The sequence below is a fragment of the Streptopelia decaocto genome, assembly GCF_964273445.1.
Source record: "Streptopelia decaocto genome assembly, chromosome: 3".
Lineage (NCBI taxonomy): Eukaryota > Metazoa > Chordata > Aves > Columbiformes > Columbidae > Streptopelia > Streptopelia decaocto.
In genome coordinates, this window is record NC_138656.1 from 79,775,917 (window position 1) to 79,920,095 (window position 144,179).

At 37.4% G+C, this 144,179-nt stretch overlaps 1 protein-coding gene across 1 annotated transcript; it reads right to left on the reverse strand.

Annotated features, from left to right (window-relative positions):
* Positions 1-10,278: 10,278 nt before the first annotated feature.
* Positions 10,279-111,611, reverse strand: FUT9 (fucosyltransferase 9; the record flags this gene model as incomplete). The annotated part of the gene is made up of 2 exons (XM_082047193.1): positions 111,474-111,611; positions 10,279-11,366 (listed from the first exon to the last, which is right to left on the reverse strand). Exon 2 carries the CDS (start codon positions 11,356-11,358, stop codon positions 10,279-10,281), a length of 1,080 nt encoding a protein of 359 aa, XP_081903319.1. The 5' UTR covers positions 11,359-11,366; positions 111,474-111,611.
* Between the last annotated feature and the right edge of the window lie 32,568 nt (positions 111,612-144,179).

The following is a 144,179-nucleotide window of genomic DNA, read 5'->3' on the forward strand; positions in this document are numbered from 1 at the left end:
GGCTGAGAGGGGATCTCATCAATGCTTATAAATATCTGAAGGGTGGATGTCAAGAGAATGGGATCAGCCTCCTTTCAGTGGTGCCTGATGATAGGATGAGGGGCAACGGGCAGAGACTGAAGCATAGGAGGTTCCATCTGAACATGAGGAAAAACTTCTTTACTTTGAGGGTGCCAGAGCACTGGAACAGGCTGCTCAGAGAGGTTGTGTAGTCTCCTTCTCTGGAGACATTCAAGACCCACCTGGACACGTTCCTGTGTGATCTGCTCTGGGTCAACCTGCTCTAGCAGGTGGGTTGGACTAGATGATCTCCAGAGGTCCCTTCCAACCCCAACTTTTCTGTGATTCTGTGATTTTTGAAGACCCCAACCCATTCTTCAAGCTGCACAGTAGCAATATATAATATTCTGTCTTGGGTAAACTTTGTGATCACTGGGACCAAATGTTCTGTACTACTGGGAGTACTGCATTATTTATTACATTTATTTCAGTGGCAGCTATTTAATTTTATTGAATTTATATTTAAAAATAAAATTGGCACCATTGTGTTAAACATTTGCTATTTTTGATACAGTTAAGCTCTGCAAATGTAGGTTATTTGTACAGTAGATAAAGCAATGAAATATGAACATATAAATTACTATTCTACTTCTCTGAGAACTTTTAAAGATTTTTTTTTGTAAGATTACCTACATCTAATAAAGCCCATTTTCCAATATAAAATATCTTGTAATTAAAAAAAAATCAGATCATTGCTCAAAGAGTGCTTCATAATTGCATTTTTGAAAGCACAGCAAAGTAACCTCAGTTGTGGAATCATACTGATTCAGCTGTGTTGCTTGCTGTATGCAGCAAAAGCATGCAACAGTCTGTATTAATTGAGTTTGACCCTGAACACTTACAAGAATTTAATGTGTAACAGCTTGAAAATAAGTACAAATCTGTTTGTGAGATCTCAGCCAGAAATCATGGGAGTGACTAGCAACAATCTGTAGATCAGACTCTTGATGAGAACTACTGCAAGAAGAAAAAGAATGACATTTGACCTATGAAATGATGATAAAAGACTACAGTACACTTAGAATGTTCTCTTTTTATTTTAAATATACCTATTACAATAATTTGTTAGGCTTATATAGAGCACTATTATTTACATAATTCAGTGTTTATCCTTTGGGGAGAATTCCAGTGCTCGATAAATAAGTCAGTGAGCTGCTTGTTAACCATCTTATAATCAGAGTTCTGAAATATTAATTTTCCCATAAATGATGAAAGTCCTTGAAATAGTTACAGTTACCTGTAGTTTCACACAGTAGGTATCTTCTGACTGCAGTCAAATTGTGTTGAAAACTCTGAATATAGCTATAGGTAATCAGAAAAAAGTTTAACAACATCAAATTAAAAAAATACTGAAAAACATAAGTGATCGAACCTCTACATTTTTCAGATGCATCTCTGAGTGATGATATTGTTCAAAGGGAACAAAGAAACAGCTTAGTAGAATCCCTGTTATAAAATGTCTAGTTCATGGGGAAAAATATACAATCACTAATAAATAAAAAACAGTTTTTTACAAGATCTCCTTTTAACATGGCATCTTAAAATGTGCCTGCAGGTAAGAATGATTTTCATTATTTTTATGAAAATTCACTTTTGCATGATTACGATTTCTTACACGTGAATTATGCATTATATATATACTATATAAAACATAAAAGCTTAATTTGTCAATACAAGGACTATCATTAGCTCTCTGAGAGCATGAAGCAAGGGTTCGTATCAGATCCCACTCAATGCTATGTCTGTAAGCTCAAGTACACAGGAAAGGGACTTTGGTCCTGATCTTGCTCTAAGAGTCTTTTCACATGACCCACCAAAGAAAGTGAGTTTGAATTAGGACAGGCAGCTTAGGGTTTTTTTTCCTAGTTTTCATCACTATATTTCAGAGGTCAAGTCCATGGCATATTATGTGAGTGGCTGAATATTGATGTCGCTCAGCTATGCCACCCAGTTTCCTTTCCGCAATATACAGAAAGACAGAAGGGAAATGCAGCTCATAACTACAGGCATTTATCCTTGCAAATGTAACATTAACATAATTATCATGGAATAAAAACTATCATTTATTGACAGTTTGTCTGCTTATCCAACAAAATGTCTTTGATTTCAGTAGTATTACAGTTTGGCAAAGAATAATTTCTGAATTATCTTTGTTACAGTTTTGAATCTCTGGCACATTTAAGATACCTACCCACCTACTCAAATAATATTTTAAATCAAAATTAATGTTTGATATAAAATAACAGTTGTGTTGTAAATGTGGAAAAATAGTCTACAAAAAATAAGTATAAAAGTGATCTCAGATTATGAATATGTTTCATATAAACAAGTCCAGGTGACTAATCTGTGTGTTAGAAATGGCCCTTGGAAGGCTGTGTCACAAGAGTACATCACATTTTTTCACAGTTTACAATAACACAGATTCACAATGTGATGACACCTTATGTAAGAAAAATAGTATTTTACAAAATATACATTTGGCATCTATTTTTAGATTTCTTTTTCTGTTTCTTTTTCAGTTCCTTTTTTCTTTTTCCTTTTTTCTTTTCTTACAAAATAGTGCAAAATTACAGTGCGTTAATAGAAGATTTCGCAAATCCTAATAAAAAGTCAGCATATTTAACTGTTTTTTTCATTCACTGGAAACAGTTTGGCACATTAGGATTTTGTGCAGATGGAAAAGCTTTTCACTGCCTTCTCTTCAGTATATCCACTGAATCTTTAGAACACTACATTGCACCAAGGGAGTTTACTTTCCAGACTTTTTAATCTCATCTCTTAGAACATGTGTGCTACAAAATAAAGTGCAGATTTTATGGTTAATTTGTTTGCCAAACAGTGTTGGTTTACTTTATCCCTTTCAAATTTTGCTGTCATGCATATCCCTGTATCTGGATCCAAACAGGCTGTACCAAGTCAGGGGGATAAGGCTTCATCAAGGCCTGTTTTCCACTGGACTAACTCATATAAGAATAACAAACAATTGCTTTTGCTGCCAACTTGCAATTATTAAATAATTTTCTTACTAATTATTTACTTAGGAATATTAATGAAGAGTTCCCCCATGCATGAATACTTCATTTGTACAGACTGGCATCATACTTCAAAAAAATGCCAATACCCTTATTATGTGGAACAGCAACGTCTTCTGCATAATCATAAACAGGCATGGTACAGACTGCCAAAATATGCACAGAAGGTGTCAGGTGAGTCTCAGGTCAGTTCTTTGCCTCCTTGGCTGAAAGCAGGAATGAGAACCCTGACTGTGGTCACCAAGTCATCTACCAGAGGTTGCCAGACAGCGATCTGGACCAACCTACTCATAATTCAGGCTATTAACCTGGAGGTGAAAGGCTTTCTGCCACATGAGTAAATCTCTTAACTGTTCACTGCACAGAGACTGTTGGTTTCAGTTAATTGCGTAGAGAATATGGTGACATAAAAGATTCTCAAGTAATTACCTTTCCAGTAGAGTAATGAAGTGACTTTTTCCTATATGAAAACTGCAGGGTGATGTCTCTAGGCCTAATTATTTCTCATGAGTTTATGATTTTATCATCTGTATCACTCTGTGGCATTTGTGCCATGAATTAAAATTACTACTGAATGGTTTATTTAATAAATTTCTTGGCATTTCTTTACCTTTTATGAATATACCTAACCAGTACAAATTTTACACTGATCCTCTGAAGGTAGAATTGCCTATGGTACTAGAACTAGTTCTTCAAATATTAGAAGGTAAACATCCATGAATAAGAAGGTTGGTTTTTACCCCAGCCATTCCACTCTAGGTTCATTCCTGTACTACTTGTATGGGAATTTCCCAAATCACCGGCTCACTCCGATGGAAGATTTGGCTGAGTAAGGAGTGAAAGATGAAGCTGAAATAACTATTTTGTATGAATCATATTGATTGATTTCTAACATTTAAAAATCACTTATATTGAAAACAAACAAAACAGAACTCTCTGCCAATATTAATGAAAAAACCCACCAACTGGTAGATAAACAAATATTTCCTCTGGACTCTCTTTGGAATAATGTACTAGTTTTGACCAAGGAAACATTTAAAGTATTTGATTAACTTTCACCATTAGGTTTAACTAGATCAGAAGCCTCCTTGTCAGCCTGCACAGACACATCTCTTGTTCCCACTTTGCACACACAGTTGTTTGCTCACAGAGTCTCATCTAGATTAAACCAAATATTTTCATTCAAGAGGAAAATCAGGGATAGCTGAGACTGACCCTCCCTAGGACACACTCAGTCCAGATTAAAAGGATGCACACACGGACCAGGTTTTATGCTTTATTCCTAAAACAGCCCTCAAAATCTCAGCAAGCCTCAGCTCCTCTCCCCTCCTTACACCACATACAAGTTCACTCCCCTCGCACAGCACAGGCAGGCTGTGTGGTGGGTGCCAAGCTGAGTGGGGGCATGAGGCAATGGTGGCACGTACAGTACGCTGGAGCAGAAGAGTAGAGCCAAGGTGTAATGGATGAACACTATGCCAGAATTAGTGCAAACAGTTTTCAGTGTGGAGCAGCCAGTCCACTCACAGGATGGACACGTGGTGCAAAAGAGGCCACACAAAATGACCTCTGTTTGATTATAGACTGTCCTCAGTAGTATGATTCCCAAAGGCAGTAAAAGCATACTGTTTGAAGCTCCAATGCATTAAAACATTTAAGATGCTCTTAAATGTAAGCACGTGCTCGAATCTCATGGTCATATGCATGTGCTTAAGGTCTTTCTTGAATCAAGTCCAGGAAGTATTGTTGCCAGAGGAAGTGAAGATTTGTTTCAAAATCAATAAAGAAAAAATAAGAATAGATTTTTGAAGTTAGATAAGAAATATGATTATCTTACTGACAGACTTCACTCCTCCCCCTGAATGTTATTTTTTATCTAATAAAAGAGATTATAGAAGGTTAATGGGAGTCCCATACTTGAAAGATCAGCAACAGTTTTTGTTTATTTAACTGAAGCTTTCTTGATTACAGATGTGAGAAAATTACTTATGTTTATTTTTTTTAAAGCCCAGTTTGAGAAACAAACTAGAAACAGTAAGTATGTGTTTACTGTGTTCAGTAGTGCCAATTTCCTGTATCTTGCTCAGCCTGCATGAACTCTACAAATCCCCACATTCATGCTGTCTCAGTCCAACTTTCATTTTATTTGATCTTTTTCTTGAAAGACAAATATGTTGCTGGTTGTGTCTCGCACATTCTGCGGGTCTTGCTCAAGCTGCTTGTTCATTGAGAATACAGACACCTCGGATGGCAAGAGGTATTCAAAGAAACGGGCAACCAGGATTTGCTAAGGAATGGAGATCTTACACTGAGCAAGAGCTGCTGTGGTCATTGAGTGTCTGTGAAATAAAATTACAACTCTACTTTAAAAGGATCTGCTGCCAGTTTTGTCTGATGTCTGTTCACATTCAGTGGGGTAGCAATACACCTGCAGTTAGTATTTTATCTGGTTTGGGTCTTATTTTCCACACTGAGAAAGGCAGCAATGCTGGTAGCTCAGTGCATAACAGAGAGGCTAAAAACATAAAAAAGAAGCCATTGTAAAATTAAGAATAATGATTACTCTTTGTCTTCAGTGACTGACAATTTAGCTTGTGGCAAGTGCACGTGCCAGATTATTGTGGACTGGCAAATACAATAAACTGAATGCCTGAAATACAATTGTTGAGAAAATAGTAAGATGTGGTGTGAAAGATGTGAAGATTTGGAAGTGTGGACTGGATGATTGGGTAGTGAGGTGGACTGTGAACTGGCTGAAGGAAAGAAGCCAGACAGTTGTAGTCAATGGGGCAGAGTCTAGCTGGAGGCCTGTATCTAGTGGAGTGCTTCAAGGGTCAGTACTGGGACCAGTACTATTCAATATATTCATCAATGACTTGGATGAGGGAATAGAGTGCACTATCAGCAAGTTTGCTGATGACACCAAGCTGGGAGGAGTGGCTGACACACCAGAAGGCTGCGCTGCCATCCAGCGAGACCTGGAGAGGCTGGAGAGTTGGGCAGGGAAAATTTAATGAAATACAGCAAGAGAAAGTGTAGAGTCTTGTATCTGGGCAGGAACAACCCCAGATTCCAGTATAAGTTGGGGAACGACCTGTTAGAGAGCAGCGTAGGGGAAAGGGATGTGGGGGTCCTGGTGGACAGCAGGATGACCATGAGCCAGCACTGTGCCCTTGTGGCCAGGAAGGCCAATGGCATCCTGGGGTATATTAGAAGGGGGGTGGTTAGTAGGTGGAGAGAGGTTCTCCTTCCCTCTACTCTGCCCTGGTGAGACCACATCTGGAATATTGTGTCCAGTTCTGGGCCCCTCAGTTCCAGAACGACAGGGAACTGCTGGAGAGAGTCCAGCGCAGGGCAACAAAGATGATTAAGGGAGTGGAGCATCTCACTTATGAGGAAAGGCTGAGGGAGCCGGGGCTCTTTAACTTGGAGGAGACCTTATTAATGTTTATGAATATGTAAAGGGTGAGTGTCATGAGAATGGAGCCAGGCTCTTCTTGGTGACAACCAGTGATAGGACAAGGGACAATGGGTACAAACTGGAACACAGGAGGTTCCACTTAAATATGAGAAGAAACTTCTTCACAGTGAGGGTGCCTGAACACTGGAACAGGCTGCCCAGGGAGGTTGTAGAGTCTCCTACTCTGGAGACATTCAAAACCCACCTGGACACATTCCTCATCTAAGTGTTCCTACTCCGGCAGGGGGATTGGACTAGATGATCTTTCGAGGTCCCTTCCAATCCCTAAGATTCTGTGATTTCTCATCTTTCTAGTACAAGTATATTCTTTTGCCAGAGGTACCAAGGCACTAATCACAGAATCACAGAATCACAGAATCGACTGGGTTGGAAAAGACCTCAGAGATCATCAAGTCCAACCCTTGGTCCAACTCTAGTCCGTTTATTAGATCATGGCACTAAGTGCCATGTCCAATCTCAGTTTAAAAACCTCCAGGGACGGCGAGTCCACCACCTCCCTGGGCAGGCCATTCCAATGCCTGACCACTCTCTCTGTAAAGAATTCACACCTTGTTCTCTATTTTAACTAATTCCATGTAATTTATACTTTCATAATTAATTGGTTTTATCCATTCTCCTTCACAGTGATTTGCTATTTGAGTCCCTTTATGCATGCTGTTCATGTAGGGTAACTCACTGACATCACAATGCTTTATGTTATACATAGACTGGAATCAATCTTGTGTGAGTTAGATGTGTAGGTCTGGGTACACTGCCTTTATGCATGCATGGAGTCCAGATGTTTTACATCCATTGCTTTACATCGTTTACCACATTGGCTGAACATGCCTGAAGATGCTTCATCTTCTGTCTGCAAAGCTCTTTACATCCAGAACTGCTTAAGGCTTAATACCTACAGACAACCTTGAAATCTTCATGAAATGGTTGGCTCACTTATGTTCCAAGCCCACACTCTTCAAGAAGTGACGCATTAGGGTCATGTCTTTTGTATAGGATTTGGTCATGATTCTTTGATTCTTGGTCATTTCAATCTGGATTAGATTTATCTTCTCCTTTTTTTTTCTTTTTTTTTTTTTTTTCAAATATTTGAAACAATTTTAGCAACATATCCAGAATGCAAAGTGTATAGGCCTTTTGTGGAGTTTCTGTGAAGAGAACAATTCTCTTTCCAGTTCCATCAAAAGACCTTCACATTTCTTAAAATTCAGCACAAGATTAGCCATGCTGGCTGGATTCAGTGTTCACAGAGGTATTACATTACTTACAGCTTTAAAATTTAGCATATATCTCAAAACATTCCTGTGTATACACAGACTGATATTTGTAGTTACAGGTCATATATCTTATTATTGTGCTTACTTGTTATTAATATAGCAATTTATAGGCTGTCTTTATGCCAAGAAACCAGTCTGATTTGACATAAGACCTCGTAAAACACAGCACAATTCTCACTATCTGAAATGAGGAATGAAAACTGTGCACATTCACCAAGGGGTGAATGTACTTCCACTGAGATCAATGCAAAGAACTTCCAAATTCCAGCATCAATGGAATCAGATTATCCAGCCAAAGTAGTGACATATTCAGTGACTGAGAATTTCGCAGCCTTCCTGAAAACAAAAGGCATGATGTCCTATAGGACAAACTGTAGGCAATAGCCACTTGCCTTCAAAATGATAGAAATACTGCTCACATTATATCCATGTCAGTGCTTTGCTTTTAGAAGACTGCATTTCATTATATTGCATGAATTTGCAAGGTAAGCTCATCTTGTTTCATACTGTAATGCTGGTGAATTTAGGAGGTTCACAGTATATTGCAAAGTAGCCTTTAAATACAGCAATAAATAATATAAATAAATATCTGGATAAGAAAACAGCTTTTGAAGTCATAAGGAGAGCATGAACTTTCTGTGGAGTTTCCTGTTTTAGAAATATAACTTCATTACTTTTACAGCCTTCTGTATTTCTGTTCCAGCCTGGGGTAAAAAAAAAAAATAAATCTGACAAGTCACCTTATCTTTTACTAAATGTTTATCATTGTTTAACTCTCTTATTCTCTTACTTCAGCAACGTTGTTGTCTGAAATTTTGATCTTAAGTACTTGATCAACAATTTTGCTTGATCAGGGTCTCATATATCACATAAGCCGAAGTATTTCCAGTTTTTTTTTTTCAGTAGAGGGTATGATTTGTAAGGTTTTGACCTGAAAAAGCGAGCTAATTGACTTTCATTTGATACCAAAATATCCATACATTTATGTCATATAAGCCAACTTTGTACATATGAATATACATAGCAATCAGGTATTTAAGTTTTAGCTGAAAGAAAAAAATAATAAAATCAAATGACAAATGTTAAAAGCAGACATTTTAAACAATCATGACAATCATCACATTTATGTATTTGTTATCAGAGCAAATTTAATACTTAGGAACTTATTTATATATTCAAATATTGATAGCAACTGGTGCTCTTCAGACTGCATTTGTTTATGCCTGTCACATAAAATATTTTTTAAAAAAACCAACTCATCATCTAATTGAGTTGAATTGTTGAATATGTCAGCCTGACAACTTGTTTACTGAATTTCAGCATATTTCTTTCACAGAATAAACTTTTCTTTCCCCCCCCAAATTCATGAGCCATAACAGCAAGTTGTTCTGCTACAATTAAAGTTCAACAGATCTTTACAGAATTGGCAATAAATTCACAATTATTGAAGAAATTATATGAGAGAAATTGCTAAAATTTTGCAACAAGCTATTTCTAAATCCCAGCTGAATTCAGTGCATGAGGCTGATGTAATTAAATGCCTATGTTAGAATCTGTTTATCTCTGTATAACACCACTTACAGCCCTGGTTCAGGTAAACCATACTTGAGACACAACGAGTCTTAAGGATATGCTGCCTTTAAATACTCTCAAAGATTGGATGAACCTGGGCTTTGTCACTAAGGCTGTTCATCTTCTCTCTGTCTGATTTCTTTACTCTTCAGAGGGTAAGAACAGAAATATTCCTAAAGTAACTTGATGGAGCTATTTGTTAGAAACATCTTTTTAGAAACAAAAACTGTCTACTATTGTAATACCTTTTAAAAATTATATTTCTAGATTCATCACCCTTAAAAAGGGGTGCAATTGGTCACACTGAAATAATGATAAGTATTGAACTTTACTGTGTTCTTAAAATGTAAGATGAACCATAGAAAAACTTTAATGCTTTTTGAAATATTCCACACATTTCAGCCTGGAACAGCAAATTATGTTCTTAAAATTCTCTCTGGCATTTAAAATTTGTGTCCTCATTTTCCAAATAGGTTAAAATTAAATGTAATGTTAAAAATAAAAAAAGAGAAGTGTTAAAATGGCTACCTTAAGTGTAAGACTGGGACATATTTCACAGAAAAAGTGGAAAATCTTGTTTAAAAATTATAGTAAACAATCAAATATTCTTCAGTGCACATAATTAGTATGTACAGTATAATTTAAAACTGAGTATTGATGACTTCTGATGATCTCTTAAAATCTCTTATAAAATATAAATAGGATAGCCAAGAGAGGAGAACCGATAAAACCGTGACACAAGGTTCTCTTTTCCTTTTTCTTTTTCTTTTTTTTTTTTTCTCTTTTCCTTTCCTCTCCACTTGGACTGAAGTTTCTTCTGGCTTCTTCAAAAAAGTGCACACACGTACACACACATAAATTAATTCCAAAACCATTTTTCTAAATTTCCAATAGACTTGTATTCCTGGTGTCTTTTCACATGATCACAAGCAAGACATGCATGTGATTCCCAGAACCTAGGAAGATGCACTGAGAAATCCTTCTTCCAGTTGAAATAACTAAGGTACATCTTGTTGTTTTTGTCAAGCATCAGAAGATATTCTGCCAGCTCTCTTGGGGAGAGAAAATCTTCCACATGTATGAAAGAGTCTGCTGGAATGTAATTCTCATAGTTTTCTCTGGAAGGGCCCAATACAACTGGTACTGATCCGGCCAGAAGAGCATTATAAAGTTTCTCAGTAATGTAATCTTTGTGGATTGAATTTTCAAAGGAAAGGTAGAATTTGCAAGTGGAGATAGTTGGAATCAAATTTTTATCATTGACGTAGTCTCCAAAGGCTTGTCCATAGGTATGGATTTCAATATATTTGCTAAGCTCATTGTAATACTTGACTCGAGCGTGCTCAGGGTTCCAGTTACTTACAACCCAACAGACCAAGTTTTCCTTACTTGGCACTTCAAATGTAAAGGAACCTGTGCCGACCATCATGAAGCCATAAGGCACCTGAATGTCTGAATCACGCCGATAAGTCAGGGTCAGGTTAAAGAGGTGTTCAATGCCACTCTTTTGTGGAGTATGGGTTGGAGACTCCAAATTCATCCAAATCCACTTCTGGAATGGTGGCCTGGCTTGCTGAGGTAAATTAGTCAGATCCCAGCTAATGTCCCTGTGATGGATGAGAACAGCATGGGATCTGTTATATAGTGAGCGGTCAATAGTCAGATGGCACCCATGGATATTGAACATCGTTTGGCAGGATGTTAGATCGAATGTCTGACCAAATGGCCAAACCCAGATCAAAATAGTAGTCTCATTAAGATTATCAGTTTTAGAAGAAAAGAAGCTCTTCATTTTCAAAACTGAGCTGGCTGATTCTATAGGACCAGAGATCCAGCTGTTTGTTGGTTTGATATAAATTAATATAAATGCCATGAAACAACCAAGAACAATGAAGATAATAAAAAATGGCCGGAAAATTCCTTTAGATGTCGATGTCATAATTTGTTCTGAGAAAAAAGAGAGGAAGAGAAAGAGAGAAAATAACACCAGGTATTAAATTACGTACTTATGTCCTATTAAAGCAATCAGACATCAGGCATCAAAATTGATAGAACTTCAATTTCACTGAGCTGTAACCTCAGAAATTTCCTTTGAGTGAAGAGGATGTGGGTTCTTGCATGCTATTCATTACAAAGTGACAATATTTCTCCTCTACACATTAAAAGCTAATTGACATAAATTAAAAGGAGGATTTTAATGCATCTCATACTAGATATAAGTCAGTATATATCTTGAGAAGTCTTTTTGCTTAGAACCTATGCCAAGAGTTTAAGAGAGACACAAGACATACAAAATTACCCTTTGATTCTGTCTTTGTGTCTGTGTGAGGGATAACATGCTGCAGATTGGGTCCATTCATATTTGTGTGTACAGAGGTATGGAGGATATAGGATTAGAAGAACAAAAATGAAGGGACCGGAACTTTAATTACGTAATCAATAGGACTGTTAGAAAACTAATTCATGCCTGATGGCTACATGGGCATGGACATTCATACCTTCTCCAGAGGACTCCTAAAATAGGGAAGGAAAACAGTAATTGAGGTTCTCAGCTCCTTTGTTCCCATATGCAGCCTCACATAGTTCCCACATGAAGAAAAATGAGTAAAAAGATGTCTTTAAATATTTCGTTATGTTTTTATGCCACAGTGTTGTGTTAGAAATTAGGAAAAGTAGCGATATGTTTCATCTTTGTGAGATGCCATTTTTTTCCATGGGGAAAAAAGGTTGAGGAGCTCATATAGCTTCCTTTGTCCTCTGGTTATCTCTTCCTGAGAGAAGTGATAACTCTCTTTCCAGAGCTTCTCTTCCACATGGTTCTTGTGAAGCCTAGCAAAGTGAGGGGTTGCTTATCGCCAACCTTTGCTCCTGAACGTAGCCCTAGAACTCAGAGGTGTTCTAAACATGAAAACAGTTAATCATGTAAAGAGCACTATGACATACAAGGGGAACAGGAGTGGAAGTTAGTCACCAAAACCAAATGTTATTAATATACTAGCCTACTGTAGAAAGGCAATTCTGTAGTGCATTTCAATGACTACAAAATTTGTCTGGCTTTCTTTTTCTGCATATTTTTCAATTATTTGAGTTTCTGTTACCTTTACTAGTTAGCTCCACAAACATGTTTTATAAAAATCACGCCCCTAAATACATACTTCAAAATATAATAAATAGAATCAGAATCACAGAAAGCATTTTGGGCCTTTTAAGCCAGTTTCATATCTCATCTCCTCTAACCTGTGAAATAAGTAGTCAAATTCAGAATCCTAGAATCTGATTTAGGGGTCCATTAACGCAACATAACATTGCTGCTTTGTGAGTGTAAAAACTGATGTGTGAGTGTAGCACTACAGTTACAACAAAAATGTTTTCACATTCATTTCTGAATGAAGGTAAAAGGGGGAACATCATGCTTAGATTTACTCCAACATTATATATCTTGAGGAAAAATGTATTTGCCATAATGTCTCCCCTGTTTTGGGAAGGCAGATGGTCTTAATTCTGGTTTTAGTTATTGCTGTGGGTTAACCTTGTCTGGCTGGCAGACACCCACCCAGCTGCTCTCTCACTCCTCCTCCTCAGCAGGTCAGGGAGAGAAAATAAGATGAAAATCTCATGGGTTGAGGTAAGGACAGGGAGATCACTCACCAATTACTATCACAGGCAAGCCAGATTCACCTTGGGGAAAATTAATGCTATTTAATGCCAGTTAAAGTAGATGAGGGTAGTGAGGAACAAATACAAAAGTTAAAATAATACCTCCTTCCCCTAACTTCTTCCCAGGCTCAACTTTTTCCTTCATTCCCAACTCCCTCACCTCCTCCCTGCTTCTGAGTGGTGCAGAGGAATAGGGAATGCAGGCATGCAGTCAGTCCACAACAATTCCTCTCAGATCCTCCTTCCTTCCTTCTTACACTTTTCCCCTGCTTCAGCATGAGTCCTTTCCATGGGATACACATCCTTCAGGAAAAAACCTCTGCTCTCCATGGGCTGCAGTTCCTTCAGGTCATAGCCTTCTGCTCTGGCATGGGGTCCTCCCTGGGCTGCAGTGTGGGTATCTGCCCCACTGTGGTCCTCCATGAGCTGCAGGGTTCTCTGTTCCAGTGCCTAGAGCACCTCTTCCCATCCTCCATTTCTGATCTTGATGCTCACAGGGTTGTTTTTCACACACTTTTCTTTTCTTTTGTTTTTTTCCTCATTCTTCACTGCCTGTGCGTTTCTTAAATACACTTTCCCAGAGGAGCCACCATCTTGGCTGCTGGCCTCAGCCAATGCCTTTGGTGGGTCATTTGGGGCCAGCTGGAACCAAATGTGTCTGGCACTTGCAGCCCTGGCCTTTCCTCACAGAGACCAGCTTGCAGAGCCCCCCTGCCAACACCTGGGCAAGGAGACTCAATATAGTTAGGTAAAATATAGTAGTATGTTGAGTCTGACTCTTTTGTTTCAGCCCCTTTCTTTTGAACATAGTTTAGCAGGTTATCTCTGCTTTCAGCAAAATGAACCTGAACAGAGAAAAGGGGAGGAACTGCAGTGTCCATGGCTTTTCTGCTCATCCTCATCAGTTTAAATTCCTCTGAAAAAAATAGGTGGTTTTACAGCAACATCACATTGGATTTTTTTAGCCTATGTTGATTTTTGCTAGAAAATATATCTAGAGGGGAGGTTATAACCCATAAGAGCAGAAGGCTGCTTCCCTGCCTTACCACAGTAAAAGTCTGAGGAAGATGGGAGTTAGGATGAGCAGCTCTAGGAGATGAAACTCGAGGAAAATCAAGAGGCTGAGCTGATCTTCATGTAACCCTGTTCTTCGCTTCTGTGCTATTGAAACCAACACACAGAACAGGTATAGCTTTTCACTGAATGGATAGAGTGAGCTGAGTTTGAACAATAGGTTGGAAAAGGTATCTATTCTGTTCATTTTCTAGGAGTTGAAATGGATGAGAAATCAGAAAAGGACCTTAACATCGTGCCCTGTAACTTAGTCACCCTCCATTTAAAGGCCAAGTGACGCAAGCTTCTCTGATAAGGATTATTTTACACTAAGCTCTTCTGCTAACTAATAAAAAAACTGTATCATCACATGGCAATTCTTGCTACATAGGAAATGACCAGATATTATGTATTCTGTTCTCTGCTTGAAATTCTAGTGTGTCTATGGTGTTGCATTTGTGTAGGAAGCTTTTGAATTGTAGTGGCAATGCAAGGATAAACCCTTGTGGTTTGTGCTGCTCAGAGTACCAATATTAACATCTCACATCACTAAACAGGTGAATTTACTTATTTGATCCCTTCATGAACTGTTTCTTTGCATTGTTTTGCTGCGCTGTGAACTCATGTGCTCTCTTCTGATCTGAGATCATGTTTCTTAGATTTTGCCTTCACCAAAACACTAGCCTGCAGTCAAGACAGTGTTTTTTAGTTTTCCATCCTTTGGATTCAGAGAACTATCTATTTGCGATGCAGACTCATACATCCATTAGATATATAGGCATCACTGACATGCATCACTTTGAAGCTACTGCTAATGGGATGGTGGAAAAGGGTTGTGAAAGTAAGACCCATTAAAACCTGAAATGAGAGGCATGCAAGGAAACCGGAGACTTGAGCAGACTCCTAAAAATACCACTTACTTATACCCTAAGGAGTGGGACAGGATTTTGTCAGGGAATTCTATTTCTCTGTTCCATTTTGTGTTAACTCCAGTAATAATTATTAAGACATGCAATGGGAATAGCAGTACTTTTTCAGGATGTAGTGCTAGCCTCAGATGCAATAGCTTCTGTGCTTCATAAAGCAAATTGAGGAACCTGGGGAATGGACCAGGAAACTCTGCTTTCATGGCTTTTGGGACCAAGCACTGTTAGTCAGACAACAGAAGAGTGAAGATGTGGTAAACACCTGTTGACAAATACTATTTTCTTGAAAAGTAGCTTGTCCATAATGCTAGGAAATATAGGCTGCAGTTTTTTGTTTGTCCACTAGAATTCATAGAATATTTTTTTCTAACATTCTCCAAAATGTCTTTTCCATATTTATTTATTTCCTTCTTCCCTTTTGTGCCTGAGATAATCATTAATCTCCTGCTGTGATTCTCACTATAAAGGTGAGCTAAGGAGACATTTGCTACAAGACATCCTGCCAAGTAACCTTAGTTCACTCTTCCTCTTTCATGGTTTTCCTTTTACCACAGAATAACAAATTTCCTTTTTGCAGATCCCCTCCCCCATCAGTCTCTGGCATGCCAGACTCTAAAAAGAAAACTTTGTCAAAGAAATGAGTTTACTGAGACTTTAGCCAACTGGAAGAATTCGGTACTTTTGATAGTTTTATTATAAAGTACATTTCAGAGTGTTGTAGCATAGTAAGTGTTTTCTAGGTGCTTTTTTTTTTTTTCCAAGTTGAAAGTATAGTATTTCATCAGTACTAGACTATTTTTCTCAGTACAAAATTTAGCAAGGCTCCTTTTAAAGTGCAAACTTTGGCATTCCATCAGCAAGCAACTCCATTTAGTAGCAACGCAAACACGGAGGTAGTAACAGGGTACCAGCAATGTTAACCCCAAGAACACTAGGCAAGGCTTGCAAAATTATATCTATTTTGTGAATGCAATGTGTTCATTAAGAAATAAAATGGAATTTTATGAAAACTGTTTTGTCATGGCTTCATTACAGCAGTCACTTCTCAATCATTTCAGAAGGGATAGACTTTTTATTTTTTTCTTTTCTGGTTATGTAACACTGCAGGAGGGAGAAAATGTAACCTTTTTGATCAATAATATCAATGCTTGTTTCCCTGGTATATTTTTATACTAGTTTCTCAGGTATACCCTCAAGGCTTTGCCAGTAGCCCAAAATATATCACTGCTTGCAGAGGTATAACTTGCATTACTTTTTCTAAAGGAAAAAGACAGTATTTTAAAATTAAGATGGAGCAAAGATTTTTTTAAAACATAGAAACTGAATAATGAATAAAAAAAAATCACCTTTACTTTTCTGATCTTGTAATTCTTAAGTGTTTGAGGCTAACTCTCATCTTCATCATCAGTTGGTCTCAGGATGACTCAAGAAGAAATACTTAGGACCTCAAGATAGTCTCTGAAGATCACTTCTGGGGTCAGAGTGGGAATTTCTGGCACAGAGGACTTACCAAGATTGAGGAGCAGAAGGATGGGGAGGCAATCAGAGGTTTGCCCATTTAAAAGCAAACAGCTAGCTAGGTGGATACTCTGGGACTGTTAGAAGGACAGTGGAATGCAGTGGGAACTGATAGGGATCACAGGCAAACAACTGTTATTGTTAGAAAGAAGGCTCATTTGAAATTGCTTTCTCTGTCCTCTGGCATGTTTCACCAGCCTCAGCCGTGAAATATCTGCATTTATGCTAAGAGCTGTGTTTTTTCAGACCACACTTGTAATTAGTTGGAGCTTTTTCACCTGAAGTATTAAAAGAAAACTGACTGCCTCAGGATAGTGTGAGTGTGACTTCTTATCTCCAAGTCACTGCTGTGTGGACGTGTCTCAAACTGCTTTTGCTTTAGCTCCCTGAGATTGAAGAATGCTTCTTTTTATTGGAATTAACTCTCACCTCTCCCAATTATTCCTCCTCTGGCTGCAATCGGAATGGTGGATTTTTTCCCCACGCTATCTAAACGTGGGCTTGCTTCCATGCCTTTTCTCGCCTGTCCCACAGATTTCTGAAAGCAGCCCAGTATGAAAAGGCTCAACAGAGCTGCACACAGTTAAAGACTGAAAGTTGAATGAGCTGCTAATCTCAGACTGCATATTTTTACTCTATTGTTTGCAACATTCTTTTTCTTCCCCTCTCCACCTTCTTTGTTTTCGGGTTATTTGCTCAGTTCCTCAGGTTTCAGTTTTGTTTTGCACTTTGAGAACAGTGTAGAATAATTTTATTCGACAGTGGTGATTTTTATGTTGAACAGTTTTAGAAAAATGATCAAAGAGCACTCCGAGGATGGGTAGCCATTAAGATACATTGTTTAGGGATGATGCTGAACCTACCACCAGAGACTGTTAAGAACAGGTTAGACAACCATCAGTCAGCAGTGAGGGATTAGATTCTGCTGCCAGGTCCTGGGGCTGGGCTAGATGGCCTCACTTGATTCTTTCCAGTGTTGTGCTCAGTGATAATATTTAACACAAGTTCTTGTAAAATGTACCTAATAAAAGCACAAGCTGCAGTATAAAACTGCAAAGAATTGCTGAAAAAAAATGAGTAAAAAAGTCTATCTGGAAACTTATCTTGCAAACTATGAAATAGCCATACTATACACAGTGAAAATATGAAGGAAACTGAAAAATCACGTGGACAACAACAAAAGTCCCTATTTTCCAAGGCAAAACATAAATCTTCCTGTCAATTGCTAGCTGGGATAATGCTGCTTTTTTGAGAATCTCTGAATCTTGTTCCCTCAGGCCTTGCTGAGGAAAACCCTATTCTCAGCTCCCTTCTCCCAATTGCTGTGCAACACACAGTATGCTGCTATGGCTCAGCAACCCCCAGCCTTCCCCTGTGATTGTCATCTATCCTCTCCTTCTCCCCAGGGCAGTCACATACTGTCACTCTCCAGCTGCTTAGGCAACAGCTCAGTGGTTCCTTTCTGCAATCCAAAGGCATTAGCCAGGGATGTGGAGACTCTCAGAATAACAGAGGGAAATGGCTACAGCATCATTTCATACTGGAGAGACCCTATCTCCGCTCCCACTGACACACATGCAAAAAAAATAAGTGAAATTACCCCAAAATCCTGTCCACATGGAGCTTTTCCAGACAATCTGGCATTAGTGTCAGGACACCCCACTTCTCACTGCAGCTGTATCACTTTCTAATTATGAGTTTTTAGGTTTGTTTCAGAAGGAGCATGAATACACACTATTCCTTCCCTGGCACAACTGGAAAATGCATGCATGCAAAGCTATCAGAAACCTCAGCGGCATTGCCAGCGTTGGTAACATGCAGAGACAGGACCTTTTTTACCTTAACTTCCACGAAGACTTGTCCACATCACAGCTAGTTTATGACTGATAGCATTCTGTGAAAGGGCTGGTGGCTTTCCACACTGCTGGCTACAAAAAAGGGAGTTCTTCAGTACCGTAGCTTAGTGGCAAACTTTATCTACCTTGTCAGGAAAGTGCTTTTTATCTTCCTGAAGATAAAGCTCATTCTAGCCATGCAGCACAAGCCAATCAACACTTCTTTCAAAAGCCCTGAATAGCTCTGCAGCAAATGAAGCTGATCAAAGAAAAGCTGCTCCAGAAGCAATTAGTTTATTTCTCCCTTCTTTCCATGTGGGTTTGGGACAGAAAACTGCTGTTCTCTCCGATTCTGCCAGGACTGCAGAAAAGGCTTTTCAGTAGCTTTGCGGCTGGCTTGTAAAACTGCAGCCAACCAGCTGAAATATGAAGAATATACCTGCGCAAGCTCTGTGTTTGTGATGGCCACCAGCCCACCTGAAAGCCCTAGTTAACTCACAGTAGCTGTGAAAAAGGTGTGAGCTAAGCCAAGCAGAGATGGAGCATGAAGTGGCAGAAGAAGAATCATGGGCTTACTGTCCATGTGTGCTCGACTCCACATTCCAGAATCACAGTTACTTCTGGCTTTTTCCCCATGATATATTTCCCTAATACAGTGATAAAAGACCTCTCCTTGGAAAGCAGACAAATCAGAATCAGGAAAGAGCAGACGACACCTACCTATAATAGTGAATAGTTGCTATATGGGACATTACTTCTGTGGCAAAGCAAGACTTTTGGAGCTCTAAGCACCAGCTGTTTGTGTAGATATGGTTAGAGATTGTGTGCAGCAGTTACTCTGCTGAATCTTGCTGCATAGGCAAGCTCAAAAATTTTAATTGGGATTTGATGCTGCTTTTTTTGCAGATACAACTGCATAGATCTAGGGGATTCTGCCAGTGGCAGCATAACTCCTGAGACAGCTCTGTAGCCAAGAAAGCAAGCCTGAGAGGCCTCTAAAAATACCATAAAATCCTCATAATCTGATCTCTACTTAACATTTCACTTCTCTGCCTGCCTAGCACCTTTTGCTTAAGAAACATAATGCCTCTGGGTTTGAGATCTCTACTGATGTAGCTGTTTTTTTTAGGATGCAGGTCTATGTTCTTTCTTCAATTTGCAAAGTCGTAACTGCTATGGATAGTAGTTGCCAGAGAGACAAAAACTGCCCTAGAGAGAAAAGGGAGCAACTGAAGTGCTTAAATCTGTTGCAATCTGCTCTGTTGCTGAAAGGGAGAATGCTATTTAGGAATGCAGTCAGAAAGTGGAGAAGAGAGGTGATGATTTATAGGACTATTTTTTGGAAATACGTACATATTCTTTGCAAATAAGACCCCTGGTTTTTTTTTTCCCCTAACAGGGTAGAAGGATGGACTTTGGTTTAAAAATCCAGCCAACTAAATTAGATTTCTTGACTATTCTGAATAAAGAAGTGACTAAGTATTGGCCAACGGGACTCATGATGGCCAGGAGTCCTCATCAAGGTTCTGCTGGTTGTTGTTTAGATGACTGAGCAGACCTCCTCACTGCTCTAGCTTTCATAAAAGAGCACCAGTGACTCAAAGCTTCAGGTTAGAGTCTGTATATAGAGAATAAAAATCCTTCATATGATAAGATACTGAGTTCCAAAAACGTTGTTTGCTTATTTTCCATCTGGGAAAAGTACAATTGAAGTAAATGATGTAATGTAGAACACTTGTGAATGTAAGGATATGAGCACAAAATTAATGGACAATTGGAAAAATGGAAGCATAGCACCAATAATTTTCCCATTGCACACCAAGACTAATATTTTTCAAGGTGACTTGTCTTGGTAGTGCTAAGCATTTTAAAGAAAGAGGCTGGTAGGTGTAAGGTAGAAGGTGATTATGAAACAGGACTCTTACATTAAACGCTTTGTATTGCTGGAGCAAACAAATTAGCTGAGTTTGGACACTGAAAAAAGGAATAGAAGACTTTTAAGAGTCAAATCCAAGTGGCTTCTTATTCATGTACAGAGAAAAGAGCAAAATCCGTACAAAGTAAATTCAGAATAATTTGTAACAATACTATAAGAAGTTTAAACATATGCACACACACAAATAGAAACAAAATTCTAATCCCTTAAAACCTGAAATACTAAACAACAAAAATTGAAAGCATATTTTAAATAGAATATATATTTTAGATGTATATATTGTAAAACCAGCAAAAATAACAATCCCTAAACCTCTCAAATTTCACACTCCTCTGAGAAAACAAAATCACAGTTGAGAGAAACCAGTGCTTAATTTCTTGGAGTGTCTCTTTGTGTGCATAACAAAAGGAAGAGCAGAGAGCTGGAACTACTAGGATAACAAGCCTAGAAATACAAAGCTTAATAAAAAGTCACTGAAAAGACTTCTGTAGAAAAGAAAAAAGAAATCCTTCAGTCAAGAAATAGCAGATACGTAAGAGGAATGGGTTGAAGGAACAATAGTCTGAAAAAAATCCTCCAGTAGTTACAAACTCCTACATGTTCTAAGATGATGTTTTCTTGTTACTACTTACTGTCTGAGTTAACATATGCACCAATGCCTCTGAGAGCAACTCTCAAGGTTAGAATACAGGAGTGAAGAATATTCTGCACAAACTGTTGACAATATATTGTACAAAGCAGATCAGTAGTTAGTGCAGAGATCATACCTCATTTGAAAAGACTCAAGCTACTCGCTATTTCTTAGCTTATTGTTTTCCTTTTATGCTTGTTAAAAGAGAAGTTAAATATTTGGAGTGTAAGTTAAAGCAGTTGATTCTATTGTTCAATTACTGGATTTTACTGTCATACATTATTCTACTCTTAATAGAGCAAAAATTTCATAACGAATTAATAAAATTTTTACCACTAGAGTAACAAGTTAATGTAAAATTATTTACTATATCTTCGAAACACAATTTGCCAAACAGTCTTTTTCCCATCTTAAGGTTTGCAGCCGAAAGTCTTTCTCTGCTACAACCCTACTGTGTTAAAAATAAGTATTTAAACAGGGGAAAGAGTTTTAATTTGTTCCCACTACACAAAGAAGACTTTTTATAACCATCTTACTCAGAAAGTAGCTTTCTAAAGAAAGTCAGCAGAGATAACTAGGAGGAAATACAAGGAGAAAGAGGGAGAGCAAGGGAAATAAATTGGAAAAGAGTAAAAAAAGGAGCTAGATATGAGGTCAGCAACACTCTGTTCAATTCTGTATTTCTGTTTTAAGGACATTGGTGTGAAGAAAAAGGTGGCAGGCAACTGCCTTTGCAAACAGTCTATGAATTCCTGCAGTTAACACAGCTTAGCAAAGGTGGGTAGGACTAATTTGACCACTAGGATCATAAGAAGGACCAAAACCCCTGGCTGAGTAGGCTACCCCAAGTCCTAAAGAGCCCCAAACCAGAAACAGGTGCTACTAGTAGGGCTCAGAGGAAATGCTAGTGTCTGATTCCAAAACTGCAGCCCCGAAAAACCTCTGCTCTTTTGTCTCTTAATGCTGGTCATGCTGAAACTCTCTCTGTCCCTCTGCCTTTCAGGCTCCTGTACACTTAGCAGCCTGGTGCCAGTGCGTCCCCACTGCCAGCGCACCCCCAGAAGGAGCTGTTCTTCACAGGGAAGGGCCATTCAAGGCCGATAAACTAGCTATTGTCACGACTCTGTGAATGCAGATGTGCCTACAAGAGCAAACTTCATCTTAAATGCAGTGGTAACAGCTGCTTTTTTTTGGTCTGCTTTTAAAGAAACAGGCATAGGATGAATTCCTTTATGAAACTATGGAAGCTGTGACCTCAGATACAAATCCTGCTTCAACTTGAAGTAATTCAGACCTAGATATTTCACTTTCCTTAAAGATTTCCTAGCTCCTAGGTGACAATGGCTGTCGATTTTAAAATGTGTGAAGAGCTTTAGGATCAGAGGCGAACAATCCTTTCCTCCTTATTGATGCCCTAGTTGCTAATTAAGACACTACTGTTTTTCCTTGACCTCTTTCTGTCTCTTGCCAATTGACTCCCTAATGATTTTTGCCCGGAGGCACGTATGCAGCAGTTAAGGGTGGAGTCAACTTCCTTCCCTGTGCAGTTTACAGCCTTGTAAAGGGGAGGTGGCAGAGGTGGTTTGAATCTCCTTTGTTGGAAAGATCACAAAAAATGATCTCTGTTCTGGGTGAATCTTCCTCTGTTTGTGTTTCAAAAGGTATAATTCCCTAATTTCTTTATAAAGAAGGGTGCTGCTTCCCTCATCTCAAAGGAGTATTCCCAGATCTGAATCCCATGAATGACCCACTCCTTCAGAGTGCTGGGTGTATCTTAGTGAGGGATGCAGGAAGACACATCCCAGTTCTTTTCTGGGCAGCCTCTTCCAAAGCTTGTGCTCTGTATCTTCATCCTTAGGTGCCTAACTAGTTTCCTGCACCCTAACGAGGCTTTTGGGCTAACAGCCAGCCATGCTGATGCTTGAAGCACAAACAGTTTTTTGAGTGCAGCCTTTGGTCTGCATGATCAGGTGCAGCGAGATATCACAGAAATCAGAGATGAAAATACCACAAAGTCTCCCTCCCAGCCAAATTAAATGGGATTTCTGGTAGAATATATATATCATAAGTTCTCTTAAAGGGAGTGAAATCAAAAGCAATAATAATAATAATAATAATATTAGGAAATATCAGTCCTACTGACCAGCATCTTGGTCTGATGGAGGAGAACACATTTTTGCAAGGGCAATTAGAGACTGCTGGTAGCTGACGGGTCTCATAGATGTGGCAGAGAACAAAGTGGCAGGAGGACTTCCCAGCTGCTCTATAAGTTTAACTTTAGTTGAGTTGAGTTGAGTTGAACTTAATTTGTCTTAATTTAAGTGTTAATCATTTTCTATCTCATTTTTGACACCTATAGCATGAGACTAATGACATTTTCTTTCCTTTAATAAAATACTTTAAGATCTACAGATTAAAAGTACCATACCAGCAAAATAAAATGCTGCTTTAGTAATAACAATACTTCCACTCCTGAAATACCTTGCTTTAAAGAATTTTTTTGACTTTTACAAACATTAATTCAGTTTTAACCAGAGTAGTCAGAAAATTATTACTGAAACTGCTTTATAGAGAGTGAAGAAGGGGTGGAAATGGAGTTTCAGAATGATAAAGTCATTTCCACAAAATCATAAAGATTTTACCAGGTATTTGATGATGATGATTTCAATTTACGTCAAAACAGTTGAGTCTGTGGCATATTTTTCTTCAAACAAATGGCACCAGAAACTAGTCATATCACATTTATTCAGATCAGATATCTCTGGCATGTATCTTTGTTTCAAATCTCTGAAAACACATCCTAATCCTCTTCATTATAGTAAGTCAGTAAAAGGAAATGGAAGATTTAATCAGATTTAAGTCAATGACCCCTTGATCTGTACAATAAGAAAAACCACAACCCTTTTTCTGAACTATAGTCAAACTCTGTCAGCAAAGCTGGATTTGCTGAAAGACAAGAAGTATTGGAGATGAAATCTTGCTCACAGAAACACTGGAAAACCTTCTATTAATTTTAGTATTGTTAGGGTTTTGTTCTTCCAGTTGATTGCAGCAACATGTAAGAAGTGAGAAAAACAGCTCAAAAGCTATTCCTTTGTGATTAAAGTTAACTTAGAAATGAAAAACCTAAGGCAAGTCTGGAGACAGAAAGATGTGTAAATCAGAGTTCAGGGAATCCAAATGATGGAACAAGTTACAAGTAATAGACACTCTCCCATATAAACACATATATACAGACACACACAATCTGTAACCTTAGGAAAGATGTAATCAGCTATTGAAAGTGTGCCTCAGTTTTCACACCTGAAAGATTTTATAAATGCAAATATATATTTACATATACACACACACATATAAATACACAGCATTTATATGGTATTTATTACATGATTCATTTCTTAGATTCTTTGAATCTTTGAATCTTTGTCTTGTCAGTTCTGCTTCATGTTTCTTTGTCTTCATACCCTTACACGCATCTCTATGTAAGTATATGCACATACGTACGTATGCTTATGAATATATAGGAAACTAGTGTCCAATCTGCTGGAAGTGGACAGAGGCAATGGTCCTAATGAGATGTGCTGCTGCTTCTCAATCTGACAGCCAGCAGGTGCAGAAGGCAGTGCAGCGACTGCCACTGCCATGCTGGCGAACAGGAGGGAGAGAAACAGAGCACTGAATTCGCTGAGGCACTGAACCAGGGAGGGCTGGATGTGAAGACAAGGCAGAAAGTGGAGATGGGGATTATTATTATTATTATTATTACAAGAGAAATAAAAGCTTTTTCTGTCTTAGATACCTTAACCCTTTTATCAGAGGCAACATGAAAGAAAGCATTGCTCTCAAACAGCTCCTTCAGCTAGACGCACAGCAGCAAGCTGAATCCTGCAATCTTGAAGATTATTTCCAGCATGAGAGGCATGAGACCTCTGTGTGCATATCTGGAGATGGGAAATCTGCCTTTAGACTTTTGGAAAAACTCTGGCAAGGAAGAGAAGGCAATCACTCAGACTAGGATGCTGTCATGGGACAGTGAGATGGATTTACTTAAGAATCTTTCCTAATAAGCAAATGAGCATGTTTATTGACATAGTTGATATGAATAGAAAGCTTTAAAGATAAAGGATTCTTAAAATCCAATTTAGTTTTCATGCATGTTCTGTCTCTTCTTGCATTTTCAGTGTCAGCAATGATTATCAGCTTCATTTTTATGACCAGTTTCTTTCAGTTTTTCTGTGCTTTTAGGTTTTGAGTCATGAATGCGACATATCTATGATAATTGTTTTCAACCAGCTATTTCTAGTGGATTAATTTTAACTGCTAATACAAGAGCTTAAGATTTTGTGTGTGTGTGTGTGTGTGTGTGTGTGTGTGTGTGTGTGTGTGTGTGTGTGTTAAAAAAAATTCTAAGGACATTTTAGAGTGTCTTTCAAAGTTATTTTTTTTTCATATATCTTCTGTTTATTTTCTGAATTATTCTGATCAGGTTCCTATGTCATGCCCAAGACCTTAACATCTGGTTTGGTTATTTATTGTTCTGAAATTATGCTCTGTAGTGCCAAAAGGGAAGATTAAAATATAAGTAGAATATGTGGAAAGTTTTTCTATTTAAACTATACTGTACACATAAGGTGGTTGTTTTGCTGTGTTCTGCAAAACAGAGAGAATGAGAGGAAAATGACCTGAGTGCACACATTCAATTGCTTCCTTACCACTGCTTAGAGTAGCTGCCTGGCTGGGAAAATGTGTCTGCAGCAGAACTCAGCTTCTGTGTAGGATCAGTGTAGGATTCTGTGTAGGATCTTACTGATTGGCTCCTATTGCAGGACCTCCAGCCATAGAGAGGGTTTATTTTGCAGAGCTTTATTCATTCTGTAGACTGATTTACTGTTAGAGAAAGTTTGGCCAAGTCAGAACAAGGAAGGCATTGTACAGATATATATGAAGATGGGAGGAGATTTTGTAACTCAGTCTTTAGTGTTTATTATGGGATAATTGGCAGGTGGTGGCTAATGTGTGCTTACATAATAGATAAAGACAACATATGTATTATAATATACATCTTAACTGAATGTGTTTTACTTCCTTTAAACAAATGGTACAAAAATAATCTTGTTTCAAATTGTTAGAAGCTAGAAATATCTATTAGAAACCAGAGGTTGAAAACCTAGCTGTGAGTATTTTCTACCTTATGTCAATCTATTCAAGCATGTATTTGAAGTGAATTCATTGTTTTATTTCTTGGATGGTGCAGGAATGGCAAAAAAAAACCCCTGTAGTTGCTGGTGGCAGCTGGCAGTGGGGAAGAGAACATACATAGCCTGTTGTAAAGTAGGTGGCCCTTTATAAAGTGTGAGAACCATTTCAGGCTGCTGTATGAGCTCTGGCTGTTTTGGAAACCCTGTTGCTGGATGCAGATAGGATTCATGCTGTAGGACCTCAGGGTGGTCCAGCCCTCACCTCAGTTTGGAGCTGAATATCCTCATAAAGCCCTAGAGCAGTTTTGAAACAAAGCCCCTGATTACTTCTTGGAAAGGAAAATAGTTTGTACACACCTAAAACTCTTGAAGGACTGAACCAACAGACAGTGGTGGTTCCCCTTCAGGGAATCCACTTCAGAATGGCAATATGGATCCAAATCAGATCACTAATGCAGGCAATAGCCTCAGCAATAAAGTCACAAGAATAATTAACCATGCTTGAGGCTCTTTTCAATCTCAACAGTAAAATATGCCAAGACCTGGTATGCTTGACAAAGGAACAGAAATAACCCAACATATTAGTTGTATGCCGAATGAAATATTAGCATAGTTATTGTACCTGCAAGTTTTTTCTGTGTTTGTTTCTAGTTCCTAGTAAGCTCCCAATTACACCTGTTATTAGCAATTGATACAACAGATGATGAGAAAGACTATATTTAAAGATCAGAGGAGGAGTATCCTTGGATTTTTACTTTGGGTTTTTAGAGAAGTAACTACATGCAGAATACTTTTTCTGTATTCCAAATAAAGTAATATTAACTGGAAAAAAATAGTTTTTCAGGTACTTACAAAATACTTAGAAAAATTCTTAAAGTTTAAAGAAAGTCTTCCTGCTTTAAGCTGCTTGTTTGAATGCCAAGCAAGCATTTATTCAATGTCCATGGTGTAAGCATTTAAACAGAAAACAGATTGCTTAAAAGAACTTCTGTGCAATTGACAGATATTGGAATTTGACTGCACTTCTGTGTTATTTAAGATGATAACAAATGAAATGTGTGCATCCAGAAAAGCAGTTTTTGGATGGATGATCTTTACTTGCTGATGAAAGTAAAATGAAGTAAATTACATTTCAGCCTCTTTGAAACTGCTGTATAATGCTGAACTGAACTGTAAGTATTTCACTGGGAGATTTCTAATAGGTTCTCAAAGAAAGTTACCTTTTTTTTTTTCCTATTTTTTCCCTAAATAGAGAATAAAATATGATAATCTCCCAGGAGGCTTCTGGAAAGATACTTTAAATTGTCATTTTGTGCAAGGAAGCAAGACAGAGTTTTGCAGAGTTGATGTGTTGATAGTATGATTACTATAGCTAGATTTATTTTTCCATTGGGATTTTACATCATTGTTGGATTTAACTGCCACATATGAGGTAAATTGCATAAAAGGGATAGTGTTCAGGCAAATGTGGCACAGAATTTAGCTTTGGAATGCCTTGATTTACAAACCTAAGAACAATAGAAATGTTTCCACTGCTATTATTGTTTGAAATGTAGAGGAAAGATTTTTTCTTTCTTTTACAAATTTCTGAAGTGTATAAGCTGCTGTTCCTTGCTAGTGGAGGACAAACTCAGGTTTACAGGACAGTAACTATAAACTATGGTGAAAATTACTTTATTGTTTCTGGTGGACAAAGTAAATTAAATGCCCTTTGTTTCCTATTCGCTCTCCATACATTGGTTCTCTAATGATTTTGGATTCTGATGCACTGGGTATAAAACTATATTTTGATCTATGGAAGTTCAAGGAGGATAGATCACAAATTTGGTTTTGGTGTGTGTGTGTGTGCTTTTTGTTTGATTGTTTTGTGGTTTTTTTTGTTTGTTTGTTTGTTTGTTTTGTTTTTTCCCATTATAAGTTTGTTAAAACAAAAACTTATTTAAATAATGTTGCGTTTGTTAACATTTTTTTGTCAGATTTTGAACAAATTTTCAAGCAAGTCCGTAGCCGCTTTAAAACAAGCAAACCTCATTAGGGAGGGAATGGTTTGAAATATTTCAGTTTTGTCCTGATAAAAAACAGAACATTTTCAACATCACAAAAATTTGCAGAGGACAAAAAAAGTAATTCCAGCTATCAATTTATGGTACCCTTAATGGCTGTAAGATTTCTCATCCTGTGTGAAGCCTGGAGGACAGGTACACACTGTCACATGCTGTCAGGATGGGATATGGCAACAGCATCACAACTTTCTCCTGAGTTGAACAACTGGATTGCTTTCTAAAGAAAAGCAAAGGTTGAAGAAATACATCTCACCTTGATACAAACATAGCCTGAGCAATAAGTGGTTTCCATCAGGAGACAACCCAGCAACAGTTGCTCTAGCAGCAAGCACCCAGAGGAGTACCATGCTACCCAGTGTCCCCTAAGCTCTTGGGTAAGGATACCTTGAAGAATCTGCCTCAAAGAGATTGTGCCTATAATATGCACATGTCAGATACCTTATGAAAGTCAGTCTCCTCACTGATTCTATACTAATCATCTCTACTAACAGCGTGACCGTGGTGAGAGCTTCATAGTCTCAGCCTCAGATTCTTACTGAGAACCACCTCAACTCACTCTTTTAACTGCCCCCTCTTCTTTGTTTTATTTTTTTTTGTTTTTCCCTTCTGCTTCTACTTCACCCTCTGACCCTGTTTCAATCTTTACTTTGTTCCCTTTTTGGGGCAATGTCACACCTTTTTCATTTCTCAGAATTAGCAACAATTAGGGGAGTCTGGCAGATCTAGAAACATCCTAACAGCTTATTGAACTGACCAACTACTTATTGAACTGACCAAATAATACTGTCATTGTTGCTTTTCCTGTTCTTTGTCCTCATTTAGAGTGCTATTTTCTATGTATTAGCCTATTTTAAGGCAGATCAATAGAAATTTGAATGTTCTCTATAGGGCCCAGCATGTTAATGTAACAATTATTAAATAAATGGAAATTGCCGAATAAAAGCCCATGAGAAGACTGGGAGAAAAGCACCTGGAAGCAGTGTATTTTTTCTTCTGGTACTCCACTCCTCTGAGAGAGGGGAAAGATTATCATTGCTCAGACAACTAAAGCTAGATAAGGAACTGGAAGCCTTAGGACTTCAAATGTGTTCAGGAAAGACAGGACCTCCATAAAGGTTCCAGAATAGAGGCAGTTTCTTGATAGTGTTATTTGTTTGTTAAGACATTTTATACTACATACATGTTCTACTGTGTTATATAAAATGGGTTTGGACTTGAAGAACCATGGCTTTACCATGGCTTTACCATTTCACTATGCAGAATTAATTTCCATGTCTATAAGTGTATACTTGACTAAGGGTCCTACAGTTACCTTTATGGAGACATGATGCAGCATGTATTGCATACCTGACATTTCCCAAGGACTTCTTTCTTAATCTTACATGCATTTGATAGTTGACTCACTCTGCTCATGATTCACTACTAGAGTTATTCCTCTTTCCCCCAGCAGCAGACACTCCAAATTAAAAATACCTGCAGGATCCAGATCACTGATGCTTTCAGGTGAAATCTTCATCCCATTAATGACCATGAATTAAAATCCCATGAATTTGGTTATAACACTGGTGTTTTGCACATATTTTCTAGACGCAGGATTGCAGTCTTCATGTAGATTACTATGTAAATGCCTCATTTGAGATAAGAGGCATTATGTTCTTCCAACTGTATTCAGTTCTGTCTGCTTCCAGTTCCAGTCCCCTACCTGTCCTGCTTCTCAGCTCTCTAGAAGACTTGATGCAGGTGACAGCACTGCCACCAAATGATGCTGCTCTGAACCACCAAGTCACTTTTTTCCATGCTCCTCGGTATGCCCATTCTAGAACTCTGCTCTGGCCTGACATCCATCTATCACACATAGTGCTCTGATGTTCAGTGGGGCTCCATGTTTGACCTCACTTTTAACATGTTTTTGCCTTACCTATTGAGAATCACTGTTCTTGAAGTTTCCTTAATGTTTGCCATAGTATAAATATGACTACTAAGCTATCAACATGTCTATACTCCAAACTGGTCATGCTATTATGCCATAAAAGCAGCATAATAAACAAAGCCACAGAATGGTATAAGGAATAACTAATACAAAACTGTATACAGCACACTAACATCATTCCTCTTGCAGCTGCTGAGGAGAAAAATCACTTAGATGAAACAAAGCAAGGGAGGTTTCGTAAAGAAATGATACAGTGAAGGCCATTCTTCTCAGTTTTTTTTTTTTTGGTGTGTTGGTTTTTTTATTTTGGTTGTGGTTTTTTTTTTGTTTGTTTGTTTTTTGTTTTTTGTTTTAGTGGAAAAGCCTTCTAAGCAGAATAATTCAAAATGGAGTGTTGAGGATGGGTAACAGAAGGACTTTCTTCTAAGGGCAAAGGGATATGGGAACATATCTCACAAATGTGGGCTTTCTGGTCCTCAGTCACTAGTACTTTGCCTTTTGCTTTGCAGCTTTGAAAGCTGGTGTTACTCCCTTGATAATAAGACCCCCTTCCAATGTGATAACACTGGCAGGTGTTTGCTGCTGAGCATCATAACTCTGAAGGTATATTTCCATTGTAAATGCAGAGTATGAAACCCAGTATTTGAATGTCATTCTCACATCTTGACTAACATTCTGTCACTGTCATTTTAGCATCCTAATTACATCAACATTGTCCTTTGTGACTCATACTGCAGATTTCCAATAAAAGTGTCTCTGATGAGGGAAGTAGCATTACGGCAATCAAGCAGCAGAACAACATCTCTAAATAATCTTAGCTTGTTCAACATCCCAACTGCACTGTACAACATAGATCTGAACAGCTAAACATGGCAAGAAAGTGCACATCATTGTGAACTGCTCTGCCTTAGACAGCTGCTAAGGAGCAATTAAATATGGATGAGAATTGCCAGACTTCAGTGCACCTCACACCTGAAAGCCTGTAACATTGAATGGTGGTGAAACAGCAAAACAATATAATGCATGCCTGTTAGTGTCTTCCCTGTATGCTTGCATATGTGCGTATGAACTCACACACAAAAGAATTCCCACACAATAGACTCATTAGAAATGTTTTCACCAGTTGTTTTTTATTCAAGTGTTCTGGAAGCCTGAACCCAGGAAACCTTAGGTTCCTGGGGACTACAGCATTGTGAATGCACGGAGCTTCCATTCTCCAAGGGAGCCACAGCTGTAGAGCAAAGCTTGAAAGAGTAACCTGATGTACCCCAAAAACGAAGATGAAAAAATATAGTACTTATTACAAGAAATCCTATTGTGGGACTGTGGGAAAGTAACTCCCAAGTTTTACTGTTTGGTACTTCCAATACAGTTTACAGAACTCACTTCTCTCTATTTTTTTTTTTTTCTTCCTTTTGATACCACATGGATCTGAACCATGACTGGAGACTACATTGTGCCTGAGAAAAATTATGCTGAATACACTTGGCTGCAAAGCTTCATTAGGAAATGGTTTAGCAGTTGAGTAGGCCCAGAGTAGAAAAACGTTTGGGTGATATTCTCTGTGTTTTGGAACTCATCAGAGATGTGGAATGCGTACAGCCTGAACTGCTCTAGCTCTATTGCCGTCACAGGATGACTGGTATAATTTAAAGAAACATGCCATTGATTAGATGCTCCCATGCTGTTTTACTGCATGTTAGAGCTATACTAGTTAGTAGATGTTACAAGGAATTTTCTGCACTTTGTTTTTTTTTATTATTATTATTATTTTTTTAATTTATTTTTTATTACTTGTTTGTTTTTCTCCTAAACTTATATTTGTGCATCAGTAGTAGAGAGCTCCATTGTCTTTTGTGTACTCCAGGACTGTGACACTGGTAAAACAAAGACTCCTGCTTAGTCTTGTCTCTTCTCTGAGGATGGTATGCCACTGCTGTCTGTACAGGATTGCCAATTGGTGGCTTCCCTCAATTCTAAAATCACTGTTGCCACTGCTAAAACGTGAAGAAAGATGCAGACCAGGTTTATTTTGTGTTAGTGCAAAAATACATAGAATTCTGCTGGGGGAAGATATGCTGAAATGAAAAAAGTGTTTCAGAGGTAGTTATGCTATAAATAGTTAAAAGTATAACTTTTCTTATTTTGTTCAAAAAAAGTAGTAAGGATGCTTACAAAGCTTTCAGATCTGGGATCTGTTCTTGGACAAGAACCTCATGTTCAATCATCAGAACTCTTGACACAGGACTTTGATCTGCAGCACGTCTTCCCAAACACACATATACTTCCCATTCCCATTCTAGTCTCTTCCACAGATTTTTCTCTGATCCTCAATCTTAATACTTAATCAAAGTATCAGTTTTTAAAGTTGCTTCCAAAGGATTGCTGACTGTTACACCATAGGTTTGGAAATGCTTGTATCTCTAAGGCATAGTCAGGCAGAGCTATTGCCTGTAAGCAAGCCACTTTTTTGGAATAACTGAGGAAAGCATATTGACTGGGCTGGTATTAAATGTTACTATGAATGAAATATTTATCTTGTATAAATAAAATCTCCCTCTAGACCAACAAGGAGCAGTTTATGTCACTGTAAACTCATTGACACATTTAAAATATCATTTAATCCCTTTACATACACAAACACACTTTAGACTACCATAAAATAGAAGCTATGATGGTAATTTTGACAGAGACTGGAAATCAGAGCAACCTATTAGGAGGATACTCAAGAGTTTCAGTGTAGATGACATTGTGCCTGGTTTGCTTGAGTGGTAATAGTAACACTGGCAAGTCACGTCTTATGCCTGATTCAGCTTCCTCAATCATAAAATGGAATTAAAGAGACTTATCTTCTTTGTACAGTATTCTGAAACTACGTACTGAAATTATCATGCAATGAAGACCGGTTTGCTTGTACTGACTGAAATCTCTGTTAAGTGAGTAACTGGAATCTGCAATGGCTTTGGCCTTGCAAATCAGCACAGGTGAGATCCAGCAGACTGGAAAAATAAAAAGATTAAATGTGATACATCAAATTATTTCCTCATATCAGTGTCATGTCAACTGCATGAAGTAGGTTTTACTGACTGCAGAAGAAACTCTGATTTGCACCACTGATAGGTCCATATAATCACATTACAGCCTCAGCATGTTTGCCCTTCAAATAAGCCCAAAGTAAGCCATTTTAGTTCAGATAACGTGTGATCACAAGCCATAATCTATTTGAGCTAACATACTCAACCTTTCAGCGTGTGTTTGGAAGGGCTGGCTGTGCTGATGCTCTTGAATGCAGCCCAGAGCAGAGCTGGTTCTCACTTCTTGAGTATGACCAGAGTGGTTATACAGCATAGATCTTACAAATTGTGGCAGTCCTTATAAACTGTAGTTTGTTGGCACTTCTACTAACTTGTACGAAAGTTAAGAACTTCGCTCACAGAAGGCACATACAGGTAAAATAACACTACATAGTTCTTGTGCATAGAGGTTTTGCCATGTGTAAGATTGCCATGTACTTTCTTTGATGGAGACCAAGCTTTTTAGGTTGATAAAAACCAGCCTCTATTCTGGTATGATCTGAATAACTGGAAGAAGCGATTCTTAATCTTGAGATGATAGAAAGGATGATGATTGAAAGGATAGAAAGGATGGATGGACCTGATGGATACAGAGAAAGATGAAAGTAGGTAAATACACTCCAAGCTGGTATGAAGTACAGCTATTATTTTTACGTTTTGTCTCCCTTTGTATATCGTATGTTTAGAGACTTTTTGAAAAGACAATCCATATGCTATAAAAAAGCGAGGGTTAAGTAAGGATACATTCATCACAGGAAAATGACCCCATTTTTCATCCAATTTTCTGAAATAGAGGAGCAGGTAGAATCAGCAGTCTCTGTTCATCTGTCCCTTACTTTCAGATATGTTTCAAGTGCTTTTTAGCTGGCATGGATCTAAAAAGAAAGAAACTAACAAAAAAAAAAAAAAAAAAGGACACTGTGGCAGTTGTGCATTAGTATAAAAAATATGTATTTATGGAACTCTGTCCCATGTTAACTCCTTACTGCACATTACTGGTGTATTATGCCATTGTGGCATGTTGTTATCACGATACAATAAAAAATAAATATTTTGGAAAGTATTATAAAGTTTCAGCTTGTGAGGGACTCTACTATCCCCCAGGTAAAACTTACTCTCCCTTCCTTCCTTAGTTCTTATCTCAGATACTTTGGATTATTTCCCCAGATCAAGATTTCCAATTCAGAGCTATTTTATTATGACATACAAATTACAGCTGTATTGTATCTTTGAAAATGTCCATTGCAAATCTGTAAGAACATCCTCTTTGTAAACTAATACTATTGTTTCCTGAACTTAGTCATAATGACAATAAGGATGAGTGAAACCTCCTATTTCCATTTTCTTCCAGAATCCCTTCTATGTTGGAGCTGAAAAAGAAGAGCTAAGAAAAAAAATGATGTTGTGACAACCAGAAGATTAAATATTAAGGGTCAGCAAGTGTTTGCATTCCTCTCTGCAGAGACTTATACATAAAATTAGCTTTTTAAAGCTTCTTACATAGTATTTTATAACTGTATTTTGCACAGTACTTCATAACTGGTTTACACAGAGTATAAGCAAATCACTGAATTTTAGAATAGATTACACAAATATAATGAATTTTAATGGAACTCCTCTACACAGAAACAAATTGTTAACTCTTACAATTTGCATCTCATAATGATGGCCACATTAAAATGCCTCATTTAGTGGTTTTGAAAACTAGTATTATCTAAGATATGGTCATACATCTTAGAATTCTCATAGAATCCTTCCTTGAAAATGGAAATACTGACTTTAGCTTGCAGAATATGTTGCACAATTCTGCCAAGTCCCAAGTTAAAACAGTATGCTCAGTGAAATACATTCATGTCCTGTTTGCGAAAGTGCTAAGGGCACACTTTCCAAAAGCACCTGTCATCTATATGCTTCAGAAATCCATCACCATTTTCAACACTAATCTAGGCATTTTAATTGGGACTTTGGTCTCCTAAAAGTTACGTGTTTCTTCCCATATTAAAGGAGATAGATGTGTCAGTAAATAATACAGCTCATCACAAGAGAAAGGTCTGGGAGGGACAGTAGATACTTATTTCTTATTTCCCCTTGGGATGCAGAGGCATTAATCCTCTTTAGGAGTCAAGTGGATAAAGAAAGGTCCTTTCTGGGTTGCAGATGGGGGGTGTAAGGAGCAGCTGTCTATAACACTGTTTTGGAAAACAGGAGAATCAAATCCAAATCCCTTCTGTATTTGATCTGGTTTCCTGTCTTCTAGGAAAGGGGCCTAACATCTAGGCTGTAAGGAGGCATTCAGAAATGAAGGTCTTTGTGCATCCCAGGGTGAAATTTAAATGCTTAACTACCGTAGCAGAACATGAACCTGATCAAAACTATGGTTGTAGAGACCAACATTCCCTGTCTGTGATGCATCCCAACATGACAGCTTCATGAGAGACCCCACAGAAGGTAGAAATCCCTGCTTTGACACTTCCAACAAAATATATTTTAACCACATCTTGCAACATCAGCTGTGAGTACTTTCAGCTATGTGTCAAATAGATATCCTTCCCCTCTCTCCATACTGATGCATGTGAAGCTCAGGTGTGCTCCAAATGTGACAATGGGGTCTGAGTATGCAGGTACCCCAGGGAGAACCCATTTTGATTTGAGGGTCCTATCAAGGTAATGGGATACTGCTGGGCTCTCAACAGCTCAGTCATGCTAGAAAGCTGTGTGGTTTCCTCAGAGATCAGGTGACAGTGGGCTTTTATACAGAAGACTTCACTGACAAAAACTTGGGTGTGGAGGTCTCCAGACATGGGAAGTGTATGTGGCAGCTGAGAAGGTGTAGCATCTCACAGGTGTGTAAATGTTTGCATTTATGAACAGGAAGTTGATACCTAAGTCCCTGTGTTGTTTTAGGTTTAGAATCATTCATCTTCAATGAGACTTTGACTCTTTAGGTTCTATAGGAAAAAATTCCAGAAATGCTTATAAGTCAAATGTTTTCCTTTTATGTCAGAGCCTAAAAATTCAACTAATGTGCCAAGGGAATTTTTTGAAGTTTCTGGGTGTTGTTCAGCGATTAACATTCATACCTTCAAATTCTAGTCACTTCATACCTTGTACTTGCTTTCAAAAATGAAATTTTAGAAATTGTTGTATAAGATGCTTTTAAAAACTACCATCTCATTTCTCTAGAAAAATGCAGAGTTCTTGTTGGTTCAAACAGTGCCTTAATTTTCATAACAACAGGTTTGCTCAAAATGTCATAGAACAGAAATAAAGAAGGAGAATATAAATGCTAGTCTTTTAGGGCTTTCATATGTTTGAAAACAGAATCCAATTAAACCCCCACATTTGCTAATCTTTGTCTTGATAAAGTTGCTGTGGGTGTTATCAGCTGTTTATGCCCTGAAAATATGGAGAAACAGTATGATTATTTTCAGATTCATGTTTAGATTTTTGCCATCATAATCACATGAGAACTGCTTGAATGTATTCAATATTAAAACCATCAAATGGTTTTTAAAAGAGGGAAAGTAATTAACTTTGTTTCTTAATGATGCTTCTCATTTAGACTATGCATGGGAAGTATCATGAGTGAGAGAGATGTTGCAGAAAAAGACTGTTCTGTGGCTAAAGAGCCAAACTGGGAATCAGCAGTTTGATTCCATTTTCACATCTTCAGCAGACTTACTGTGTGACCTTAACCAAAGTATTTAATTATTCTGCTGTGTGGTTTATCTATAAAACAGAAATAATGACAGTCAGCTTGCTGAGAGATTGTGGGGATTAATTATTTAATATTTATATCTTCAGATGGAATTGCAGAATATGATGAATGATTAAAATTATTTTGCTATTACCAAGCTCTGAGATTATAGCCTGGCTATTTTATTGTACAAAAATCTTCCCTTTTTATGGTGCTGTATCTGGCAACTACTCTGTCTGAAATGTATTGAAGAACAAAAGTTAAAAGTCCTTCTCTTTGCTCTTAAATCTAATTAATGCCCAAATTATTCTCAGAAGCAGCAGAGAACAATAATGTGCTAGTGTGCCTTCCCTGCTCATACTTACCAGTTGCATAGAAGGACAAGTAAAGGGTATGTTTCAGATAATCTGTATTTAACACAATCTAATGTTTATTTAAAAACAAAACAAAAAACAAAGCAACAAAAAGGACATCGACTCCAGAGTTAGCATGCAGGTTCTGGAGACTGCAAAAAAATAGAATACTTTCTGCTTCTGGTAAGAGCTGGAACATATGCTCATGGGCAACAAACAAGATTTGTCCTGAAGGTGATGGACTTCTGAAGCACAGATCTGTACCACACAGCTGCTGAATCTGGCTACCTCAGATAGCATATTGGGAAAACCTCTCAAGCAGTAGTTAAAAGAAAAAGGCTGCACATATGCCCCAGACTAGTGCCAAATGCACTCTAATTAATGCTGATGAATTGTTCAGAGAAATTACAGAGTCATATTCATGATGTACAAGTACTGCCATTTTGAATCAACAAGCAGTTACCAACAAAAGTCTTTAAAAATTTCTTACATAGTTCTCCTCAATATACAGAGATAAATGGTCTTTTTAATTCAAACACTTTCTTGCCTCTATTGGCTGTACTTTGTGAATTATTGCTTTGAATTGGGGTGTGCTGACAAAGGTCTTCAACTCTTAAAAATACCTGATGCAGCTGATCAAGCTGAACTTCCTACCTGATTTATTTATCAACATAAACCCAAAGAAGGTGGCATGTACCCTTTCTGGTATCAAAAGGAATGACGTGTTGAGATGATTGCTATCCCCGTGACCATATCTTAAGACAAGTCCTGCATACCAATGTCTGCTCCTGATCACAGCAGGGCAAACAGAAAAGCCCGTGTTAGCTCACAGCTCAGCGTGGTCTCTCCCTACGTATGTGCAAGGAAAAGTGATTTTTAACTGTAAAGCTGAGGCACAGTTTGGAGAACAAAGAGCTCAAGCAACTACTTTGGACAAAAAAAAGAGAAAGCAAGACTTCATTCTTTCCTAGCAAGACACTCAACAGATTTAGAATAGACAAGTGAGAAATGCAATGGTTTTATCTATGCTACTTTGATGTCTGAGGATGATGCCACTGAAAGAGTAGTATAGCAACCTCATAGCTTAATGTGAATTTTTTACAAAAGCATTTGATTCATGTCTTCATGAACAAAGAACTCCCATGTGAAAGGAAGATTAATTACATGTGCCTTGGGAGACACTCCACTGTGGTGCTTAACCCAGGGGTAACAGTCATGAATTAGCCTATGGTATTGCAATGACGCTATAAGCAAAGATTACACTATGTGAAAGAAGCAGTCTGTAACAGTTCTTGAGTCTTGAATAAACCATCTAAATGATTTTTCTTATTTCATCACTTTCTGTGGACTCCGTTTCTGAGTTTGGCAGTGTAAGCACAGATAATTTTAAATAACCTATATAAATGCTATATGGGAACCACCTTCCACCTGTAGCTTGAATCTCTCCTGATACTTTATATATCTGTATCACCTTTGCATTTGGAAACTGTTTCCAAGTAACCCCAGAGCCTACCCTGCTGTAAACAAGCACTATCAGCCCCACCTGCCTGGGGAAGCTTGTTTGCTTGGTCTTGGTGAGCAAATGAAAGTCCTACTAGTTCAACAACACAAAAAAGAGTAAAAACAGGAATTGCTCTGAAGCAGCTCTGTTATCATATATGACTGTTACTCAAAGACAGAACTGTAGGCAGACAGAAAAATTGCACATGATTTCACTACATTTTCCTTACATAGAACAGAAATAAATGTTTTGAGGGCAGTTAAACCCCCCACAGAGCATTATTCCAACTCATAACAGCAAGAAAAGCCTTATCTGCCAGCCTAAAATAAAAACAAACTCCCCCCAGATATTATCTTAAATGACAGAAGTTTTCTGATCAGGCTGTTGGTCCCAGTCAATAACCTTACAAAATCTTACTATGGTTTGACAGGACTTATGAAAGGCAGAGAAACCTGAGGATCAAAAATTCTTAGGTAAATCTGCCTGCCTACTCTTCACTTCTTGAGAACAAGATCCCAGATATGATGATCTCCAGTGTGAAAAAGTCATCCTAGGGATAAGGTCTTTTTGTTGAGTAAAGAGAAAAAGGAATCTGCACATTCATGCAGTAAAGTCCAATATCATTATAAAAAGCATTTTCTTTAGCATGGAGAAAAGTCTAATGTTATCACAGAAAATACATAACAAAAAAATAAAACCAGTGGATTAGGACAATTTGATATCTATAGTTATTCTCTGCTCTGTGGAATTTGCATGTATGTGTTGTCAAGAGCAGTAAGCATGAAATGCAATGACATTAGACACATTCTATACATCATCTATAGACTAAGTTGAACTGTATAACCTGAACTGGTGCAGGGCAGTGTATATACACCTCTTGTCTGTATATGTCTTCTCTACCTTCCTTCATTAATTAAACATTTGTCAGTGTGAACATCCTTAAGTTCACAAAAAATAACATAGGGAAGAAAGAAGTACAATTTCACATTATTGAATGACAGCTATGGACATCACAGCCACTGGCCATGACAAGTGAATATGACAGATCTGAACCAGATCATAAAGTAAGTCCAAATGTGCTGAGTAAACTAAGAATGCAAAGAAAAAAAACCCCACTATTTCTGACTTACAGGTCAAAAAATTGGGAATGCCCTTAGGAGGACAAGATGCAGATACTTCAGACCAGTATGATTATATTTTAACACATGTCAATTACATTTACAGCCCTGGATACACATTTGCAATCTATCAGTTTAATCTAAGTAAGTGTCAGATGTGATTTGAAGCAACAGAAGGAAGCAATGCAATTAGAATACCAAAAAGGCACAATGTTTAGCCCTTTTTTCATGCCATTCTGTTGAACTTTCCCATGTGTTCATCACACCTCTCTGGTCCAAACTCCAGGGAAAACAATCAAAGGAGGTCTTATTTTGTAGACTCCTAGCCTTTTTTCCCCTTTCCTAGCCATTTTGAACCCATTAAATATTTCAGTTGTAGTTTAGGTCCTATCAAACTTAAGAGTTTATAAGTTTGTAAATGTGAAAAAAGTTGATTTTTATATACTTCATACACACAAAAATTTTTCATTTAGTTCAATGTCATTGACTGTCTCGGTTAATGCCTCAGTGTTGCTCTTGATTAGCCTCCAGTTTTCTCTGGATTATGCCAAAATTATCCTTCAACACTGAGGTCAAAGCTTTTTGAATATTCCAAGCTTGCTGCTGTGTAGGGCAAGGATTTAAACTGAGTATTGTAGTTCATGTTAAAACTGTCTATTTGGTCTGTTAAAGATACAGCTAAGTCTGTGCCCAATACACAGCAGGTTTTGGAGCACAGCTCCAGGAGATACTGATCATGCTGCATACCTTACCTTCAAGCAGTTGAAGAACACTTGGATTAGAGTATTTATTCGATATGCACTTATAAGGGCAAAATTGTACTGCAGGAAAACGTACTAACTTAAAATGGAATTTACAGCTACTTGGTACAGTGAGATTTCACAGTGTGGAACTCTCCTGGAGACTCTGAGCAGTTTGTTACATAAAATATTGAAAATAGATCACAGTGCAAAACCTTTCAACTCCCTATGCTTACAGATGGCATTTTTTTTCCCACCCTCTCTCCTCCAACAGGCTTTTCTCTCAGTGTCTCTGTTTACCCCCTCAGGGAAATCAAAAGTGAGTGTGTGTCTTTGTTCTCTTTTGCTCCATCTCATATCACATCAGCTCTCAGTCACCTGCATTCTCACAAACTCTCAGTCTGATCTTGCCTAGAAATCCTACTCATTAACTCAGTTGAAGCAACAGTTTAAAGACATCACTAGCACAATGTACATAGTACAGCGTCAAGGTCAGGTTGCCCAACATGCATTTGTTCAGGTGTTTTTGACTTTCTTCTTGCAAATGTGAGCTTGGGGACTAGGTTAGCAAGCTCAGTGCTGTCAGAGATCATAAATGGAATAATTAAAAGTAAGTTTCTTCAGCTGCATCTGTCAAACTGAGTTTTCAGACAGAGCTTTAAAAGACTTTTGGTTGCTGTTTTAAAGACTTTAAAACTATGTTAGAAATGTAGAGAAGAGACAAAAAAGTTAGAGGGTTACCTGATAAATGACAAAATACATATAAATAGTGGCTATACTATAAAACATGTGGAAAAGAGTAGGGTTGAGACTGTAAATGGAAGTTGTCACTTCCTGGTGGCTGCACCATTATTCTAATCTATGCTATTATACATCATCAGAAAAACTAACTGTCTACTTTCTTCTTTTTTTTTTTTTTTTTTTTTTTTTTCCCCCAGATAAAACACACAGAGGATTTAGTACATCTAGAAATCTTAAATTCCTATTTTTCTTTATGATATACAGTGTATTTTATTATCAATATTATTAGTTCAGTGGAATTTGCCTTACACTTTTAAAAGTGATGGCTTTCTTCTTAATAGATGATGAATAGAGCCTCCTCCGTAACTGAGTTGATTTGTGTCATGAGGGTGGCTCAAACGTCTTTAATATTTTGGAATAAACACATGAGCACAGAACCCTCTCCTTTACAAAGGTGTATGGGTTTGCCTAATTAAGGTACCACTAAGTTATATTTTATATAGAAATAAAGTATACCTTGGTAGGTTTCCAGAGGACCTCATCAGAACAGAAACTTGATTTTATTATGAATATTTGCATACAGGTGGAGAATTTGCCACAAGGAGTATTTTGCCTGAACCAAGATACAGTAAATAATTTCAGCAAAAGATAAGAAAGATGAGACAAAGAAAGCAGAAGTACAATTATGAGTTTAAGTATGCATGTCCAAATTGCTTTGGAAAGCTTCAAATAGATTTATATCAGCCATCCTGTTTGCTGGTGAATTCATGTCAGAGTATTCTCTTTTATTCGTTATACTTTTTTATTTTTTTTACTTTTGTTGAGTAGTTTTTTTGGGGTTTTGTTTTGTTTTTTTTTTTTTTTTTTTGTTTTTTTTTTTTAATTTTTCTTTACAGTGAGTCCTTAGGTGCTAGCAGGAAGAGAATAGGTTCAATTTATTAATCAAATTTAGCAATCTACTGTAGCTAACAAGTGGCTATAGATGGCATTATCACGGCACAAAGGAAATGGAAAAGGAGGAACTGAAAAATTTATTTAGTAAGATAAGAGGCCACTGCTTTTTATAAGGTTTGGATCATTCAAACACTCTGCAAGAACTGCCTCGTTTCACCCAGAGGGTGGTGGAACACCGGAACAGGCTCCCCAGGGAGGTGTCACAGCCGCAAGCCTGACAGTGTTCAAGAAGAGACTGGACAACGTCCTCAGACACATGGTGTGAACTGTAGGGTTGTCATATGCAGGGACAGGAGCTGGACTCGATAATCCCTGTGGGTCCCTTCCAACTCAGGACATTCTATGGTTCTATGAATCCAGTTTAATGGTTAGAAGGAATGGGCCATCTGGGTGAGAGTATCCCTAAGCCCACACACTCTGTCAATGTTTTCATTACTGCTCCTGAGTTTATTCCCTTTCTTTCCAGTGTACTTTACAATTGTTCTCTTTAGCAAATATTTCCTAGCATGTTCCTAAACCTCCACAGACTGATTTCTATTTGCTCAGTGCTTGCTGAATCTTCTGACTCATCCAAATTCTTTAAATCTAATTGCATTATTTATTATCTTAGTACTTTTTGAGTAGACAACTAACTTTACACGTAGTGAAGTGTGGATACTGTCGCAGAAGCCAGCATCATCTTCTCTTTTCCCTTTTGCAGTGTGACCACCACAGTGAAGGTGCTCTCACCTTGACCCTTTTAATGAAGGAAATTTCTCTACAGGATAAGTCCTCTTTGAGCACAGGTGAGGAGGGACCTTCATAGAATGTATTTATATTGAACAAATAGAAGTTAAAAGGCACATATTGCCAATCTCAGGGATGCTGTTTGTATGAATTATGTCTCAATAATTGCGTTGCTCCAGAGTGAAATCATTTCCTTTCCCATTTTTCCATCAGTTTTGTCCATCAAATCACAGGTACATTATCTAAATGCAAAATAACCCTAAAATTACTCTAGCATACTACAATCCTTTCCCAAACTGAAAGTTTCCATTCCAGATTGCATTTCACAAATCAGCTTTCCATCCTGCAACTGCTCACTTCACTTTAAACACTAATCTCTGAGGTGAAATCATTTAAAACACATTTTGAAATAAATCCTGCACAGGAGTTAAGTAGGATTTTCTCTGCTCAGAACTCATAACGTCTTCTATGCATTTCTGTGGGCAGCAGAGTGTCCACTTTTTTTTTTTTCCCTGGCTTTTCTCAGAAGAATTATGTTTATTTTTTCAGTAGTTGGTTGATTGTAATCCAACTCTCAGGACAATTTTTGTCATTTTTTTTTTTCTTCTGGTGAAAAGGAAGACTGGAGAATGGGAAAATCTAATGCAATGCCTAAAACTTACACGCTTAGAGCCAGGTGTAATGTTTGCACTGACAAGTCCACTGTGCTGCTCAGCAGTGGAGCACCTGGAGTGCGGTTTGCGATATAAAGTCAGGTGCCCGTGACACCTTGAATAGATTGGACATCTGGAAGCCTACAGCAGGGATTTGTACCTGTCAGCAGGTGAAACACTTTGATGTTAAAATAAGTGCAGAGGGGGGTGAAGCTACAGCAGCCATTGCTGTTACAAGTAAGCATCTTAAAGTTGTATGTAGTCATGTCTCTTAAACTAGAATGTAGACCTTGAAGCTCAGCTCTTGAAGTTGGTTACCAAGTTGGGTGTTGCTTCCTATCACAGGAAGTGCACATGACTGTTTGAGTACAACACTCAGTGGCAGTGAGTAGGCTCAGAAGAGTGTCCAAACCAATAAGCAGTGTCATTGTGGAAAGATGTTGGTGAAATAACTTTTTTCTTTCCCTGTTGGAATTTGTCAGCCAAGAATGTGAAAGACCAAAGCCTTAAAGGCTTGTGTCTTGCATACTTTGGGAGCACAAAGCTTTGTTGATAACATTCACCTGAGAGTGTGCTGGAAGTCTCCAGCCTATGTGCTTAATTGTAGTTACTCAGCAAATATATTGTTTGACTTGGAGATAATTGAAAAGATAAGAAGTAAATTCTTCTTGTTTTGAGGATGCATAAAGCCAGCATAGTTATGTTGCCTTAAAACATTCATTTTCAAAACAGAGGAAACCTTCTGTGAAGCTTGAATACTACCCTGGATTTAGACTTGGATTTTTTTTCTTTCCCCATTTGAAACTTCTGAATGTTCACACTTCAACTCAGCAGAACTACACATGAACTTAGCAAATGAGCACATGCAAAGTATTTGGATGGCCAAAGATACAAAGTTAGATATATGATGGTGCCTAGGTGCTCAGTAATGGAGACAGTATTTTCAAAAACACCTATCCAGATAGTATAGCATTGTCTCCCTTACCTTCTAGCTCATATATACCGCTGACATGGCTACTTTGGGTCCAAATGACAAGGTCCTTAGCTGCTGGGAAAGCTGTTCTCTTCAGAAATGATCTTTGCAAGTCTTGTATACTTTTTCTCCAACTTCATGCAAGAAAACCTGTTTGGTTTTGATCTTGACACTGTGTAAGTCCTTGTGATGGGAATCAAGCTGCATGATACTTTCTAGAATGGGACTAGTCTCTTAAGACCTGAAAACCCTTCTACAATAAAGTGCTTATTGTTGATAATTTCTTTGTTGGCTCACATAGGCACAAAAGTGCCAATGAGCATCTCTGTAAATTGAAAAACTGAACAAGACGTACAAGTGTTTTATTACAAAAAAGTTACACTATACTACATAGTTGTCTTTATGAAGAACTAAAATGCTTCACAACTATATAACATTTTATCTCCTTTTGCTTCCTATAAGTTCAGCTGGCATATACAATTAAATTGTTAAAAAAAAAAATATTTACTAAAGTGGATGACTAGTCCTTTTATGAAACAAATCTGGTGCTTCAACCACAGGTAGTTTCTTTTTCAGCATCCTTAAGCTGACTGGCAGCCAATCCACATTGTTTATCAGAAAAGCTGAGAGTGCCATTTCCACCACAAATTCTTATCTGTTACTTTTAAAAGATCAAATAACTTCCTTAAGCTTTCTATCTATCTGAAATGACATTCACCGTATCTAAGATTTTTTTTTTTTTTGTATTTGCTATCCACAGGTTATCTTAATTTGACTCTTTTTTCCTGCCAGTTTTTTGGTATTTTTTCCATTGTCCCAATTTATTCTGATCCTAGTGGTGTGTTTTTTGTTTTTTGTTTTTGTTGTGTTTTTTTTTTTAATTTTCCTTGTTGTTGTTGTTTTATTGTTGTTGTTTATTTGTGTGTGTTTTTTTTTTTTTCTTCTCCTAGGACTGATCTTTTTGTTATTTCACTTAGTATTTATTGAATTTTTTCTTATGTTCTTTCACAGGCTTTTATTTAACTAGTTATGATATAAATCTACTCAGGTCACAAAAAAAGCTGGTTTTACAATACGTTCTTAATTGACTTGTTCAAAACAAAAAGTACATTTTATTACAGCTTGCAATCTAAGCAAAAAACTTTGTATAAATGAATAACTAGAATCAATATACTTTTCTCCACAATTTAAAACACTACAAAGATGTTGGTATTCCTTAATGTACTAAGTTTCTACAAGAACTATAACAATTGTTTACATTAATGCTTGTTGGTAATTCTGCTGAACTGCTACTCACATGTGTAAACACATACAAAAGCCTTTCACAGGAATAATTTTATGACAATAATTATATTTCTGTAGATATTTAGAGAATATTGTTCTAGAACGACCTGTATTCAAGTTTCATATTTTTGTTGGCAAAAGGCAAAACTAAGATATATACACATCTTTCTTCACACCTGCATATGAGTACTAAAATTTTTGGCACCTTCATCTAAACAAAATATAGATATGATATAGATAAAATATAGATAGCTGTAATGTGGACATTCTCATTTTAGCTTGTCTATATGATATATTAAAAAAAATGATATGTGGTTTCCATCTGGAAGTTTTGATTGAATGAAGAATTCATGATCAATTCCCAAATCAAGGCTTATAAGAATGTTGGCCCCAGCATACGTGTTTGCATCCTGTATCCTTTGAAGACACTGCAAATATGATAGACAGCAGAACAGGCTTAATAAAAATCAACAAAATATTTGTTTAAATAAGAATTGCAGGATCAGGTTATTTACTCGCAAGCTGGCAACTACCCAAGGCTACAGGACCTTAGAGGGACAGAATGCTCTACACAAACAGTGAAGACAGGTTGAGATTTATGGAAAATACCATTTTAGAATTGAGAACTGTTGTCTCGGGGATATATAGCAATATTCTATTTCTGCTGTATTTCTGCAGTGCTACACACTACCAGCCTGACCTGTGTTGGCCTTAGAATTTTCATCTGTATGCATTAGGGCAAGCTATATACCTCACAGCTATTCCCTGCTCACTGTTTCCTGTTATTATTCCTTAAAAAAGGAACACGTGACACCCATGAGTTGGCAGTATTAGAACTAGCACAAGATAAGTGACTCTTTGCTGCGTTTCTCTCTCATCCACCTAAGAAGATTAAGTGATGTAGCATAGATTTTATATGCAGAAGGCATTTCTTGCAGACAATTGTAAAATGCTTAAATCCACTTGTATGAAACTTTTATTTGAAGTGAAATGGTCTTGATGTTGCAAATGGGCGGTTTCAACCAGCTCATGTCTGTCCTTTTGTTAGTGTGTTCTTCACATAGAAGGGACTTATGCCACCAGAAGAATGATATCACTAGTGCAGTCTTTAACATTTATCCAAACAAAATAGTTGTGTTGCAAAAAGGATATTTTTCTGTGTATATGGACAGGAATTAGTGTATTCCACCATTATGAAAACTGTCAAAGAACCTTATCCCTACCTGCCACCATTACACTACCAAAGATGACATTATTGACCTAAAGAAGAATTCAAATACATGAATGGAGTGGGTAAGGGCGATTATCCCTTATGAAAAAACTGAAAAACAAAACCCGAAGACCAACAATTTCCTTAATCTTTTGGGGAAGTAAATACATTGGTATTTCATTATAATCTGGCAGTGGAAGATGGGAAAGGGAGTATTGAGGAAGAATAAGTAAATATATAAACCACTTTCAGTGTGTGTTTTTGTTTTTGCTTAATTTTCAATTAACTTCAAGTTACAAAATTACAAAGGCATCACTTACAAGAAATAAGAGTAAAGAGTTCTATGATTCAGCTTTGCTATTCCACCAACAAGCAACACTTCTCTCTATCTGCCAGTGCTTTCAGAAAGGGAATGCTTAGTTTTCAATAAAAGAATGAAATAATTTTAAAGAAATCTTGTTAGTTCATAGTCCATGTCTTGACAGATTTAAACTCATCAGTATTCATTATACACTGCCAAGCTGCAAATTAATAACCTAAAGTGTTCAGCAGTTGCATGAAATGCTGATTTGGACCTCTTTGTAGTCAGACCACTGAAGTCTCATTATCTTCATCAACCAAGACTATCACTAAACACTTCTGCCAGAAGTTAAGAAAACAAAGTCAAAAAAAAAAACCATCCCCAAAGTCAAATTTCACTAGCACCAACGTGTATTTTCCCACAGACTTGAGTGAGAAAATTACTTGGCTTGGCTACTAAACCCTTCCTATCTGCTACCTTTAAGCTACTGAGAACTGATCAGATGGAAGCAAACAACTACGGAGACTAAATATGGTCAGAGTCAATACTGTGGCAACCATTGCCGCATTTTTGCCCAAGTTCTTTACAAAAAAATCACTTAAGCCTGCAGAAGTAAATGGTTTGCCTGACTTAAATTAGTTTTACATGAATTTCAGTGGAATGACAGTTAATGGTTCAAAAGAAAATATTGTGGTGAACAATTCTTGTGTGGAAGTACATCATGAAGAGTGATGGTCTCTTAAAAACCATATTTTTTTTTTCCTTCAAACTTGGTATTTTTTTGTCTTTAACAAATAGCATAAACTGAGAACTACATGGAGTTCAGATCAGCATCTGGTTTCCATTGCATTCTACAAAAACTGTTAAATAGTGACACTGTGGCTTTTCCTGTGAAATTTTGATTATAGGCACATTTAGGCTGCAGTACTAGAAAGATGTATGCACCTGCTTGGTATTTTGCATTGCAAAGAGCCCCATTGATTTTAGTGAGTTACGCTAAGCCTTTGGGCATGCCTTTGCAGGATCAAAGCTGCGCTGCTTCAGATTTCAAACAATAATACCATGACATCCCTAGGTCAAACTTCTGTTCTATTTCAACAATCAGTTTTTGTAGTTGTTTTTGTTAAGTACTGTGTTCTTTATCCTGCCCTGCATAATTAAAGTTACAGTTCAAACTCAGACTTATTTAGCAATTTATTAAAATAAAACTGAAGCTAGCTATGCTGAGTTACTCGTTTTGACAGAATGAGTAAAACAGGTCAAAATTTTTGCAGGCAAAATAAACCCAAGCCAACACATCAGGTAGCAATAAAGAAAATCTGAGACTTATTTAAAGATACGTGTATAAGAAATCTTAGAATGTAACTGGAAAGACAGAAACAAAATTGTTTTCCCCCAGATCAAGTGCCTACAAATTGCACAATGCAAAGATTACTCAGCTATTTTGACTTAGAGCACAACATAGTTATTTTTCAAAGCCTGAAATAGCTTCATAACTGGATATGAAATAAAGAATAGTGTAATGCACAGTGATAAAGTTTCCTTGTTTCTCGTTAACAGAGTCTGAAAGAGCAGGCAACCCAATGAGATTTATATGTCTTATTTCTTAAATCATTTGCAGAAACCTTACCACATGAGACTCTCACCTCAGAAGATTTTTCTTCCTTTTATTTATACCTACTTTATGCATTCATACCATACTGGTTTGTTGGGTGGAAAAGTCAATTACTTTAAAACTGACTTTCTGATTTGGGAGCTTTGGTTTGTAGATACAAGGTTGAGTAGTCAGGCTTTATGTCAGGCACTCACGAATCAATTTGACCAGGCCTGTCTATGATGGAGGTTAAACCATAGCGTTCAGAAATGTTTAAGAAATCTCTACTTTACAAAGCGGCTATACTAATCTAAAGTGAATTAGTCTTGCCTCTTTTGTATTCCAATCAGCCTTCAACTTGGTTTTTAGCTTGGACAATATCATGCACACGAGAAACAGTCTATGTGCTCTTGGTCCCTGGTGTCAGAAGAGTGACCTGTAGAACCTGGGAGAAAAAACTGTAGGAAAAATCCCTTTCAGTCTGCACAGGTTTGGGTATGTCACACTCTCAGGTTAAACAGGTTTTTCAGAGAAGTTAGTAGCTACACTATTGAGTATGTATGAATTGAAAGACCTAGCACAGAAAAATCCTGTTCAAATGAATGAAATTTTACGAAGTGGCGGGGAACTGAAAAAAGAATCTTTTATCTGGGTATATCAAGAATTAGCTCTGCCTATCCTGAATAACGTGGCCTTGAGATTTTGGAAGCTATCTTCTAGGCCACTGTTTCACCTCTTTTTCGCCTTCAGAAACATTGTCAAAAATCCTGGGTGGTGGCACTGGTTGCTTTTGTTTTATCTAAGATTTCTTCTGAATTAAGAGAGTGAGGTACTTGGCATTCTTCCTCAGATTCTGGCTCCTGTCTCTTCGTTTTGGTAATCTATGGAGTCTTACAGATGGTGAATAATCTTCATAAGGTAAGAAAATAAATCACAATCAGAAAAAAATACTACTGTCTGATACTGAATGAGAGTAGAGTGGTTTCCTGTGTCTGATGATCTGCCAGCTACACTCCATATACTGGAACTACCTGCTCATCCACAATATACTCATCCTACTGTTGCCATGCTCTGCCTTCCTAGCACTGAAATTCACAGCACTTTTGTTTCCCTAGCTGCTCCACTGACTAGCAATTAAATACAACTAAAGATAATTACTTACTTTATAATTTGTCTGTGTAACTAGGCTGTCTTATCATTTGTTTCAAACTGTGCATCATAATGTTTATTACCAAATACAATATGGAGGAAAATTTGTAGTGGTGCAGAGAAATTTAGTCGTGCAACTACCACTGACATTAATAGAAGTCACACAGCTTGACCCTTTTGAAGCTTGCTGGAGTTTTAGTACTTAATTATTCTAAAAAATGTTTAGGTAACCAGGATACTTCCAATCAACTTCCATTTTGAATATTTATCAGTATTTAGACAGCTTGATGCCACTCCTAAGTATTCATCCACTTCACATCTGTCAAGTGAAAATCAATTTCTCTTGTATCAGTTTTGTACTATTGGCCAGAAAGTCTTTAGCTTTCTTTCAGGATTTTTTAGCTTTCGAGCAGCTGATGCTTTATTTTCCTCATTCACTGAGCACTTTCCAGCTTTTGTGCTGAGTCAGAGGTCCTTTGGGAAAAAATAGTATGTGGTCATATAATTAAGGATTTAATACACACATTCACACAAGGGTAGACTGAAGACTAACAAACAGCCTTGATTCTGTCATTTCTTAGCTCACAGTGTTTTGGCTTTCCAACCTAAGTAATATTCTTCAATGCATTTTTTGTGGGTGAAAACCTGACTTATGTGAGTGTATATTTGTAATATATGTGATTCAAATAAAGAAATGAATAGTCTGAACTAAATTTAAGTGTTGCACGACTTCCCATAGAAGGTGATTCCATTGTGTGTTGTGTAGACTAAGCAACTTTTTCGACTTTACTCTCAAAATGCATTGACTTAACATCATCATGTTACTTTATCTCTTTTTATGCTTCTGAGTAAACTTCTCTGCTCTTCATAGCATGTAATTATTTATGTTCCTTCCAGATATGTTTATCTATGGCTATCTATATATCCAGCTAGCAGGTTAAAGAAGTGACTTGATTGATTTTCCAAGTTGGTCCACAGTAGATCAATATCTGGACTTTGGTAGTTTAAAGACAGAGCAAAAGCAACTTTGGAGGGATGCTTATATGCTATTATTCACTTGTGTTAGTTTTTGGTAGATGAGAGCCTGATTGGTACAATTTGCTGCAATTTGAAGTAAGAAATATACTCCTAAAAATGTCTATGGAGTTAAAGCCCAACAATCAGACAATTTCCATTTCTTTTTCATTTCCATTATTGGGTCTATCCTGCCTTGAGGAAACTGAGATCTTTTCTGATAAGGAACCCTTGATCAGTTCTTATCACTCATCCCAGCAGCTTGATGGATTTTATTAACTGAATGTGAGTTCATTAGCTGTGAGCATACACCAACAAGATGCGATTTTTTGACTGCTACCATTCTAAAATTACATTTGACTCTGCAATATTCTTATTAAAATAAAGTGGGAAAATAAAAGCACACAGGCAATTGCACATATAAACTGAAGCTACTGGGTCATAAAAAGACTTATTTGCCATAATTTTAACACAGTGTGAAACAAGCAGCAGATATTGGTCTCAGTGAACAAAGCTCCATCCTTTTCTTAGCATCTGGACTTGTAGATTTCTGAAGCAACAATGCCATAATAAAGACAAAGGTGCCTACCATCTGTTCTGTTTAATGAAGATTATTTGTTGCCCTTGTAATCCTGGAAAATTTCCAGCAAATGTTCCAGCAAATTTGGGCATAGAAATAATCAGGTATGAGGCATATGACCATTATTGTGTCTGATGTTTTATAAAACCTGAAGCAGCAGGGAAGCACAAAAGAGAATATAAAAATGGAGCACCAAGCAGAAGAAAACAAATGTTAATAGAGATAAACGTTATTTGACTTTTTTTTTCCGTTTTCACTGAAAATTAATAACTCTATACATAGAAAAAAAATCAATGTTAAGGTTGTGATTTCAGACCCTTAGAAGGCAGAAAATATGCTGTTGGTGGAATCCGGATCAACTCACAGAGGTCCCTGATGGCTTTAGGAGAAACTGCCTGAGAGAAGCTTAGGGGATGGTGAGATTTGGAGCTTGTGACAAAGATTACAAGGTACCAACATCATGTGTAAAAGGGATGTCAGCAAACAGCTCTAAAAAGAAGGATATGGAGTGAATACACAGATGACACTTAAGAAATAAATTATTACAAAATCAATAGGTTTGGAAGAAGAATTGACAACAGGTTGACACATAACATTTCTGTCTTTTCTTGTGAGACACTGTGTAAGTTTTAGCTTTACTGTATTCACTTGAGTGTCCAAGGTTGTCCAGTCCTTACTATGAACTAATGAGTTGCTCTTACTGTCATCTCTTCAAAGACTCAGCAGGAATAATTTTAGACTTCCCAATGAAATGTCTTCTAGAAATGAAAAAAAAAAAAAATCATGTGAAAGTAGATTTAGAGAAACATTGTTCTGGCCAGTAGATTCAGATTAGAAGGAATGGTGTTTTGAATGAAATAGAGAACTAGCCTTTCTGATTTCTATTCAGAGCTTTGACAGTCTTCCTTTTTGATCATGCAGAAGGCGAGCCTAGATAGTCTTCCAGAAGTTGAACATTTAATGATGAGTCCCTTGGAATCTTTTTCATTTGCCTCGCTCTGCACTCCCCCCCGCCTCTTTTGTTTTTTTTTGTTCGTTTGCTTATGTTTAGTTTGTTTTCCTCAAAATTTTAATTGGAACTTTGTGAAAATACAAGAAATAAATTTGAAAATACAGCCACCCCTCAAAACCTGAATACAAATAAGTCTCGGGTTTCTTTTTCAGTTTGTTTGAGGTTTGTGAGCTTCCATTAGATGTTTGATTAACGGTTCTAGAATATGGAATACAGCTAATGCAAGATCCAGGTTATAAAGGTCACGTAAAGTCAACACTGCTACCTCAGTTGTTCATCAGTATAACTTCGCTTACCCTTGCAACATTTTCCTGAATCCCTATTAACATATTTAACCAGCCAACAAACAAAGGAAATGTTTATTTTGAAAAGAAAGGAAAAGAACAAGGCTGTCGTTCCTGGCGAAGACAATAAAAGCTGCCAGAATTTTCAGGCTTACCAGAGAACTAAGAAAATGTGCTCCAGTTCAGGTTTTCTTTATCTGTTTTTGGTTTTGTAGTTAAAGACTCTTTTCATGTTAAGATATTAATAAATAAACTAAAATAAAATAATATATAACAAAGGGCTGCTTTTGAAGGTGCATCATAAGAAAGAAGGAAAAAAAGAGACAATACCTCTCTGTATCACTCAGGGGAGGACACAGTCCTGGACATGAAGGTTTAGAAGATATTGATGAAAGCAGAACAAGACCATGAAATGGAAGCAAAGTGATAAAAAGTCCTGGAAGAACTGATTTATTAGAGAGATGAAAAAGGTAAAACAAACAAACAGCGGTGATGAAGGATAAAATAGAGCAATAGAAGTCGGCATGCTTTATAGCTATGCAGGGAAATGTTACTGGAATAATATGGGGGTTTTGGGGTCTGGTAGCCCTGTGAATTCATTCCAAGATGAGCTGGTAGGAGAGCTCAGTAGGTTGACTAACATTAGAAAAACAATGGGAGAAAAAAAAAATGGATATAGGTGACAGAGACAACAGGACTAGATTTTTAATTTCAAATTTGGTAGCCTGTTAATGTTTAACTGGAGCTGGGAGAAAGAACTTGTGGTGCTGGCTGCTCTAATGGCTGGTCTCAGCCTCCATCACTTGCCTTTTCTCAGTGATCACCACTTTCACTCTGGGCAAGGAAATCGTAAGGACCATGTATGCCTATGGTGCTAAATCGCATGTGAGGCAGGAAAGATACAAAACCTTCATTCAGTCTAAATTCAGTGCATGGGGCTGTGGAAAGAATTGAACCTTGCTCGCTGTAAGTGGTGCCTGACTGAATTAATCTACTGTAATCAGACACTGAATGAGGACAAATGAATGACCTCTCACTCTAGTGACCACAGACATACTGTCATCCACCTAGAAAAGAAACCTTTAGTTGGCCTGAAATGAAATTCTGGAGAGCTTTTCTGCTCTGTGAGTTGATGGAAAGATCTTGATAGTGGGTTGCAGAAGGGCACTCCTGAATTTATCATATGAATTACAGAGTTTGGTGGGTACACCTGAAGGGGAAAGAAGCTAGGAGGAAGGTGTTCACTTTTTTCCCTTTCGGATGAGATGAAACTCCCTGGATATGAGTGAGGGAGAAACACAGCATGCATATGAATGGACCTGCCTGCCAATGACAACCTGGCTCCAGGATTTCTGGCACTGACAAATCCATGAGTGGGATTTAGCGTATCAGGAAAGAGAGAAAAAGTATTATTTGAAGACTCAAACAAACTCGACACTGCCTTCAACAAAGATGGTTCATATCCCGTGTTTTTCTGAAGCAGTCCTATTCAAAAGGAAAACAAACCTTAAAGCTGCAATAAATCAGCAGTAAAGGTTATATGAAGGCACCAAAAGTTGCCATTGCAATAGGAATTCCTGTTAGTGTGGACTAAGAATGACTTAACCTTCATGAGCTCTCTGGTTCTGACTTAGGTTGACTTGTGAATGACCATTACTCACTGGCACCAGTTACACCAGCCATAAGGCTGCTACACAGCAGCTCCTTCTCCAGGAGTCTCTTGTCCCTGTAAAGCCATAAAGGCATATCTGTGCCCCAGACCATAACCTAAACAAAGTCCTTTCAGTGCTGAACATTTTCACATTTAGCACACAGAATCTATGTGGCCTGGGTATCAGAAAAGCCAGACACTTGACCACATTTTATATGAGAAGATACTCCCTGTCGTCTCTTCAACTGGCAAAACATTCAAAGATGTCTGTCACTAAATGACTAAGTTGTTTCTTGGTGAGAGGTGTTTTGGTAAGATTATTTTTTTCCTTGGGGAAAAATTAAGTTGCCTTGAGGAGGGCTGCAATATAGAGGGACCTAAACAGGCTGAAGGAGTGAGCCACTGGGAAGGTGTCTAAATTCAACAACAAATGTCAGGTCTTGCACCTGGGAAGAAGACTTCTGGCAATGATATAGACTGAGGACTGTTTGGTTGGGTAATAGCTCTGCAGAAAAGAACCTGAGGGTCTTGGCACACAGCAAGCTGAATGTGGGCCATCCATGGGCTGCATGAGAGAATAACCAGTAGATCAAGGGAAATTATTATCTCCCTCTATTCAGCACTCAAGTGACACCTAGATTCTGTGGCAAGGTTTGGTTTCTCTGGTACAAGACACACTGATAAAGTAGAGACTGTTCAGTGAGGGACCACCAAGATGCTCAGGGGTCTGGAGAATTTGCTTAGAACAGCTGAGGGACTGGTGTTTTTTGAACCTGGAGAAGAGGTGGCCATTTAGTGGACACCCAGACCTACGAGGAGTTCAATGAGACAACTAACCATGATCCTTTTTAGTGGTACGTGGTGAGAGAACAAGAGACAATGGACATAAAATGAAAAGAGAGGTCCAAACTAGACATAAAGAGAAACTTTTTCATCCTGATGACAGCCCAGCAATGGAGCAGGCTGCTCAGAGATGTTGTACAGTTTCTATTCTTGGAGGTTTTCAGGACTCAGCTAGACACAACCCTCAGCCAACTGGCCTGGCCTCGGATTTGAGACTGTTTTGGGCAGGAGATTGGACTAGAAATGTCATGAGGTCCATTCCTACCTGAATTACCCTAGAGTTCTTACTCACTAAATATTAAGGAAGTATACAAAAAACAGGAAACATTAGGTGAGAACATTTATAGTAAAACCAGAAAACAGTCTGTAGGCTGACTCCTGTAGTCTTCAGTCAGGTGAAATTTCCAGTTCAGTTGGGCCACCCTGCACAATATAGGCTATTGGAATCTACTGAAGGATTTAAATTAGAGTACTACATTGAACTGAAATCAGAGAGGACTGTAGTGATTTTACTAGAGCACTAGACTTAATACCCAAACCTGTTGAAATGTGTCACAGATTTCTTAAATAATTTCATCAGGACTTCAGTTCCACCTTATTTAAAAAAAGGGAAAAAAAAGGGTAAACTAATTTCTTCTCACAGTTGCGTGAACTTAAGTGCTTTCTTTTCCACATTTTTATGATATCCCATAAGAGTTGCAGCTAAAATATAATGGTTAAATGTACTATCAAGTGAAAATGAGCTGTTCATGGAACTGATATCACTCTTCTCTGGTTTACCTGCATGATTTATAAAATCTCTAAAGAACAAAACAAAAAAAGTCTTAGCAGAAACTAAGAAACAAAAAGTATACTTTTTAATGGCTTGCACCCCAGAACAAGATTCATACCATTAATTCTATGTATTATTTAATCAAGTAATACAGAACTCTTGTTATGCTACCAAGCTATTTTAAAAAGCAAGTTAATCATGCTCAGGTGACTGACAATACAGCAACACTTTCCCCAGGCTTCATTTTGAACGTAATTTATTTAATCTGATAAGCATAGCAATGCTTAGGCAAGGTAGTCTTTTCTAGTTTTAGATAAAGATGTGGTGAAGAAGAAACTGTACATATTTCAGAAGCTATAAAATTTACCTTTTTTGCATGATTTGCCATCCACAACATTATTGTAAGTAGAAGGACATAAATTTTATCCTGTAAATACATTTGTCGATGTTGACAATTTTATACCTAGGCTTCACCAAGAAAAAAATGATTTTTTTTTTCCTGGTTATCTTCCCCACTGCCAAAGATATTATATTTGAAATGAAAAGCACTCATTACACACCTGGAAAATCTACAATGATAGTCTGTACACACTATTTATATTAACATGTATCATTATTATAACAAAGGTACGATAAAAACAAATTTGTTATGAACTGGATTGACGCAGTGCAAGAGTGCATGCAGATTTTCAATAATAAATATGGTTTAAAATTTTTCTGTATTCACTTTCCTTTTACCTTTCAAAGCTTCCTTTATTATGTATGTTTTTTCCTTTTCTCATTTTGCCTTCTGGAAGATATCCAAGTTATCTCTATACTTGAACCATACACTTCTTTTGCACTTACTCTCTAACTCCCTCCATCCTTTCCCTTTTTTTGGTACAGATTCATCTCCCTTATTTTCCAATCCATGACTGGACTTTGTTACTCTTACGAGTGAGTTTCAAAGAACCTGTAATATCTCATGAGTGATAATAGCATGGAGCAGGAGAAGCATCCAACCTGCTGAAAAGAGGAATGGAGAAGAATTCACTATGAGACGGTGGCTGAGCTGAGAACACAGAGACAGTCCTCACTGTCCCTTAGGTATCAGCAGTGTAAGAATGATAGATGAAACAGCTGTGATGAAATATCAGCAGAGAGTGGCTATTGTGTGGCCTTGTTCAAGACAAACAGGAGGAAGGCAATGCCATATAACAACAAAAAAGTTACAGCATATACATATATACATATATGCAATATCATTGCTATTATATTTCCTTTTTTGTGTTTCTAGTTTCAGAGCTAGAATATTCCTTTCTGTGTATTTTGATATCAGAATTGATCTCTTTTTAAACACTGTGTTTCGGTTATCAGCTACATGCTTTCACCACATGCTACATAATTACGAGACTATTGTGACTACTCTAAAATAATGAGTAATGTGCAAATTAAATTGTCTGTGGAAGATGTTAAATATGCCTAATTATGGAATTCATCCCCATGGAATATGAAAACATAGTGGTAAACAAGTCAGAGCACTGCTTAGCTTTCATTCTAAGAACAAGACTGTAATCACATAGAAGTTATAAAGAAAAACCATCTCAAATTACTTATTACAGCTGTGTTCTGTAGTCATATTAGAAACATGTTTCTGAAATTACATTCAAATACAAGTGTATATGCTTTTTATCAGAGAAGATATGACATTTCAGTCTTCTGAAACAGTTATACTATGAAATCACCTGCATTGTAAAATGGTAATAGTATCACTTTTCTTAAACTGAAATTAATTCCCTATCACATTAAAAATGGTGATGTCTATTTTTTAAAAAATTGGGTTGTTTCCAAACTATATACCTCAGGATTTTTAAAAAATCTATCAAGAAATTAAGGATAACATTAGTCATCATCACAAGTAATTAGGATAACTTGACTGCAAAATATAAACATCTACTAAAATTTATTCAGGACAGGAAGAACAGATTTTTACTGCGAGTGAAAAGAAAAAGATACTTTTTATGAGTACTTGAGGTACTTATACGTCATACACAAGTTATTATAGAAATACTGCGTGCTTTCTGATGCAAATACTAAAATAAAACACTTTAAAGGAAAACAGGTTATTTTGGTCTGCATAAGTCACCGTGAGTGACGTCTGTCTCAAACTGATGGTTTGTAATACAGTAACATGTTGTGATTTTAAAACATGGAGTGTCTTCTTCCAAGTTTGATGTTAAGGCACAATTGCCAATTTAACAGAATAGGTGGTCATACCCTACTGCCATTAACTTAACATAAACCCCTAGATCTGAAGAGTTACATTAGCCACACTTCCCAAGAGATTTTGGGACCTTGCTTCAACAAAATTAGAATAAGGTGGCAAGTGCATACCCGAAAGAAAGAAATATTGCTCATCACAGGTACACTATGTAGGCCATATGGTACTGAAATTCCACAACAGGAATGTAATTTCATTTAAAAATGAATTAAATGAGTGTGTGGGATAAAATACCATGAACAGAAAGCTTTTTAAGCACTAAATGCTCAGAATAATGAGGAAGTTACAGCTCAGAATGGAGAAAAATGTCTCCACGGAGACATTTGCAAACAACTGCCCTGCACAGTAGACCTTGATCAAATATGCTGTTTGGGTCTTGTTTTTAAGATTCCTGATAGACAACTTTTCTCATTCATTAATAATCTATGAACATCTTTATAGAGGACGATGAGACATGAATGTGTGCCATGATACTCAAATTATTTCAGACTCTCAGCAGCTTCTTATCTTTTAGTGCTTGTGCATGGGGTTTCGATATTCTGCCAAGAGCTACTGCTTATGTCATGGTCCAAAATACCTCAATTTCCCTTTTTTTCCATGTGTTTCTTCCCTCATAGTCACTGGGGATAACAGACTTTTGACAATGCAGAAGATGAAGGGACAGGTCCTTTCCTGCTAAGAGATATTCTTCAAGAGTCATCCCACTGCTAGCACACGCTAACAAAAAGCAGGCAAAGAAGAAAAGGCATGTTTGTTGTGTGACTCAACACACACTTTACTAAAAGTAAAACTGCCTCATAAAATTGTATTCCTGACAAATTTTTGGAATATGTGTAGGTACAGACATTTTAATCAGAATTTTGAGATTCCACAAGGGAAGCATCTCCATGAGATGAAGCCGTGCTTCAAAAGTGCTTTACACTTTGAGTTGGGTCCTTGGAGTCAGATGCTAACATTCTCTCTGTGTTCCCTGAAGTGCCATGATAGGTGTCTTCATTTGTAAGATCACATACCATTTCCCAGGTAAAATGCTATTATATCTCCAACCCTGTAGATATGATCTTGTAATTACGTAATTTATTTTTCTTAATTACCTTTTTTTTCAGTTTTAGGCTAATGCTGCATTTCATAATTCTAAATATATCTGATATTGGACCACAATTTTGCCCTTTATATTGATCATGCTTTTACGTGATCTTCCCTTTGTTCTGATGCATGTGTTTTAGCAATTGTCATTGTGTACGTTTATTACACCATTAGTAGAATGTGTTTCTCTTTTGCAAATAAATCCCTGTCTGACCTGTAATCTATTCATATACAATTTCATAACTTTTTTTTTGTGCGTAGCTCAAAGCCTGGGTATAATAATTTCATGTTTCTTTCCTGTCTTATCTCTAAACTGAAACCAGTAGATACTACTTTTTCCAAATATTGAATATGTCTTCAGAATATTATTATACTATTTAACAAATGGAAAGCATTTAAAAATATATACTTAGTATTATATTTGTAATTAGATTAATACAAATATAGGGAAAGTGCACTTTTTTCTCTTTGCAAGTTTGTGTTTCCAGTTGCAAAAACGCAAATTAATATTCTGGTTTAATGATGCTCCATAAGCACTAAATATTTATGCTTAAATACAAGAATCCTTACCCAAACAAAACAGGCCAAATTAGTCTGCATGTAACATAATGAATTTGAGAATGAGAACTGAGGGTAGAAAGACAGAACAGTAGAAGTTGAGGAGTTCCCCTCATACCAGGATCAGACCCTTGTCACAGCTTGGTTAATGTTTGACAGGATAGATCCAAGCCAGCACTATTTATTATGCTATCTAGGTAAGTAGCTAAAACATAAATAAGTAGATCAATGACTAATGAGATTCTCCTAGACATCACAGAAGAACAGACTATTCAGAAGTAAGTTAAAAGAAAAGTGTAGAGAATGGGTCACACTTTCTAGAATGATGTATATGCAGGAGGAAGGAAATGGTCATGGGAGAAACGGGGACAAGAAGCTGAGGATGAGTTACCTATGTTGAAGAAGTTGAGGTATCTGCAGAGTGTGCAGACAGAATTACTGCTAAATTCTGCACCTGAAGGACTGGCTAGTAAGATGGAGGGAGTGTACACTTATGTAAAATCCTAATGGTGGTAAAACTTGGGAATGACAAAGAATTACAATTGAAGGAGTAAAAAAAAATAATACAGACAGTAACAAATGCTTGTAGATTATTAATCTGTATGACAAAACCAGAAACAAATAAACAGTGCAGAGACACAACATGATTTCATTTTCAGGTTTTAGGAAGAAAGTGATACCAAGGATAATAGCTTCTGGAGAAAATACAATTGTGATTTATTTCTAAATGCATTGCTCTCATAATTAAAATGTGCTCCCATATAGATACTGTGTTAACAGGTCTATATGGTGTCTTGGAGCTGTGTTTCACTTACAGACTGATTATAGATTTTTTCCCAGAAGTTGTTTATTTGGCATAGAATAAAATACAGTCCTCTAAAAACATGCACAACTGGCTGCCTATAGGATAAAGAGGAAATAGTGCCTGAGATAATGTTTATGTTACTCAAATGCAAAGTGTTACAAGAATACAAAAATTCTTCCATGCATGGGTATTTTCAGCACATTTTTCGTGCAAAACTGTGCAGTCTTTACAATGGTAATATTTAATTTCAAATAATTTAATTTAATTTTCTATGTTAATTTACCAGAGAAAAGAAACCTAAAAAGCATCCAATGAAGGGACTTTGTCCAGGGCTGGGCTACTTCCTGAAATTAAATTAAAAAAAAAAAAATAATTAATAAATAAAAAAAAAAAGGATAGGAACATAGTCCTGTGTTACTTCAGGCCAACAGCCTCAACCTGTGAACGCAAACAGGCATCTCCATACCCATCTGGATTCTGCAAATGCCTTTGCTTTGCTGCTAATGGGGATGAAGTTAATTGGCTGTTCAGTGAATCCCAGGTGCAGAGCGAAATCCTGCCCCAGCCCTTCTGAGCTGTGAATATGGAGGTGTGAAGGCTAAGTCTAAATTGTGCACCTGCCTAAAAACTTTGGTTCCAGCAAGTAAGATTTATTAGTTTAAACAACATTGTTAAAGAATTTAAGAACACATTCACATTTGTTCAAAAGCTTCTATTTTCTCTAACTCTGGTTCTGGGCCATAACATGTCACTGGGACTGAGCAATTTACTGAGTGCTTAATTATTGAGTGCAAATTTTCTCAAGTGCCGTAGCTAATGAGTTTAGCAAAAACAAGCAAAAGAATAACCAGAAAGATGTTCAACACACGCTTAGTTTTATGAAATTAATGTCAGTGCTTCAGCCCATTTGCATGTGGGTAACACCTGCCTATACTGTTTTTGCAATTCCAACTGGAAAAGGTATGCTTCCTTTTCCACCTTTGAACTTTTAATTTTTGTTGATACATGCTTTTGATCTGATGCTGCATTTTAACTCCAAGTTGTTGTGTTGTGTTGTGTTTTGTTTTTTTTCCGATGGCTTCAATTAACTCAGTTTACATTGAACAAAGGGCTGATCTTTCATCTTCAGTTCTTGTCTATACTCTTTATTTGATCCACATCTATATTCTTGACTTTTCTGAGCTATACAGTCATAACAGTAAGTTTGCAAAAATAACCTTTACAACTCTAAAGCACGTTCAGATAAAAGAGAAATTACTGTTCTAGACCAGATTCCTAGGCTCTGTACCGCAACCTGTTTCCCCTTTTTGTAACTAATACTATAGTTCTTGCAGAAAGATTTTAGAAACTTTTCTTTTAACTTGGTTTTCTAAATATGTGTTTTCCTCAGGTCTTTTCTCCATATCTTACAGCTACAGACTGTTTAAGTCTCAAAACATGAAGCCTCAGGACTTTTCATAATGTTTGCAAGTGGTAATGGTAATAATTGTGGCAGGTCTTGATTTTTATTCCCTTTTTAATTGAATGACACAAGATATAATGCAAACAAACATGGAATCATAGAATCATTTGGGTTGGAAAAGACTCTTAAGATTACTGAATCCAAACACGGTCATTGGTCTCACTATATAACATCGCGTGTAATCACTCACAACTCTGCTAAGTTGGTGGGAAAATGTACAAATCAGAACCATGTTTGTCTATATCTGTTCTGGAATTAATTTTCACTGGTAAACCTGTGCATTGATAAAGGTGAGGGGGGAAAGAAGGCAGAAAATCAGACCTTCCCAGTTTAGACAGGGTTTAAGTTTAGATCATAACTGAATTCCTTTATCATGTATTCCAAATATGTTAACTGCGTAAGGACCGGTAAGCTAAATGCCTACTAAATTCTGTTTCTGGGATAAAATTTCAGAAACTGATTCAATTTTGCTTAAAATACAAAACATATGTTTCTAACTTGATAGAAATAAGACTCCTTTATAATGTGGATTATTGGAAATTATTTTAGACTCATTGCCAAATAGACTTACTTAACTATTCAAAAAGCCTTGCCATTTTCATTCTACATTGGGAGAAATGGTCTTGAACAGTGAAAGGGGTGGGTAGAGCGGGAAGCACATTAGTTGGACATACTGAAGGGTAACCAACAGAGAAAAAACTCACTCACCCTTTAAAATTAAACCTCACCGTGTGTACTTTATTCAGGGCTGTTCTTTTTGCTGTTCTTGAAGTTCTCTTCTAGTTTAGAGACAACGGTTTTTAGGATAACTGATCTGAATTAATTTACACCATATTTCATAACATTTATTTTGACAAATAAGGTTTTTATTTAAGTAATCCATATATATAGATAATTACCAATCACAACTTTTTCCTGGAATATTACTAATAAATTTCAAATAAACTAGCTGCCTGAGAAATAAACATAATTTAAACTCTAAATAAACATAATATAATATAAGCTCTATTTCCGTAAAACTTTGAGATCAATACTTCAGAGGCTGTGGAACACTTTATTTGCATAAATATGATGTGAATTAAGTTACTGCCATGACTGATCTGTTAAAATGCATTATTTATTATTGCATCTCAGTCTCACTGAAATCTTTGTCCTGTTCTGATATATAACTTGAATTCTCCTCATTTTCCCCCAATTACTAACTAACACAGCCTACAGAATTGCTCTCAGGAGAGTCTAACGCAAAACTTCATTTGCTTCAGTAATACAGCGTAAATTCTAGCAGCAGTCTTAACGTGATAAATTTGTTTAAGAACACGAATTTCTAACTGATCTCTTTTATGCTTAAGATAGATTATCTGCAGATGTGTGTACTGATAAAAGACATGCATGTGAAACCAAGGTGTGTGTACTAGTTAGTGTATTATTTGAACATGAATAAGGGATTGGAGTTTAAATGTGAGATATTAGGATGCGTCCATAGTTCTCTGTTTCTGGATATTTTCTGAAGGCTTGAGCCCTGTGTAAATATAAATTCCATGATCTCTGGATTGGGAAGTATCACAGCTAAAGCTGATGAAGATCTGAAAGTTGATGAAGTTCCATTTCTATGCTAGCTATGCTGTGCTATGCTATGTTATGCAACACTACTCCTGGCAAACCACATCTGTTTACCAGGACTCCTAAATACACTACTTTTACCTATAAAAAGACTTTAAAGGCACAAAGAATTCAGCTTGGCCAGAAGGAGGAATAATCTGGAGAAAGAAGGAAGAACTGCTCCCAGGTGATAGTACTATTTACTTGGCGAAGATGATTCATAGATAAAAACATGTACAAGTAGAACCAACCACAAGGGTTTTTTTTAAGTGTCATGAAAATTTAGGGAAGGAATGAAAAGAATCTCCTGAAGTGGAAGACAGTCTTAAGAACCAACATTATGATCAATGTTGACTAACCTAATGAATTTAAGTTCAGCTCTGAGGCATCTAGACTGGAACTAGATGTAGACTGTAGATCTTGCAGATCCATTGTAGATCTGTTCTAGATCCAGATCTGAACTGTAAAGTGACTTTACTACAAAGGGTAACTTGATTTAGTTTATCATAGTTCTTGTGATGTCCAAACAATTTTTAACAAGATTTGCCATGAGTAGTAGAGTCTAGTAAGCCCTGTAAGGCAAGAGGAAAGAACTAGTAGATAAAAGAGATGGAAGGATTAGAACAAGAACTGCTGGAGGAGATATGAAATACTGTGTATTCTGAACAAAAGAGACATTAGAAGAGACTGCATATGTTACTTAATTTTGGGTGCTGTGTATTGCTAATGCTGGTAGATAAGCATCCTTAGATTTTAATTCAGCAATGGGCATATGTAGAAGAATGAGTTCTTAATTTAATATAGCAGATTAACAGAAGTAGCTGATGGACTGGAATAGCATTTTCCATATTTCTTACATTACAATCATATTTGGCAGGGCACATGTAAGTATATACCTATGGCTTCACCAAACCAAGTCTTGAATTAGGATACGGCAGTGTTGCAACAAATTTGAAAGCCAGCTTGTTACTGTTGGGTGAGTATAAATGCCCAATCATAAAATAGCATTGGTGAAGTGTTTGGTTTTTATTTCTTTTTTTCAAAATGATAAGCTGTGGCTGATCAATAATACTTAGAAATAAGTATGTAGTGCATGATGAAAAAATAGATACATACTGTAAAATACATTTTTGCTTACTGTGCACAATAAAACTGGAGTAAATATGGACAGGGAGAAGGAAGAACCTATAATTCAAATGTTTTGCTATTTGAACAAAACAAGAAGGTCTTTGGAGCAGACTGGGATTCTGTATTTTTCTGTAAGAAAATAATGAGTTGTCAAAACCACAACTGTTTGGGGAAACAACACATTCAATGAAATGCAGTTGCTTTTTTTTGCATGGCCAGATCCCTCCTGTCTAAATGATCAATAATCCAGGATGGCAGGATTAAGGTTAGATATTGAAGACCCAATTCAAGTATCTCATTCAAGAAAGATAGCTGGTGACAATCTGAGGTCACCTGTATAGAACAAAAATCAATCGAGAGTCTAAAGATGGCTTATGCCCACATGGCTATGCAAAAACCTGTTTCTCCTGCAATGGCACAGATTTATCGATACAGTCAGCTGAACTGATTCTGTGTGTTTTGCCAGACCCTGAACTGTGTTTTGGCATTTCTTAGCAAGAGAGAAAATCAAGACCAGGAACATTCTAAAAACTGAATAGTGCAAGACGATGCTAGTGCCTTGCTTATTTAATCAGTGTGATGTAGACTTAATGTCCTGCATTCTAATCTTCCCTTCATTTCCAGATTATTATAAATTCAGCAAAATGTAAATATTCCCTCTTAACAGAAAAGGGCATGAGAAGATCAGCTTAAGACACTTTAGTACCGTTATTCCTGAATCTCTGAGTACATGGGCACTGACAACAAAGCCTATGAAGCAGGAGAGAAGAATGGTGTCCCTAATTTTGACCAAGGTAAGGGCAGCTTTGTGAAAGGTAGCCTAGTTTTCAACAGCTGTTACAGAGAAATCTGTGGCAAGTCAACAAACATCTGTGACTCATGCCTCTCCTTTATTTAGTGATCTTAGTATGATGCTTTCAATAGCAGAGAATATCCCCAGGTGTTTTTACTCTTCTGATTCACAGCACTAGTTACTCAGGAACTGATTCGTCTACTCTCATGCCTCCTGTTCTGGAGCTTGCTTGTTGGAGGTGGGAACCTCTACATGATGCAGAAGTGAGCTGCAGACATAGTCTCCCTTGTGTTGGTTGAAATAGCAGTATGACACAAATGGCTACCCTACAGCTACATGGTGTATAGGCATGCATAGGTTGTTTTCTCCTTTGAGTATCAGTGTCTTCATAACTGAACACTCATGACTGAAAGTACTATAGTATGGTTTAAGCTGACACTACTGCTTGTGCTTATAGTGAGACAATGTGTCTAATTAGTCTTTTATGTACTACTTTTAGCTGCATGACCACATCTGAGGCTGATTTTTAAAAATGGATGTCATAACATATTCAAATTATTGACTACACCTATTTTGATTGCACAATTTTTAATTATTTATTTTCTACTAAGTAATCTCATCTAGGATTACGTCTTCTTAGATAATTTTTCCTTCCAAGATAAATTTATTATGATCTTTTCACAGATTTACCAGATTTCACAAGGTACAGGCTTTAAATTCCTTTCTTGATAGCAACAGCTATGAATATATCTTTTTCCAAATAATTATTAAAGATGGTAAGTAAAGTTAAAATTAACAACAAAACTTAAAGGAAATATTTGATAATTCATCCATCAATACACTTTTGCTTATTCTTTGAATTTAGTCCTTCAGATTTTGAACTATCTGGATTTATAATCTACCAGGACAAGCGCAACATTTTTACACAGCTTTTTCATGCATGTTGTCTTTTTTTTTTTTTTTTTTTTTTTTTTCTTTTTTGGCAATACACATTGTGGAAAGGAAAAGGTTTTACAATTAAAGGAAGGCAAAACAATTCTGCCCAATGTTTCATGGAGTTCTATGGATTCTTTTGTTGTGAGACCAGGCAGGATGAGCTACAACTTATTTTGGCAGTTTAATGGCATGCCGCTCTATGTAGAGAGCAACAGCATAAATACATACAATTCACTCATCTTGTACTATAGCAAAGCATACTATTAAGAATCATTTAATCTACACATCACTGATACAGTGCCACAGAATAAGACTGTAGCATTTTACCTGCACTTCTATAAATCATGTCTGTATTGTCAATTCTTTTAAGACTGACGGGATTTTGGCGTGATTGCTATAGCTGTTCATCATGATAAGAATGTAATTTAAAGTAAGAATGCAATTTAAAGTAATTCCCATGCATGTAAAAGATCCTTTTATACAACTGCTTGAGAATTATTTTTGTGAAGAACAAAATATGAAACGATATCAACTCAGGGGGTTAGCCCATGTACTTAATTTTTGAAACAGAGTTTTTGAAAGAGGTTGGGCCAGGAACAGTCTTCTCCATCCAGCAATATTTTGTCACAGAGAGATACGAGATATTCCTTCCATCCTCCTGCCTCCTTTCCCCTCAGATCCTGGAATTATATATATATATATATCTATATAATATATATATCTATATAAATTATCCATCTTCCACCAGCATCTTGTCACAGTGCTCTGCACTCAACAGGAGTGAAACAAAATGAAGCTTCCTCACAAGTAGCACCCAGAACGTACTCATATTTTTAAAACATGTATTTTTCTTAAACCCCATGTAATGCATACTTCTGATGAGAAAAATAGGTTTGGAGTAAATGTCTCAAAGGGCGTTCAATCACTTCTCACTACACAGTCTACTGTACATAGAACAGCTAAAGAAGACAAGAGAATTTATTAATATTCAAGTGACCTTTCAGACGGACTGCAGGGAAATCCTGAAGGCTAATTTACAGCTAAATTAATTAAGGTAGCACATAACATACAAGGTCAGACTGTGGTCTTTACAAAGTTTTTCTATCTGAACAAGACACTAATTCTTAATTTTATTCTTAAAAAAAGAAATACTTCTTTGTGTCCCAAGACATGAAAAAGATTTAGGAAAACGAAGAATAATGAATCTTAAAAGCGCTTTAAGTCCAACCTAAAGAAAAAAAATCATTTATTTGTTGGAGAAGCTACTGGTATCATGTAGAGTACAAAGCAGATCATACTGAATTCGTAACTGTGAGAGGTTCTAAGTGCTGTCATTCAATCATAATTTTTTTCTATTTTTTCAGGCATCTTTTCCTTAAATCATAAATAAATGCAAATATATTAATGATGCATTAGACTAAAGGCTGGAGGGGGGTGAGAAAAAATGAGAAAGTTTCAAAGGGAAAGGCACAGATCAGAAAACTGGTTAAAAAAGACCAATAATCACAAACTACAGGAAGGAAAATCACCCGTTGTTTACATATATTAAAATGTCACTCCTATTTGTGTCTATTTTCGTGAAACGAAATGGCACCTTAAGTGAACCAATTACATTCTATGCAGGAGAGCGAAAATGACAAAATACTGAATTTGAATCTGAAAGAAGAAAGCACAAGGGTGAGTAGGTATGATCACTTTTGCCATGAGTATTGGAAGTCTCCATAGGCTGATATTGACAGAATAGGCCTAACAGATCATAGGTTGTCTCCTTCTCTTTTCAACCAAAAGTGATCATTACTTTTTTCCACTACTGTGTTCCTTTAACTGTCACTTCATAGATTTTGAGGCCAGAGGAGAACAGTGCAGTCATTTAGTCTGATCTGTGATGTGACACAGGCAGTAAGATTTCACCCACTAACACATACATGAAGCCCAATAATTTATGGCTGAATACAGTACACGTTTTAGAAAGAAACCAATATTGATTTTAAAATGTTGTATGATGGACAGAAAATCTACTATTTTCCTTCACAAATTGATACAGTGGTTACTTTCTCTCACTGATAGAAATGTGTCTCATATTTCCAGTTTGAAAACTATAAACTGTAGGCAGTGGTTTTTGTTGTCATTATAAACAACATGACATCCATTACCCTTCTCTTAATGCATACTCCTATTTTATTATTACATTATAGGTCAATCTCTTCTCTCTCCCCCAACAGACAGATTCCTTCCTCAAAAATTTCCTTGTGATGAAGGTTTTAAGCCCCATGATTCGTTCTGTGGGTTTTCAGCCTACTCCTTGGATCTGTGAACTAGAGATCTTTGATGTATAGAGACAATATAATCTTTTGAGTCCTGTTTGGTACTTAGCTGTATGTACAGAACTGACTTAACCCAGTATCTGTTCTAACAATCTTATGAAGATGTTTGTCTTAATAGGGAAACAGCACCTGCAGACTGACAAATGGGATAAAATTCACAGATAGCTGAGTATGAAGAAAACAAATTATATTAAAGTTATATAGTCGAAAGAGGTTTTCTTACCAGTCTGAACTACCCAAGAGGCTGCAGAAACAGAGTTTCCCAGGAAGGAAGAAGTTAGATACTACCAAAAAAAGTAATATTTTCTTGACCATAATGCCTACATTGATTAGCATTGGCAATATCATTCTGATTGCAGTTTGTCTATATGTAATATTGTTATAAATCCAAATATACCTTTTTCTATTTACTACACACTTTAAAATATATTTTTTTTAAATCCTAAAAATTAAATCTAAGATTGAAAAGTTCTTAGCAGCTCCTCAGATAAATGCATAAGCTAATTTTCTATATACTTTATATATACTTTTCTTATACTCTCCTGAAATATATCGTAGAGGTCCTATTTCACAAGGGCAAACAAATTCTCTATTCTAGATATGGAAATCAGTTTCTGGATTTTGAACAGTCTTTTTCTGAGTAAAACTTTCTCCTTTCAGAACAACTCAATTTCGACTTTAAACCGCTGTTATGAAGTACCTCAAAACCAAATGAGACATACTGGATTTTCCGAAGTGCTCTAATGGCATAACCTAGTTTCCATAAAAAACAATGGGAGTTTCATGAGTTGTTCTAACAGAAGATAAAATGGCAAACTTGAAAAATATTCTAACCGTAACTAACTGACTTTTGTGTCTATGATAACTCTGCCAAGTTGAGTGTATTGAGGAGCCAACCTAGAACTGGCAGGATATCTGGTGCTGCAGTTGCCATCCAGTCTGTCAGAGCCCCTTCTCTTTTGAAAGCAATGCCACACTTTTTTATAACTTGAAACCTCCTTATTTCATTTGCTATAAGAGCTAATAAGTCAGTGTTCGAACACTCGGCGAAGAAAACAGTCATGTGTCTGCAAAAGACAATGTGAATAAAAATTCCTAGAACTATGAAATACCAATTTTAGGATTTGTTTAATCTTATTTTAGCAATATAAAAGCCTTTAATCTAAGCAGTAATCCATGTAAACTTTTAGAGTTGTTGCGGGGAAATGGTAAATCATACGTGACTAAATTTCTGTAGTAAAGTGAATAGATCTTTGGACAAGGGGAGAGCAGTGGATGTCATTAGCATGAGTTTCAGCAAGGCTTTTGGCTGTCTCTCACAGTGTTATTGTACCTAAGTTAAGACATTATGGTCTGTTTGGGTAGAAAACTGTATGAATAAAAGATGGCTGGAGGATTAGACTCAGAGACTGGCATTTAATATGTCATACTCTCTTTGAAGGCCAGTAACCAGTGAGCATCACAGGGGTCTAAATGTGGACATGTCCTCTTTAACATTTTTATCTGTGACCTGGGGGAGGTGATAGGGTACACTCTCACTGAGTTTGCAGGTGACACTGAACTGAGAGCACAAGTCAGTTCACTTGAAAGCAAGGCTACCAGGCTGCCATCCAGAGGGACTTAGGCCAAAAAAATGGGCTAGCAGGAACCTTTAAAATTCAATGAAAATGTTAAGTCCTGCAGCTCAGAAAGAAGAACACCTTATGATGAAACAGACTGGACACTGGGGAGTAGCTCTATGGAAAAGGACCTGGGCATCCTGGAAGACAACAAGTTGAGTGTGAGACAGTAGTGTGCCCTGGCAGGAAAGGCCAACAGCATTGGAGGATCTATTAACAGGTGCTCAGCCAGGAGATCAAGGAAAATGATTACCCTCCTTTAATATTAATAAATATTTCATAGACAAAATCTAGATAGAGCCTCCATTTTTCTTTCTTTCTTTTCCTTCTTCCTTTTCCTTCCCTCATCGCCCACCCCGACCTCCCAGTCCAGGAAAGGCACCTGGAGACAGCCCAGCAGAGGCCACCAAGATGCTCAGGAAGCTGGAGCACTTGCCTTGTGAGCAGTTGTTAAGGGAGTTAGGCTGGAGAAGAGGCAGCTTTGGGGTGACCAAACAACAGCCCACTAGTACCTATAGGGAGGTTGCTGAGAAGGTGGAACTAGTCTCTTCACAGTGATGAACAGCAGAAGGACAAGAGACAACAGACATACATTGAAACAAGTTATGTTCATACTAGATATAAAGAGAAGTGTTTTCTGCTGAGGACAACCAGACAGTGGAAGGGGTGGCTTGGAGAGGTTGTGCTGTCTCCATCCTTGGAGGTTTCCCAGACCGAGCTAGATAACAACCTGAGAAACAGTAGGCTGGACTGGAGATGTTCTGAGGCCCTTCCATCCTGAATTATCCTATGATTTTAACTCTTTGTAAGAGCTAATGACCTTCACAAGGTGCCTAAACTGCTATGGAAAGAGTCTTGCTTGGGTTAAGATGCCTGATTTTTAAGGCGCAGACGTTAAATGGGAATGTCATCCTATGAGGGAACGTAAATGCACCTAACAAACAGATTGACTGATAATACTAATCATAGAAAAGGACTCTTAAATGACAAGATGCTTCTCCAATCTCACCCTTACAATAGTGTCAAAAAGTATTTTCCCTTGGAGAAGACATTTCTGTAAATTCCTATCATAGGCATTTATTTATCTTCCTTGTTTACCCACATATTCACATGTACACTAAAAATACAGCAGCAGTATCAGCATTTCCCCCTAGTTTCTGAACTGTATTTATGCCTGGTTTACTTACCTCAGGGAGCAGAAGGTTACCATAACTCCCTGTATATGGATGGGGACATGAGACACAAAAGGACTTTGCTTTCCTGGTTTCTAGGCTACTGCTATAGACACTAGACCATCCTTCATCTTTATCAGATGGTCTTCCTTGAAAATTATCATCCTACATAACAGTCTAATCAGATGAAAAAGTCAAGGACTGAGGTGCTGCTGGTCATATTCCATAACTTATATGCCAGCTTCCAAAACAGTACTCAGCTTCAGGTCCAATGCTCTTACAGACATTTCTGACTAGTATTTAGCTTTTAGTCTCTTACAACTCTAAGCTATTAATTTATTAATAGAAGAGTAGTCAAATTACAAATGCTGTGTCCTTTGTTGTCAAAAAGACAAATATCTTAAGTGACAGCAAAGTCAAGAATAGTTTCAATGAATACAGATAAATGTATTGTCTGGAGTACAGATGTGAGACGATAAAATGAACACAAGAAGGGGAACTGATAGTCTGAAGGGGAACCTGATAGACAAGGATAAATTATGCATTTTTAGTTCTTAGATAAGTATTTTGCTATCTCTATTAAAATGTAGGATAAATAGATAGAAGATGGAAATAACCTTGAAGTTCTCTGTGAAGGCGCTAGCAGAAAGTGGCAGGAGTAGACACACAGCCTGTCTGCTCTTCTTTACCCCCCAAAATGTGTAGGGGAACCCCGGAGAGCTGGAGATGTCTATGAACAATATGAATATTTTGAAGAAAAAAAATGGACTTTTTATTCATAGGAACAGAAAAAAGTTATGTGTGTCTTAAGCCTCTTATCTCCATTTCCCTTCAGCAATTAGGAAATTAGTAAATTTAATTTGTAAATAATCAGTGAACCTTTCATTTACATGATTCTAGTATACATACATTAACAAATTAACACAACTTTGAAGAGTTCTGTCCTCTCTTGTTTTTAACCTCCCAGTCATGCCATCTGGTCCTGTGTGATGGCTGTTTAAATCGTTCATTTCCTTTTTAAGCTGACCTTGGGATGACTTCTTCACATTCCACATAACTGATTAAATTTAATGTACTTGCCAGAAATCTAATTTTGAAATAAATTTGCACATGTAACATTTTTGCTATTTGCTTTGCGTGTATAATTATACTTGCACCACTGTGCAGGCACCTTCAGTATATTCAAAATGGGTTTAAAGATCTGCCTGTAAATGTATTCACAAAGGTAATTTTGGTGTCGTCTTTCAAATGTACAGGTAATGATGAAACAAGAGCAAACACACATTCTTTAAAATGAAGCCTGTAGTAATACATATATTCCAACAGATTAATGTCTCAAGTAGTGTAATGTGTGAAACTCCATATTGGTCATCTATTCTATGTCGGAAATTTATTGTATCTTTACCATATGTTGAGGCAATCCCAATTCAGTAGGCCTGTCAAATTACTGAATAAAACTCAAATGGCATGTGGGCATTTTGTCTCAATAATTTGATTTGGTATTGTCATTTATGCTCAGAAGTTATTACAAATTAATTAAAAGACCATCTGAAACCCCTCAGGTAATTTTCAAACACAAGGAGAACCTCCCTTGTAGTGATACTGCTGTCCCTGTCAGTCTGTGAAGATATTTTAATCAGCCACATTAATTTTACACTACTAAAATGAAAGGGGGAAATATATGACTATGGTCTGTACCTACTGTCAGTAATGCATAAATGTACTGGCATAAGTAGGATGCACATGGTGTAAGTCAATGGCTCAAGCCCAGTATATTATTTCACCTGGAGTACAGCAGCCTATAACAAAGTAAAAACACATTCTGTGTAGGCCATCATGTGTAAGAAAGCCAAGATGCAGAAGGATTTATTTGACACTTTTGGCAATTAATAAACATATGCGCTATGATAGCTTATGGAACTGGTTGGCAACAGTACCCTCTAAAATAGCATTTTAGCTGAGATGCTCAAGGATTTCAGGAAACCCACTGATGACAAAAGATGTCTGTCTGAGAGATGCTTCTTTCTCCACATCTCTCTCCCAGTCTTAATCCATGAGGTTCTTGACACGAAACATAGTTCATGAGCTGTCTTATGGCTGGTTAGACTGGAAAATTATTCTCCTTCTTCTCAAGTTTTCTCTTGTTTTGGTTTTGTACATGTGAGACAACTGTCACTTCTTCAGGCAATTTTCCACCCAGATTCTAAAGAATATCTTCTGCTTAGTGAAGATACTGTTATGGAACTGGTCTTTACTACCATTCTGCTCATGCTGACTTCTCTGTATTAATAATTAGTCATTGGAACAGGTGCTTGGACCTTATTTTCATTTTATTATATCAGTACAGAGCCAAGGCTCTAACCTATTAGCAGTGGCATTTTAAGAGGATATTGTCTTCCTATGCGTATTGACCTATTGCTGGCTGTTACTGCCAGCAAAAGTGAAATTGCATTGTATTCTCAATTGCCACAGTTCATAACCTATGACATTAACATAAAAGCCATTCAGTTCAGTTTATGATGATATGCTCAGCCAAAGCATGTCACGACCAAGAGGATAATATACATTTACTTCTGCTACTGAGACAGAAAATATCTGGAGCAAATAAATAAGGGAAGTAATTTCTTAAAATATGTCACCAGGCGCCATGAGACGTCACTAATCATGGTCATCTGAATTTTGCCTTCTGAAACTATTCAATTTTCTGCAGGTTTGGCCAGAATAATTATTTTTTTTAGGAGTGGTTCTTATAAAATGGAGAATGACAAGGAATGGCTGGCAGCTTGGAAACTAAGATGGAAGGAAATATAAGATACGTTTTCATTAGAGCTGTTCTATAGTTTGGTGGAAGCTTTTCATATCTTTACAAGAAGTTACATTTCTCTAGTTTTCCTAATAAATTTTAATTCTTAGCATTGAATCCTGATTCAATGCTGTGGGTGTTTGAATCTATAATCTCAGTAAGTGAGAAAAAGATAAAGTAAAAAAATGACAAAAATTCTCAGTTCACTCACGTGCATTTTAGTTTTGGATTCTTATCTTCATATATTTTTTTAGGGCAAAAATCCCAATGTTTCCTGTTACCCACATGAAAATGAATATGACAGTGTTAGTGAACTGCTCTATAGAAGAGTCATTACTGACTTGGGCTTTTTTTTTTTCCTGTTACTGTACTAAAACTGTGCAGAAGCTGTGCAGAGAATGAAGAATAGCAAAAGAGAAAGGGGCTCACTTTTTGAAAGCTGATCAAATCCATGTTCAGTCAAAACTGAAAATACTGTACTGTATACTGGACATGCAAAGTCAGGTCAAGTCACTTTGGCTTTCATTGGCCTTTATCCACCTGTTTTTAAAAGTAGTAGTGTCATTACAGAACATAGGACTACAGCCATTTTCTTGTAATCTAAGTGCTTAAAATTCAAGTTAAGAGGAAACGTGAAGTGAAATAAAATAAAGTAAATATCACATATCTAATAAATCAAGTATAACATATCTAGGCATCTACAAATTAAAACAACTACAGATACATTTATGTAAAAAAATAACATTAAATTTCACATAAACAAAAACACAAACCAGATCAGCCAAAAGCAATATCCAGCTATGAAGAATGCTGTTGACATTGCCTCTCTCAACATTCACTAACAATCTTTTCAGGCAAGTTCTATAACCAGATTTAAGACCACAGGAGTGTTCGCACTTAAAGGTTTTGGCAGGCTGAACAAAGCTGTAACCTGCGGAATATAAGGTGGTCTCATCCTTTACTGAGGACAAGGAGAGGCCCTACAACCTGCAACCAATCCACCATAAATGGAAGACAATATAGAAATAAATCTCTGCTGACAACAGCATATCACATACAAGAGTGCTTTAAATTTGGTTCTGGACTGTAAGAATCTCAAGCTTCCATTTAACTCTAATTGTGCTTGCATCAAACAAAGAGGAGATTGATACTTCTAAAACAACAGCTAGAACCACAACAACAAAGTGTGAACATTTCTGTGATCATGAAAAAGACCATTTCTATATATCTCTGGCAACCTTACAGCAAAATTAGCTGAGCAGGTCCAAATTGCACTGATAGTAAATTTTCACACCAGATACCCTGGAGAGAGACAAAGGAAAGGAGAGAAAGGAGGGAGATGAAAGGAGAATGAATGTGTTAGAGACAGGGAAGCTTTTAATAGCACTGTTCCCTGAGCTCAAATTTGTTCTTTCTTTTTGCTCATAAGGGATTTAAAAGTATGGCCTCACTTGGAGAAGAATCATCCTAGTTTTTCAAGGAAATTTTACAACTTTGGTATCATTTGCACATTTCAATAGATATATAGGGCACCGTGTAAAACAAATTGATGTCAGATTCTATCTTGACTATATATAGAACTGCAGATGAAAATACAGAGAAGAATTAGGCATAGCACAGCTTATCTAAGCCCACACTAAATGTCTTCCACATAGTGGAAGCTTCAGTGGGGCTGAAGACGTTCATATGAGCCTATCATTAATTTACCAGTGCAAAGTGATATAGTCCCAGCCAGTCAGTAGTCTGCATATTATATTAACACTCTTATTAGCAGACTATTGGTTTAAGGAAAACACAGGTTTCTGTCCGGCTAAATGACCATGCACAACATGTAAAGCCTAACTAATCATAGATGGTACCACTTTGTGTGCATTCTAGTAGCATTGGAAGCAGCATCAAGGCAAGCAACATTCTAGGGCCCACAAGCTATTTAGAGGAATAGCAGCCTACTGACATTTTTTAATTTGAAGAAATGAAACTGTTCAAACTGCCCAGTTGGGAATTCAGTTAATTGTAGCTTGTGGAAGCCAAACAGGTGAGAACACTTTTCATTATAAAAAATCAAATATTTTTTCACTGTTTGCTCACAAAACATGGCATTGGAAGAAGCTAATACTTTTGCACGGAGTCATTTCAAGTAGAGTTTATTCTTTCAGGCACCAGTGATGCTCCCATTATCAGCAAGAGAAATTAATTTTTAAGAGATAGCTTAACAGCCTCAATTACTCAAAGGAACTGATAGCATAATAAGATGCTAGCAGAGTACTGTTCCTGTTAAAGAAAAGTTACTTTTAAAGGTTAATGGCATATCATTTACAATAAATTTCTTTCCTTGGCTGTAGCAAAATGTGTTGAACTCTCCCAGTTCTCAGACTAAAAAGCATACTGATTCATGTTTTTTTCCCAGGTCTTGAAATTCCTTCATCATTCTACTGTCCTAGAACTTCTGCTCTAATGTGACATCCTGGGAAATCCACATTAGTGAATCATATTAGAAATAGCACTATTCACAATACAGTCTGGGTTTATAGTCTTAAGTAAGCAAGTATTGGGTCATTTTAAAAATACATTCTGCTGCTCTGCCACTTTTATCCAATTTAAAATGAGACATAAAAAAAGAAAAAAAGGAAAAATTTATGCCTTTTCATTCTTAAAATGTACTTTCTGGCAGTGAAAGAATCTAACTGAAAAATAATTTCTTTTAATCTTGGGGCCAATTTAAGTGTCTGCACTTAAATTTACTGAGTAGGTTAATGTCCCTCCAGTTGGATCTCAATTACATACACTCCAGTTCTTGCATTTAGATCATTGTTCTCCGTAAGAAATCAATAAATAATTCATCTCCCTAGGGAATAAACTATTAAACCAAAATCCAGTGGAATTCAGGGAGACACAGTTGAACTTTTTGAATAATATTGGAAGTCTTTCAACAACTATTGTGCAAAGCTACTGCAAAATCATTCAATTAATGAGAACACCTTACAGTTACACTAACATCTCTTACTCATTTTGCCAGTGCAAGCCATCCTCTTATAATCTATTTTTTCCCTCAACTCTTCATTTTGGTTAACAAAAATGAAATGGTATTGCTCAATTTTCCTCAGCTTGAGTGAATGCTCTCTTACTTTGCACCAGCTAATTATCATTATTTATTCATGACACATCCACATCCCGAAGTGGGCTAGGTGCCAAATATAGTCCTTGTCTGGCTGTGAGAGCATTGGTGGACCTGACTGTCCCTGTCCAGCCCGTTCAGGGCTACTCTCACCCTGTCCACAATCCAGGATGCCATTTTAGCATTCCCCAGAGATGCTGCAGAGTCTCCAGACCTGTTCCTGCACAGTTGTTTGGATTTCCTGGCTTGTCCTTGGCCCTGAATTGTCACCGTGTTTTTGACTGATGTTCACCAGCCTGTCAGCAGGGCCTGTTGTCACCACCACCCTGCGTGGCTTGGCTGGTTTGGGTGCTGTGGGGTTATACCCTATTAGTGTGGGCACTGTCCCCCACACCATGGCTGCCCTTGTCCCCCAGGATCCTGGCCCTGAGGAAGCTGCTGGCCTGCACAGTGCCCTGACAGTGAGCTCAGACCTTCTTGAGTCCTAAGCTGGACACCAAGGAGATTTGTCCCTATGGTGGTCCTATAGCTCCTGTTGTCCTCAAAACTCCAATTCTGTACCCAGAACTGCCATTGTACCACACTGTCCCCAACCCTTCCATGTTGATTGAGCAAGGGTATGGAAATTTCCTAGTCAGACATGTCTAATACTTCCACTTTACCCATGAGACAACAGGTATCATCCTCCAGCATTTTTCACTCCTGGCTCTCAGGAAAGTTCCTAAACTGGGTCATCTCCTGTATGGACCATATGACTGCCTGTGACTGAGCCACAAATCCTTACAATGGAAGAAGGCTCGGAAGAGATGGGCATGGATGATGTGCTCAAAATGCTCAGAGAAGAAGGTAGAGCGTGACAACAGTTATGGTAAAGGAAGATGAAGTTGATTAAATCCTGAAACCACTGAAGGCTATGGAAGGTTTGCTACTGACTGCCAGAGTTTCACCTAATTTACTCTCTAGTAAGAGTCATTACACACATATGTTGAATTCTTATAGTGCACCTGTAAATATTTAAATTAATTGATTCCTCTCATTCCCCTCCATTTTTAAGTTGCCTTACTAGCATGTGCATCTTCCCTTGTGGAGAGTACACTTGCTGATCTACTCTGTCTTTTCCATAACTTCAGGAAAGCTCTGGCCTAGTCTGTACAAGCTCCTCTGTCACCACTATAGCACCACCATACTGAGCCATTTACTGAATATAACACAACCTATAGAACTCAGCACCAACATGAAGCACTATTCAGCTGCATGATACATCTGGATTCTTCCTTGTACCACGGCAACAACTCTGACAAGATTCCTCAACCACTCAACAAAGTCAAATAAGCAGAATAAAATGGAGATTGGAGACCCTGCATAAAATTCTGCAATTGTGATTTATGAAACACAGATGGGACCCTAAACTGTGCAGTCAAAAACTTAGGTCTGTATCCCCAGCACACTGCAGATCATGCAGGAATGCTTAGAGGAGCATGGTTGGCTGCATTCTACGGACTTGTATGCACAGCCTTTGTGTCCAGTTCTGGGAACAGCTCGTGGTATCTACATGTCCCTACGCTATATGATAATGAACAACTTCCAGTGACTGTAGTGGAACCCACATCAGAAGTTAAATTCTATTAAAGGTGACACCACATGAGCAAATGTTAGGAAAAGTAGAAAATTGTGACAGATTGGATTCACTCTTGGCAAGAAGTGACGTGCTTCACATTTCACCACTGACTGGTCTAAAGAAGGTATTGTGACAGACCTGATTTCGCTGTAACAGAGTTTGAAAATCCCACGCCAAATAGTAAGGAGTGATGAGAAACAGAGAAATATTCCATGTAAGCAAAATAAATAAGCAAAAAAAAAATGAATTAAAATACCCCATACAAAATCAAAACATTTAGAAAAATCACCTTATTACAGATCATTGTTACTGCAAAACTGCTGTTTTCAGAAAATGTAATCCTGACAGAAGAGCACAGTTATAGACCACAGTGTCTATTTGTAACCACTGGTGAATTTTTGGTATGGTAGTTTTAACTACTATGTTGCCAAGACAATCTGTCTTGGTGTGACAGAAGAACTCAGGATAGCAACAGGTTTATTTACTTTCTCTAATTCATATGGCTGAAGAAATATGCTACAATTTTCGGTACTAATCTGAAAGAGTCATGCCCACTATACCTATTGTACTGTCTCATTAACATGAGGTACAAAATACTTGTGAAATGAGCTGGCGCTCATTATGTATGAGGTCAAAAAGGTAGTCCCCAAGCCAACTGAATAGAGTGGAGGTCTTATCTAAAGTTTGTATCGAGAGATTAGAGGTCTTATCTAAAGGTTGTATCAAAAGAATATTTAAATAACATGAGAAAGCAGTGCTAATAAGCTATGGACTCCAAGTGATTGACTGTAGATATGAACTTTCAGACAGGTGGAAGCTTCACCTGTGTAGCAGTAATATTTCCAAGAACTTGCTGCTGAGCATAGAAGTAAATTCTGACTCACTTCAGTTCATCTTTCAGTGAGCGCTCTCCATTCCTAGGTGGATTGTATCTGTGTGCTGTAGTTGTTAACTGCCTCAGTCCCTACAGAAATGGAAATAAAACTGAGATGGTACTAAAAGGTTGCTAGGAAACAGCCAGATGATGATGATGATGACAGTATCCTAGCCTCTTCAGGATATTTCTCTACTGTTTGTTAATAAAGATAGTCTTTGATGATTTACCAATTACAAGTGCTGCAAAGGAATTCCATTAAAAAAAAAAAAGGAGGAATGCTTTTTTACCTGCGCTTAGTAAGACAAATGCAAAATTGTATTTCTGATAAGATTTTGCTGTTTTCATCAACTGTAGATGGAACTACTTTTAAAATTCCTTCTAACTCAGGCTGATTGAGAATGCAGTAGATCGTTTGACAAGTTATATAGTACATTTATTATACTTTATATTTCTTTTTATAGCATACTCACAATGAATATTTGAGTGTCTTCCAGTAGTGCATTAAGCAATGTGACTAATGCTTGTTACGTGTTTATTCCTTCATTTCTCTCCCCAGGGGAAGATGTGTCTACTGTGCAATGTTTTGTTTTACAGCATATAATACTTGTCTGACTGTTTGTCTAAATGTTTATGTTACAGAAAGAAAGGTTAAGAAAATCCAATTTGCACTTGGAAAGGAAGGTAGAACTCAAACTTATGCTGGTCCTTGCCTCCTGGAGAAGTCGATTTCTCAGCCTCGGACTAGTCCCAGCAAAAGCACTGTTTTCTCTTTAATAAAATCTACTGTCCTTGCAAAGGTTTCCCTTTGCCAGTAGAACAAAATCGTCAATCACTGTTTTCATTCTGGGACTTCAGTTTAGACACCCTGGGCCCTGGCCACAAAAAGGCTCAGAAAAACAGTGCAACTTGGCATTCTGTTCAGTAGCTGATGAGACCGGAAATAACACTCCGTAAACTACGGCAGCTGTTTGTCAGCTGGAAGAGTTCAAAACTCGTCACAGCTCACCATTTTCCTACCAGGAAGACTGTTCTTTTTGCCGCACAGCATTGCTTGGACATGCAAAGGCACTGTAACCAGGAATGTTTTTTAACAAAAGAGGGGTTCTGATGGCATATGCTTTGTCAGTAATGTTCATTTGTGCAGGAAGCTTCTGAATATGAAAGATATAAGTATTGGTAGCATGTAGACTCCCACAGAAAAATCGGATTCCTGGAGAAAATACTACCTGGGAAGGAAAATAATGGATTTGTGATCCTGTTCTTTTTGATGCATTGTTAAAGTGGCAAATCTTTGAAAGAGAGTTCTACCTTCCCTAAATGATATTTTTTGCTAATTTTTCAAGAAAATGTAGAATTATTTAATAATTGAGTGCTGAATATAATATACCATAAACCACCAGCTTCTGATTTTAAATTTTGCTCTACTAACTTTGTAGTGAGTTGCAGGCAATTTTGTAAAAAAAAAAAAAAAGTGTACAATATCTAATGATTTCAGTTTTATCTTTATTTTACATGTACTCTATAAATAGTATAATTTTGTCATAAAGTTATTACTTCATGCTTTATGGTATTTCTATACTTCAGTTGTATTACTGTCATTACTGTATATTTTTTATTTCAGAGAACACATTTCTGAGAGCAATTGCAATGTCTTTCCCAGTAACAGGCAGTATCATAAAGGCTCCTGAAGGTATGATATAACTTCTGGAGATCAGCTATGCAGCAATCAAGACCATGTGCCCAGCCTAGAACATCTGGAATGGCCATGAGACTCAGGATTTACATATTGGTGAAACAGAATATAAAGGGTTTAAGAAGATGTTAGAAAATTAAGGAAAAAAAAAGCTACCTTCTTGTAGCAATGAGTGGATCAGTGTTTCTTTGTTAATGCATGTCACTCCTATTTATCTTCCTTTTCATATGGCAAAAAGCTTCTCACGTTTTTTTTCTTCGCAATTTGCAATAGTCTCTAAAATGTAAAAGAGAGTAATGGATCAAACCTATTTTTACAAGTATTTTCCAGGGGAAAAAAGTGATGACTGCTCTAAGCAACTAACAGTTTTTTCTTCTCTGTATTCCATTTATATTTTAATGGATATCAATTACAGTTTGTCAAAACCGTATCTGAAATACCTGCTCTTTTGAAAGAATACAAAAATAAAACTTTTGACTACTATATTACAGAAAAAATGCATTCTCTTTTTGTGTCTTGTATTTAAAAACACAATATCAATGGGATATATGTAGACAGATTAAGATTCTTTTTTGCATTCTCTTACGCCATAAAATAGAATTTGATGTTAGAAAATGTATCTCTCTAAGAATGCAGTTTTTCTGATCTCACCAGTTAAAGTAAATCAATCAAGTATGAGTAATCTAAGCCTTATTCCATTGGTGACAGTGAGTGGCCTATCATTTACTACAGTGGGGCACATGGGTCCCGTAGTTTAAATAATGTTGCTGTGGGCTGTAGGATTGAACAGAAGTGTTGAAAACGGTTTACTGCACTACAGTCTTTGCTGCAGGAAAACAAATTGCAAAGATGGGTATTTAGGAAAAGAAAAATAGGAGAAACAGTCAAAATTACTCTGTACATTTGAAAAAGAAATCTACTCAAAACCTGGGAATCTACTGCTGGTCTTTTCCTTATCTGACTATCTTCTCCACTGACATTAAACAGAATCACAGAATGTTAGAGATTGGAAGGGACCTCGAAGGATCATCTAGTCCAATCCCCCTGCTGGAGCAGGAACACCTAGATGAGGTTACACAGGAAGGCATCCAGGTGGGTTTTGAATGTCTCCAGAGAAGGAGACTTCACAACCTCTCTGGGCAGCCTGTTCCAATGCTCTGGCACCCTCACTGTGAAGAAGTTTCTTCTCATTTTTAAGTGGAACCTCCTGTGTTCCAGTTTGTACCCATTGCCCCTTGTCCTATCATTGGTTGTCACTGGGAAGAACCTGGCTCCATCCCCATGACACTCACCCTTTACATATTTATAAACATTAATTATAACCATTAATGAGGTCACCCCTCAGTCTCCTCCAAGCTGAAGAGACCCAGCTCCCTCAGCCTTTCCTCATAAAGGAGATTAACTGAATTCTTAGCTGAGTGAATGAAAATAATTTTCTTTCAGTTTTCTTCTACTTCTTCACTGATTCATATCAATCATAGCAACATGAGTCTCAGAGGAAAAAAAAAACCCTATCTGTACCAGCGTCTATTTTACAACATGCACCTTCAAAAGCTACCTTGTAATAGCAGCTTTAGTAACATCTATATAACATCTGACACCACTTCATTTTCCCTTTCTAGTAACTAGAAGAACTGCAACTGAAGACCACCCGAACCTCCTGTATTTATTTGTCTACCATCTTTGGGTTTGATCCTTTGCAGGGGAAACGTGACATCATATTTGTCTCAGTTTGGAAAAAAAATAATGATTTTTATTTCCTTTTTACATCAGGTAATATTTTTAACTCAGGAAAAAAACCAAACCTCTCCCTGGTAAAAAGTTACATATACATACATTTTGAAATCTAGTAAAGGTTTTGATTTCTCCCATTTCAGTAAAACTTATTCAGTCAGAAAGAGGATGTCAAAAGCCTTACTATGATGATCTGAAGAGGGTAGATTGTTCTTTAGAAAAAGTTAAGAGACTTAGCAAAATTTGAGTGAGAGAGCTTGTGGTTAATTCCTGTAAATATATCAGAGTAAAAATGGGAAACACAATAAATACTTGAACTGAAGGATGACAGACATATTGATAATTTAGTTAATGAATTCCACTACATACATATTGTATCCTTAATTTGAACAGGAAAAATTTTACTTTTCTGTTAACTGAGGTTCCAAGCTTCTTCTCACTTCAACTGGAGATTAGGCTATAACTTCAGATCTGAGTCATAATGTCGTGCTGTAGAAAAGGTCTTACAAGGACTCACCCAAATACTATTAATTATAACATATTTTGTGTTTTGTTTTAAAGTTTATTAATAAAAAAATAGCATTGTTATTCCTGCATATGTGTCTTGTTATTTTCTCCTACACATTCCTCAAGATTAAAATGAGATTCTATGGATATATGTTATTCACCTTCAAATTAAAACATATGCCACAATCAAGTACTATGAAGGTATTTTTAAATCAAATGGGAACCATATGGAACGGTACAGCCATTATATGCTACAAACAACAAACTCCCGTGAATCCTTGCAGAGTGCAGACTCCTAGAATAATGTTGACTGTGAAAAGCAGTAAAATGAAACAACAGCCATTCTGTTATTTTTCCAAGTTATCCAGTTTTCACACATTTTAATGGCAATGCAACTATTTGAGCATATGATTACATTCATGATTGCATCCAGTGACAACTGATATTATTGAGATGCTAGTGGGACATTTATTCATCGACTGATAATGTCTCAATTTAAAACCTGCACATAAACTAAATGGGACAATTACTGTTAAGAGTTATAATGATGGGGACTAAATCTGTAACTGCTGCTACCTGTAAAAAAATAGTAATAAAAAGCGGTCAGCGGCACTGTCACAGTACATGTTGACTGCATCCTAATTTAGTCTTTGCTATGCAAATCTCCTACGGTGTGTATGGGCTTCAATTTCAATAAAAAAAGGTGTGAACACAATTTTAGATTGCTGGCTAACAGCCAGTCATCTCTGTTTTGGGTTCAGCTTCATCAAAGCATTGCCGTTCTTTGCATGTGCTTCAAAGCGCTACAGAAAATGATTTACACCTGCAGCCCAGAAATGGAGACAGACCTGTGGTCACTGCCTCAGAAATTATGTTAGCATTATTAACTCTTGTGAGGATGTGACCAGCCACCAGTGAACTAGGATTCATCTTCATTTATACTGTGGGATTTACCTGGGAAAACTGGAAACAGTTACAACAGATGAAAGTCAGTGGTGGATGTGACCACTATCTGAGGGATTAGAAGAAACAAAAAAGGGCATGGAAGCTACATGATGTGGAGAGTGGAAGAACTGACAGATAAGAGGAGAGAGAACAATTAATCAATTCATTAATGGAAAAAAATGGCATGGAAGGAGAAGGCAAATTCCAAGAAGTTAGGACTAAGTAGTGTTAGATTAAAAATGAGATATAGTTGGAAGAAGTTGTTGATGAGTTTGGCGAGGACTAATGAAATACACTTAATTGATGGAAATAGAATCCTGAAAGTTGAAATTAGAGTATATGAACTAGTTAAGTTTGCTCTGTGTTGGGGATGTAGGAAAATTATGGGAGGAAGTGAACTTGGACTTTTATTCTGAAGAAGAAAATCAATCTGTTCTACATGAGTAGAACCATTTTATGCAGAAGACAGCCCAGACAAAGTTTGACCTGTGGAGCTCAAGCCTAAATTTCAAACAACATGAGAGAAAACAGTGTGAACTATGTACAAACTATTGTTCCATAATGTTTTGGTTTTTTATTATTATTATTTGTGGAAAAAGGCAGATGGATAAAATGTTTCATTTCTAACAGCCATTGTTGGGTGTAGGGCCTTGTAAATGCTATGTAAAGTCAAATGTGTCAAAGGATCCCTGCCTTGAGCCTTGAAAGTTGGGAAGCAGAACAAGTATTGAGCTTCTAAACATCACAATTAAGCAGGAAATACATATGCAACTAGATCACCTAAATTTATGTACCAATTACAAGCAGCGTTTGCATGCTTAGCTGGCTTTTCTCAAAGGCTTACCCACCTCTTTTTATGCTCACAATTATACAGACAATTGCTATTATTAGGCAAGCACTACAGATGTATCTGTCAGAAAACCTATCTTGTAAAACTTAGAAGGAGAAAAAGATTGTTGGGAAGTGGTAGGCTTTTTACTTTCAGTCTCGGGCAATAGATTCCGCAGGTTTTGAAGAGTGCCTATCCTCTCCTGTGTCACATACCTGCCATGGAATTTGGGTTCTTCTAAAAATGAAATCTTACTCCATTGAAATCTGTGGGAGCTAAATCACTTGCTCCCTGTCTCTCCAGCAGCAAAGCAGGACCTTTGGCAACATTCTGCTAGAGAAGTCACTGAAAAACGAGTAATAAAGGCACTATTTTTTATGTCAGCTTTTGTTGATTTTTATGCTATAAGGAAACAGAACTACCGTTCATAAACTTAAAAATATATGCTAATCACCAAAGTCTGGCAATATAGTACAAAGATATTTATGAATGAGAATATATCTCACAATATTTTGTATAAGTTGTGATTGCTTCCATTTCCAGTGAATTTGGGATGACTTCCATTAGGTATGGAAAAGGAAAAAATTCATAGCATTTTGGAGAAGATGGCAGTTTGTCAAAGAAAACAGTTTATTTTACTTTTATTAGATTAATTTTGCAATTACATTGGTTTATTTGAAGAGCTTCTCTTCACAGAACAATGATGTACAACAGTGTTTCGTTCTGTTCAGAGAATCAGAGCAACTGTAATTTGGGTCAAAGATGCCATATTCAACTCATACTGTACTTAGTAGCAAGGAGAATGTATGGCAATGCTACATCAAGAGGCTAAAGCAAAAAGACACTACATGTTAACTTGAGAAACAGAAACAACATAATATGAGCACTGGAAAAGCAATAATAGAAGCTAAGAAGTGGAAATCAAGGCTGGTGACATTTGAAATGTCCAGAAGATTAAAAAAGCAGGAAAAGTTAATTTTTGCAGCAGCATAGTCAGCATTTTGATCAGATCTAGTGAATCAATCACAATAAACCACTCTGTGTCTCTGGGGAATGATCATATTCCACGGAACTTAAAAAGATTTTTTCCAAATACAAAAGTTATGTATAAAAGTGAGAATTTCATTGATATTCCCCAGCTTGTTCAACTGATTTGTGGATGTTTCTTACTGCGTTCTTTGGAAAAGAGCAAAGTGGAACTACTCTGGGGGACCGTGTTTGTTTCTTGGCCACTTCCAGTGAAAACAATATATTTATTTGGTAGCAGTAGATAAGGCAGATATCAGCTGTCTAAACCATTTTCCCTGTTTATTCTCTTCCTGATGCTAGTTTGACTTATTCACTTCTTCACTGCCAACAGCTTTTCAATCACTTTTTCCATATCATACATTCTTCTGTGCTATAATGATTCCTATCATATCATGAACTTTGCAGTGAAAATCCATTACAATCCAAGGAAAGGAGAAAGCAGCCAAAGGAAGCAGCCTAGACAACAACATAACAAATCGAGATAAAGCCAGCTGTTCTGTGACCTCCTTATGTAGAAAGCCATGGAGGAATAAGAAGTGAGAAGGCTTAGTTGGGAATGGTGAGTTTGGTGTTGTATCTATATGTGCCTTTTGTTACTTCCCAAATCCTTCCACTTATTTCCTGCTAAATAACTCTTCAACAATCCTCTCTATTCTGCTGTAAAAAGCCTGACCACCAGCAGAGAAACCTCTGCTGCCCTGGTGATGTAGACACAAGTTCCTGTTTTGTGGCCTATGACCACAAATGAAATGTGTTTTGACCTTGTCCTTCTCCAGTCCGAGCATCATGCAGGATTTCAACATTTGGAAGCACACCGCTCTGCAGGCCTGCTCGTGAAAAGGGAAAAAAATAGTGTCTTAAAATGGCATAAATATCACCAGTCACTTGACAGCCACTTTTACCTACCCTAACCACAAACCTTCATTCCCAGGAGACACACTTCACATTAATCATCCTACATTATGCAGCCATTGGTTATGAAGATGATGAAAGTTGGGGCTTTTGCAAGGCTGTTATTGACAAGTTCCACTGTGCCTCAATGATGAATAGCTCTTATTTTTTGCCTCCCACGTCTGTTTCTAGGCACAAGAAACAATATTTAACCTTCAGGGTATGTTATAAATTCAGCTGTGATTCTCTCTTAATTAGACACTTTTAGTATTTCTAGGAATGCCCCTTTTTATTGGATTTGAATATCTTTCCTTAAGCATGATTATGTAGCCATTATTGAATTTGAGTTCTCTGCAAACTACCTATAATTCAGTTTCTCTCCTTTCTGTGCTTACATAAAGTACTATTAGTGGCTTCTTTAGGTAAACAGAAAAATGTGTAAAATGTATCATTAGCTGGAATATTAAAAAAATGAAATGTTTCAATAGAGTAGCTGTTTTTGATTGTGCCTGCTTTTCCCACACATTTTTCAACCTATTTTCAGCTCCTTTCTCATAGGCACAAGGGATTCTGCACTATAATAGCTTCTTCCCTATCCTCAAAGGAAATAAAACTGATAACACTCTTTTTTCTATTAAGCAAGTAGTGAAGTCATGGTGCTGACAAGATGTTAATTTTTTTAAAGTTTTCTCATTTCCTTTTTCTAATGCTACTTCACTGTAGATAATTGGCCTTGTGTACATGTGTTTGTAGTTTTAAATCCAGATGGCAATTTTGTTGTCGCTGTTTTCCCAGTTTAAAATATTTGTAAATTCATCCATTAATACTTCAAACATTATATATTTTTCATATGGAATTATTATACACTTAGGTTTTATTAATTTAAAAAGGTTATGCTGCATTAATTCTTCAAAGTAATACCAAATCATTCAATTATGTCTTTAAACGTAGCTCTTTCTTGTTTTGGAAGAAAGCCAGTTTCCCACCCCTTGCTCTCCCCCTCACTGTCCCTGTCCGCTAATTCCAGTGGTCATGAAAAGAGTTTTTCTTTCATGACTGTTTCAACATTGAGTGCTCCTCTCTTGTTAAAAAAGTCAAGCATTCCCTCCTAAAAATTAAATTGGCATTTTTATTACACTGCTGATTCCGCTGAGTGAGAAGACCTCAGACAAAGGGAGCTTGTATAAGGGAACCATTCACAGGAGGCGTTTCGTTTCTTGGGAATGGGAAAAGCTTTACCTAGTGACAACTAAGGGCAGCAAAACAGAACAAAACTGAATGCAGTAACAGCGCTTCAGATTTCCCAAGCTGAAAGCAAGAGCGATCAGTTACAGGCTTTAGCATTGACCATTTAAAGGCAGGCGATAATGAAGCTGAATATCAAACAATAAAAGAGGGTGGGTCAGGCTAGATGATATGATATTTTCTCTTCTTAGGTTTTAATGCTATGATCATTTAAAAAGGCACAGAAAGAAAGATAAAAAATGTCATAACTGCAGAAGAGACATTGAAAAGATTGTATGAACAACAGCAAGATTCAAATGGGGCTGATAAAAATTATGTGTCTTTCCTATTAAGTTAAGACTTCGAAATTACTATTTTATCTAATTCGGTATCCAAACACAGCCCCCGCCTTGAGGTAATTTGGCTGCTCATTTAGGATTAAGAAGAAACAATCCTCCACCTGTTATATTTGGCTTTGAATAGAGCTAGTGGAAATTATTTTGATTATTCATTAATTTGTTTGGCCAGCCTTAGCCCTATAGAGTTAGATACTGTTGCAAGGAGCTGAAACATAAAATCTCAAGCATGATGACTTTGTTTGGAGATTTCTTCCCACATCCCTTTCTTCGGTCAGTGTAACATTTTCCTAGTACTCCTGACCAGGACACAATAATTACAACTCTTGGTATCAGCTCCCTCCTGTCTGACAGACAATGATAATCCTTAAATTGAAGCATAAACAGATTCTAACAGATTGCCTGGATTCCCTAGAGAGAAGACTGTCTCTTCCTTAACTTTATCTATGTAATTTAAGTCCCTTTCACTTTTAATGTCATCAAGATGAAACACACAAACAAAAATTGCAGTTTTTTGTGTAATATAATACTTCAGCAACAATTTAATACAGAATCTGAAAGTCTGGTTATTTCCCTTAATGAAAAAAGTGATGCCTCTGACTGCTTTCAGAAGTTTACCAAGTTAATTTTGGATTTATTATGTACGATTTCTTTAAATATATTTGAGTGGACAAGACTTATTAGATTTTCTGAAAAAGAGTAATATGCTGAGTTGTGTGATGGGATTCCTGAACTTGGAAGTTCTTTCTAGCCCCATGACTAGACTTCACACACTGCAGATCCCCACAGAGGTTTGATGTGGAATTTTCAACTCATCAAACTCTGTACATGCAAAGAAAACAGCCTTCACTTTAACCTGCCATTCGTCCATATGTATAGACATGGAAGATGGACATCTGACCAGAAATTGTGTCTGGTCTCATCCCCTGACAGCACCCAATTCCTTTTTTTTTTTTTTTTTCCTAATGAAGAACAACATATTTTTAGCGTAAAACAGATTTAGTTTTTCCCAATGGAAAAACAAATAAGCAATGTATTTACAGTGAGGTAACTAGCATCCATTCATTGTTTGATATTTGAAACAAGTGTTGTCTCATGCATAACTTGGCAGAGCAAATGAGACTATCCTGTAGGTTATGATCCCCTTCTCAAAAGCAGGAAGGGTGAAGGGAAAGTAAAGTTCCCTCTTAGAATGAGGCAGCCTGGGTGAATCTGCCATAAAATATGGGAATGTGACCACTTTTGCTGCCAGTCACACTTGTTTTCTTTGTTTTTTTCAAACAAAGCCCAGCTCAGTCTTTTCAAGTACTTAATGTGTGACCATCATCAGAAGGAAGTTTTTTATTGGAATTTGGGGGACATTTGCACTTCTATACTTCAGAAACTGAGCTATATAAGCTAGGCATGTGGCACCTGTATCTTAATAAATCATTTCACACTTAGAATTTATGCTACCAGATCGATTTTTTTATAGATCTATTTTCCTTTCTTATTAATTTTAAGGGCAATTTCTATTTCTTGAACCGGAAATACATTTAGAAATTATTTTGTTAATTCGGATGTTGTGTATTCAGCAATTTATCTGCAGTGGCTTTTGCAGTCTTCAATATTTCTCATTTCTTCTCTCTCTTTGCTAAGCATAAAACTCTTTTATTTCATTTTTTATGTTTTTAGTTGTTTTCTTTAAGACCCTTTTCGGAATGAACACTTTTGCTCTGTTACATGCTGCCATTATTTTTAACCAGTAAAAAAAATCTTTTTAGCCCTACATCTCAGCACAGCATTGAAAGATCATTAAATAATCCACTTTGAATTATAAGTTCACTGTAATTTCTTACTGATAAAAATCTTTAATCATAAAGAGATAAATCCTCTTGGATATAAAGTTGCCATTCATTGAGTTTCTCTCAGTCTTCTTAAAAAGCAGACAAACCAAACAAAACCTTCGTTAGGCCAGGGAAATGCCACCTCCCTGAGAAAATGCCAAAGCAGATATGTTCATAATCACCCAACTACAGTAAAATTTTAGGAGTCCAAGTTGAACTATAAAAGCTCTAAAAACCCAAAAGAGTCACATCATAAACTTGACTATATTTACTACAAATTCTATTCCTTGCAAAAAAAAAAAAAAAAAAAGACCCAAAGCCCCTCAAAACCTATTAATGCACAGATGAAGGGTAAGACAACTTCTGTTCTTTTAATCATTGAAGCTGTATTTGCTTTTCTTCTCTATCAGTCAGTGAAGTTTAAGGTCTTGGAAAACAGCCTATGTGAACAGCAGCAGTAACTGTCACCATTCAGAAGGAACTCTGTAAGAAACTGTTGCTGATTGTTGGGGTTTTTTTAATAACACTATCTGTATAAATGAGCAAGTTGGAAAGTTAGAGCTAAAAAATGCGTTCTTAATCATTACTGCAATAATTTCACCCAGAAAATAAATGGCAAACATTCAGTCTCACAGCAAGAGCTTTTTATTCTACTTCCAAAAAAAGATGCTGAACTGAGTTTAATTACTTTCTTAAATAAATAAAAATTATTGTTGCTGTAAAAAGATAGTAAGAATCAAAGTCAGAATAAATTTGAAGTGTTGATAAAAAATAGATTATGCTGACCATACCCAAGCAATTTTCTAAAATTAGCATTAAAGATCTAATTATATCTGTACAAAAATTCACAGTACTCAAAGTAAATATATGCATATTCAGCATAACTGAGTTTCGTTTAGCACTCACTACACATCTATAAGAAGAAAAACTAATTTTTCTTATTCAATGATCACATATTGACACAGTCATAAAAATAATCTTAATTTTCAAGGCCTGAAATGTATAGCTTTTACTAAGACTTGGCAAGTTCTGGAGAATGGAATGATAATTATATTATGGTGTAATACAGAGAAAGCAAATAGTCTGTACTACACAGAAGTTGAATGACATTGAATACAACAGTTAAGTTCCCTTAAACTGTATAACCAAGATGACAAATGTCAATTGTGGAATATATTGGCTAGGAATATGGGGATGTGGTTTCTTTCGGTTTTGGGAAAAAATGCATTTCCTTAATTAGAAAATAGTTTAGAAAGCAATTTTATTCAACTGGTGTGAACAGCAGATGATCAAAATTCCTTGTTACTGGGGCCTTTTCACTCCCTTTTAAATCAGGTATATATACAGAGGCTGGTTCTGTGATCCCTGTGAAGAAGCAGACCCGTTATTCCAGAACTTCTGAGCCTACTTTTGGGGCCTGGCATGGTGCTAGTGACGGACTGTGAGGTTAAAACATCGCCCTTCATCTCTGTGCTGAGTTCCACATGACAGCCCCCAGCTGATGGGTGTCTGCAGAGCAGCCCCAGAGGACACCTGGAGGAGCTATGCTGGCTCCTGCTGGTGACTGTGACCCACCAGTACCAGTACCAGCAGTACCCACCAGTACCAGCTTCAAAGCAGCAAGGAGTAGCAAATCTTCAGGACAGCAAAGATTGGTTCTTTCTCTGGATGCTCCAACACATCTGTGATGCTCCAACCTTCCACATGGCATTTGAGCTACACAGAGCAATGGGAATGATGCTGTGAAGGTATTTCCTAGAGGTCCAACACTTATTCTATGTGTTTGCAAGGCTCCCTGAATGGAAGACTACTAAACTGAAATAACAGGAAGAATATGATGCAAAACATGCTTCCTTTGATGACAGGGCATTTCAAAAAGACGGACCAAATTTGAAACATTTGGGATGAATTTAACTACCATCTCGATGTTGTCTGTGTAGCAGGTGGAGGGAACATAGAGCATTAGGGTTACTAAAAGTTTATTAGAACTTGATGACTCATTAAACTGTAATTTTTTGTGTAGTTGTAACATGCTGCAAATCATGAAATATACTGCTTTGAAATTGGGTCCTTCCTTTTGAAACACTCTGTGTTTGCCAAGGTCAGGAGCAAAATTATGTTAACTGCAAATCACGACTAGCATGTAAGAAGATAAAATCTTTCAAATGCATATTGAAACTGAATGTTCCCTCAGTTACTCCGAAGTCTGGTCTCCAGCATTTATATTCTGAATCTCATGCAGTGGCGTTCTTATGAACTGGCTCACAAAAAGATGTTTAGTTGATGCTCAAGATTCTTCGAGGACTTCCCCAGTCTTGTACCGGAAGGGTGATATCTATCTAAAAATCTATATCTAATTGCATAAAGTCAGTTGATGATCCTTCAACAGATATAATACGAAAAGAGCACAGTGATCATTGAGTCATGTAGAGGATACACTGCTAGGCTAGAAACTAGGCAGGTATCACATTAAATGAATATTTCCTACTTCAAAAATCCATTTACCAAAAAAAAAAAAAAAAGAAAAGAGAGAGAGAAAAAAAAAAGAGCCTGTGAATCTGAATAAAACATAAAAATGTCAAAGACAGTGTGACCTGAAATCTGGCAAACTGGATAAAATTTTTTAAAAAGTTTTCCTGAAAATATTAGAAATAAAGAAATTCCTGTATTTCCTATTTCCATGAAATCACTGATTTAATAAGTCTTTAGAATACCACGGTCTAGTCAGTAGAATGGGAATAAAGTTCAAAATGGAAATGATTACTCTTTGTGGGTATTACTACCAGGAAACGTGTAAATGTCATTAATTTCTAAAAATATCAAGTAGTTAATATATTTAATTTGTTATGGTACAGCACTGATAATAAATGAAGAATATACACACGTTCTTGAAGCCACAAGTCTCTAAAACAGTAAAAAAAGCCCATAAAGCTAAAATTCAGATACAATCCATTGTGACTGGTGATAAAATAAATTACTAAACATGAAGCATAAGTGACAGAAATACTACTCCCCCTTTTTTCTTAGGCAAAACTCAAACAAAAACCTCTCCTGTGAAAGTGGGAAATCATCAGATACACAAGATATTAAACAATACCGTCTCTGTCCATATGGAGGGCTCAGAATTAATGTTAGCAGTACACTGCCAAGGACTTGAGCATTTTCCAAGTGAAAGCGATAGTCAGAGGAACAATTTCCAGCAAGTGGCATGTGCTCATGTGTAGACCTTTAGCTCTTCATAATACTGATTTAGCTCTTAATCGTACTGATTTGAATTGGTCAAACTCGATGACCTTATGGGTCTCTTCCAACCGAAATGATTCTATGATTCCAAGATTTAGGTCTCAGAAGTGCAGCAGAAAATTGTGCACCTCTAGTATTCTGCCCCACCACTCTCACAATTTTTGTTAACAGTTGAGCACCCAGTGATTCACACCCCTTTCTCCCATTATTTTCTTAAATTATAATTTAAACCTGCATCCACTCATGCTGATCAAAACTTTCAGCAACTTCTGCAAAAGCAAAATAGAAAACACAGATGAAAATACTTGACCATCTGGGATCATACAGTAGAATAAGTACAACGAATGAAGCGGTAATCTACAAAGAGCGAGACCTAATGAGCAAGTAAAATATTCAGAAAATCAAAGGCCTAGTGTAGAGCATTATGTTTGTCAGAAAAAGCAGCTGCTCTGGGAAAGCTGCAGCTCATGGCATCAAATCGTAATGAGTCAGCATCACCCATTCCCCCCACCCTATCATGTAAAAGAAGGACACACAGACTAAGCTAAGGTTCAAGTGTGAAGCTTAGCTTTAGGTATTAAGAAAGAAGATGAACAGTCAAGGGGAGTACTACTTTGCAAAAGATTGTAATTACAGCATTAGAGGTTTCCATGTTGATTACTCACCCTGATTTATATTTTTACCAGTGAGCAGTCACACCAATGTCAATAGTACTATCTGCCCAAGCATATGATAATCAAAGTATGGGAGTGTACTGCGTATGTTCCTAGGTTTCTCTTTTTTTCTGTCTAATGTTATTTGAGATTTTCAAGCAATGCTCTAATTTTCTAAGTTGGAACATTAATAGAAAAAAATCACAGCACATATCATAAATAATGAGATTAATTATCAAGACCTCTTTCATGTGCCCATAAGGTGTAGGGAAATTAAACAGTGATTTTGTAAGAGTATAGTGGATGTAAATGCATTGCTGCTATAAAACCAATATTAGTTCAATTTTTTGTATGTGCCTTGTTACATTTAACCCAAAAGTTCAGAAAAGCACTTGTGTATATACGAAAGGAACAGAAGTCAACTTTTTATTCCAAGAAAACAGAGCTGGATCTCAAACCTACTGTCTCCATGCTCTTCTCTTGGAGCACAGACAGGTTAGGGAAGTAGATAAAGTTCAAATGTTCATGCTGTTGTGACAGTTCACAGAAAGGGGCACTTGTGATTCTCTCTCAGCAGATCAACTCCCAACTCATCTCTGCTAGGAATAACAGTGATAAAGTTATTGAGACCCACATTTCATTGGTTTATGATTTCCTTACGCATAGGTATTAAATTCTCAAACTTGAAGGACATTTTGGTGAGACAACTTACAGCAATCCTTGTGAAAAAAACAATAAATCAAAATGGGGAACAGTCTCCATCCCGATGTAAAAGACATTTCCTTTGGTGAAGACACATTTGATTCCACCAGTCAAAATACTTCCCCTTAAATAAAACAGTATGTAGCAGTAATATTACAGGGTCTAATTTAAATGACATCCATTTAGCTGGCAAAATTATAATCACTGCACAGAAAGTCAGACTTGCTTTACAGGCTTTCAGAGAAGATTGCATTTTTATCCTCCATAGCCTTGCAGTTCTAAAAAGAAGTATTGATATGTCATGAACAGCTTCAGAAAATCTTTGGAAGAGTGCTGCAAGCATTCATTGCCAAATTTAGGTTGTGTATCCTTTCATTTTAGCAGTAATTAATGGTATGCACTCTTCTGTTAGCATTCAGCTTGCATTCATTCAGATAAATTAATGAAAGGACTTTTCTGTAATTAAATTAAGTTGCATTACTACTACTTCTCTAGAAATGAGTATCAAGATGTTCTCACTCTGTCCCTGATTGACATGTTCCTTAATATAGATGTATATACATGTAGAAATAGCAGGACAAAATGAATTATTGTACTGCTTCTCAGGAAAGCATATATTCTGTATCAGAAAATGGCTTGTACAAGATGTCTGAATTTTTGTGATGATTTGTTCAAAACCAAGTAAGAAATTTGAAGAAAGTGGTAAACTGGAAGAAACTTGCTAAACATATAGACTGTTCTACTCTCTATTGGCTATAAACAAATCTGATAAAAAATCAGGTATTGTGCCAGTGAATTCAGCTGATTTCAGCAGCATTTTTTAACTCAGTGTGCAGTGTGGCATGAACACAGCTATGCTGCTCCTAGTCCCACAATGGCGTCTATGCTGCCAGCTCAAATATCTCTTTATTGTATTCCTCTGCTTTCCCAACTGCAGGGGTAGCACAGCAAGCCCTGTTGACTCCTTTCCTCTTCTCTACACATTGCTCAAGTCAAACACAGGTGATGATATTGGAAACTGAGAATCCTATATAAAAATAATTTATAGTCTTAAATAATGTGGTCGTATTTTTAAAAAAAGTTAGACATACTCTCCATGGTACTCGTTGAAACTCCTTTATAGCTTCTCTCTTATATAGAGGGACAAGTACTTTCACAGTGTAATCCATCCTTTTCTAAGACAGATGTCCAGAAAGCATAATGAATTGCTCTCCGGAGATGTCTTTCTCACAACTACAGAGGGAGTCTTGAAGATTAGCTTAGTTTTTGGTGGATAGACTTACATGAGAGAAAAACCACCTATGAGTACATTTTGAACCACCCCAGGCTGACAACTTTGGTCTGATTACAGTATCACAAGTAGGACTCTGAGTTCTAAAATATGGCTGAAGAAGATTGGGAAAATACAGAAGATGAGAGCCAAAAGTGCAGATTATTAGTGACAAAGAAAAGAGAAAAAATACAGAGATAAAAATACATTGCCATATCTGTACTTAAATCTAAAATTTCAAGTGGCTTCACACTGAAGTGTAGGCTGTCTTTTAAATTAGCTAGTTCACAGTCAAGGGCACATCTCTAGCTTCACTGACTGCCTTTAAAGAAAATTCAGCAATTTCAAAAAGCAAATACCTGAAGTTCACTTTCCCAGGTGTATTAATGTGCAACCAACCAGTAGCTGCAGGTTTGACTCTAACAGGAAACAATGGCAGATCTATGGCACATCTGACATAACTATGTTTCAGAAATAAAATCTAGCCTTTCCAGAACTCAGAAATAGACATAAACCTAAAAACAATTTGTGAAATCAAGATATTGTGGAATAGATATATCCTAGTCACTGGACTGTAAATCTGGGAAGAATCCAAGTCAAAACCGGTCTATCAAAAAATTGCAGGCTAGTCATCCAAGAGGAATTATACCTGCAACCATGAAATTACACATTATGATTAGAAAAATAATATTTTCCAATTTGTTACAATTTAGATAAAATTTTTGCATGGAAACACTTTTATTTGGATTGGAGAAGGTCATAAAATGTTAATAGGTAAAGACAGACTACCGCCTGCCTACCAACAGCAGATTTGCAGCCACTGACAAAATAATTATCTGGGAAATTCTAATGCTCTTTTCAAGGTAGTCCTGCTTCAGAAAGGTTTCAGCCAAAACAAGGAGCAATAAATTTCAATGGTGTGTTCTCTTCCATTATCCATACCAGAGAAAAGACAAACATTAGGGCTTTCAATGAAATCATATCTATGATTTGATAATGGCTCAAGGAGCATTAGGAAGTATGAATGCTTAATTTGCCTTGAATAAGGACATCAGCGAGGCTTTTTTAGTGCTACAGAAACCTATGTAAGGGTTTGCTATGTAAAATAAGGTGTAAAAACTAGATTATATTGAGTTATCGCGTTAGCATATAGTTGCTTTCAAGGACACAAGAGCAAACAATAAAAGTCTCTGCCATGAAGACTTAAAATCTTAAATATGAAGAGCAGCAAAGGACTGGTAAAATAAAGATCTTTTTGAGTAAACAGTCTATCAGAAATTAGTATCTATGGGAAAGTTACAGATATCTACTTTTGTCCTAAGCATAATTCCCAAAACTAACACATTATTCTGCCTTGGACATTAACTTATTTTATGCCTTTGCCACAGACTTGAATACCTTCTAACAACAAACAGAAACAAAGTGGTGAAGTAGTGTGAGAGAACTACATTATTGCTCACTACAATATATCTGTTATGTGAAAGGAGAGAGATCTTCAGTTTCTCAAACTGGCTATTACGCACTTTTCATAAAATGTTTGATTTGCTGAAAGTTTCTGTTATTATACCTCTCTGTATTTCTAATGACTCCTAAGTGTTGCTTTTTAACACCCTAAAATGAAGCATAAAGATAAAGCCTATCAGGTGATTTACTTGCCACTTTGGACAATGCTCAGTTCAGCATTCAGACACCACTAACATTTTCCAGCCCTCACGCAACTGCAGCCCCATATGTCCAAGTTGGTGGTGCTCACATGCCAGGTCCCTTAAGCCCTGACCCTGCCAAGGTTCTCAGAGTGCAAACTCTCTTGCAAGAGGCAGCAGTCTCATCCTGCAGAGAGAACTGGCACATTTTCTGAGAACATGCTTGACAAAGCAGACATCCCATGCATGGGGGAAAAAAAAAAAAGGCAGGAAGCAAGACTTTCTGAAATGGGAGTAAATGAAGTTGTCTCTTGGGAGACAGACAGCCCCAACTTCATCCGATCTATACAGAGTATTAGATTTGAGGGTGTCTGCCTCCCAGGAGGTTCCTATTAACCAGAAGGTACTTGTTATCTGGTAAGACAACTTTTTCATTTTCCCCTCTTGGAACTGTTCAGTTTGCTTTTAAATATTTATTCAGCCAAATAGCTAGCAATTAACTCCACAGACCAACGATAGTCCACTCTTCTGTGAAGAAAGGGGGTCAGGTTTAAGTTCCTCCTCCATTAGCTATTTAATCAATTATCCAAATTGGCAAAGTTTCAAGAGGAGAAAGTCATTCACTTCATCCCAAAATAACCATTTAGTCAGAAGTTAGGGCATATTTCTGACCTGAAAGTCCCTGTGAGTGCAATTTTTTCTCCAGCTCAGAAGTGTGGATATGTTTTAAAAAGGTCATCCACCTAAATGGTAAGTGCTCTAATTACTGGATATTTGGGCATCAATTAGCAGCGTGTTCTAATTATTTTGGAGAAGAGGCAGGTCTAGCTTATATGCTTACTTTCAGTGCTGAAAGTAGATGCCTTTAAGGTGTAGGTTGTAGGTATATTACTGTCCTGTCATATTTCTTTGAAGCTAACCCTCCTTCTGCTTGCTCATTTGTCTGAATCCCTCTTCTACTCATCTTTCTCCTATACTTTTCATGGGAATCTTAACTCAGGGTAGAGAACAAGTTTTTTAGAAATGAAGTACCTGTCAGTTAGACATTGCAATGCTTGATGTTGCATACAAAAAGGCAGAGAAAGTAATTACTTCAGTTTTGGTGTCTTGTCCCCACGTTAGATGAAGCATCCACATTTAAGGGTTTATAAGCTGGACACCATCCCCCAGAAAGGTACCCAGACCGAGTAGCAGGCGACCTGCACACAGAGCAGAGAGCAACATAAAGTCACAACACTGAACAGGCAGTTTGACAGAGAGGGGAATGCTAATCACAAAGTCTGTTTTAAATTTCACCCAGCCAGAAACTAAACACCCTGCTTAGTATTTGTAGGATATGCATCTACCCATCCAGACTTCAGATCATGTTACCAAAGTAGACTTTTTTAAAAATTATTTTTAGAAACTAGATGGAAGAGAAAAAAAGATGGAACAAAGTTAAAGGGAAAAAAAAAAAAAAAGAGAGATGTGTTGGTGGTCCCCTAATAATACTGTGATTAGATTTGCTGTCCATAAACATATTTGCAGTTTGGGTTCAGTTTTGCTGATTCCCTGCTCTGGCTGTGGAACTGCAACCTGCTACTCCCAGAGACTGCTCTGAGACAAAACATTGGCCACACCTCTAAGAACCGTGTCACTACCTGATCATACTGGGGGAACTAAATATTTACTGGCCCATGCAGAAGAGGTGGACGCCTCTTTAGCCCAGTGCCTGATAGAGCTGCCCAAGGAATGGGTACTTTGGTCCATGAGCTGGCATGATCAAAGATTTACACAGCTCTTGAGCTTGTTCAGTCTTTAGAAGACTTAAGGATCTTCTGGGGAAATACACAAATAATTTTAAGGCTAAAAATTGAGTTAGGAATGGGCAACTCTGGGGCAATGGGTGTTCTGGTTTGCTCTTCAGAGCCCAGGAGACAGCACTGCCATATGACTGGAAGAAGTAGTGTGGGTTTGCAGTAAATTCCTATTACCATACACTGGCTTGGTTTGCAAAGCAGTTTTGGTGTGCATTGATTAGATTTCCTCTCAAGCAAAGTAAATTGGAAGTTCTGCTTACAGTCTGTACCAAATGTACTATAACCTGCAGTGGGGACAAAAGGATCTGAACTAATTAGCCCTTTGAACAGCCTCAAACTACATGCAGGGTAATAACATTTGGTCCGAGAGACCAAACTAAACCTAGTCCATGGTAAACCACATTGATCACATACCTTAAATATAAGGACCTCAGCACCAGCTGCTTTGATCTACCAGTCTACTCCTATTGTGCTGAATTACTTGCTAATACAGACAAATACATCCAAGTCACATTTCTGCTGCCTAAAACCCTTAATGTACTTAGCTGTAAGTCTGTGTGGATTTTGACCTCAATCATCACAGAAAATTGTTAGTGAAAACTTCAATTTCCCCTTTTTTTTCTGGGGCAAACAAAATAACTTTTCAATAATCAAGTAAGAAGTGATAATTTGGAAAATGATGCAAAGGAAAATATGGAAATTAAGAACTGAAATAGAACAAATCCAAGGAATAAAAGAAACAAAGGCAGGAAGAAAGTGTCACAGAAGTTAAGGAAAGCTTTGTAGAAAGCTTAAAAATAAATATACCAGCTTAGTTTACTATCTAAACTGATAAGTGACTATTCTCTCAAGTCTACACCAGCCTTTTTCCACTGCTGCTGGAATAGCCTGTGATTATCATATATTACCTTCCCTTTGTGGCATCAAAAGTGTTCTCCATGCTTTGGAGAAAACCTGTACTAAAACAATTTTGTGCTGTGGGAGGAGGCACAGCTAGACCTGGAGACTGAGAACCTGGTGCCTCAGCTTCCATAGCTGGCTGTGCATCTCTGACCTTCAGAGAGGCATAATTCTGAAGTAATTTTTCCTACTTACCTGAAAACTACAGATAATCCATAACCATTACACAGCATTAAGCACTTACAAAAATGGGGTACAAACATCAAAATGGCTTAGTCTATAACAACCCAGTGAAAGGAACAAATATTATCTGCATAGTAATGCGAGCAAAAAGAATCATAAATTGGGCTAATCCAACAAAGTTCAGGAGAAGAGATAAATTCATAAATACACCACAGGAAATTACTCTATTAGGGGAAAAAAAAAAAGCTGACTTTCAGGTAGGAGGATTTTAACCATGTAGGGTACCTGAGGAGTTCAATCGCTATTGCAAACCAGGAGGAATAGGAGTATATCTATCTATCTATCTATCTATCTATCTATCTATCTATCTATCTATCTATCTATCTATATCTGTGTGTGTGTATATATATATGTATATATGTATGTTCTATGTAAGTGCACATATATATATATATACTTAAAAATTATATGGTTATGACACAGTGATTTTGTTCAGCAGATTAAACTATTGCCTTTATGTACCTTAACACAGAAAGTTGCAAGTTTTCACAATAACATTCAATGGGATATCATATTATTTCCTGTAGATCTAGAGCTGCATGAAATTTTTTTTCAGAGAAGAATGGAGGACAATTTGATGTTTTTACATCAAAACACCCCATGGAATTGTGCAAATTTCAAGAAAAAAATGCTTTGAAGAAGTGAAAAAAGCTATATTTTTCAAGTTTCTATTCTGAAATAGCTTTCTACTGCAATGTTTTTTTCATCATACAAAATTAAAACTTAGCTTCTTAACCTGTAGAAACATTTTACTTATTTTTTGTTCTTTTCAGAACAGGAAACTGGTGAAACCGTAAGATCACCCATAAACAAAATTATATTTTCATATGGCTGAGTGTTTCAATGCTAATGACACAGCAGAGGCATAACATTTTTTTCCCAGTATATCTTAGGTGTTAAGGAAAACAGAATTTGTTCCTTAGTGACCGATACCTTGCATAATATGGCCACAAAATTGTTGGATAAAGTGAATTGTCTCCACAGCTAGTGGAGATTGAGAGGAATGCAGTGATTTGAAAGCTAGTTAAATGTAGGCCTATTTTAAAGTGTCAAGATGATGTGGGATGAAGTAACCTATTTTAATAACAGGTAGTCTCCCAGTTTCAAGTTGTACTTCTAGGACATTGTCTCCACATTTTGTAACCACATCTTATAAATGTGAAAAAATGGTAACTGCTGGTATCTTCTTTGGTTACTCACTGTTCTGGTTCACAGGTTTTGGTCAACTACTTCCTTAACTACTTTACTTTTACTGAATTGACTAATTCATACTGTACTTTATATGCACTCACACATACCAACCATTTTCGTATTTATTTCATTGATTGCATGACATTAAATTACACCCGGGCTTATGGTGTGTATTATCAACCTGGTAAAAATTCCCAGCCCCAAGTTTCATAGCAATGCTGCTGTGTTTCACTCCAACGTGCACTCAGTTTGGAATTCCTTCACACAAACTATTTGTACTACTTGTCATGAAAAACTTAACCTTCTCATTTGGAAAGAATTAAAAACCAGATATAATTATTATTGTTAATGTTTTGTTCATTATGATTGCTCTAACAATACCAATCCTCTCAGCTGTTTGCACTTGCCTGCCCTGGGATAGCTGTACAAAGAAGACTTTTCATCTCAGTGAGGCCTTAAGGAAACACAGTGTATCTAACTATGTGATTTCTAACTACCAAAATATTTTAAATGTTATTTTGAAACATTCTTATTGTTTTTTCCTTAAATATTTTTTATTTAGAATCTCAAGTATTATCAGCTTTCTGCAAGCAGGCATATGGTCCGGTGCTGGAGGCCCAGCAGGTGTGGAGGGAAGCAGGTGCAGGAAGGCAGGTACAGAGCATGTGGTTGCAGCGAGGTCAGGTAACAGGGAATTTTGGCTGTGTCCCCTGGGGAAGCTTTGCTGGGGAAGCAGCTGGTCTTACCTTTGCTCTCTCTGTGCTCTGCACTGCAAGGGTGGCCAGGAAGCAGCTACAGTGGAGACACGGAGAGTAGCTGGGAAATGAAGTTTGACTCCTTCCTTTGCAACACTGGTATCAGTGCTAATATTTAATGTAGGTGATTGTTGTCTGGGGTAAGCATTCTCACTTGAAACTCTCCTAATGATTGCAAGTTCTAGAATTACCAAATTTGTTATGCTCAAAAATGGCATTTGTTGGATATTATTGCATTTTCCTTCTCCATTCATCTAAACTGAGTTGCTTAAAAATTTAAGTCTGCTGGTTGCAAGAAACTAATTAGCATTTGTGTCAGAGCAAGCTTACTTCATTATACTTAAACATTGGCCTTTAAACTATGGGTATTTAGAATTGCTGAATAATAGTCTTAAGCAGTCAGTTTGTGAAAATCTTGTATTGCCAGCTTAAATAAATGGTAAAATTGGTATACCTTACGTTGATAGCCTTTGCTGTTTAGCTGATAAATTTTATTCCAAACATAACAATACAAGCAATAATAATAGCTTGATTGCTTTCTAAGTGTAGTTGGATGTTCTCCCATTCTATTTAAATGGAATATTCAGCAGCAGTGACCATAAAATATATCCTATTTCAAATTCTTAATTTCAAAAGTTCTTGGTTTTCAATGTTTCAAATTAAATTAGGGATCTTCTACTACTGATTGAAACTAATGCCACTTTTCATTTCAAAGCAGGGATTATTTTTGTTGGAAAACATTTTTTATGGAGAAATTCAAATCAAGTTCTACAATCAGTTCTGTCCTCTCCCTCTAAGACAAGATATCCACTGCTTTGTCAAAGTTTAGTGAAGACTCAATTCTGATAAAGTCATAGTACTTTTCACATGAGTAACTTGATTTACACAGTCATCCAGTTTATTGGAATACACACATTCCTAAAGCTCTGCATCTACCCAAACCATTTCAGGATTGATTCCTTCATTCAGCATAACCTTAATTATAAGGGAGGTCTTTCTTCTTGTATAGTTTAAGCCACTGAAGAAACTTCCCTAAAATCCTATTCTGTTGGAATATGCAGTTCCACTAAAAACACAATATTCCACAAAACTGAAATAATTTTGCTGAAGTCTTGATTTGAAAGAAAAACACCAAAAAAAGAAATATTCAAATTGTTTCTGATATGTTGAGATGTGTTTTAAAATATTGTACATTTCAGTCTCTACAAAACAATTTGGGGAAAATATCTTTTTTTTTTTTTTAAGGACTTCTAAATTTTTGGTTTTCATTTCAAAAGGGGATATTTGTAATTTCAAAACCCTCTGAAATGTCACCCTGATAAACAGAGAAAACTGGCTTTGTTGCTTTATGGGCCTGCTTTACCCGATGGTGTCTGGCATGGTCTACTTGCCACCTGCATCCATCTGTCCTTGGTTAGTAATCTGCTCTGTGTAATGCTGTTGGTACCTGACTTCCTAAGATGTGGTGATTCATCTGAAGAAAGACGGTGAATATACAGGGAGTTAATGCTGCTTAATTATTCAGAAGCAATTTAAAAATATTTTGAACTCATACCCAGTGTCTCCATCTGGGGTGAAAATGGGTGAAAAAAGCTTCAGAAGGAACTGTGGGGAAAAGTAAAGACAAAAACGTAAACAAGATGCTTAGTGATAAGTGTGAGCAGTTCTCTACCAAAGTACTTTAAATCTTCAACTTGAGTTGTATTGAATTGAAATCAATGAGAAATACATAATGTATTAAATTACTCTAATTGTGGTTTTTGACTCTATGTGCTTTTTGTTTGTTTTCTTAAAGATTATTTGAGCTACAGTTTCTCTTAACCAGTAAAGCAGACTAATCAACAGTCAAATGTGAACATTATACAACATTTGATACCATTTTTTTTACTAATCACAAAGAAGTATGCCTCTGTCATTTGTTCAGATTTTTAATTTGTGTATTTTAATATGAAAAATGATGATTAATGTTTTAAGGTCAGCTAGATGCTTTAGGACATAAGTTGATACACAATTGAACTCCAGAAAATATTCAATAGGATTACTTTATTAGGTAAAAGTAAAATAAATAAAGGTGCTAGATTCAAACACTTTTTTAAAAGTAAGTTCTGTATTTAAAAACCCCACACTCATTTCCTAAATGAAAAAAAAATCAACTTGAAGGAAGTATATGTTTTAAGTTACCACATCCTTCAAAGTTGAGACTTTATAAATCTCTTGTCTCTCACTTCCATTCTAACACTGAAATGGGAAAACAGGCTTTCCTGCAGTTTCAGTTCTAACACATTTTCTCAGTTCAAAACTGCTGTAGTTCTTGTCCTGGATAAACTAAAAGGAAGAAGACAGCTGCAGAAAAGAGACCTTTGAACAGCTGGATTAACACTTTAATATTCACTTTCATTGCTCAATTGGCAGCTTCCCTTAGTTTAGCACCTTTACTTACATGATAGGTTTAGGTTGTAGCATAAACCCACTACAATAGGTTTGAGCTGATTTTTTTTTTCCCGAAAAGAGTAGTAGGCTTAATTTATACAAAATAAGCCATTATACATAAAAATCCATTATAAATAATAGAATTTTATTTGCTGTTTATTTTGTTTTCTGACATTTCCTGCTGTTTAGTAGCAGACATTAGGGCAGAAAAAACAACACCCCAAACATTAGTATTAGTATGATAGTGCATGGTTAAATCATTGTCTACTGTCAGATCAAAAATGTAGCATTATGTGGTAATGAAATATGAACAAGTAGGAGGCTGTTTGCCCATGGATTATATACATATTTCAGCACCGAATTTCTGACAATGTGATTAATGGTCTCACTGCCACTAAAAAAAAAAAAAAAAAAAAAAATAGTGTGAAATCTTTGTTTGAAGCAGAAGAAAAAATATTTGTGTGTTATTAATTCATACTCTCTGCTCCAGTTTGTGAAATACAAACACGTATTTCCAGTAAGATATCCTTGAAGGACTAAATGTCTCAGGGGGCTGGTAATCACATTTCTGGAGCCTTTCACCTCTAGTTAACTGATTCAAACACAGCCAACACACAGTAGTGATGGAAAATCATTGCGATTTGAAAGCTGGTTTGTGGCCTGTCTGAAATGAACTGGCGATTTCACCGCATTTCTTAGAGGATCTTGGAAATGCACTCGGCACTTTGGAAAGCACCGGGGCTGAGAACACTAATCTCAGCGCAGGGTCCAGCCTGGTCCTCATGGAGCCACAACCATGGCTGGTTTCTTTGAGGATGGCAGAGGCCAAGGCTAACAAATAAAGTCTCATATCAGGCAAATTCCCTCAGTACATTGGCCGCTTGGAGCAAAGAGGTCCTTAGCCACCTGGAAGGTCTTGGTGGGAAAACATTTTGTCTATGTCGAGTAGCCAGCCAAGACAGACTAAAATGGCAGCTCAGTGTTGGGGTCTCCCCATTGCACTACTGCTTTCTGTGCTTCACAAATGCTGGGTATAAACAGAGCTTCGTCTTCCATTGCTGCCAATCTGGTGCTTTCGTTAGCATGAAATGTACTTAAGAGGAAAAACTGCAGAGAGACACCACAGAAATGACGGTGTTTTTTGAGGGTGAAAGCACATTAGTGTCTTCTTTTACACAGAGCTACATACCTAGTTAGGAACAGTTAATAAACTGTCCTTTGTCAAGATTGTACCTACTATATTCTAGAAAACCTGTCTGACAATACTTTTTCTCATTAGCTGCAAATTATCTCTGTTCTATGTTTTCAAGTGAAGACTTTAAATTGTCTTCTTTACGATTTCATTTCTTCTACATTAGGGACTTCTCTTCACAAGAGGTATATCTCTTTTTAAGAAAATACACACATCATTTTCTTCTGAACATTTAATATTTTGTATTAGGAGCTTCCTCAGAGGAAAGAAAGAAAAGTCTGTCTTCATTAACCACTAAATATCAAGTGGGGAAATTAAAACATTCGGATGTCATGTCAGCTATATACATTGTCCTCTATGATGTCACATTTGATTTTCTTTTTTTTTATGGCTTTGACAGCATCATATTAAAAATTTGATTGCACCATGACAGTACAGGCTTTGAATTATTCAGCTTATGAGTGCATTATTACAGGAACATTATTTTGTATTTCTTGCCATTTTTGAGAAACTGACATTTAAAAAAATGTAAAAGGAAAGGGAAAATGATTGCTAATAACTAATTAATAACTCAAGCTTGGCAACAGTCATTTCATTTTAGTGGAATATCATACAAATTAAAACCAGATTAAATATAACAAGCGAGGTATTTCAGAAGTCACTTGGAAAATGATTCTCAGGATGACATTTTGGCCCAGTGACATCAATGGAGAGACTCCAAATCAGTTTTGGTGGAGCCAGGACTTCCTCCTAATCAAAGAAAACCTATACATTTCCAATCTGGTTTTAGTAACTATGTGTCACAATTCTTGTGCTACTTAATTAACTTTACCCATCCCTTAGCATATGCTTCAGCTATTAATGCTCACTGAAGTCATTGGGGCTTTTTACATTTAATTCTCATAAGAGAGTCAGACCCTTAGAGCTGGGACCTCTTGGGTAATTTTTGCATTTGTCTTTAAGGGTTTTTACTGTGTATTTTCCTATGATGACTGTGTTCTGCCAACTTTCTTTTTTGGTGTATTTTACCTCTGTTTAATGTTAAGTAAGTGAAGTCTGTTGGTTGTATCAAATAACTTCAGCTGTAACCCTTTTCAGAGTGACCAAATTTGTCTTTTCTTCATTATGATTTAAGGTTATTTTTAAATCACTAAGGATATTTTTAAATCACTAAAGTTGGAAACATCTGCTCTCCAGCTTGATTAAATTCAGCTAGTCCTTTCATATCAGAACCATAAAACAAATAATGCCATTTTTAAGAAACATGCTATTCCCATATCTACTATCAGATACAAAAATATCATTCAAAATCAAACCCTTTTTCCAGTAAACATGACTATTATTTAACTAGTACGGCCCAATAAAACTGCCTGTAGCTATACATACATTATTCTTTCTCACAAGAATTATTTCAGCTGAGCTGTCTGGGCAGGTAAGAACTATAGGCTTAAATACTGCTCAGAAAGGTGAAGTGTGAAATATTCCATATAAAACATGAAATTAAAAAAGAAATCCTTCCAGCCATGGCAATGGGGAAAAATACAAATTATCTTTTAATGTCCTAATTCCTCAAAAAGAGTTAGCAGAAATGTTTTTGATTCTACTCACAGCAATGGCTGGGGAGAATCTCATACTGATTTGGCTGGGATCAGAATCATGACCACAGTTATACCAAGAAACGTGCTTGTATTCCCTCAGAAATAGCTGAGGTTTATTCAAGAGTTCAGTTTGTCATTAAGAAGATATATTTCGCTGTTCTTCATCTCTCTTCTAACATCTCACTATTCCAATTCAAAGACAAGAATGCCTGTTTTCATTACAAACAATGAAAATTAGTTACAGATCACTTATACTACGTTATTTTAGTTTACCTATTTAACCTGAATCTAGTCTGTTTCAACATATGAATCATCCTGAGACAGCAATTTCTCATTCTTAAATGAACAGTTACACACTCGTGTTGCTTTCCTACTGATAAGCAAAACTTAGTTCAAAATGTACAGTGGGAAACAAGATAGCACAATTCAATAACATTTCATCCTGCAATATCAATATCAGTCTGCAAATATTATGCTGGAAATAAAAATGTGTGAGCTTCCAGGACAAAATCCTTCTGTCCTTATCATTTACTGCTCAAATGCCAGTTGAAGACAACAAATGACACCTATACAAGTACAGAGTAAAAACTACAAAATAACATAGCCCTCTACCAATTCCAGTTGGTTTTTACATCCATCCTTATCAAAGGCTTCATGGTTTAAACACTTTTTCCAAAAAACACTACTGACTGAACCGAAATAAAAAGAAGAGCATTTATCTTATAATCATTTGTAGTTTGACTGAAACCAGGCTGACCACTACAGGTGACAAAGGAACTTATTTTCATAATAACCTTTAAATCTTATTGTCTCAGACTGCCACCAGCTGTGGCAGTTAAAGTGTGATGAAACATTCCTGATGCATCTCATGCAGATTCCTCTCTGTATTGCAAGAATTAAACTAATTATCCCATAAATTGTATAGAAAATCTAAATCTACAGATTTACAAGCTTTTCCTTCCCACAAACGTTTTGCATTACCTGTATGTAGAACTGCTTGAATCCCTTTACCCTGTGTAATGCAGGACTAAGAAGTCCTCTGTGAGAAAGAATACTAGGAAAAAATGTAAGTGAAACACATAAGAAAAAACAACACAAAACCAAGCAAAACCTCCAACAGAATTTAACAAAAAGCAAGAATTGTGGAAAAAAAAGAGATGTTTTCCCCCAGGCTCCTTCAGTTTTAAGTGTTATCACAGCACCGGCTTCTGGAGAACGGAGTGAAGATTTAGTATGAATCTTAGATTTGTACTTGTTGGCTATTTGGCAAAGAGGCAAGAGGTTGATTTTTTTCTTTTTTTTTCTTTTTTTTTTTAGAGGCAGTTTCCAGGTCTTTAACACTACTCTGAGCCAGAGACGCTAAATAAAAGAAGGGGAAAGCGCTGCTGCCATAACAACCCTTAGACGGGGAACTATTGGGATACAGATAGTTACTACACTACCTACAACCAACCGTGTGCATCATGACACATAAAAAACAGAAAATGCTCTTCAGCCACAGCATCCCATCATGTGCACTCTCGGCTCTGGGGACCGAAGGCAAAACAAGCAGAGACGTCTCCCCACCACCACCCCGAGCTTTATTTAATTGACTATGGCTGGGGGGGGCTGTCAGGAAAGTCCATTTGAAAGCTGAGTCCTGCCCGAAGCCACCCCCCCGTCCCCTTCGGCCGCCCCAAGGGACGGGCCGAGCTCCGCTGCACCCGGTGAGCGCGGAGGCCCCGGGGAGGGGGACGGGGACCGTCCCCCGCTACCCTTCCGGGGGGCGACGCCTGGGAAGCCGCCAACTCTGCTGAGCTGGGTCCACCCCACCTTCAAATGGTCCCTTGCAAAAGTTAAAGTGCTGCCCCCTCCCCCGAGCCACCCCGGGGAGGTGGGAGTCTGCGGGGGCTCAAGTGGCTCCTGGCACCGGTTGGGGAGCGGGGCTGTCGGGGTGTCTGTTTGTGCGTGTGAAAGACCCCCATGGGAATGGGCAGCGGTGCCCGGGAGGGGCAGCAGGGAGAGACCCCATTCTCCGCAGCCCCCGCGGAATCCCGGGGACATCCCTGCTGCCCCGCGGACATTCCGCCCCGCTGGGGGGAAGGCGCAAGCACGGGCTGGGACCCTCCGTTCCCCCGGGGTCGGGCAGGAGCGCGGTGTCTCCCCCCGCAACCCCTTGTCTTCTCCAGCTCTCATCCCCGGGGCCGCTCCGGGATGGGAAGCGGGTGGGAAAAGGAGAGGGGGATGAACGGCAGGTGCTTTTTGGGGTGGGGGGGGGAAGGGCCCGGCTACTCACCCGTCCGAGGCGGAGACTGCGGGTAGCGCGGCGGCGGCGCTGCCCCCGGGGGGCGGCGGGGCAGGAGCAGCAGCGGTCGCGGGAGCAGGGGGGAGCGGCGGGGCCCGGGCTGCTCCTGGGCGCGCTCTCGCTGCCCATCCCCGGCGCTGCCGCCGCCGGAGGAGGATGCGAGGGAGAGTCAGCTCCGGGCGCGGGCACGCGCGGTGGTAGAGGGGAGGGCGGAGAGCGGAGCGGGGGCGCGCAGCGGAGGGGGAGCAGCTGAGAAGCGCGGGCGCTCGCTCTTGCAGCCCTCCGTCTGTCGGCCCTTCAACCGTTCGTTCCTCGGTCCTAATTTTTTCGCTCTTCCATCCCTCCACTCTCATCCCTGCATCCCGAGTCCTCCCATCCCTCCATCATTCACTCCTCCATCTTTCCATCCCTCCATCCTTCATCCATCCATCCCGCCATCCCTCCGTCCCTCGGCTGCCCTGGCCGCGGAGCAGCGATGACCCCCGCAGTCCCCCCCACGCCATCCTCCGCCGCAGGGTGACCCCAGAGCCCTGCGGGGCCGCGGCGGGGTCGCAGGCAGCGCCGGTGGGCGCGGACACGCTGCTGCCCCGGAGGCGCGTCCCCGCGGCGCCCCTCGCCTCCCACCTCCGGGAAGGGCGACGTGCTCCTCTGAAGGGCAGGAGGTCCCCAGCCCCGCTTTCTCGCTCCCCCCGTAACCCTGAGGGGAAAAGAGCTGGTAGCGCTTGCCTGTCCTGTTCTTCCCTTTTCTTTCTTTTTTCCCACCCGGCAGGAGGGAACAAAACCGTGCTGCGGTAGGGGAAAAAGGCGGTAAACAAGAGGAAAACATATAGAGTACGATAATCATTGACTGTACAGAAACAAACCATACACCAGAGTAGCTCTTAAAAGCAGTCTTTCAAGCCTGCTCCTGAAATCTAAAGGACTTGCCAGATGTTTATTTAGGATCAGAGTAATTATTTTAACATTATTATGAAAGAAACAACAGCTCAAAGTGCATTGTGTAAACAGGAGACCTGTAAAATCAAATATGCCAAATAAACAAGCACACCAAAAGCTGACTCTCAACTCTTTACCCTTGATCTGAACTCTCCCTGCATTATGTAATGTTGATAAACTGCTGCAAATACATTTGGGTAAAAGATATAGCAGTGATGAGAACACAAGGCTATTTATTGATGTACATTAACAGCCTTACCTGCCAAGTAGTTGTTTCAGAGGTTCATCTGTGCATTTCTCATCAGTCCTCCGAGTAAACAATTTACTAGATTCTGAGTGCAGACATACGATTCCCTGGTGTCAGTGGCTCTGTCCTAGATGTTTCTGAGTGGCTTGTGGATTATTAACTTACTACGCTCATCTGCTCTGCCTTGTACCAAGAGCCATGCAGGTATCAAGAGCTCCCACTTGTGAAGCCAGGGAAGAGAGAGATTGGGTAGATTTCCACGTAGCTCCGTATTTCAAACTGCTGATTTGCTGTAAGGGCTACAGTCACTTAGAGAATTGGTCTGGTCTTCTAACAGGTTTATTCCAAAGGAGAGGCCTGACTCCAAGTTCTCTAAAGACAAAATGAATATTTTTGCAACCATAGTGGGAATTGGTTCAAACCGCTGTGAGCTCACTGTTAACGTTAAGGTATTTCTGGGCATCACTATTCTTCAAAACTAGTAAGAACTTCCTGGGAAAAAGAAAAATTACCAAGATATGCATCTTTTTCATAAAATTGTTGAGACAAGATCAGGGACCTGCTTCTGTTTCCATGTAGCTATTGGCAAAAATATGTACTAGAAGGCAGGTTACAGTCCCTGGCTAGAGGATGTCCTCTCATCTCTGTACACTCAACCAAGCCATACAACAATCAAATACAGTAGGTACGGGGAGGGAAAAGGGGGAAATTGTAAAATTGTTAGGTCAAATTTTGCACATCTGTAAAGCCAGTAAGGCCAGGACTTATTAAAGTTTCATTTTGAGCCATTGCTGCTCGCAAGGAAATTCTCCACGAATTAATCTTTCAGTATTTTTCTCTCCTCTTGTCTCAGTCTTGAGATTAGATGTAAGCAGACCTTTAACTTGCAGATTTCTGCCTTTTCCCCTTTATCTGCTTTCTCACCTGCTCCCATCCTTCTTCTGCCTTGTCCTGCAAGGGCTCTGGGCTGTAAAGAGAGATTGAAGTCACAGGGAAGGAAATGGAAACTGGGCAGTGGGAAAGATTTGGGCTCTGCATAGACAATGGCATCTTTGAACAAGAACTTATCTAGTGTGAGTGGCACAGAAATTTTATTGTATTTTTAATGTGGTAAATACACAGTTTTAGTACACTCAGTGCAGTTTTTAAACATGTGATTCCTTTCTTGCTCTGTAGGTGCTGATGAACGTCTCCAGCAGGGACAACTGAGCCCAGTGTAACAGTAGCCTGATAGGTAGAATGATGCCTGAGAAATGGGAGACTGAGGGTAAACATGTTTTTTCTCTGAGATCTAGAATAGGAAATGAACTGCTGAGGTCCTGTCCTCAGATGAATGACTTCAGCTCTCTCCTGGCTTTGACTACAAATTTAGTCTGCATCAAAGCAAGCACATATTTGCCTGCAGAAATGTTTTTCTTCACCACAATTATTTTGTTGGAAATTTGTCAGTTCTTCAGGTTATCACAGGGCTCACTTCAGATTCTTGCATGCCATTTATGTATATATACAAGCATTTATGTTTATGCACAAGGATTTATTAAGATTTTTTGGTTTTAAATTATTTCACCACGGTGTTTATGAAGAATACAAACATTGACCCTTGCATTTCAGCATCACTGTAGCGAACTGGTTTATTCTTAGATATAAGGTTGCTTTTCTTCTATAAAACCTTTGTGTGAGAGCAGTAAAGTTGTTTTGTTTTGGTTTGTTTGTTTGTTTGTTTGTTTTTTCTTCTCACAGGAGAGAAAATGTAAGCCTTTTGTGATTACACCATTGCTACATAAATTGCCTTTGCAAAAGCTGGCTGCTGAGTTTGCTACCTTAGACATATATGTATGCTGTTTTCTGAAGGCTCCAGGACAGAGAGAACAGAGTTTGACAAAAAGTTTCATTCACATAATGGAAAACATGTGAATATTAATAGAAGTTTTAAAAACAAAAGATATATAGATAGAGACTGATTTTTTTTTTTAACAGGTTATTGTAAAAGTCAAAAGAAACAGAACAAAATTACAAAAATAAAACAAAAAGAAGCAATCCCCTCTCCAAACTGCTGTCCAATCCCTAACATAAATATTTATCAAAATCATGTGAAAAAAAGATCAGGTTTCATTTTTTACCTAACATGGTGTCAACATTTATGTCAGGCATGCTTTTAAACTAAGAATATTTAAGCACTTACTAAAAACTCACATGCAGTACTGAAGTGTGTGCTGTTCCACTGATGTTGTTTCCATAAAGTTAGTGCCACCAGTGTTTGCGGGGGCAGGGCTTCTCTTTACATCCACATTCATTTTAGAGGACCCAGAACCTGTGCTTATGGGAGTCTCATACGCTTTTTCCTTTTTGCAATTGATTGTTGGCTTGAGGGTTAGCTGCATCACTTAAAAATCTATCATCATTTGGCTTACTATTCTTGCCATTCATTAGTTATGTCTTGCCTTAAACTTGGCCCTGATTCTACAGCTGGATTGACTAATGCCAGTACCTGGTGCTGTGCAATCAGCCTTAATGACCTTGAACAGTGCAGTGGCCCATTGCGGTTTGCAGGGTTGTGGGGTGGGGAGTAGGAACCTGGAGCTAGACAGGAACTGTGTTGTATAGTGAGACCCAACCCAGGTTGAGGTTTGTATAGGATTAAGATAGAAAATAACATAAAATACTATTACTATTTGAATCTGAGAAAGAACTGTATATTCTCAGTTTTTACTTTCTGTGGCAGTTTGAACACATTTAACTCTGATATCTGAGTGGTTTAAGTCTCCATTCTTAGGCACATTTATAGCGTGTGTTAGAGAAAATAAAATAAATCACTTATTAAAATATCTTCTATATGGAAATTCAATTTGTAAGCTTTATTATAGCTTTCATTTATTCAAAGAATGTTTTGTTTGCTTAATGTGTTTTATCAAGAAAAAAAGACTGATATTAAGTAATCTATGGTAAACTAGGGTGGTTTTGGGTTTCTTTGTGCGTGTGTGTGTGCATTGTGCCATTTTTATCGAGTAGGGCTCTTTGCTAAAAAGCAGTTTCACATTATACAAGACAATCAGATTTAAATTTTAAAATTAAGTGCCTTTGCACTTTGGTTTGTAGGCCTAATCCTGAAAAAATGGTTTGTTTTAATAGGCCAGGAAACAGCAAGGACTTAACTTGTGAATCCAAGCTGGTTTGGGGTACCACTATCTGTAAGACATGCTTTGCTGCATCCAAGCCTCAACCTTCACTGAGCTCAAAGGATGGCTGTGAAATGTGTATTTTCTCTACTTGAGACTCTCTGTCATTAATCTATTAACAAATTTGTCTTCTTATACTAAACACAAAGAAGTTTACAGGTAAGCTTATATCAGCTGGCAAAAAAAAAAGGAAACAAAATGTGAGAAAAGAAATTAAATACCATTACCTCTTTTCCATTAGAGGAACAATTTAGGAGAAGGAAGATAAAATCAGAAACCAAACATGTAGGTGCTGGCATAACTTTCTTCCTATTTTAATCAAATGTAGAAGAGACAAATAATTGAACTAGGGGAACTTCAATATACTTACAGATTCTCATAATATGCAGTAAATCTTTACAGTTCTACTCTCCAAGGAGATTCTTGAGTAAATAATAATGACTTTGGCCTCTTGGATAAATGAAGATGGATGTACTGAGAAAAATCTAATTATGGATTTCTCTTGCCGTGAATCCTATCTTGTGTGCCAGAATTATATCATTGATACTTCATATATATTCCAGCAGTGGTGTACTAAAATGAAGCTTAATGCAGAAAAAGAGGGGCATAAACACATCAACAGATTGTTTCTTTACTAACTCAATATTAAACCTGATGATTTTTGAAACAAAGAATGTACCAGTTTCTTCTAACGCTAGCTAGTGCTACCAAGTCAATACAGCTACGCTGCGAACTCTGGTTTGTTCTGTGTGACATCAGCAGAATTGTTCACTAAGGGCCGCGTCTTCACTAGCAATGAGTTAAAGTGATTGCCTATAGTAGTGTACCATAGCACCAACTCTTTCCTAGTAAGGATGCAGCTTATCTTGTGAAAGCTGTGTGTTATGTGCTTTATCTGATTACCTCTGAGTCAAACAAGCTGAACAGATAAATGAGTTAAACAGCTAAAAGTTTTGGGGTTTTGTGTTTCTTTTTAAATGCAAGTGGGCTTGTAACAGGAACTTCTGGAAGATATTTTCATATCAGTGGCTCACAAAACTATGCCAGCAGAAGTCTACAATGCAGGTATAGCTTAATTTCAGATTGATATATACAGCAGAATATTGGAAATGTTATTGAATGCATTATTGGAAGAAAATATCTGAGGTCTCAACTTGTCTGGCAGTTTTCACTGCTAACACTGAGTGGAATAGAAATACATCCTTTTCATGTTAGAGCCAAGTCTGATTGGGCAGAGCCTACAGTTAGAGAAATGAATATGTTTTCCATTTGAAACATGGTTCTGTATATGTGACATTGAAATAATGGAGACAAGAAAAGCATTAAATGACATAATGGCCCTTTTCACAGTCTACCTTCAGGGACATATTAAGCTTTAAAAGTTTTTTCACCCATGTGACAGTTAATCCTCTGTTCTGAGTGTTTTTCTTCAGTATCCATTACAACCGTTAATGATTAATTATAGATCTGTCTCTTTTTTTTTTTTTTTTTTTTTTTTTAGCTGGTCTCTAACTTTCCTGACTTTATTCGTTTGTCTGGAAGGACCATAAGCTGTTTAGAGTTACAAACCATGTTTTTATTCTCACATTTTACAGTATGTAGGACAAGAGAGAGTCATGGTCCACCAGTATGGTTCCAAATAACAGCTAATAATAATGATCATGTATCAGCTCCAAATCCTCTATTCACATAGGCTGGACAACTGAGAGGTGTGAAAAGACACAAACTCCTTTGATGTTAGAAAAATATGCAATGGAGTGGGAAGCAACCATGAAAAGTTTGTTTGTGCAGGCAAGCCAAAGTTAGCAGCCTACAGAGGGATTTGAGAAGCTGCCTTCCTGCTGACAGCAGGAGATGTGGTGAAAAAAGCCACTTGGTTCTTTGGAAATTTCCGCCTCAAGCATGTATCCATATTTTCAGTCCAGTTAATGATAATTTCAAGTTCAATTTTTTTTTTTTTTTTGCAAATTCACAGAGCAAGTAGGAAAATACTTCAAATTGTTTATGCTGATTGAAGTTAAATATATAAAATCATTAATATACTTTTTGAAGCACTATAAAAAACAATAGTCATAAAATAAATGTGGGTCTAACAGACTGAAACTTCTAAGAAAATAGATTGGGAAAAGTTTCAACTTTTTAGTGAGGCGATAAGATCAAAGAACAAGTCAGACAGTGACTACAATTTTTACCACAAAGTTCCACTTGAGTAAAATCCCTATAGTAGTTAACCTATTTTGAGTACAAACTGCTGAATTCCATTGGTGTATTCAGGACATGATCACACTGGATGTCAATATTCACAAAATAGTTTAATTCACTCTTCTGAGGAAACACTTTCCAGAAACACAGTAGCTGTTACTAAATCCAAACCCAGATGATCAATCAGAATATTTAAATCAAAAAGTCCTAGTTTAAGTAATTGTTGTTGTGGCTGTGTTGGTCTAGGAATACAAGAGGCAAGGTCTGTGGAGAGAAGAAATCTCTCTTGCAAAACTAGCTGATGGATTTGGAAAGGAAGCAATACTCCCTTCCCACCTCCAGTATATTACCTCCCCTTTATTTAAAGAATATTGAATATTTAAATGCTGTGTCTGATGAATCTGAGTCATGTGACTGCAACAGGACTATTTGCAGCATGAATAACAAGTGGTAAGATTAGGTCCTGTCATGTTCTTTCTAAATACCTAACTGAAAAAGCTATTACAAATCGGAGTCTAGATGCCACTGCCAGAATTTATATGAACTCTAAATCCCCCTCTGGAATTTTATTCAGGGGAAAATCAATGGATGCGTGAATTTTTGAAATGCAAGGGTTTCAAAGCAGCTATCACAAGAAATTTCTCTTCCCCTTTTTCAATGGATACCATCTCAATTATGATCATTTTTAATTGGCTAAAATGTCCCAGATGGAGTATCCAATATCAAGTGGCTTGTTCTTTGTGAAAGCATCCTGAAGCTGCACTGAATTGTAGGGACATAAAAATTAGGATGTTAATTCATAGTTGATATGATATTCAAAACTAATGGCATACATGTATTTATATATATATACGCTGGGGAAAAACAAACAAAACAACAACAAAAAGACAAAACAAAACCAAGCAAACAAACAAAAAACAAAACAAAACAAGACAAAAACCCACAAACAAATAAACAAAAACCCCAAACAGTTACAAAATTGATTCTTACCACGTATATTACCCTTGATGAGGAATAGAGTCTCTGGAACATGTAAAATCTTAACTTATATTGAAATAATCACACTGAAAGGAAGTGTAAGCAAATGACATCAAAAGCAAAAACCAGAAATGCCATTGCATATGCCTGAATGTAAAAAGTTTTCACACTATAATTGTAGTTTACTCTTTCCTTCTCCTTTGATCTACTTATTATTTAATTAACAGTGTAGGAGGCCAAGGCAGTGTTTTAATGTATATTCAGTAAGCAGCAGTGCAGATATATGATGTTATAAAAAATGATACATAATAATTATCTGCCATTATTAATTAATTAAGAAAATACGCACTATATGCCCCAAAGGTAGCTGTTGTATGTTTAGTTCAGCAGCTGTGTGCTCTACAAGTATGATGTTTGTCCATCTTTGGTTCATCATGAAAAGCAGCCAAATATAGTTACATTCACTTTAAGTCCAGAGAAGATGATACTGATTTAGTCTGGATGCCTGCATATCACAGGACAGGCAATGTGAGCCAGTAATTCCTCTGCAGATAGGAACTATTCTTCCTTTTTGCTATCTGGCACCAAAATGTATTGTTTGCATCTCATCCTTTGGAAAGTCATTCAACATGGAATTAAAGACTTTGTTATGATAAATTTGCCACTTCCCTTGGTAAGCTGCACCAATGGTTAACTACCCCCCTTGCTGAAATCTGTTTCTTCTTTCTAATTTGTACTTTTCTGTCTCCAGCTTATCCAGCTATCGATATCTTGTTATGCTGTTGTCTGTCAGATAAAAGTGTTACAAGTATCAGAAGTCGTCTTCTCTAGGTCCCTATGAACCAAGATCAAGCTGCCTTTTAAACTTCTGTTAGATACACTGAATAGATTGTGATTCAGATGATGAGTCTCAGATAATGGTCTGGCATTTGGAAGAATTTCTTAAGACTGTCTGTATATTAAAAAATATATTTCAATTATAATCACACATTATTAAAAAAAAAAAAAAGGAGAAAGAAAAACACAGACCCCGTTCTTCAAATTCTCTTCATGTGCCTGTTGCTCCTGACTAGCTATAGCTCAAGCTGTATTTGTCCACATTTTCCAAATACTGCACTGTGGGGTAAGTCTACATAAGATCGGATGCTAAGATGTTTCAGCAATATTCTCACCCTTGTTTCTGAATGCTACAAACCCTTTAGTTCAATGTATCTTCCTGACAGCCCTGTGACACAAGATAGTATTGTTATTTTTTTAAACAAAAGGAACTGAGGCACAGAGTGACTTACATAAACACTGTCAAAAACATCAATTCTTTTTGGTTGCCAACTTTCAGATACTTGGAGACAGATTTTTGAAAACCTTAAAATGGCAGGTAAGCAAATTAGTCCAAGGAGATCATTATCCTAACGATATGTTAACCTCTCCTCATGGGTGTTAGGCACTCGACTTCTCAGGTCCTTTTGAAAGTTTCTGTAGGCATGATTTTTGCAATTTTTGGTGCCTAAAGGTGTTTAAAATATGGCCCTTGGCAGCCTTATTTTCGGAATACTTAAAATTGCTATAGGACTTTGTATATCCAGAACACAGTTTAAGTACATTTCACTTGCAGTTGTGAGCACTCAGCACTTTTGTAAATCAGTCCCCATATGTCTTGGGTTGAATATTTACAACATTTCTTTCTTCTTGCTTATCTTTCACTCATTAACTTGTTTATTTCTCCACTCTCTATACACTGTTCTTTTCCCCTTCACTTCAATAGTTCGGTTACTCCAATACTTAACATCTCAAATCCTTCTGCAAGGAAGAGAGTGATGTTGATGGTTTCTTCCTCCTCAATCAAGTGTAAATTTGAGGCTATTTTGCTTTTTTTTTTTTTTTTTTAACAAAGCCTACATCTTGCTCTTTATTCATTGACCTGCAGTTTCAAATTACTTCTGAATCTATTCCATATGGTGTGTATTACATGTGTCAGACAGTTGTTTCCTTGTTCTCTTGGTGACTCCTAAAATCAGTTTCACCCAGCACCAGAAGCTGCATTACTTTTATGCTCAGTAGTTGATAATGGGCAGGTTGTGTACAGCGATGAACCTTCTGGGCTTGTGCCCATGCCTCTGTGGCTTCCACTAACATCTTGCACGTGACTTGCACTTCACCATGTTGTTATTCTGGAGACACAGATAATTCCTTCTACACAGATTATCTATCAGAATAGCTACCTGTAACCAGGGTGTATTACTTACAGGAAATACATCAACATTGCAACAGCAATAGATGTTGCAACACAAAATCATACAAAGCTAAGCAAGGCTAAAAGAAGTTAGATAATGCCCACCTGGTCATTAGGTAATTACGGTTTCAACTAAGCAAGCTGAAACAAACTTTGGGACTGACAAGGCAAGACCAGACAAAGAGAGTCTGAACAAGTCCATCCTGAGGCCTTACAGTTATTAAAGAGTCTGTACAGTGTCACTACTCACAGTGATACTGCATTTACTTGGCTACAGGGACAAACCAGTTACCTCATTTGGGATTCTAAAATTAGATGAGTTGAGTCTAGGCTTAGGAGACCAAGCAACAACCAGGCTACTACCAGAGGTGAGAAGCAAAAAATGTGTTCCTCAGCCTGCCAAAGTAATCATTGTAAAGCTACTGCTTCAGAGCTCTTTGGATTGTATCAGACATCAAGTTCAATATGGTTTGAAATCCTAAAGGAATAATGAGCTTTCCAACATTTTCATTTTTAGTGTTGAATAATTTCCTACGAATTTCCAAGAGTTAGATCCTTACTGTAGAAGTTGCAAAGTGTCATTGATACCTCACCAACCAGAGTGATTTTTTTTTTTAAGTCTTAGTCTAAATTCACTGTCCAGTTGATTGGTTAGTGGTGGCCCAAGGTCTGCTATAAATTAAAAGATAAATGCATGTTTGACCATGAGGCTGATAGGAGGAAGGTCTTTGCTAGGCAACTTGCAGTGAAGAGCATAAGCTGTGTCAGTACATTTGGGTGGTTCCCTTTTTGGCATGGTGTGGGCAGACTCTGGCTCTGCATTTGCATGTGGACTACAGTAATAATTTATAATAGTGATAGTGACATCTGTCAACACTGTGGAATTTTAGAAGAGGGAAACTAAAAATGCGCTCTGAGGTGTTTCCTCTACCTTGCAGGCTGTGATTTGGTGGATCTGCAGCATCAATGTTTCCAAGCGTAGTCTTGTCCAGGCTGTATGTGGAGTGGAGTAGTTTTCTTTTTTGATGTTCACCTACTGCTGAGGGTACTCCAGTTCCAGAAAACATCTACATTTGAGAGATAAGACCATGAGGGTGCTGATGGAACATTTTGATAAAGCAGTTTTGCTGCAGCCAGAGAAAGACACCTGAGAACATGATCTAGATCTTTGGACTTCCAGCCGAACCATTAAGCAAGGGAATAAAACTAGACTGTGTAGAATTAGATTCTAGACCCAGGCTCACATCAGCACCTCCTTTTAAAGTCACTGGCAGCTACCTGTCTATATCAAGAGTCAGAAAGTGGTCTTTAATAGTAATTAAATGACTCTTGTTTATTGCCATCAGTTGATTACTGTGGTGAATTGATGAAACCTGCAGGAAACCACTCAGCAGGCACCACAAAGCACTCTGTGAAATGTCTATGTATTTCAAATCTTGCAAGCCCCTGAGGATCAAACAATCCCTAGCAAACCATTGAGCTAGGATCAAACACTTTCCAGTTGATGGCATTGACTGTAAACCATCTTATGTCGTAACAGCATACAACTCATGTAATGTGTGCTGCTCTTGAGTAATGAACAGATATTGCAGAAGTCACACAGGAATGTTTGAAATTACTTAGTTCTTATGCTTTCCCTATGGATAGCTGAAGGTCATCTTTAAAGACACACAACTGCAAAATAATATTTTAGTATATATAGTAGTGATAAACATGATTTAAAGTAATAAGTGTTTATTAAAATATTATTTTCTTTAAAGTCCCTAGGAATGGATTGCAAAACCAAGTACAGAAGACTTGGGAATTTGAGGCAACCACTCAATGTGCATCTCTTAGATTTGTTCATAGGAGGGGCAGAAAGCACATCTTTAGAATTTCTTGGGGGTTTTTAAGGATCAAAATGGACATTTTCTTCTCTTCATTTAACATATTTTAAACAAAAATATTCATACAATATTCATATCAAAAATGAAGACTTAATGAAAATAGCCTAGGTTCCTAGCTGATGATAGTGAAAGAATGCTTTCTGGCACATTTAAAAAATGAAAACTGGTATTTTTGTCAAAAAAAGAAGGCTGTTATCTACATTCATCTAACATTATCTGTTCTTTGTGAGCTCTCCTCTGGATCTTCTGCTCATTGTGCTGTTTTCTGTTACCAATCAAATCCCTTTATTAAACAGAAGACCGTCATTTTACCACAGAACAATGATACACTAAATGAAGGTTCATTTTACTCAAAACTGCATTGCTCCACACTGAAACAATTTAGCTCTGCTCTACTCTGCTTAACAGCCAAACCATGAGGCATTTCTGATATAAAATATCATCAAGCTTACATTTTTTCAAGCTTGTCTGAAGTTTGATGCTTTTAGGACCTAACAATCCTTTCTCCTTAGCAATTTCTACTAGCTGTTGGATGTCTCTCAATTCAGGATATAGCCATGCAAATGACTTTTTATTTGGTTTGAAATTATCATAAGTATACTCCAAAGCAGCTTTTGAGCTGCCATTACCAATTATGACATGTCAAAAGCCAAGGATGGTAATGGGGGAGGGTGACATTTTTGCTGATCGGGGAGACTAGGGATTATTTTGAGACTCAAACATTTGTAATTTAGTTCCTAAACCACTCCATGGAGGAGATAATAACAGATAAATGGCCCTGTACCTAATGCCAATTATTTTTCCTTCTATATTGGATTATTCATGCTGAACTGAAACTAGAGGGACAGAGAAGTCACTGGATCTAAGTTCCCTTCTATCCTACCACAGACCATTGATGAAGGAGGTTGCACAGGAGTACAATAAGATATTTGAGAATTGAACCTTAAGCTTTGGTAACAGAGAGGTCAGTAGTTTCTTGAATGTAATTAGATTTTGTTAGGCTATCTTGCAGCTTTTGATACTCCATTTATTCTCAGCTTATTGGGAAAAATTCCAGGAGGGAGTCAAATGACCTCGGCAAATTTCTCTGGCAGTTTTATTTTTGATGCTTTGGAGGTGTAACCTCACATCACATCGGTTCAACAGACCAAATTCTCCTCTGAAACAGACTCAGAACTCTGTATTTCTGATGGTCTATCCACTGCAGCTTCTGAGAGACACTGAAGTGATAATTAATATAATATAATATAATATAATATAATATAATATAATATAATATAATATAATATAATATAATATAATATAATATAATATAATATAATATAATATGCACTCCACTATCCGTTCAGATTCAGCTACCATGTGTATTACATACATAGATTTGCAATATGTTTTTGATCCATCTTATGATCAGTCTTCAATTATCTTAGTGTTTTCTTTACTTATTTCTTACAGTATAAATGGCAGCAGAAGGAAGCTTCTTTTTGCAAGGTAGGTGCCATGTACTAAGGTTAAGGTTTTGCCCTTTATTTTTTGTAGGATATAAATTGAGCTTCAAGATCCCACTTAGCTTTAATACTTAGTTATTGGAAAGTGTAAAATTAGTCATAAATGGTTGTCTAATAGCCCATTGTGTGGGTCAATATTTTAAAGCATGTTTTAGACACTGAGTTGCCTCTCCAAAGCATGTCTAAGACAATGAAAGATTTCTATTAGTTGCAGTGGTTTTGGAATATGTCCAAAGATATATTGACTGGAATCACTAGGCAAACCCTTTCAGCCTCCAGAATTGACCTACTTAAAAACCTCAGTGATGTATAGAAGAATAAAGGAAATAAACAAAGAAATACATCTTTGGCTGACAGTGGACTCATACAGCTTCTTGTTGAAACTCATAATTTTGTTATTCAGAAAACCACTGTACTTACAGTTTTTTCACCTTTCAATGGGCAACAATGTGGAATCTTAGTTTTCTTTGCCTTTTTTTTTTTTTTTTCTTTTTATTTAGAAAAAGGTTTATTCAAGATTGAAGAGTTTAAATCAAGACTGGATGTCTTTTTAAGGGCTGCATTCTTGCTGAGATACAAGCTAAAGAACTGAGTAATGCTAACTTGCACTGTAGGGAAGAATATTTCTGTTCGTTGCAGGGACTATTAGATGAAATTGTTTGGCCTGCACTAGGCAGTAGGTCAGACTAGATGAGCTTAATGGTCCCTAGTGGCCCTAACATACAAGTCTGTAGCTTGCTTCTAGTTGCCACTTAAGTCCTTATCACCATTACTTTGAGTAATATATAATTCTCAGAATTAGTTCCATCAGTCTGGAATTACTGCATGAAATACTGGTTTAAAGAGGGTTTTTATTCCCACTTAATGATAGTCTCAGAGGTCTGGACTTACGCTGGGAATTTTGGCTCAGTGCTGCAGTAAGCCAAACTAACTCTTCACCTCTGCTTAGCAGCATCCCCAGCCACACTTTAGGTAAGCACATTTTCCACAAAATGATTAGAGAAATACTGTAATGACTGGTAAGGTACCCCAGAACAGAATTAACAGAATAGTATATATAACTGCTAAAGCAATTGGGAGGAGTTGGTAGAGTGAAGAACTTGGCTCAAAGCCACCTTCTTTCTGAGACAGAGACACCTAAATCCAAGCTGGGTAAACACACCTTTGTGCACTCATTGACTCCTCCCTGGGTTTAGGTACTGATCAGATAATTTCATTACCTTTTTGTAAAGGCTTAAACCACTCCTAGAACAGGTGGAAATTTCAGTTCCTCATTTGCTATCCAATCTTTGCTATCAAGTTGTAGAGTATGGTATGACACACTAATATTAGTCTCTGGCGATTATGTCATACTTATTTACGTAAATACTTCAAATATTTATTCCAAGCCAATGTTCCAATTTACAGTCTAGTAACACATGTGTATTGTCTCTGGCCAAAGGTCAGTGTGAAGTGAATGTGTTGACTCTCAAATGGTCAGCGATATCTCCCCTGTGGGTTTATACCATGTGTTTAGAGCATATGCCCTAGATCGAAACCCCACAGCTAAGCAAGATTAAAGGTACTTGTGTGTCCTACTGCATTTTAGGCACAAAACAGGCACAGAACAGTACATTGTCTCCAAGCATTAAGTAATTAGGAGCCACAGGGATTTTGCTGACAGAAAGAAGAATCTTTAAGTGACTTGCATGAGGCAATTTTGAAATTAAGTGCCTGAAGAGGCAGCTGTTTGACCAAAAGACCTTTTCCCAATTCTTTAATTGCTTTTTTCCCCCAGAAAGTCTCTTTTAAGCTCAGCATTTAAAACCTGAGATAAATGCTGTATGTGTACCATCTCTGTTCTGATGGGGGCCAGAGTACTGCGGGTACAGAGAGGCATTGCAGAAACAATTCCCAGACACATCTTTCCATAGAGCAGAAGTAAGAGAAAAGGCTCTGGAGTTACATGCAGAGAAGTGATTCATGGGTCTCATTATTGGAGATATTCAGTGGCCAGTCTGAAACATTGGCTGACAGAACAAAAAGCATCCTGCTGCCACTGCATCCAGCCATGACTTTTGGGAATGTTTAGTGATGCTAGTAGTGTGCCGAGTCCCTCTCACTTGAGAACAAATTTCATTCTCACTGCTAATACATGCAGATTTTAAAAATGGGGTAGTTTACCTGTGAGCTCTGATTCCTTGAGAAAACACACACGGGAAACTAGACTCTGGCCCACCAAGTAGAATTTGGTGGCTTATTCCCATGTCACTGGTATCAACCCTGGGAACTATACTCCAGAATTCAGTACGATAGAATAATAAAGAGTGTGAACTTGAAAACTTTTCTGTTTCTATTCCCTGGCAGAAAATGGAAATCTATATGCTAGACTGACATGGAAAAATTACAACTGGAAAAAAAAAAAAATGTTAAAGTTAAGAACTTGCTCTTTTTCTTGTTTGCTTGTTTCTTTTTTTTTTTTTTTTTTTTTTTTTTTTTTTTTGTCAGAAGCATGAGAAACACTGGCTATACTCTCAGTCAGCGTGTACTGATGCTACTATGTTGCTATGACTGGCAGCAGTGAAAATAAGTTGACTTTTAGCAACAGATACTCTTACCTGTCATGCTTCCTTTTAATTGGAATTCTGATGACGGCAAATACAAATGACATGTTTACTATAAAACGGGTGTATGCATATACCTATGTGTGTGTATCTGATGAGGAGAAAAGTGAAAATCTTTTAAGGACCAATTATTTCTAAACTAAACAGAATAAGCTTCAAGCTCTTTTTCTGGCACAAGCATCCATCAAACAATAACAGGGCATCTGTTGAATAGATATGCACATGCAATGCGAGCAGGCTTAATTTTTATTTGTTGCTCATAAAAGATGTTGCCACATTTTTATATATTCAATTTTGTGTAAACATTTAAGTGAATAAATGAATAAAGTACAGTTACAAGGAATAAATGCCAATAAAGATTATGATTAAATGCAAAGCTACACAGCAGGAATTTCAATAGATTGAAACTGTACTCACATCTACTCAAAAGGATGTTAACAGTATACTTCAGACTCCCTGCCATTGATTTGAAGCAACAGGAATGCTTGTTGCCCAAATCCTTCCGAAAGAAACTAAGTTTAGAGACTGAATTTCTTCTTGAGGGAAATTCAGGTATTGGTTATTATTGCTAACATGGAGTTCTGCTGCATGGTTTATTTGAATGCTTTATTCATTATCAGTCTTCTTGCTTGCAGAGAAAAAGATTTGATGCATTAATAAAGAACATGTGTAGAAGGGATAGAAGTATGGTTTGACTAATATGTTGGGCATTACACTGATTCTGATTACAGACTTACTCAGTGCAAGAATGGGGACTGGTCCTAATCCTAAACTTATGAGAGAAATAACCACCTATATTAATGTTGAAATACCATGTTCTTTAGGAAAATGTAGCATGATTTTCTTGATACAAAATATTTAACAATCTAAATACTTTTGCCATGTTGTCATTCAATTCTTCCAAAAGTATTTGTGCCCCCCCTGCCCGAATTATTCTATATACATTTTACTGCTCCAGAATTCTTTGATGTATTACTTATCAGTTGATTTCAGTGTTAAATATATAACAGAACATTCACAATTGAATCCTACCTGGCTGCTGTCTCCAGCAAGCACCCTAATTCTCCCAGCCCAGGGAAAGAAACAGGCTGGACCATACTAGAGCAAGAGATAAGTCCTCTGAGCTCATACAGAAAAAGATCCATTGGATGTCTTTGTTGTGTTAATATACTCCTGAATCTTATGTCCTATTTGGCAATTACATGGTACTTTGACTTTAAGATGCTGGTCTTCAGTCATTTTAATCAGCTGCTGCCAGATGCTGAAAGAGAAAATTCTGATTAAGTGTTGGCAAATACTGACTAAAATGCTTACATACTACAAAGTGTAGCTCAGATAGTCAGTCCACAAGCCTATCTCCTGTGCAGAGGAAACTGGGTGAATGACACGCACTTGGTTTAGTTGTCCACAGGTTTAAACTTTTCCTCAGCAAATTCTTTCCACGTTCTCGTTGCTGCTGCTTCTGCTTACATGCCTCAATGGCCAATTCCAATGTGTTTTTTTTTTTTTTGTGTGTGTGTTAAATGTCCTTCAAACCCTTTCCCATCATTTGGGTCAATTACAAGACAACTCACGTGTTCTTTGCAAGAATTATGGAATATTTCTCAAGAAGTAATGTCAGCTGATTGATTTTTTCCATGTCCTCAGTTCATGGTAAGTGTGCTTCTGTCAGAGCATAACTCAGGAGCCTTCCCATCACAGTCTTTCTAGCTAGTCAGAGTTTCAGTTAGCACAGGTTTAAATCACTTCTAAAGCAGATTAAAGGTTATTATTTGTTGATAGGAAATGTAGTAGTACTGACTGGCAAAAGCCCCAGTTAATCCTTTGGTAAAGGAATCACTAAGCGTTGGCAGGACGGTAAATGCCATGGTGCATTTGCTAAATGGCACATTTATCTCGCTGGAAAAGTACAGCTGAGAGAAGAGAGGGGGGGAAAAAAAAAAAAAAAGGTCATTAAAGTAGTTCTACCTCACATCCGTGACCTTAAAAAGAACTTCCAGTAAATTCATAACTTAAATGTGCAAAGTGAAAAAGATGATGTCCTTTCTGCAAAAAAAGGTTACAATTTGAAGAACTGTTCTTGCTACCAAGAGAGTCACAGCATTCCTCTTTCTTTTTTCAGCCAGCAAATTATAGGAAACTTTATAAGCACAAATAAAACTGCTTTCCTTAAAACCTCTGAAGTGTTAATGTTCTTATAGGTTTGTAGGACTTGCAGTAGTACAACACATACCTCCTCTCATTATGAAACCATAAAAAATTTAGTGCTGTGGCATAATTATGAATATTAACATCTTTAAAGCCTTAGCTGAGCATAAGGACAAAACCTCTTGATGTTAATGGAATAAATGCTAAACTTTAGATTCATCTTTGTGTTATTTTGATTTCTTAAGGAGGATCTTCCCATATTTCTTTGTTGCACTGTTGCACAAGGTTCTTTGGAATAAAAATCTGTGTACATCTGATGCAAAAGAGCAGAAGACTCCCCAAACTAATGAGTAAGGACCAGAGGAAAGAGAAGTACAAGCGCAAATCTTGACACTTGTGCCTAACAGATTTCTCAAGGGAGCTCCTCATTAGCCTACCGAGGACTGCCTATCTCCAGAGAAACTTACTCTGCATGGTCATAAGAAGTGATAATGTGAGCAGGATCTGTATGTAGGATGAAAAAGGACCCAGACAAATGCAGAACTAACTGAAAGAACAACCCATATACAGGAATTCCTCCCTGAAATCCCTGTTTAAAGTTGTTTCATTTAATTTTAATGTTTTGAAATAAAACTCCGGAGACACTGTTGAGTCAAGAGTGAAGCTGAAAGGAAAAGGTCCCATTAGTCCTGGAGCAGAGATTCCTGTGAAATCTTCTAAATGCAGTTCAGATATATCTCAATGCCATTGAAAGCCACCAGAAAAAGAAATTTTTAAAAAAGTGCACATGATGATCTCCCCTAATTCTTTTTATTAAAATGCAAGGATTATTGATCTTCACATTTGAATTTCACATGAGCAGTATAACAATAATGTACAGTGAAAACAACACAGAACTGAGGTTTTGCAAGGCCTCATAAGTGAAAGTGGAAAATGTGGTACTCAAAAAAAATCTCTTCAGGAAGGCAGTGAAAGACTCAGTACAAAAAAAAAGGTGAGAAATACTAGTAGACCAGGACAGCATGTGTAAAACTGTTGCAGGGTAAAAAGAGAGTTGTTCTACAAACAGGGAAGAGTTTAAGCAACATCAGGGTAGTGGAAACTGTGAAAAGAAATTGCCTTTATCCTTCCAGAATGAGCTATGAGAGGAGATGAGAGGGAAGCTGTATTTTATATCTAGGCTATTCACAGAGGAGACATCACCCTGCCTGTTTCCTCTATGTGTTTATTCAAAATTTGAGTATTAATTGTTTTTAATAGGAGTAAAAGCCCAGAAGACCAATTTGACACAGCTCAATTAGTTTATTGATCAGAGCTATGAAACCACAGAAAATCAAAACCATAATATATGTGTTACCAACCTCTGCTGGGGTATTACACTTGATTGGGTGAGCCAAAGCATGTTTTTCTTGTATTGAGTAATATTCATATCTTTCTTGTTATGATGTAAATCTGCAGAAAAAAAAAATAACATATTTTTGATGCCTATCAAAAAATGAGAGTATTGTCTGCAAACATTGTACACAATTTAAAGATACAGTGATATTTTATAATTTGTACCTTTTTTTTTGTCATTTTGACAAAGCTCTGCTACAAATTTTTGTGCTGGAGCTTGGTAATCATCAGAATGTATTCGACAATTTCCCAACAACAGCAGAAATCAATATTTAACAGTCAATATTTAAAAACTGCTTAGATTACAAAAGATGTTGTTTTGTACTTGTAAAGGTGCAGGTTTGGCATTGGTAAATTTCTTGCAATTGTTGTATTTTTCAGTTTTAGTAATGGATCATTTTCCCCTTCAGCATTATTGACAAATTTATACACCTGCTAATGATTAAACTTTCTCCCTGGAGGGCCAGAACTCCTTGTAGTTGCTAAAATATCATCAAACTTTAAACATTTGTGTTCATGTTATAGGTTCACTGGTTTGTATGCTTCTTTATTTAAGGTAGTTTCAGCTGAAATAGTTCGGAATTTTTCAGAGGATAAGACTAATATTATTTTGCACATTTAAAAATTATTTTTAAAGTAGCTCATTAGGTTAGGTCTCTGTGCTATGGAGCAAGGACTTGGCATTTGGCAAGGTGATTTCTGAGGTAATAAAGAGTATGGGGCTTGCTGATTTTATGAAAAATTCTCCAAATTTGAATGTTATAAGCTTTTGAAATATTGTGAACTTAATTGTGTTTGACTTGGTAGAATTGTTTCTGTCCTCTGAAGATGCTCTTGCTTCATTCTGCTCCTCAATTCCTTCCCGCCCCTGCAACCCTGCATAGTCCAGCCTGGGGACTTAGACTTTTAGGATGATGTTCCTATTTGGGAGAATATTCCTGTGTCTGTTGTCTCTCCTGCCCTTTCAGCAGCACTGTGGCTCCAGTCTCTGTAACTGAGTTCCCATGTTACAGTGAATTCTGAGTAATGACGAAGAAACGTAGAAAACAGGTTCAACTGGTTGGACACAAAGAAGGTGGGAAAAGATAGGAGATATTAATAGAAAGGGAAAGAAGGAGATTACAAAAGGAGCAGGAAAGAAAGAGACAGAAGAAACAGTGGAGGGGAATAAGGATAAGCCGAAGAGGAGTTGAGAATAGCTCAAAACCATTCTCCTTCAAAGGCTGAGCTGTTCTTTGATCACACCACTAGATATTCCTTTGCCATGTGACAAATAGCTGCCATAGTGCCAACTGCATGTTTCTGTCTCTCCTTCTGCAGCTACTGCCTAGTCTTTTATTGTTAGAGTGTACCATTCTGCATTTCTGAATCCCTGCTTGGTCCTATGAAGACGAGGCTCGTAAGGCAGAGTCCTTCAGGAAAACCCTTTGAATGATGTATACACAGACTTCCACAGGAAAATTTATTTCTGTCATTGTTTAGCTTTTGAGAAACTTTGATTTTCAATGTTAATATTTCTTAGCAATGTATTTTGTTCAGAATATATGTATATCTGTGCAATTATCTGCATTCTCTTTGAAGATAGGCTTAGCCATTTTTTTCCAAATAGCTGAATTTTAGAGTTTTCTGTCCATTAAACTAACGTTGTGTGCTTTTTATTTTTTTCATCAACAAATTACCTTGAAAAATATGTTTTTTGCTGACTATTTTTGTGATTGAAATATTATTTTCTAATATGCCTAGTTACTTTCCACAGCATTCAGGTCTAATAAACAGAGCCTCACAAATTTGTAATTTTGCTTCTGGTCTGCTTTCAGCTTCTTGTGTGAATGCCCAAGCAGCAGTCCTGCTCTACCAGTTAGATAAACATTTTCAGGTGATCTGACACTGAAGAGAAATAATTGTGTTTAATTTCAGCTTATGAAAGTCTATTGTACAAACTGGAATATAATCAAATCACAATTAGAAAAGGAACTGGCTAAATTTCTCCCATTAAAAAGGCAATAAAGAGGCATCACATGGAAACTCATTATTAATGAACTAATACATACAGTACAGAACAGAAATTTGCAAATTGCTTTTAAAATTTAAACAATTTAATTTGTGGGATAGATGTACAGATCACTTTTTAAAACAAATACTTTTAAATTTAAACAAACACAAAGGAAACAAATAAGGTTTCTTTGTAACAGATCATGTCAGCTAATTGGATTTTTCATTATCCAGTATAATTTCAATGATGCAGTAGACAAATGAAGAAGGTAGAGTTATTTAGAAAACATGACAATATTAAGTACTTATCTCTTCTGTATTATTAAAGAGAAGGTTATTACTTGCAGTGACATAGTAATAGGCAAGGAAGAAAGAATGGTAGAATATTGGGAATGCTAGAGACAGAGGATGTCATTCAATTATTTGTCTAAAGCCTCTGGGATTGTCTTTTCCTTGTTTTGTTGTTGGTGTCTGGTCCCTCCAGCTGTTCCTTTACAACTTTGCCTCACTGTAGCACTTTTAGATGTTTTTCTGCATGCATCTCCTAGGGATCAGGAGTCTCAGAACAATCATAATCTCTGGCATACTGCAGGAGTTTCAGAATGAGGACAGAATCGTTGCATACAAATCAGGATGGGTGGTAAACCTGTACAGCATCCATCTATCATGCTGTGCTTCTGCAGATCTGCACCATATATCTCACACTAACCATGTTAAAGAGGCTTTGTCAGCAGTCATGTTAAAAAGATTTTGCCTGTGATTTTGAAAATATAAAGGGTGTCTATTAGTCCGAATCACAAAGCTTCTCAAGAAAAGTAGATTAAACGGACTAACTAGGGAAAAACCCCTCAAATTCTCAGCAGCTTTAGGCAGCAAAACACGATGTATGACTTCTGAAGCAGTGATGATACAGGAAGGTGTCTATGATGTTGCATGATTTCCTTCCCCAGTATTTATAAGATAAAAGGCTCCTTCATTTTAGCCAGATGGTATGGGGTGGCAGCATTTTGTGATATTAGAAATGATTCTGTTGGCTACTATTTTGTTCATTCCTTGAGATCTTGGATAGGGACCTCCTAGAAAGAGAGGATCATCTACTATGAACATCTACTAATCTTTGTGAAGATTGTAGAAAGATGCTGAAGTGAATTAGAGTACCTTAGCTTTACTGCCACCTACTGGGAAGCAGTCATTTTTATTGCTTTGGTTTTGTTGGCTGATAATGTGAAATCGTTCCAAGTATTTAATGGAGTTCTATCCTGTCGATGCTCACACAGTTTTTCCTGATTGGACAGAAAACTTACTGGCCTTCACGGTTTTTTTTTCAGATGTATTCTTTATGCTTGATAAAGTACACTATAACGTCTTCAAATCTAAATGCCATATTTGTCCACTATTTTGAATTTTTCTTTCTCACTGATTTGCTCAGTATAGCAGTTTTATTTTTAGACATGTTTGTAAGCATTTTTCTTGTTTTGTTTGATAAATGTCATTCTTATAAAAATTTTAAATGAACCAGGATAATTCATCATTAATATTTTCCTTGCTCAGACCATGTGGAAAATCTAACGCATCATTTCCTTTTCATGTTTCAGTTGATTTTCTGTTTTCTCCTAAATTTATTCATTTATTTTCTCTCCTTTTTTTTTTTTTTTTTTTCCCCTGCAGGTCATAATTCTTATAATTTCCCTATATGAAGCAGGCTTTTGGCACCTTTGGAAAGCAAAGCACTGAATTAGACATGAGAGGGACATATGTCTTTCCTAATACTCCCTGAATGCTACAATATAATTAACTACTATAATATATCACACTGTAAGGAGAAATAATTCTTGTGTAAATGGCATCCTGTGAAAGTGCTAACCTGCATTACAATGGAAAAATATAGACTGTATTGTCAAAGGACAAAGGGGAAGTTGATGAATGGCACCAGGATACACCAGGACCCTGGGAAAAACTGCAGTGGTTCATTGTACTGTTCAAAGAATCTGAATTCACATCCAAGCCTGGCCTAGGAGTATTTTCCAAAATTACTGTCCCATATCTCCAGTCCTACCCATTGCATTCCAGCTGTAATGGGAAGCTTTGCCAGGATGGCACAGTGGAGTCTTGAGCAATGGGCAGTCAATCACAAACGAGCCGCCTCAGAGACTGGACCTGCACAGCTGTGCTAGCAATACTGGAGACTTGGATCTGCTGAGCCCTGGCAGAACACATCCGGGCCCAGCTGTTTTTCTTTTGGTACCTGCTTTACTCCAAAAACGTGGTTTAAGGGAGAGCATAATCAGAAAGAGTGAAACAGAACAACAAAGGAAAGATTTTCCAGCAGAATACATGCCCCAGTGAGTGCTGCAGCGCTCTGACAGCAGACATTTGCTGAGGATCTGCCATCAGCTCATGATTACTGTGTTTTTCATCCTCAGTGACAGTGAGATTCCTCGTATCTTTAAATGGAAGCAATTAAATCTCAGGTGTGATCAGTACAAACACCTTACAAGCATGCCATCGTCATACCACCCTGCTGTTTTCTTGCTTATTTTGGTACATCATTCTTCCCAAGGAAAGATTGTTCATTTGACTGTTGATCACATCTGAACTCAGATATTCAAGGTGGACTGTCTATGCTCACAGAGGTTTTTATTTTATTTTTTTTTCTTATTAATGAGCTTCTGTACCATAGCAAGATTTATGACATATCTGAACATCAGAAGGGAGTGTTACTGTCATTTGGGTAAGTTACTGTATTTATTCCTATTATTCAGGGAAATCTGCACATAATCTCACACCATTTTTCAAGTAAATCCTTTGATACCATGTCCATCAAGCACTGACCCTCAGACTTGCAAATAAACATTACTTAACCAGAGGAAATAATAGTGTTTTTACATTTGGAATACTAAATGAAATATTTATAATGTTTATGGGTTCATACATGAGAATATTTTAAACTGCATAAGGCATTTCAGAATTTGAAGAATATTTTGTAATATGCTATTAAAAAAAGAGGTCTAATATTTCCTGCTTGCTCACAGCTGTGGGGACAGCAAACACGATCTTTCCTATATTCCTCTAGGTTACTGGCATATAAACTGGATTAATCGAGTGACATGGCATTTATGCTGGTCGACTGGGCTAAAGAAAGAATGAAGATTGAAAATAGATACTTCTTGCAAATATTATCAATCCAAAATGTACTCTTTTCCAAATCCACTTCCACAATTCCTGAATCTCTATGAATTTCTAAGATTTAGCATTCTCTTCTTCCCATTGTACATAAAATTGAGCTGTTATGGATTTACGCAGTTTTCTAGCATTGCACTAGGGATAACAAGAAAGGGAATATTTCATACTAAGGGGCATTCTTGTGTCTCAGACACCTGAGGCCAATTACACTGACCAATTGCAGCTTACAGTGATTTAAACAGGAATCAAAGTCACTGAACATTTTATGGGACCAGGCTCTTTGCTGATAATTCATTCAGTCTACAAGCGTTGTTTGGTATTTTCTCCTCTGCTGGATCTTTGGAGCCTTATTTTGGGAGACCTGAGCTGGCTCCAAATTCAGTTAAAATGGTTTCAAGAAATTCAAAGAAGATTTACCCCATTTACCCCAGCTGTTCAGAAAGAGAAAGCACTAAAAGTTTCACTCAAATACCTTTAATATCAGCTTCTACCAGGATTTCATATTTGAACTTTCAATAAACCAAACAGAAACAACCTGAAATTCTCCTCAAATGCAAGAGAAACCAGAGAACTACTTTTCATCTACCTTCTTCTAATGGGATTTGGATGAAATAATACATTTTTTGCTATTAGAAATTTTGCTTGTCTGATAAGACATAATATAATTCACCAAGATCTACAACTACAGTTTACAATGCCATCATCATTTTCTTGCTGTTTTTCAGTCAGCTTGTTGTGTGTTTCTCTATGCGTCAAAGAACATCCTTTGATTATGGATTGAACAGCTGCTTGTACACGGATACTCTAATACCTTGACTGAGAACTCTAGTACTACCACAGTAAACTTAAGAACAACAAAAAGCTGAATTTTGGTGTTTTAATTAATTACCAGTGACACTGTATGCTGAATATTAGTAATGATCTTTGCTGAATACTAGTTGCTTTTCCCCATCCGTTTGCCATTTGCCATAAAACTGGTCTACTTCAGCAGTACAAACCTCAGTGGGCTACCAAAGATTTGGTCCATGCCTGAACTGTGACACTCAGCAGGTTTTGCATTAATCTCTTGGATGTGCTTGGTTTTCATCTCAGGCTGCAGTGTTTGTACTTTTAATACGTGCTTGGAAACATTAGCTAGGTTTGCGACGGAGTGGGTAACTGTGGCTTCAGACTGGTTTCCTTTTCTAAGTTGTAAGTCCTTTTTTGTTTTGGACAACAGAACTGGCAAGCATAAGTGTATATTTTCACAGACTGGGGCTCAGACATACTGCTTCCATCTTTTTTCTTTACTTTATCTTAATTTTTGCTAAATGGGAGAACCTTAAAAATATGAAAGTTAAAAAAAAAAAGGAAATAGAGATTTGAAAAAAAGAAGGCAATTTTCTCTTTTTTTGACTTGGTGAGTAGAGGAAAATCTCTGAGATCTGCCCAAGTCAGAAGAAACACTTGGTATCACCAACAAGAAAAACAGGGCATACTACAGCTTGTGTAATGGTGGACACTGCACAGATGGAGTGTATGGTCTGAAGCCATTTGAGCAGCTTCTTCCAACAGCTTTCTACCTGTAACCAAGTCATCCAGGTAACTGCACTGTCTTGCATAGCATCACATCTCTTGCCCTGATGTACACACCCAGAGAAATTTGGGTGGGGCCAGTGACAGGATTTCTGCTCCCCACTCCCTTTCTCCTTAAAAAGCTGTGTCTCCTTTCCAGTAGCATAACTAATTAGGAGGAATATCTGCCTTTTAGCTCTTGCAGTTTCACAGTATCACAGTATCACAGTATGTTTGGGATTGGAAGGGACCTCAAAAGATCATCTAGTCCAATCCCCCTGCTGGAGCAGGAACACCTAGGTGAGGTCGCACAGGAACATGTCCAGGCGGGTTTTGAATGTCTCCAGAGAAGGAGACTCCACAACTTCCCTGGGCAGCCTGTTCCAGTGCTCTGTCACCCTCACTGAGAAGAAGTTTCTTCTCAAATTTAAGTGGAACCTCTTGTGTTCCAGCTTGATCCCATTACCCCTTGTCCTATCATTGTTTGCCACCGAGAAGAGCCTGGCTCCATCCCCATGGCACTCACCCTTTATATATTTATAAACATTAATAAGGTCCCCCCTTAGTCTCCTCTTCTCCAAACTAAAGAGACCCAGCTCCCTCAGCCTTTCTTCATAAGGGAGGTGCTCCACTCCCTTAATCATCTTGGTTGCCCTACGCTGGACCCTCTCCAGCAGTTCCCTGTCCTTCTTGAACTGAGGGGCCCAGAACTGGACACAATATTCCAGGTGTGGTCTCACCAGGGTGGAGTAGAGGGGAAGGAGGACCTCTCTCGATCTACTAACCACCCCCCTTCTAATACACCCCAGGATGCCATTGGCCTTCCTGGCCACAAGGGCACAGTGCTGGCTCATGGTCATCCTGTTGTCCACCAGGACCCCCAGGTCTCTTTCCCCTACACTGCTCTCTAATACGTAATCTCCCAACCTATACTGGAACCTGGGGTTGTTCCTGCCCAGATGCAGGACTCTACACTTGCCCTTGTTAAATTTCATTAGGTTATTCCCCGCCCAACTCTCCAGCCTGTCCAGGTCCCGCTGGATGGCAGCACAGCCCTCCGGCGTGTCAGCCACTCCTCCCAGCTTGGTGTCATCAGCAAACTTGCTGATAGTACACTCAATTCCCTCGTCCAAGTCGTTAATGAATATATTGAATAATATTGGCCCCAGCACTGACCCCTGGGGCACTCCACTAGATACTGGCCTCCAACTAGACTCCGCACCATTGACTACCACTCTCTGGCTTCTCTCCCTAAGCCAGTTTGCAACCCACCTCACTACTCTATTGTCTAGACCACACCTCCTCAACTTAGCTGTGAGGATGCTGTGGGAGACTGTGTCAAAGGCTTTACTGAAGTCAAGGTAGACCACATCCACCGCTCTGCCATCATCCATCCACCTTGTTACATTCTCATAAAAGGCTATGAGGTTGGTCAAGCATGACTTACCCTTGGTAAAGCCATGCTGACTGCCCCTAATAACCCTCTTATCCTTGATATGCCTTGAGATGGCACCAAGGACAAGCTGTTCCATTACTTTCCCAGGGACAGAGGTGAGGCTGACCGGTCTATAATTACCCGGGTCCTCCTTCTTGCCCTTTTTGAAGACTGGAGTGACATTTGCTTTCCTCCAATCCTCGGGCACCTCTCCCGTTTCCCAAGACTTGGCAAAGATGATGGAGAGCGGTCCAGCAATGACTTCAGCCAGCTCCCTCAGCACCCGCGGATGCATCCCATCTGGACCCATGGATTTATGAATGTCCAGACTATTTAATTGCTCCCTAACCCAGTCCTCATCGACTAAAGCAAACTCCTCCATTGACCTGGCTCCATCCAGGGTCTCAGGGGTACAGGGCTCCCCAGGACAGCCTCCGGCAGAGCAGACAGAGACAAAGAAGGCATTCAGTAATTCTGCCTTCTCTGTATCTTCTGCCACCAGGGCACCCACCCCATTCATCAGTGGGCCTACATTGCCTCTGGTATTAGTTTTATCTGCTATGTATTTGAAAAAGTTCTTTTTGCTGTCCTTGACCCCTCTCGTCAGCTGTAATTCTAAGGAGGCCAGTTTGCAGCCTATGATTTCAGTGTGAACAGCAATTGCCAGCAATGTGGAATAATGAGGTAGCCTCCACATTTCAGCAGCAGACACACACCCTGTGCAGCTATGCCTGTGTGTTTCCAGGAGCTGGGCCACACAGAGCCCAGATATGACTCGGAGACCTAATTAAAACACTGCTACCAGCAGCACTTCAAAATATAGTTGCTCTGACTTAAAACCACTTACTGTCAAAAGAAATTGATTATAGTTTTACTAATGAGAGAGGGCCAGGCCAGATCATTTTCTGACCATCCTTAAAAATAAGTGTGGGAGAAACCCAGTGCTGCGTTGAGCTGACACAGTGATGGGGGCAAAAAGCAGCTTCTATGTCCATTCTTTAGGGTGAACCCTGGCACTTGATTATATTTCCAAATAAAGGAGGAACTCCAATTTAAGATGATGAAGCAGGTTGATTTTTTTTCCCTGTCTCCAAAATTGCTTCCATTTTGCAGTGTTTAACAGTTAGTGTAATTCTACTTATGACTGATCTTTTATAAAGAAATTGGTGTTTAACAGAGCTGAAAAATGTTTTCAAACTCACTGAGCACACTAAAGGCCCTGCTTTGAGTGGCAACTGTAGAATAGACAATTGTCTTTGATAATAATAATTACTCCAGTTCAATTCTACCAGCCTATCAGGCTATTTGGGGAACCTTTGAATGCCTCTATCTGCTATTTGGTCAAGACATTATTTGACTGAGGTTATGAACTCTTTCATCCATTATGGCTGCTCTTCTACATTGCCTGACCAAAAGAACAATAGCCACTAGAAAGCTTGCCTTGAGGCAGAGGGAGCAGCTGATCAGCACCTCTATTTGACTCCTTGGTGGATTCAAAGTATTTTTAAGTGTTCAGGTTGGTAAGTTTTCAGGAAAGTTCACACCACCAAGCCTCATTGCAAATATTTAACATTTCATTGCATATTCATGAAACACTAAATATATTTTAGGTCCTGATGCTTCATTAACAAAACAAGAAAACAGGCTGCATAATTCACCCAATATTTAAAATAAACCCATCAAGATATTTTAAATAGGTTGTTTTTTTCCTTACTCATTATTTTAAAAATAATCTCTTCTCATGTTTGCATATAATTGTAATTTTTTGGCTGTTTTGCATATTTTTAACTTGTATTGAATTTCTGAGTGATTTTTTTTTTTTTGTTTTTCTGGCAAGAAACAACTTAAAAATCATTAGTTAAAAAAGTATTGAAAACTCTGTGCATAGATGCCCTCATTGCCAATATCAAAGTTCATGTTTTTTTCCCAGAATTGATAGTCATCTGAAAATCTGATTTTCCTTTATATTCCTTGAAAAGAGGGGTTTCAACTAAAATAAAAAAAAAAAAAATAGAAAAAAAAGATGTCAAACTAACCTTTTCCCCCTTCTCAGTTAAAGTTCCAGGAGCTCAAATCATTTGGCTCTTTTGCCTGTTAACACAGGAACTTCCATCCTTCTTCTCTGTGGATAACAGGGCCCTCTTTCTGTAACCCTCGCTCATGTTGAAATTAATGAGCTACCTGTTTAAGCATGACCAACCATATTGGCTCTCACCAAGAAGACTGAAGACCTTTGTTTCAGAATGATTTAACTCTAGTTATTTATTCATTCCTCTCATCTTGGCTGTACCAAGGCAGTATAGGTATATTGGTGTACAAGGTATGAAGTCTTTGGTGCTAATCACACAGAAAATAATGCAGATTATTTTCTGTACTAATAAGGCTTTTTTGAGCAGCTCATAGTTGTTGTGTAGGCTACATGGTATTTATTTGATGCTAGATCTCTGTATATATCTTCAAGAATGTGGTGCCAAACTCTTCGTATGTTTCCAATGTACCATCACAGAGTATTAGCGTAAGACCATGGTCAATAGTGCGCTTCTTCAACACTGCATCGTGGACAAAACTTTTCTATGTGAAGGACAAAACTTAGTGGCTGGTCTGAGACTTTAGATTTAACTTCTCAGGAAGTACTAACAAGCACTGATGTCATCACCTTTTCATCCAAAAGGAAAAATTAAAATAGTAATTATAAAAACATTCAGTGACATGCATCATAGAACAAGGGGTGAAACAAAAAGGAAAGTGCCACTGAAGCCTGAGATTTCTCTGGACATGCTTCTCCTCCTGGGAAAAGACTCAGAGAAAGAACAAACAACACATGACAGATGTATAATACACTGAAGTGTATTAGTAATCACAAGATGACTATGAGTCACAGGTGTGATGTGGTCATGAGAAAAAAAAAAGGAGATTTGAAATTGTAAGATGCAGCAGGTCAGGACAGACAGGTAAGATACCAATAGAACAGCAGTAGTACTTCCTCAGACACTTCATACACAATTCTGATCTCCATGTTTAAAAAATAATGTTTTAAACTACAACAGAAACAGCAACAACTGGTGACATAATCAGAGAAATTAATTTATTTATTGCAAGAAGGAAAATTATAAAAATATAGGTTATCTAGATGAGCAAAATACTACCATAATAGCTCTCTACAAGTACATAAGAAGGTCAGCCGCCAGCTTGGAGAAGGTAAAAGCATTTTAAGCTACATTAGCACAAGAAGAATGAGTCAAAAATCAACAGTCAATCAATTTGGGGTAGAATTTAAAAACAAGTTTCTAAGCTTCTGGGCAGCAAGTTTTGGAAACACACTCTTGTGATAGGAAAAGGGAAAGCAAGAAGCAGAATCAGTTTTTAAAATGTTACATTTAAAAAAGCAAGATTAGCTGACAAAACGATGACTGGACTTGGTGACCTGAACTGATCTAGTTCCATGCCTCTATTTTGTAGTCTTATTTCTTGAAAACTAAAACCAGGCTTTCATTTATCACAAAGATGAGTACAGTGTAAAGGAGCAGAATAGACAAGGACAGACTATTGACAGAGTAACTGTTTTTGTTTTGTTTTGTTTTTCTGTATTTCTTCTTAACTGCCTCTCCTTATAAACCTTGTCTCTGTCATATCCTTAGACTGCTATAAAAGAGTTACTACTCAATAAGTTAGGAGCATAATTCAGTTTTCAGGAGACTCAGCATCTTAGGCTAAGTCTTGTGCTAGTGAGGTTTGCTTGGTCGCTCATGGGCTCTCTATGGATGGCCAGTACCCACACTACTGAGACAAAGCAAATGGTCTCTGGACTCAGCTTACTCCAAGTTATGTCTAAGGGCTGCTTAGGACAGTTATGGTTGGTCTGTGCCAGGGACTATTTCAATAACTGAACAGTATAGAGGATTAATTTCTGATGTCCTAACACATTCCCTTGCATTGTTGAACTTTTATAAACATACGTTACTAAGCTGCTAATGCAATGCCACTGGCAGCAGATAATTTTTGCATACCTTATCCTCTAAACAATTGTATTTCTTTGCATCTTACATAAAACATAAGAAATCTTTATAGTGATATAATAAAAGTGATAGTGAATGAAAAGTACCATTTTCAAAATACGCTTCTCAGTTTTCCAAAGGTGTGCCAGAGGGATGTCCTTTCGCCCAAGAAAAAATAAAACACTCTAACAAGGATAAATTTGGTGTCAGCAAAAACATACACTGTACAGCCCTCTCACAAAAGAAGAGACATGAAGTTCTAGAAAGTCAGTGACTATTATTATGGAAAAGAGGATGTTGAAACACATGTTAAAATTTGACTGAAATAGAAATGCTCCATATGAAATGCTTTACAAGAAACTTATCTGTAAGGCAGGAATTCTCACATTCGAAAATGAAATAACAATTTGATCAGCTTGATTCAAATGAATTGAACCAAACATGTCCCAAATTCCAAATTAGCCCTGAATTTTAATGAAAGAAACTAAGTTCTCCACTGGGTTCACCTGGAAGAAACTCCCATTCACTCTGCAAAGCACAAAGGCATCTCTGTTAATCCTTTCTTTTCACACTTAGTGCTTTTGCAGGTTCTGATGAAGACATTATTTTCTGAATAGAAATTCAAGTAATTCTTTTGAGTGAGGATGAAAAACATTGTTTCACCTCACTCACTTCTGGGTTTTAGCATCCATGTCATTGATCTTTGTGTGAGATGAAACTTGTCATACAAACATCTTGAAGAGTGAAAGTCAGTGACCTAATAGCTGCATATTTAAGTCTAGCCCAAGTCCATTCAACATCTTCTGCAGTGGATTAAGTGCAACAACTTCAGCTGTTCCACAACTCAACAACAGATTGAAGCTGCCTCCCCTAAAACTGAACCTAAACTCTCATCTTGCACATTTCACCAGACATAACCTCAACTGCTTTTACAAAGTCAATCTTCACATCAAAGCCTCCCATTTATCAGCTACTATATCTCCAAATGTGTTGATCTATCCACAGATTTGTTACAAAGTTTCACATTATTCACTTGTATGGTAGCAGCTATAGCGTAATTGCTAAATGCAACAATAATATACCATGAGATTTCACAATGTTACATCATTATTGGAATTTCCTCAGATTGCTGCATTTTATTTTCACCTTTTAGGTCTTGATCTTTAGGTGTCTTAGGTGAGTAATTGCATGCAAGTATAGTCACATGTCTAATTTGCATGTGAAATTTC